Source organism: Heloderma suspectum, chromosome 2 (genome assembly GCF_057233095.1).
Source record: "Heloderma suspectum isolate Gila_16-S chromosome 2, 16-S_ref, whole genome shotgun sequence".
Taxonomy (NCBI): domain Eukaryota; kingdom Metazoa; phylum Chordata; class Lepidosauria; order Squamata; family Helodermatidae; genus Heloderma; species Heloderma suspectum.
This window is the reverse complement of record NC_139459.1, coordinates 341,089,229-341,219,722: the sequence shown is the minus strand read 5'-3', so window position 1 is coordinate 341,219,722 and position 130,494 is coordinate 341,089,229. Positions and strand designations below refer to the sequence as shown.

The window sequence follows — 130,494 nt, the reverse complement described above, 5'->3', positions numbered from 1 at the left end:
AGGCAACCTGAGCAGGTACCACCTGTAGTCTTGGGTGGAGATGTTTGCCAACCCTGTTAACTGTGATCAACAGGTGTTGATACTGGGGATTCAACCTGGAACTCTTTGAGATTCCCTGTATTTATGATTGCCACACTGGAGATTGCCAGAACAGGGTAGCGAAGGGATGGTGAACTCCAATTCCCATCATTTTCAGCTGCCATGGTCAGTTTTCAGACATGATGGGAGTTGCAGTCCAACATCTGGAGAACCACAGTTTCCCTATCTCTGGGGAGTGGAGAGCATATTAGACTCAAGTGGAGTTCTTCTCTAATGTTCTGTACTTGTGACTGGCGGTGGCTTTCAAAAGGCAGTACCCAATGGTATTCCTACACAGAGTAGTCCCATTGCAGTGAATGGGCCTAGTTTATGTAGGACTACCATTGAATACTGCCCAAAGATCAGTACAGTCTAAATGAAACAACATAATAGGAAAAAGGGGGGAGGGGGAGGGGGGCAATTCTTCTTTAATTCATTGCAAAGATTGATATTCCACTTCTTGAACAAAACAGTCTCCCAGGTGCCTTACAGTTCAAAAAAGAAGAACCTAAGCTGCCTTTGTTCCTTTGGCTGATAGTAGAGGCCACAGCGTTGTCCTTCTCCTGATTTCTGAAATTGCAGGGCTGCTGGCAACCGGAGCACAGGTAGAGGGGCCATAGCTGAGTGGAAGGTCCCAGGTTCGATCCCTGGCACTTCCAGGTACAAGCTGGAGAAAACTCCTGCCTGAAACCCTGGAGAGCTGCTGCCAGTCAGTGTTGGCAATGCAGGGCTAAGATGGACCCATGATCGGACCCTGTATAAGGCAGCTTCCTGTGTTCTTTCTGACAGGGAGGGAGAAACAAGCTTCCCTTTGTCAGAGGCAAATCTCTGTTTGGAATTAACCTAATTTAAGATACCTCCAGCTGCTTTCTCTCCAGCAGTTGGGTTCTTCTTGGGAAGGGGATGGTACAACCTCCCAGTGGCCCTTGTTTTTCTGGTCAGCAGCACAGGGCACACTGTCCTTTCCTCCCCGGCTCCTCCAGGCCCAGGACACAGGCACTGGTCTCTCGTAACTGCAGGTGAGCAGTTGTATTCACAAGCCGGCTTTAACGTTTCCCTCTCCCTCCTCCCCACCCCCTTGGTCCCAGCTCCTGAAACTCCAGAGACTGCGGTTGCCCCCTACAGGCAGTACCGTGGCACCACGTGGACCTATCCTGAGGTCATTGACCTCCTGGTCATCTGGCGAGAGCGGGAGATCCAGCAGGAGCTCCAGAGGAGCCACCGGAACATCGAAACATTTCAGGTTGTCGCCAGCAAGATGGCCCAGAGAGGCCACAAGCGTTCCGCGCTGGAGTGCCGGTCCAAGATCAAGACGTTGAAGAGGGACTACCGAATAGCGAAGGCCAACAACTCTCCCGGGAAGGGGCATTTAGCCTGGCTTTTCTATGATCGGCTGGATCACCTCCTGGCTAACGACGCAGAGATCCTGCCCCCGGAGCGGCTGCCCGGCTACAGTCACCGCGGGGTGTCCGTGGCAGACTCCATGTCGCAGTGTTCCACGGAGGAGGAGGCGGCGATGGCAGAGGGGAGGAGAGAAGGCAGCCCAGCCAGTCAGGAGCTGCTGGCTCTGCGAACACAATCGCCTGCCGACGTCTCCAGTCTGGGCGATTGCTTTCCCGTGTCGTGCATCAAGGAGGAAGCCCCTGACGAAACAGCGGGGGCCCCTCCGATGGGTGAGTGGTGTGTGTGGATGCTCCGAATGCGGCAACTGGCCCTTTTGGCATGGATGTGCCTGGCTTATTTACCAAATGTGTATTCTGTCTTTCGGCTAGTCAGGGTTTCATCTACAGGAACATAAACCAAATCCTGATAAAATAGCTTTATCTGCTGGAAAAAAGTCATCGTATTGTGGCGTTTTAAGAATTTCTATTGTGCTATGACTTTTTTTGTCAGTTGCAGCTTGCATCTGATTCAGTGGTCCAAAGCTGCCAAAAGTTTGATTTATAGTATCTTAGTCTCTAATGTTCCACAGGGGAGCCAGTGTGGTGTAGTGGTTAGAGCAGGAGTAGGTAGTCTCCAGACATTTTGGACTACAATTCCCATAATCCAACCATTCGTTATGCTGTCTGGGTATTATGAGAGTTGTAGCCGAAAACATTTGGAAAGCACCAGGTTGCCTACCTCTTGTGTTGGAGTGTTGGATTTGGACTGATCAGTGTTCAAAACACCTCTTGCCCGTGAAGCTCACTGGGTCACTGTGGGCCATCCATGACCTTTTAACCTTCCTCCCAGAGTAGTAGTGAGAATAAAATGGGGAAGGAACTATATATACCACTTTGAACTCCTCAGAGGAAAGGCAGAATATAAATTGGGTGGGCGACTTGTGTCCCTCCAGATGTTTTGGCCTACAACTCCCATCAGCCATAGCCAGCATAGCCAATAGTGAGGGATGATGGAGGTTGCAGGCTAAAACATCTGGAGGACAAATGATTTCTCCTCTTTGCTTTGCTGTGTTCATTATGAACACAGCAACTTCACCTATATGCTGATGGGTTCTGAGCTAGCGGTGACTGACCAAAAAAGAGATCTTCGGATTGTGGTGTGGTGGACAGCTCAATGAAAATGTGTGGCTGCTGTGAAAACGGCAAATTCCGTGTTATGTATAATTAGGAAACGAATTGAAAATGGAACTGCCTAGAGCATGCTGCCCTCATACAAATCTATGGTGCAAAGGGGGATTGGACAAATTCATGGAAGATAAGGCCATCAATGGCAACTAGTCCTGATGGCTCTATGCTACCTCCAGTATCAGAAACAGTATGCCCATGTACACCAGTTGCTGGGGAACACGAGCAGGAGGGTGCTGTTATACTCGTGTCCTGCTTGTTGGTTTTCCGTGGGCAGCTGGTTTTCCAGTGTGTGAACAGAATGCTGGACTAGTTGGACCCTGGGTCTGCTCCAGCAGGGCCCTTATGTTCTTATGGTCTTAACATGTCGATATGAGTGCCTGGTTTCATGTCAGCTTGTCCTTCCAGGGCAGTCCCCTTCTATGTATTTTAGCAGGGTTGTGTTGCCGTTTGGTCAGCGTCCTGATGTATTTTGACAGATTTGTCCTTGTCTAGGGATATTATGATATGGGTTTTTTGTATTTAGCTAGATAATGGATCAGCAGGTAATCTATCACTTGCCATATTCCAAAACAAAGTGTCTCCATGGAATTTGTAAGTTTACAAAATTCCTGGTATTAACACACAATTTTTAAACAGAGGACTCTGAGATCGGTCATTTTTTTCACTTTATACTGTAAAATTTTAAGCAGTTCCTACATAATTCCCATTTGATATAAGTGCATAGATGCAGACAAAATGCAAAGTGGTTGCTACAACCAAAACACGTTTTTAAAGCTTTTTAAGTTGAATTCTGGGAGCATTGCCTTTAAAGATTAAAGCGACTTACCCAATGACATTTCTGACTGTGTAGCAAAGAAGAGTAGAGAAGTCCATCTGAGACAGGTGGTTTGGTCTCTCATGACGACAGATGGCGAGTCCTGTTTGAAATCCCTGTATTTCCCCCCTTATATTTATATTTTCCTTATCAACTTGCTTACTTATATTTCCCACAAAACAGAATTTCTCTAACAATTAGTTATTATTTTTTCCAAAGTTCCCAGATACGATTTGGGTCGATACATTTACTTCATCACCAGTCGCTATTATTGAGAACATTTCCTTAAGTTCCCCAAACAGGATAATATCTGATTCTCTTTTGAGGGCTTACTATTTTACATTTGAAATGTGTCTTAGTTCTATTTACCTCTTACAGTATTTCATGTCATTTGCGCCATACTGCATGTCAGCAGTTATGTGGACAAGAGTCCTGTAAGCAGTTGTTTTTCCCCAACATTCTTATCTGGTGCACATTTTACTTTTTCCCGAGTTTAGCAGATGAGAAAATTTCTTCTGTCCCACAGCAGGCTCCTAGGTTAGTGAACAGTTCAGTCAGATATCACAACGGCCACGTTTGGACATCACTTTAAGCCACGGTGCTTAATAAACTATTCGCAGTAGTTTATTTTTTAAATAGTCCACAATGCCCCACCACACGACCAGGAGTAGCTTATTAAGGGGGCAGGGGGATGAAGCTTATTAAACTTCATCCCCCCTGCCCTGCTTCAGTCCTCCCACCTGAACAGTAGTGCTATTTCACCCATTGACGACATTGCAACAGCCTGTTTTAACCTTCCATAATATCCCACTGAGAGGAGAGAGGTGTGGGGTGTACAGGGGCTTAATTCAGTGCTTGCAGCATCACCCCAGAGGACGGAAAATCCCAGGTATAACCAAAAGGGGGTGGCACAAATAAACCCTTGGGGGGTTGCAGGATCGGGACAAAACCCTCAGTTGCTCAATTTCCCCCATAGCCATTGCTGACATAGACACCTTTATTGTCCACTGTATCGTATTATTGACAGCAATAAAGTGGAGTTGCACACTGCAAAAAGTGAAAAAAAAATGCTCTATAGTGCTTTATCTCTGAAGTGCAAATGTGCAGAGACCTGCCATGCTCAGTGCTGGCATAAAGCCTTTATTGTCTAAAAATCACTAAAGCGCTATAACCCTTAAGCAATACAGTGGAGTTGCGCATTTCAATTTTGGCGGCAAATTCAGCAGCACACTGGTGGGGGCACGTGTAGTCCCCGGTGGGTTCCCAGTGGGAGGAAATTGGCCATCAGACCACCCCTGCCCGACACATACAGAAGTAGCATATTGAGGGAAACAGCTACACTAGGACCTTCTCCCTAACATGCTGGTTTTATATAAACAGGGAATGTTTTGTGTGGGGGAGCACTCAACATTCTGTGCCTCCCACCCCATCTGCAGCCCAGCAACACCAACCTCATATGGGGCATTTGCACCCCTGTCTTTTCTTCATCTTTACAGGCCTTGGAGCTAAGTGGAATGCCAGCTTGTGGAAGCGGGGTGAGGACTGAATGAGCAGGGCTAAGCAGGGGCTCTTGAATGTACTAGTTTACCACATTTACATCCCGCCTTGCCTCACGTGAGCTCAGGGTGGCATACATGGTCCTTTTCTACCATGTTATCTGCATTGACAGCCTTGTGAGGTAGGTTAGTCCAACAGTTGATGACTGAGCCAAGGTCACCCAGTCAGCTACATGGCTGAATGGGGGATCTGAACCCAGGGCTTCCCAGTCGTAGTCTGACAGTCTAACCCCTACACCACACAGGCTCTCTTGAAGGACATCTGAGAGTCAATTTTGTCAGAGGCTTAGTGTGGGCCGGGCAGGTGACAGAAATGCATGTATGTTAGTTTAGTATGAAGGAAAACATATCATATTAACAAACCATATTCACAGGGGTAGAGATGTGAAGGCCTGGAAAAAAACTGGAAACTACTTTTTTCCCAATTTTTTTTTCCTGAGAACTGTTTTTTTCTGAAAAGTTAAAACAGTTTTGGATTATGAAATATTTTCTTTTATAATTTAAGACCAAAGTATTTATATATTGTTACCTAGCCTTTAATTCCCCCAAAATAATTTCTAAGAACTATGTACTAAGAACATTTTATAGAAAGACTAGAGATGTAAAATGTCTGGAAATAATGAAGCTATGGGGGAAATATTTTTTTAAATCCTAAGATTCCCTGCATAGTTAGTTTTTTCACTCCTTATTAAAATTATTGATCTAAAGTATATTTTACTGATATACATTTATGCTCGGTTTCCCAACATGTGAGTAGAAGTCACCATTGTGCATTCTTGACAGTAAATGTACATTCTTGACAGCTTGGGTTTTGTTCTATAGAGTCCTGTGTTTCTGATGCTGTAGCAGTAATTTAAAGTAGTTCTAATCTCTTCAGACAATAATTACAAATTTACTAACTGAGTTTACTTTTAAAAGCTTTACAATATAATGATTATTTTATGAGCAAACTAAATCATACATAAAATAACGTTAGGAACAGAAAGGCTGCTTTATGTTCCTAAAGCAGCCCTCCCCAACCTGGTGCCCTCTGGATGTTTTGGACTACAGTGCCCGGCATGCCGCCTGAGGCTGATGGGAGCTGAAGTCCAAAATATCTGGAGGGTACCAGGATGGGGAAGGCTGTCTTAAAGCAACAAAGTGACTTTAGCTCTGTAAAGAGCACTAAGCAAATAAGTATCGCTTATTTTTCAATGTTTCCAAAATTTCCAATTTTTCAGGGGGAAAAACGGGGAAAAAACAGTTTGTTTTTTTCCATGGACTCAAAACCTCTGGAAATTTTACATTGCTAGAGAAGGGGGAAGCTAAAGATTCTGGGGCAGTGGCGAGAGGGAATACAAATCCACCATGATCGCCAGGGCTTTACAATAGTTGTGAAGGTGAGAGGCTGCCAAATGGAAGCAATTTACAGCTAGTTCTACACAGTGGAGGCTGGTGACTCCAATGTCAGTGGGAAGGTGAATCCGCTCTGGGTTTCAGTGAGAACCAGTCAAAACTCCAAAGGAGCTCTCCAAGGTTGTATAGCTCCGTTAGAGTTCTGACTGAAACGTGGAGCAGATTCACCATCCCTCTGACATGGGAGCCACAGCCTCTGCTGGTTTTACATAAGAAATGCACATAGTATCTCTTATTTTTAATTTAAGAATAATAATTACTCACCATTCTACAGGCTGAAGCCTCTCAAATCCCAAGTAATCCAGTTTGGTTTGCAAAGGAATTTCCCTCCAGCAGTTACTCCCTGGCGTTGTTCTCTGTTAAAATGGTTCTGTCAAAGTGAATGCATGCTGAATCCCGCTTCCTGAGCTGTTTAAAGGTTTCTGCACTTTAGACAAAGCCGTTTCATATGCAGAGCCAGTGTGGTGTAGAGGATGGAGTGTTTGACTGGGACTCGGGAGATCTGGGTTCTAGTCCCCACTCTGCCATGGAAGCTCACTGGGTAACTTTGGGCCAGTCACTGACTCTCAGCCTAACCTACCCACAGGGCTGCTGTTGTGAGGATAAAACGGAGAAGAGTTGCCTTGGGTTCCTTGCAAGAGGGAAAAAGGCAGGATGTCATTGTAATAATAATAATAAATGGATTTGTATAACATAAGGGTGGGGAACTTGTGAATTTCCTGATGTAGGTAGATGTCAACTCCCATCATACCTGGCCATTGGCCCTGGTGGCTGGAACAAATGGGAGTACAGCAACATCAGGAAGGCTACAGGCTCCCCCACCCTGGCATAAGCAGTAGGAGAGATTTTTGCACTCCAGGACATATAAACTGCCCCCCATTTTAGGCCTCTGCATTGTATTCATGACTGTCTATCAGGAACACGAGGCCAGGGTTAAAGTGCCAGGGATTACGATGTGTTTTGAGTAATTCTCACTTCAGTTCTTATTCAGCAAATGTATGGATTGGGTACTCATCATTGACTTCGGCCTTCTCCAACCAGACGCCCTCCAGATGTGTTGGACTACAACTCTCATCATGATGGGAATTGTAGTTCAGCAGATCTGGGAAGATGCCAGGGGAACTTTGGGGAAGGCTGATGTGCTTGGTCTGTCCTATGCTTGGCTGGGGATGATGGGATTGGTAGTCAAACACATCTGGAGGGTGCCGGGCTTGCATATGTTTGTCGCCTACAGATGCGTTGTGCCGTAGTAAACAAGTCAGTCTCCATGGAGCTACAGCTCTGGTGGGGGGGCGGCATTTTGCTACTGTGGACAAATGCAAGCTGCGCTCCTTGCATTTATTGACTTGCACTTATTGACTGTGTGTCTCTCTTTTCTGGCGCAGCAGAAGTCAGCAGGCCAGCTGCCCCGCTGCCATCTGCTCCCTGCGATAAACCAGGCAGCTCTGCCTCAACAGCGGGTAAGAACATGACAATTCCGACGCTTGGTAGTTTGAAGGAGTAGAATCTTTTGCACAGGCTTGTAAATAGGTAGGTACTAGCTATGGCAAACCTAGACAGCATAGTAAGAAGCAGAGACATCACCTTGCCGACAAAGGTCCGTCTAATCAAAGCTATGGTTTTCCCAGTAGTAATGTATGGCTGTGAGAGCTGGACTATAAGGAAGGCTGAGCGCCGAAGAATTGATGCTTTCGAACTGTGGTGCTGGAGAAGACTCTTACGAGTCCCCTGGACTGCAAGGAGGTCAAATCAGTCAATCCTAAAGGAAATCAACCCTGAGTGCTCATTGGAAGGACAGATAATGAAGCTGAAGCTCCAATATTTTGGCCACCTAATGCGAAGAGAAAACTCCCTGGAAAAGACCCTGATGCTGGGAAAGACTGAAGGCAAAAGGAGAAGGGGACGGCAGAGGATGAGATGGCTAGATAGCATCACGGATGCAATGAATATGAACTTGAGCACGCTCCGGGAGAGAGCGCAGGACAGGAAGGCCTGGCGTGCTATGGTCCATGGGGTCACGAAGAGTCGGACACGACTGAACGACTGAACAACAACAACAACTTGCTGGGGACAAGTAACAATCCCTTCCAAGGGACCAGCCAGAAGCTGCATGTCTGTGGCTTCATAGCAGAAGCGAAGAAGGGAAAGCCCTCTGCCCTAAGCAGTTTACAGTGAGCTGGGATGGGAGAAGCATGACTAATAAGCTTCGAAATATTCCAAAATAGAATAAAGCAGCCGAAAAAGGAGAAGCCAGGGAGAAAACAGAACTCCCACAAAATTATCAATTTTGGGTGAATAAAAAAGTCTTCACCTGGCATCAAACTGAAAGCAAAGTGGTTGCCTTGGGAGTCTGTCTGGGGAAAGTATTCCAAAGACAGGCCCTACCAGCTGCCTCAGCTCAGGTGGCAAGACAGGCCCACAGAAGTGCCTCCAGCAGGGGGATCGTAATACCTGGGCAGCTTCATATGGGAGAAGGTGATTGCAGAGGTATTCCGGTCTCATACCGCTTAGGGCTTTAAAGCAGCCTTGTAACTAAGCCTACAAAATTTGCTAGCCTGAAAAATACTTTGCTAGCCTGCTGGGGGCTGGCAGAATAGGTTCGGGGTGTTCCAGCCCTCCTCCGGCAGCCTACTGCACTGCTGTGTCAGGCACAGAGGTGGAAGGGAGCGCACGCTGTCCCTCCTCCGCCAACCTGCTCGCTTGCACGGAATTCCTTGTCACCCGTGGCGACTAGGATAATGCTTAAACACAAGGCTGGTTTGAAAGTCGAAACCAGCACCTTGAATCAGCCTCAAAACCCACCTTCCATAGTTCAAGGCAGCTTAACAAAATCTCATTGATGGTATAATGAATAATTTAAAAAAAAAAACTAAACATAAAAATATATTATGCGGAAATAACAACAAAAAGCAGCAGTAGATAACCAGTTCTTATACCACTTTTCAATTATCTAGTTTTACCAAGTGGTTCGCAACATTCTAAAAACAGCAATGGTTATTCCTCCACCTCTGGAGTCCCCCTTTGTTGTCTTCCACTGAGCACATGGGGGAAATCATAGCAGGGAAGCAGTTCTAATTCATGGTTTGCCTGTTCAGAAACTCAAACCATGCTTTGGTGTGATGTCTGGACTGAGTTCAGCTTGATTACACTTACACTTCATTGAGAGCCAGTGTTGTGTAGTGGTTAGAGTGTTGGCCTGGGACTTGGGAGATCCGGGTTCTAGTCCCCACTCAGCCATGAAGCTCACTGGGTGACTTTGGGCCAGCCACAGACTCTCAGCCCAACCTACCTCACAGGGTTGTTGTTGTGAGGATAAAATGGAGAGGAGGAGGAGAATGTAAGCCGCCTTGGGTTCCTTGCTAGAGGAAAAAAGGCGGGATATAGAGGCAATTAATAATGAGAATTGGTACTGCAGAGCAACGAGTGCTGTTCTGGCTTGAACAACGATGCAGAATGATCCTAAGCCTGTTTACTCGGAAGCAAGCCCCGCGGAGTTCAGTAGCATTTACTCTCCAGTGAGCGTGTTTGGGTTGTAGCCTTAATCTCATTTTCACCTCTCTCTTTTTCAGGTGGAGCGGCAACCCCGTCCCCTAGCCCCTTGCCTGACCCCACAAGGTCGTACGCCGCCGAGCGCCTGGCCAACATCCGGAAGCGGAAAAGGAAAAACCGGCAAGACATGGCCCTGGAAATCACGCAGGCAGCCGACAAAAGGGTCCAAGCAGCCACCGACCGGATCCTGGCAGCTCTCGGAGAATACGCAAAGGCCGATTTGGAGGACCGCGAGCGGGACCGGGTGGACACTGAGCAGATAATTGCCCTCATGAACCGCCAGACAGAACTGCTGGAGTCGCTAGTGCGAAAGCAGACAGAGGCTCAGGCCCCGGTATCACCGGTGCTGACCCGGCATGCCCGGCTTCCACGGCTTGGGCAGCCCAGTCATTCGGCAGACCCATCCCCCTTGCGCTTGGGTGTCCCCAGGCGGTCCGTTGCCAGGGCAAAGTACCGGAGGTGACTCTGGAGTTGCGCTCCTTTAACCGGGTGGGGCTCGGGGAGAGATTGTCTGTAGCTGGTTTAGCGTGCAGGACTTCAGGGGTACATTTGTAACGGGTTGTGGCTTTATTTTTCAGGAATTTAAAAACCTTTTTACAAGGAATGTTTTTATTTGCCCGACTGTATAAAAAGGAGGAGAAGAAAAAAATTAAACTGGGAATGGTTTTTGCATTACGGATCTGGTCACTGATGATGAGATGTTGGATCCGGACCCTGCCTTCCGCGAGAGGAAGGGCTCTGCTCACAGAAGATCTCTCCTCCTAATTTGGGGGGATCCCCTCCACCCCACAGCTCACCCCATTCCACAGGATCTCCTGCCTCTCCGTGTAGCATTTTCAGGGGGCTGGAGAGGCTGCCATGGAAGGAGGGGTCAGGGGAGTCCACTTCTGCTAGCGCAGTTGATCCAGGTTAAATCTAGTTCCAACCCAGGGGAGAGAGGAGCACAGACATGTGTTTGTGACCATTTTGGAATAGAAAGTAAGTTACACTCAGTGGTCTGCTGCCAGGGCAGGACCTAAATAACCACAAGGAGAGCGGTGGGTGACGGGGCAGTGGCAAAAAGGCCTGGGTCAACGCTGCTCCTTGCAGCATCCTTTTTAAAAAAATCATTTTGTTGTGAAGGAATGGTTACAGATGCTCATTTTATTATTTTTTCTTTAAATTTATATTATCTCTTTCTACAACAAAATGGTGCTTATTCCTAAGATTAAGGTGTTTAGCATCTAGGGATGTAGGGATTCTGTACATCCATTCCATCTGTGTTTGGCGGATTGTCAGCTGCCTTCTGTTCCGCCGTCCACCCATCTATGGAATCAGATTTTTGTTTCTGAATTTGCGCAGTTGCACAAGCTCACATGTGTGAAAATGCACAACTTTCCCCCAAATGCGCATCTTCGCACTTTAGCATTTTGGCCCGCTTTCCAAAAAAATGCGCATTTTTCTACGACAGAATTTGCACAAAATTCGGGAAAGGTAGAAAACCACTCCGCAAGGCCATGGAATCCACCTGGTGGGGGCAGTCCACTGCAGAACCCATTGGTTGGATTCATGAAAATTTGGTTCCATTGCAGGTTTCTCCAACGTTTCTATTAGCGTCAGGGCAGCAAGAAGTGAACACCATTTCATTCCTGTAGTCATGATGGTGCCATGATTTAAGTGATTTTAAAATGCAAAACTGCAAATGCCCAGAGGTGTGTGTTGTTGTTCTTTGAAATCGGGGTTGGCAAGCTGTTTTTTTCTTTTTCTTGTGAAGCGTGGAATGGCAGTTTCTGGGGTGGGGTGGGGGGAAGAGAAATGTTAGTTGTGTGCTTTATAACTGACATAAGCAGCTACGCAAAAGGTCCCTTGTTGTTTACTTAACAAAGAACTTGAAAGCCTCCTAATGTCACAGGACACTGAAGTGGATCACTGAAGGCTGCCCAGAAAGATACTGTTGTCTTGCTGGTTGCATAAACTGTGGGAGCCACCAGGTTGGCAAGTTAAGGAAAAAAAATGGGGAAAATCAAGCAAACACTTGGTGAGCTGATGAATGATTAGTGATGTAATTGAGGGGATGTGGCCATCTGGGCCAGGGCTGGCCCAAAACGTTTTGCTGCCTGAGATGAAGAGCTAGATGGCACCCCCTCCTATTCCACGTACAAAAGCTGACTGGCCCGGCCGACGAATTTGTCTTTGGCACTGATGATGGGACAGCATCTTCCACTGCACCTGAAAGCCACAGGCTACATTACGGGGTACAGGGCAGGCTGCAAGGCACACAGTTCTCTCTTCCAACACCTTGCTGCCCCTGCCCAATATCTGCGACTGATATGAGGTGACTGATTCACTCTGCCTAATGGTAGGGCTGGCACTGACCCCTGGTGGGCCAGATTGGCACCTCCAGTGGGCCAAATTTGGCCTGCGGGCCAGAGGTTCTGTACCCCTGATCTAAAGGGAGGGCCTTATAAGACCATGAAGTCCAGGATCTAAAATTACCTAGCTGCACCACTGCTTACAATTTAAATCTCTGGCAACAATTCAGTACTGATTGCTGAGGTCCTTGGACTGGCCCGTAGCCACTCAGTGAGCACTGGGCCTGCGGATTGGCCTTGAAGCTGGGTATCTGTGTTTACAACTCAAAAGTTACAGCGCGGGGAGAGGTCGTAGCTCAATGGCACAGTGCATGACCTCCACCCAGAAGGTCCCAGGCTCAACCCTCGGCATCTCCAGTTCATGGTAGGGAGCAGGACCGGGGAAGGATCTCTATGCGAGGCATTTTCTCTTGAAGCTGTCAAGCCTGTGGCCATCTCCGCATCTTGAAGCAGTGAATTCCATAAGTGAATTATGTATTTGTGTGAAGAACCTCCTGTTGTCAGCCCTGAATTCACTGCCAGTCAGTCTCAGGTGGGAGAGCTCAGCTCAGAAGGATCTTTGCACTTTCCATCTTTATGGTATGACTGGTGTTATCCCCGGTGACAGTCCTTTGATCATCCAACTGCACTCAATTGGCAGCCCATTCTTTGTCTTCCCCCATCCCCCAAACCACCAATCCCCAGTGTGGGTAGACCTAAGATTTTGCCACAAACATTTATTCTGAGCCATTTGCAGTGGCATGATGAAAATCAAGTCTGTGTGGTGAGCCATCACATAAAAAATACATCAGTTTCTTTTCAGGTGAAGTGGCCTTCCTTATACTGCTGCTCGTGCAAGAACAATTGGATTTTATGGGGGTGGCTATAAGCCCCATTCTGGAGACTGCCTGTAATAAGTTCTAAATAGGCAGCTGCTTGAAATGCCCTCTAGCTATTGGTTGAGCTTCAGCAATGTCATAGAATGTTGGCAAGTATTCTGACTTCTGAAGGGGAAGAGACAGTTGCTTAATGTTAATAAACAGCTGTGAAGGATGTGAAGCATAGGTTGAGCTGGCAGAAGCCCCTCATGTATGCTGATGGGAAGATGGGTGGGTGGAGGTGTTAGGGCTGAGGGTATGGAAGAGGGCCAAGGACACAGGAGTAAAAAATGGAGAAGAGCTGAAAATGATCTGTGAAATGAGACTGGAGGAGGAAGGATTGAACAAGGATGCAGTGGGGAGGGGGAGAGGATGGGCAAGGCTCAACGCATTCCGGGCCAAGGCAAAGGGGGATCTGAGTGCGAGCTTGTGGACAGCGAGGTCTGTGTGCGAAGCCGCAGTGGTGCTGTGTCAAATTCCTCCTTTCCATAAGAATCTGTTTTCAAACAAGTGGTGCTTGAAAGAGGAGGAAGCAGAGGCTGGGGAGCTTGTTGGACTAGTCTGCCTGGCTGTGTCTGTTTCTGTGAAGAGGCTCTTGCAGTGTCCCACCTGCCTGCCTTTCTTTTGAGAGTGGCCTGAGGGAATAAGCTGTTTTTGTTTCTGAGAGGTGCAAAAACTGCTCCTATTTAATAGCCTCTGCTGCCCTCGATGGCTCCTGAAACACCAGCTCATTGCATATGCAGTGGGATTTTACTCTTTCTGTCACCTTTCCCCAACCTGGTGCCCTGCCAGATGTGTTGGACTACACCTCCTATCATCCCCAACCAGCATGGCCAATTTTATCTTTCCACTGATGGGGTACGGGTATTCATATACTTTAGCAACCCACGCTGCTGTTCTTCTAATCCAAACCTGCCCTTAACCTTTATATTCCAAATAGCTAGAATCCTAATACAGTAAATATGCAGAAAGACCATCTCCCACACATTCCTAGCACTGGATTTGTACATTTGCTCACTTCCCAGAATTTAAACTGCTAGACTTGCCAATACATGTGCCCCAAAGTTGGATACATGCCACGCACGCTGCCAACAAGCGTCAGTAATATCCCACCCTTTTTTGAAAACATTTCACAGGAGCCCAATGTATACACCACGAAGAAGTATCTGCGGAAGTAGCCTTAGATTTACATTGAGTGGAAGGTTTCGTACAGCCATCCTGGGGCCCTCCAGTTGTGTCAGACTAGAACTCCTTTCATCTCAAGCCAGCATGGCCAATGGCTGGTCTGGCCGGGGATAATGGGAGCTGCAGTTTGACACACCTGCAGGGTGCCAGGTTGGGGGAGGCTGGTTTAGTACTTAAGAGCAGAAGAATTGCACTGCTGGGTCAGACCCAGGGTCCATCTAGTCCAGCATTCTGTTCACACAGTGGCCAACCAGCTGCCCACGGGAAACCCACAAGCAGGACATGAGCGCCACAGCACCCTTCCACCCATGTTCCCCAGCAACTGGTGTACATAGGCAGCCTTGCTATCTCTTCCTTCCACTGTGTTGGGAAAACTCCTTCTGATCCTTATTCCACATTTTCTTAAATGTATTACTACAGTGGTTTTTATTTGTTTGCTTTCAAATACCAGTGAATGAATTCCATTAATTTGGGAAGGTCAGCTGTCTCCATCAGTTTTAATACAAATGGGATCTGTGATATGCAAATGTACCCAGACCAAGTCACTTTCAAAGTGTGGCTGAATTCACCCTACTGATCATGCATATTTTCTCCTTAGCTCTTTGCAAGCTATATAAACAAGTGAAAGAGGCAGGGGGGGAGGGATATTATAAAATTGAAGACCAAAGAACAGCAATTCAAATTAAATTACTTAAAGCATTTCTACCATGCTCTTCAGCTGAAAAGGCTCCCAGAGGAGCTTGTGTGTGATCAATAAAAAAAAACAAGAACAGTCTCTACCCACAGTCTTACAATTGAAATGACATGACACAACACAAAAGGAAAAGGGGATGGGAAGGGAAGAGGAAAAATGTAAGCGGAGGCACTGATTCTTAAAGTTAAATTGTGATTCTTCTAATGGTCAGCTGGAAAAAGGAAGAGCATGGAGCTGGTCTTTCAGTGGAAAGAATGGAATGGTTCCCCTTCTCTGCTTAAATGTCTTCACCTGCTGTTTTAAAAAATCAAAGAAGCTAAGGCAGACCTTTCCAACATACACCACTTAATCTGTTTTATTGGCTGAACACCCAAGGCAGGAATGTTGCTGAAGCTAAGCAGAGCCAACTCTGGTCAATGCCTGGGTGGGAGTCTTGTATGCATGGCCTGGGGCTGGCATTTTCAGGCACCTGGCAGGATTCATGCCAAATAAGGGGTCTGCTGCTGATGACCACCCAAGTCTTCTGGTCCCCTCCTCATCTTTGCTGCTCCTGCCTGGTAACGGCCCTCTCTGATCACAAGAGCAGTGATGAGCAACCAATAGGAGGAGCAGGTAGGCATCACTCGCCTTGCCCTCTCTTTCTGAACAAGTGGGGTGGACTGGGCCCAGGCAGAGAAGGGACAAACTAATGGGCAGTGCCTGGGGTGATGGGGGGGCCTGGATAAGAGGACCTTGCTCAAGGACACCTCCCCCCCCAAAAAAAAAACACCTGCAGCTGCCACTCTATGCCATTGTGAGTTCCAGGATGGAAGAAAGGTGGGGTTTTATTTTTTATAAATACACAGTTATTTCTCTCTCTCTCTCTCTCTCACATACTCTCTCACACTCTCTCTCTCACACACACACACACACACACACACACACACGGGCAGGGGGTATGCAGATGGGAAACACCAGTGTACGCAAACAGCAGTTGTGTTTGCTGCATAAAGTTTACAGTCACAAATTGCACCAGTCCACGACATAGACTTGGAGGTGTTTGTCACATAATTTAACTCCACACCTTCTAGGGTTGCCAACTTCTCAGCCAACTGCTGTAGGTATGCCTTCAACACTGCTTGACCTGCAGAGGACAGCTGGTAAAGCTTTGCATCGCAAAGAGAGGAACGTTACTCCCTGCTAACATCTGAGAAGCAGCTACTGTTGAAGGAAAACCTACAGCAGCTGGTTGAAAAGCTGGCAATCCTAGCAGGTGTGTTGTTAAAGGAACAAGAGCAGACCAGAATGACTTCTGGTCAGTTGACAACACTGTATTGCATGGCAACATGGGGGTGAGGTGGGAATTGCAGGGGTGGGCAACTGGTGGCCCTCCAGACGTTTTGGCCTACAGCGTCTATCATCTCTCAGCATTGGCTATACTGGTTAGGGCTGATGGGAGTTGTAGGCTTTCACATCTGGAGGGTCACAAGTTGCTCTCCTGTGGCATAGAGACTGGAGGAGGTGGAGCCCCAGTGGCGCAGCCATGTTTAGGTCAGGGCCAGCCTGAGACATGCCTGAGGTGAAGAATAAGTTGGCACAGAACCTGACTGGACTTACAGTTCAGTCTTACTTCATCACTGGCAATGAAGCAGCAGGCTAGTTTAGGGGGCCCAGGACAAGTTGTGTGGTATATCTCATTCATTTATTACATTTCTATACCACCCAATAGCTGAAGCTTTCTGGGCAGTTCACAACAATTAAAACCATCAAATACAAGACAAAGCACAATATAAAAGTTTAAAGCTACAGTATAAAAATAAAAACAGTAAGCAAATCGAAGCTAGCAGCAGTGCAAAGATTTAAAATACAGTACCAGATTTAAAACAAACTGAAAAACTAAAACGCCTGGGAAAATAAAAAAAAAGGTCTCCAGCTGGCACCGACAAGAGCACAATGAAGTTGCCAGGGAGGTCTCTCTGGGAAGCTCGTTCCACAACTGGGGAGCCACAGCAGAGAAAGCCCTCTTCTTCATAGACACCCACCTCATTTCCTTTGGTGGGGGCTCCTGGAGAAGGGCTGCTGAAGCTGATCGTAGGGTCTGGGCAGCTATGTATGGGAAGAGACGATTCTTCAAGTAACCTGGCTCCAAGCCATTTAGGCTCTGAATGTTACTACCAGCTCCACTCTCTAACAGCGAAAGAGCCAGGAAGCTGCCACCATCACCCCTCAGCATCTGCTGCCTGAGGCAGTTGCCTCCTAAAGGTAGGTCCAGCCCTGGTCACAATACATACATGAAGCAAGAATTGTAACACAGACTAACAGTGCGATCCTATTCATGTCAGAAGTAAGTCTGTTTGAATTCACTGGGACTTAATCCCCAGGGAAGCGTGTCTAAGGTTGCAACCTAAGCTAGCTGAACTCAATTCCCATTTAAATCAAGGGAGCAAGTTAGTCATGACTTGAGCCCCATTGATTTCAATGGGAACGATGCTCAGCTTACTCTGGCTCCAGGGCTGGCATCAAGGGTAGGCATGGCTGGACAGCTGCCGAGGGCCGGCTTCCCAGCAGGGGCCCACTGGAGTTGCGCCTCTTCCTTACCATTGCAACCTGTTTGTTCCCCTGCCTCTCATTCTGGCCCAGACAACCGTGGTGGTGAGCCGGAGGAGCAGCAGAAGCCACCGCTTACTCCCTCTCTGGCTCTCTGCCAAGCAAGCAAGCACGCAAGCGGCAGCGATGCCGAGAGAGGGCAAGAGCAGCTGGTGGCGGTGGTGGTGAGGAGGCAGCCTCACTACGGGAGGAGAACCGCTGCGGATGTCTTGCCCGAATCCCTACAAAACCTGGAGCCCGCGCTGTCTGAATCCAGCCCAATAACCACGCATGGATGATGGATAATGCGAGAGCAGAACTTGGGGCCGGGTGAAGTCGTAGTCATCCCCAGCGCTTGGCAGCCTTTAGGACCCGGAGGGAGCTGGCACGTAGGAGATCTCCGGGCTCGGCAGCCGCAGGAAGAGCGCCGGTCGCGTGGCTGCGGGGCCGCCTCGTCGCTGACTCGGGATCCGGGCGGCTGGTTGCAGGCACGTTTCGCGCCCTCCCGAGCAGACCCAGCCCCTGCGACAGGAAGCAGAAGTGCCCAGGAGATCCTCCGCGGACGGCACCCGGGGGGGCTACCGGCGTGGGGAGCCGCGCAGCTTTCGTCCCAAGGAAGGAGAACGGAGCACCCGCGATCCCCACCCCACCCCACCCCACCCCACCCATCACGAGGTATCGAGGGGATTCCTGTCGGGCCACGGCGATGGAGGCCCCCTCATGCAAGTGGAGGTTGAAGGAAGACGCACAGGCGCGGCAAGGAGGGGCTGCCTTACTTGTGGGTGGGGCCACGGCACGTGAAGGAGCTCCCCCCCCCCCCCGACCCTTCCTCGTTTTACCTCCGCACGTTCATTCCCGTGGAGTGACTCGCATGTCGGCACGTGAAGGTGCTTTGCATGGAGTCAACCCATCTAGCCCGCTGTTGTTCACTGCCGACTGACTCCAACTGGAAGGCCTAAAGCAGAGATGGGGAGTGGGCGGCACGCCAGAAATGGTTGGGACTACAACTCCCTTCATCCTTCAGCGTTGGCTATGCAGACTAGGGCTGATGGGAGGTTTTTACGTTCGTTTTTGACTGTGACGTTTTGGACTATGTTTTTAAATGCTTTAACTGGACATTTTGCATTTTACTCTTTTATGTTGTAAACCGTTTTGAGGTACGATTTTACACAATCAAGCAGTCAATAAATTGATTAAATAAATAATAATAAATAGTGGCACAGAGGAGGGAATTTCAGTGGGTGTAGCTTGCGTGACAAGCTATATCTGCTGAAATTCTCTCTGTACCAGGGGTGAGCTGAAAATAGATCTCCAGATGTTTTGGAGTTCTACTCCCAGCATTCCTGACTATTGACCATGCTGGCAGGGGCTTCTGGGAGTTGAACTTTAAAACATCTGAAGATCTACCTTCTGCCCACCTCTGCACAACTATTAAAGGTGTCCTTTTTAGCATCTGACCATTCTACACATGCAGCAAATGTGTGGAGACATTCAGAATATACCTTTGGCCAAAGGGAGAAACGGGCATTTTATGTTTGGTTCAGCACATTCAGAAGGTGGTGTTTGTTTGCACTTGGAGACTTTTAATTTTATTTTAGTGGAAAGCTATGATCCTTCAGAAACCAACGTCTGTACCAGAATTCATTTTGAACAGTTCACGTTTATAGCCTGCAAAGATAGGTTTAAAATTTTGACTGCCACACACTTTGAACCATAGTCTCATTGGAATCTGTCAATCCCTGATTACATTTGTTTTGACGTTTCTCCCATGATTAGGATTTCCCATCTTCAAACCTAAGATAAGATAAGATAAGATCCAGGATGGAGAGAGAAGAAGAAAGATGGAACCTGGATCCCCAGAACCCTGGGGAAGGAGAGAGCCCATATGATATCAGCTTGGGTAAGGAACTGAGTATAAAAATGTAATCAAGAATATTTTAACGGCGACCATTTAAATAATGGCTTTGATTTTTGTCTGCTGGGAGGTGGATACCCAACACTGGGTACCTACTCTCAGGTGTGCTGCCTCTTGAGGTATATTTAAATTGTTTATTCCTCTGGCTCCAATTAAGTCAAATTACAAAAGAAAGTTACATATTTCACAATATGAGAATATGTCATTGGAGTTATTATTTCTTCTATATTTAACTCTCACGATTTGAAAGCAATTTTAAGACTTCAAAAGACCTGTATTTTATTTATTTATTTATTTATTAAATTTATTAATCACCCATCTGACTGGTCACCCAGCCATTTTGGTGCAAGTTAATAGAATTTGAAGGATTTTCAGTTTGTTGGGTTTCGGAATGAGCATCAGCAGGATGACCTTTAAGATCCCTTCTGGCTCTATAATTCTGTTGCTGCTGTGGACTGAGTGCGCGCTAGTGCATAAGAGACCAACAAATGTGTCTGCTCCTGCTTTTTGCCCAGGCTTTCAATGGCATCCCAGTCTGGCTCTGGATTATGCAGACTGCTGCAGGGCATTCTGGGAAGTTTTCACCTTTAGCTTTGAGATTAAGGGTACAGTCCTATTGCTTTTGCCCTCGATGATTGTAAGCCTCCCTGAACTCTGAGGCTTCCGATCATCCAGTGTGGAGCAGGAAACACAGCGAAGTGATCTTTGCCTCCCTGCTCTCCTGCTCCTTATTTTCACTAGATGGGTGTTATTGCCTGTCTAGCTGGGGCATTTCAGAGGTGGAGGGATGGAGACTGGTGATGCCCAGAATAGCTCATATCCTGGCCTCTCCTGTCTCCTCCCCTTCCCACCCGCCAAAATGCCTCCCTTCCCTGTCCTCCAAGGTTGAGTTCCTGAGAGCAGCTGGTACAGTTCTTTCTGCGCTGGCTACAGAAGGGCGTGGGACTGGGGTCAGAGTGCAGATTCCCAGCTCCAAGGTCGAATCACTATCTCTGACCTCAGATCTGGGAATCCAAAATATCCTATGGCTGCTCAGATGCTATCTAAGGGACATAGGATTGCTCCCTCCAGACACAAACCTGTGCATGTTTAAACTGAGAAATGTCCTGCATTGCCCAGCCAGCCATGCTGGCTGGGGAATGCTGGTAGTTGTAGGACTTTTTCTGTCTAAACATGCATAGCATTGTGCCCTAAGCAGCATTTCTTGGTCTGTCTCATTGTCCTTTACTCACCACCACTGGCAAAACACGCAGAGGAGTGACATGTTAGAACTTTTCGTGTGGGGTGGCATTTCTGACTACAAGCAGGAGATCAAATGTCTGAATGTTCCCCATATTTTTAACAATTTTTAAGTTTCTTCTGAACTTAGAAAACTAGCCTTGCCTTTTCCATGACTGCTAGTTCTGAATGTTAAAAACAAAAACAAAACTCTTCTTGTACATGAATTAGTATTCAAACCTTTGGCTTCCTCCTCACTCAGTCTGAAGTGGTACAACCCAGTTGCTGCGTTTTGCATCTGAAAGAGTTCCCAAATCTACGATCACACTGTGCAAGCATGGAATCTGGTATCTTGAGCAAGTCTAGCATCTTTTAATTAAAAACAACACTGTGCTTCTAGCCCAAATGGCTTCCAGGTAAATTTGAGAATATGTGAACCACGCCTAGTGATGTCATAGAAGCCATAGGTGGACGGAGAATGATGTCCAGCTGGGAAGGGGTTTCAGTGTCCTGCACATAATTATAAAAGAGGTAGAATAAAGTGACCTTTTCGTTGATATCATGGAGCATAAGTTGCCCTGATAATTCATTAAAGGGCAGGATACAAATATCCAAATAAAAGTAGGCCTAACCTGAAATTCACAAATGCAAAGGGTGCTTATGAAAAAGGGGGGGACCATAGCTCAGAGGCAGAACATCTCAGGTTCAGTCTCTGGAATCTCCACTTAAAAGGATCAGGTCGCAGGCGATGGCAAAGATTTGAGACCCTGGAATGCTACAGAGTAAATACTGGGCTAGATGGGCAAATCATCTGACTTAAGCAGCTTCTTGTGTTCCTAAAAGTGTCTCTCCTTTTTTCTCTCTCCAGAGATGAGTCTCAATGATGACAAAATGGCTTCTACTGCCATTACTGTTGCCACGTCTGCAGTAGCTGCTGTTAAAACCATCATAGGGATCCAGTCTCGCATTTTCACGAGGCTAGCAACCCGCCGGAAGTTTCTGCGACGAGATCACGACAACCTAGATGAGCTTGAGCGGATGGTGGAAAATGCGGCTGCTGTGCGCCTCCGGGCAGTGGTGAAATCCAGCATAGACTCTTTGAGAACCATGATGTGCTCCTGCCTCTTCCAGTCCCCGGCAGTCCTTGCTGGGCTGATAGATGAGCTTTATATCATGGAACGTGCTTTCTGGGTACAGCCGGGTCGCTCAGAATGGTGGGAGAAGGTTGTCCTGCCCCATTGGGATGATCCACTCTGGCAAGAGAATTTCAGGATGAGCCGGCAGACTTTTATGGAGTTGTGCAACATGCTGAGGCCTGTCCTAGAGAGGCAGACTACAAACATGCGAGCCCCAATTACCGTTGAGAAGCAGCTGGCCATCGCCATCTGGAAGCTGGCCACCCCGGATAGCTACCGGTCAGTGGCAGAGTGTTTTGGTGTTGGACGTTCCACGGTTTCAAGGATAGTCATGGAAGTTTGCCAAGCACTATACGATGTGTATCACCACGTGGTCCACCTGACCGGTCCCCAGGAGGTGATGAAAGGATTTGCAGCCAAGGGCTTTCCTCACTGTATTGGGGCCATCGATGCTACACACATCCCTATCATTGCTCCTGCCCACAGAGCAGTTGAGTACATCAACAGCAAAGGTTATTACTCCATGGTCCTGCAGGCGCTGGTGGACCATGAGGGCAGGTTCACGGATGTGTATGCTGGGCGGTCTGGGAAAGTTCATGATGCCAGGATCTTCCGTAGCTCTCCCATCTTCCGTGCCATGAATCAAGGCACTTTTGGCCCCTGTGCTGTTTTGGACATGGAGGGTGAGCAAGTGAAACCGGTGATCCTCGGGGACCTTGCTTATCCTCTCCTGCCATGGCTCATGACTCCTTACAGTGGCCACTTGGACGCCCGCAAGCAGCTGTTCAATGACACCCTTGGCCGCTGCCGCACGGTGGTGGAGTATGCTTTCGAACGCCTCAGGGGCCGTTGGCGGTGCCTGCTCTCACGTTTAGATGTGAGGGAGCGCTATGCCCCTAGGGTCATCGTGGCTTGCTGCATATTGCACAACATATGCGAGACCAAAGGGGAGCCCCTCCAGGAAGGGTGGGAGGAGGTGGTGAGATCTGTCTCCAGGTCTTACCAGCAGCCAGAGCGCCAACCCGTGTACGTGTCAAACCCCCACGCCTGGGAGATCAGGGATCTTTTTAGCACATACATGGAAAGGAGAGAATGGGGAAAGTAGGGCTGAATCTCTTCTTTTCCCCAAAAAAAACTTTTGTGGCAGGTCTTGGGAAGAGGATACCATCTCTGTCTCCTCGACCACCCCCCCGAAAGACTTTTCTTTTCTTAGAATGCAGTTGACCTATTTTGATCGGTCACTTTCTGATTTGTCACTACCCTATTGAAGCTGGGGTGAGTTAAACTTGCAAGTGACCAGTGCATACTCTAGGGGTGGGCAACTTCTTGCCTTCCAGAGAGCTTTGGATATTGGGCGGTATAGAAATGAAATATAAATAAATAAATAAATAAATTTTGGTGTACAACTCCCATCAGTCTAGCCAACATAGCCAATGATGAGAGATCATGCGCATTTCAGGCCAAAACATCTGGAGGGCCACAAGTTGTCCATCCCTGGCACACGCCTACCTCCGGCTTTCACTGCTGCTTCCCTGAGTGTGTCACTGGCTCGAGAATGGTACCAGGTCTTGGGAATCTTGGTAGATCTTGGGAAGAGGATACCATCTCTGCTGTGTTCCTCTTTCTCAGCAAAATGCAGTGGCATGCTATGGCTGCTGTCTCTGTAGGCGGTGACTTTTGCCTGGCCTGGAGCAGCTCCAGGTGGAAGGGTCCCTTGGCAGAGTGTGTTCTGAAGAGCCCTTTCCTAGGTTGGTGGGCATAAATAGTAGCAGTGGCCAGCAACAGCAGCATTCATGGAATAGTAGGGTTGGAAGGGGCCTACAAGACCATCGAGTCCAGCCCCTTCCCCAGCATTCTGTTCAATGCTAAAAGCTATCTTTTATGTTTGTCACAATGGCCCTACCTTACATCAATGGGTTTCTGTTCTCAAGCACGTGATTTCTCCATTAATTGGGGACAATAGTATATTGGCCAGGAGTCCTTGCTTTAATTAAGCGGTGCTACAAAATCTGAAAACCCCCAAATGGGGATTAGTGTTGTTTTAATGTGATGGTATGTTGAGATGATGGGCTGTCTAATGCCACCCCACCCCCCTTTGATTTGATTTGCCATTGTGAGGAAGATCAGGCTGCTAGATAGACCCAGTTCACCTTTGTTCAAGGTGCAAATTCTGTAATAAACTGTTTCTTGAATGCGAGAGTTTGTTCTCTATCCTTAACTGTAAAATATACACCATCACTCCAAGCAACACAAACAAGAAAAAAAAAAGAGACGGAATAGACTGAAATTTGACCAAAGATTACTTGTGGCATTCTGAAAAAAATGACATTGAATTATGTTTTATGGAATTGCAGTAATCTAAAACGAAGGCGTCTCCCTTAAAATAATGGGATATCTAGTCAAAATGCCAGCTTTAAAACAGAGATGGGGAACATGTGGGTCTCCAGAAGCTGTTGGACTGCAACTCCCATCATCCTTCACCATTGACTATGCTGGCTAGGGCTGATGGGAGGTGCAGTCCAACATCATCTGGAAGGCCACTTGTTCCCCACCCCTGCTTTAAAGACACAAACTGGAGAGGGAGAGTGGAACAATGACATATTAGTGCTGCGTCAGGAAAGGTAGATATTTGTCTGTTGTACCACTGGCACCATTTTTGGCCCTGTGTGGCTACTGATTAAATTTTACAGTTATTATCCTTGTTATGACCGTGGTTGCACCTAGAGAGGATTGCTAGCTTTTTCTTCTCAATTGGGGAAGTACTAATAACAGCAGTACAATGGGAACAGGTTTTCTGCAGCAAGGTGATACAGGAAGGGGAAGCCACGCCTGTTGAATCTCTGCCAGACACACAGCTATTAATAGCATAGAGATGCTGTCTGTAAGAAAAAAATGGAATCCTTGAGCCATATTAAGATCTGGCAGGGGAAGGGCTGTTTCAGACTCACAAAATGCAGTTTCTTACCTGGTGCCATTCACATATAGCAGCCTTCTCCAACCTGCTGCCCTCCAGATGTTTTGGACTACAACTCTCATCATTCCTGACAATCAGCCATATTGATTTGGGCTGATGGGAATTACAGTCCAAAATACCTGGTGGGTGTCAGGTTGGGGAAGACAAACACTGGGCCTCCTTTTCTGCCCCCCTATTAGGGTCACCAGCTGGCCAAAAAATCACACACAGAACAAAGCCTGGCCTGCTCCCATCCCTATAAGAGCATTGTTATGCAGAAATCAGTTGCTGAAGCTTTTCACAGTATGGTATGAAGATAAGCATGATCACCTGCTCAGTGCTGTTAAAGGGAACGCTACTGAGGTGGGGTTATAAGCTTGGTAACCTCACCTTTTCATTTTGCCTCACTGCAAAAATCTGAATCCTGTTTCTGTGCCCCAGAGCACTTAAAAGTATAGCCACTAGATTCAAAGAAAATAGAATCATAGAATAGTAGGGTTGGAAGGGGCCTTCAAGACCATCGAGTCCAACCCCCTGCTCAATGCAGGAATCCAAGTCAGAGCATCCCCGACAGATGGCTGTCCAGCCTCGTCTTGGACGCCTCCAGTGTGGGAGAGCCCACCACCTCCACAGTCAGGATGTTTTTCCTGATGTTCAGCCAGAATCTGGCTTCCTGTAACTTGAGCCCATTATTCTGTGTCCTGCACTCTGGGATGATCGACAAGAGATCCTGGCCTTCCTCTCTGAGACAACCTTTCAAGGACTTGAAGAGTGCTATCATTTCTCCCCCCAGTCTTCTCAAGGCTAAACATGCCCAGTTCTTTCAGTCTCTCTTCACAGGGCTTTGTTTCGAGTCCCCTGATCATCTTTGTTGCCCTCCTCTGAACCCTCTCCAGTTTGTCTGCATCCTTCTTAAAGTGCGGTGCCCAGAACTGGACACAGTACACCAGATGAGGCCTAACCAGTGCTGAGTAGAGGGGAACTAGTACTTCCCGGGATTTGGAAGCTGTGCTTCCTTTAATGCAGCCCAAAATAGCATTTGCCTTTTTTGCAGCGATATCACATGGTTGGCTCATATTCAGCTTGTGACCTACAACAGTTCCAAGATTCTTCTCGCTTGTAGTGTTGTTGAGCCAAGTATCCCCCATCTTGTAACTGTGTATTTGGTTTCTTTTTCTTAGGTGCAGAACTTGGCATTTATCCCTATTAAATGTCATTCTGCTGTTTTCTGCCCAGTGCTCCAGTCTATCCAGATCACTTTGAATTTTGTTTCTGTCTTCCAAAGTATTAGCTATCCTGCCCAATTTTGTGTCCTCTGCAAATTTGATCAGCATTTCCTGCCGAAGTCATTAATAAAAATGTTGAAGAGCACTGGGCCCAGGACTGAGCCCTGTGGTACCCCGCTCGTTACTTCTCCCCAGTTTGAAAGTTTATCCCATAACAGTTTATCCCATTGATAAGCATTCTTCAATTCTGTAGCCAACTGTGGATCCACTGGATCGTTGTTTCATCTAGCCCACTTTGAGCTAGTTTGCTCATCAGGAGATCATGGGGCACTTTGTCGAAAGCTTTGCTGAAGTCGAGGTATATGATGTCTACAGCATTCCCACAGTCCACAAGGGAGGTTACTTGATCAAAAAATGAGATCAGATTTGTCTGGCAGGATTTGTTCTTGACAAATCCATGTTGGCTTCGAGTAATCACTGCATTGTTTTCAAGGTGCTTCCAGATGGATTGCTTTATCATCTGCTCCAGAATTTTCCCAGGGATTGATGTTAGACTGACTGGTCTGTAGTTCTCAGGTTCCTCCTTCTTACCCATTTTGAAGATAGGGACAACATTAGCCCTCCTCCAGTCATCTGGCACTTCCCCCGTCCTCCATGATTTCTCAAAGAGAATAGACAGTGGTTCTGAGAGTTCTTCTGCCAGTTCCTTTATTACTCTAGGATGCAGTTCAGCTGGCCCTGGAGACTTGAACTCATTCAAAGTCATTAGGTGTTCCTATCGATCTCAAGCTGCAATCCTGCCCCTTCAGCCTGTACTTCGCCTTTGCCAGGGGGGTCATAGACCCTCTTTTGGGAGAAGACTGAGCCAAAGTAGGAATTGAGCACCTCTGCCTTTTCTTTGTCATCTGTTATCATTTTTCCATCCTTATTTAATAGCTGAACCACCATTTCTTTCCTCTGCCTTTTACTATGCACATAGCTGAAGAAAGCCTTTTTGTTGTTTTTAGCATCCCTCGCTAACCTCAGCTCATTCTCAGCTTTAGCGTTAAATAATGTTAAGAAGAACCCTGCTGAATCAGACCAAAGTCCTATCTAGTCTGGCATCCTGGAAACACAGTGGCCAACCAGCTACCTGTGGGAAGCCCATAAGCAAAACATGATTTGCAACTGGAATACAGAGGCGTACTGTCTCAGATACTGGAGGTAGCATATAACCATCAGGACTAGTAGCCACTGATAGCCTTCTCTTCTATGAACTTGTCTAATTCCCTTTTAAAGCTGTCTCCTTTGGTGGCCATCATCATAACTGGTAGCAAATTACATTATTTGCTTGTGTTCTGTGTGAAGAAGTACTTCCTTTGAACTGCCCTGAATCTCACTATTTGGCTTCTTCACCAGATGACCCCACGTTCTTGTATTATGAGAGAGAGAAAACTCCTTCCTATTCACTTTCTCCACACCATACATAACTGTATACACCTCTGTCATGTCTTCCTTTACTTCCCTTTTTTTCCTAAACAAAATAGCCCCAAACATTGTAATCTTTCCTTACAAGGGAGATGCTCACCCCCGCCCAATCATCTTGGTTGCCTTTTTCTGCACTTTTTCCAGCCCTATAGTATTCTTTTAGAGGTGCGATGACCAGAACTATACACAGTATCCCAAGTGTGGTTGATTTCTGTAAAGACATTATGATATTACAGAGCCTTAGCAAGTGGTCATAGACAAAAGGCTATGTGGAATGTCTGTGTTTAGGCAGTAACTATGCCATCTGAGTACCAATTGCTAGGGGGCTATTGTCTTCATGCCTTGTTCGTGGGCTTCCTCAAGGCAACAGGCTGACCTAGGTGGGAAGCAGGATGCTGGACAAAATGGATCTCTTGCTCCGATCCAGCAGGGATGTTCTTGTGTTCTTATGGTACCCACAGGACAGTAGTCCCAATGGCCCTCTCAAGGGTCATGGTGGGACTTTCCTTTCAAGCAGGGGTGCAGAGATCCAGGTTCACAGTGGTTACTGGCACAGATAGACATTCCCCCTCCCCCACACACACAGAGTGTTGGACTACAGCTGCCATCATCCCTGATCACCAGCCATGTTGGTTGGGACTGATGGAAGTTGGACAACATATGGAGGGCCACAGGTTCCCTGCCCCTGGACTAGTCAATGTTCTTTATTTAAGGTTGCCACTTTTCTTTCTTACTGGCCAAGGTCCTGTGCCTTTAACAGCAGCCTGACACACCCAAACGTTGCTGGTAAAGCATTTCCCACCAAGCATTGCCTGCTACATTTCTACTGTTAAGGGCACAAGAGCAGGGCCACTTAAAAAGAAGGCAACCCTATTTGACCGGCAAGGAACCCAAGTGCGGGAGGCAAGATAGACAGAAATGTCATACTGGAAAATTAGTGATGATCAAGCGCAGCGGTGCCTCCACTGGGCTAGGGCCCTGTTCTGTGGACTACTTAGCAGCAGCATTGTTAACCGGCCCTGTCTGGCTACACTGATTCCCACATACTTATGCATGTGTTGCTATCAACATCTCTACGTGGGGATGATGCCCAGGACACAGCAAGGGCAAATACAATCCTACTCCTAGCTCTCTCTTCTTAAGACCTTTCCCACCACCCAATATGAATCTGCAAGGCCCAAATTGCAAGCAAGGTGATGCTGATGAAAATTAAACCAGAGGGAGAAGGAGGAGCGAGAGCCATTCAACGGGGCAAGGCCTTGGCTTCCTCCTTGGATGAGTCAATCAGATATGGAAGGAGGTGCCTGCACGGGATTGCTTGGCTTCTCATTGGCTGAGGGGAGCAATTGTCGCAGATTGTCTCCATTGAGCAAAGGGGAAGACCTATAAAAAGGGCAGCTGAGAAACCCCTTGTTCTTATGCAGGCATAATGGATGTGGGGAAGGCAGTGGAATGCATTCGGGATGAAGCAACGTGCCCCATCTGCTTGGAGTTGTTTAAAGAGCCAATGATTTTAGACTGTGGCCATAACTTCTGTAATGCCTGTATCACCCAGTGCTGGCAAGGCACTGAAAGCAACATATGCTGTCCAGAATGCAGGCAGAGTTTTGTTGATGCCAAAATCAGACCAAACAGGCAGTTGAGGAACATCTTGAGGCTCATCAAACAGTTCCGGTTACGGGATGTGGAGATGGTGAAGGTGACTGGCCTGTGTGAGTTGCACCAGAAGCCGGTGAGGCTCTTCTGCACAGAGGACCAAGAGTTGCTCTGCTTGGCGTGTGTCGAATCCAGTGCTCACATGGGTCACCCGGTTGCTCCCGTAGAAGATGCTGCCCAGGCGTCCAAGGTATGATGGGATTACTCTAGTATAAGCCTACCCCAACCCAATGCCATCTGGTTGCTTTGGACTACAACTTCCCTCATCCCAAGATATGGATGATGGGAGGTCGCCCAACACATCTGGAGGGCACCAGGTTGGGGAAGGCTGCTTTCATAAATCCTTGCTAAGGGATCATTTATATTAATGCTGTGCCGAAAATTTATCCCACATTTTTTCGACTGTTCTCATTCAATTTGATAGAAGAGAAATTGCTCTCGAAAAGAAATTCAGTAGTGAAGAAATTTCAGAGAAATTCTCATGAGTCGGGTTTGGGTTTCTTGGGCTTACCTTACTTAAGAGGTGGCCGGGGAGTGAGCACAAGTGTCCTGTTTTTCACTGTACAATCATCTCTCTGGCTGCCTGTGGCCTCCTCAGTTTCCTATGCTTCAGTTAAAGCCCAGTTTAAGGCACCATGAGGTAATTCCTTCCATTGGGCTTTTTCAGATCAGGATGTGCAGGCTGGTTGGGAGGCTAGCTGTGATTTGGTAAGCTCAAAAACGCCACAAAATCAATTATAAAACATCCTGAATGAGGCAAAACAACGGAAGCCTCTTTCATGGGGGCTTGCGGGGAGAAAACTTTCAGGAAATTGAAAGACAAATTTTGGCAGAGCACTAACTCCACCTCGTCCCTGGAGCTAGGCACAACACTACCCCCACCTTCATTGTGGTGGATGTAAACTGGGGCCCGACCTGCCAAGACAGCTGATGCTGTTGCAGCACGAAAACCGCCCAAACCCTTACCAAAGAAGACAGAAGCTGTGCTACAAGCCCTGCCAATGGGGAGCCCTACCTGGGAGAAACAGTTGAGAATTTCTCCTCCCTCTGGAGAACTTCAGTGAAATTGTTTCCCAGATCTCTCTGCCCACAAGTAAGGTGGAGAATTTCAAGAGACCATTTGCACACAGCTCTAACTTATGTACTGTGTGATGTTCTTTTGTTTGCTTGAATGCAATGATGCTGCAAAAGCTGCATTGTTACAAAAAATCTGCAGATGTAGGGTAGGGTCCTTGATGCTCCAGCCTGAATGGAGGCACGTGATGCCCTTCTTAGGAGGTGGGAGCAGGAGCAGGGTGTTCTGTATTGCCTGCACCCACTGGCAACTGCTCTTCAGGGCCCCTGAGGCAGACGTCAGAACATCACCAGCTCTACCTGGTCCTTTTAATGCAGGGGGGTGAACCTCAAGCTTGGGAGACCAAATCCAGTCCTCCTAGGATCCAGATCTGGACCTCTGGGGTACCCCAGATGGCCATGCCCCCTTCCCCTGGGTCCACCTCCTTTGCCCCAACCACCAATGATTTGGTGTATTCCTAGCTTTGGCACATTTTTCCCTGGTTCTAAAAAGTTGAAATGCCTCTCCGAAGGCTTAGCTGCTGGCAATAAGCTACAACGTGCTAGTGTGGTTTGTATTTTGGCCCCATTGGTTCTGCTTTTGGCTCCACCCCTTTGCTTTCAGCCCCACCCACCACTGGAATGTGGCCCCCTAAAGTCTGTCCAAAGCTGAGTTCGATCCTTGGGCTGAAAGAGGTTCCCACCCCTTTTTAATAGGAGATGTCAAGGACGGAATCTGGGAGGAGCTTCTGAGTGCAAAACATATGTCTGAACTATGGTACCTTCCCTAAATTGGAGCACCCTGGGCACCACTTTTAAAAATAAAACCCCAAGCATGTCAGGAGACCCAATCACAAAGTTCCTTATCTGTGTAGGTTAGGCCTCAGAGGCTAGAGTGAGGACTCCAATTAAGATCAGTCTCCAGTGATTCCTCCCCTGGGCTAGCCTCTTAGGGTTGCCAACATTTTGGTTGACCTCTGCTCCTGTGCCTTTAGCAGCATTCTGGGTAGGAATCGATAGGCCGTGATGCTTTGTCTGCTTCTTCCTGTGTATCAAACCCTGGTAAAGGTGCAAGAGCGGGCCAGGTTAGAGCAGTTGGCAACCCTACAACCTTTCTCCTTGCAACAGCAGCAGCTTACTGGAAGCAGGAACAGCTAAGATGTAACATAGAGCTGGTTCTGGTAGGTCTAAATGCAGCATTCTGGCCATCCCCTTGCATTCTTTTGAAAAAACTGAACTGAATCTCAGTATCTCTTATTTCAGGATGAAATCCACACCCTGCTGGAAGTTAAGAAGCAGCAGCAAGAAGCAGTTTTGAAGTGTTTCTCTGATCTGGGGGAGCTAAGGCGCAGCCTAGTGGTACGGCCTTCTAAGTGTGTGTGTGTGTGTGTGTGTGTATGTATATGTGTTTAGGGGGGCACCAGACTTTAAGAAGGATGCAGACAAGCTGGAGGGGGTTCAGAGGAGGGTAACAAGGATGATCAGGGGACTGGAAACAAAGCCCTGTGAGGAGAGACTGAAAGAACTGGGCATGTTTAGCCTTGAGAAGAGAAGACTGAGGGGAGACATGATAGCACTCTTCAAGTCCTTGAAAGGTTGCCACAGAGAGGAAGGCCAGCATCTCTTCTCGATCATCCCAGAGTGCAGGACACGGAATAATGGGCTCAAGTTACAGGAAGCCAGATTCCGGCTGAAAATCAGGAAAAAACGTCGTGACTGTTAGAACAATACGACAATGGAACCAATGACTGAGGGAGGTGGTGGGCTCTCCCACACTGGAGGCGTTCAAGACGAGGCTGGACAGCCCTCTGTCAGGGATGGTCTGACTTGGATTCCTACACTGAGCAGGCGGTTGGACTCGATGGTCTTGTAGGCCCCTTCCAACCCTACTATTCTATGATTATATGAGTGCATTTCAAAGTTGCCAGGGAGTTTGCATGGGAGTACTGTGGAAAGAATCCTTTAACTTCACCCCTAATGTGTTGTGTGTACGCTAGAGTGGCAATGCAGATATAAGAATGCCATTGGCATCTGCATAAGATGGCCAACAGATGCTTGCATTTGTGTTAAGTCTTTGTTTGCCAGTTCACCCTGTCTTGGCCCCTCAGTCTGTAAACAGATCATAGCCTGTCAGCAGTTTGCTCTGAGAATTGTTAGGGAGTATGGATTCCTCCCCCGGGGAATTGCTGATAAGCACTGTACTCTGTACCAGCACCTGGCAAACGTCCACCCTGTCTAGGGAGAAAACATTCAGCTCTGTTCCAGGTAACAGTGTGTGTGTATGCCTCCAAGGAATGTGTCTAGTAGAGCATGGCTAGAGTCCTTCCCTATATGTGATGTATTTCACTGTATAAAAGCCTGCCCTGCTGAACATTCAGGGCTTTCTGCCCGTTTGCTGACAGAGTGCCTGTGAGCCTCGTAATAAACACGTGTCTGATCCAGAAGCTTACCTGTGTCTAGTTGATTTATTGGACCATCAGCTAGCCAACGAACCGAACCTAGTGGCCTTTTGCCTTCTTACCACAATACTATACACACGCTTCTCCCATCACGGGCACACACTTCTGTGCCCAGGTATTTCTATAAAAGTTTTTTTATTAATACAATCCTAATTTGAACAAGTGTCAGTTATCTTGTGCCTGCCCCAAACAACACTGCTCAACCATTGCAATAGGGAAACTGAGGTGATTGGTAATCAAAGGGTTTTCACCATTGACTGCCTTCCTTCCTGTCTCTTTCTCTTGTGCCCCCACCCCCCAAATATGGTGACTTGATATGGCCCACCCAGGAATCTCCATAGCAGACTCAGCCATGTTGAACCCAGGTTTTTATTTTTACTACATTTATACCCTGCTTTTCCATCAAATAGGCCCAACGTAACACACAATGAACCCATCTATAAATCAAACAGCATATAAAGCAGCAGCCAGCTTCCCGCGTTCAGATCCAGCATGCTCGCTGTTGCATCATAGGCTGCATCAGTTTATCCTATTTAGGCCCAAGGCTTTGTGACCTGAAGTTAGGGTGTGTCTCAATGGAACATGGCCCAGGCCACTTGTGAGATCGTGACACACCATAACAGTGCATTGTGGTTGTGCCTCCGTTGCTATTCTTCCAACTTGCCCCATTTTGATTTCTAACAAGTATAGGACACACGTGCTTGCTGGAGGTGTCACAGCCTGTGAGCCAGAAACCCTTTCCCCTCTGATCTCAGATGTGTGGTCACTCTACAGTATGTGTTTTTTTTAGCCCTCCCCACTACATCTGGGGGCCAAAACAAACATTACTTTACATGTGTGCCTAGCAGCTACAGCTTTTTCACTTTTACTCTAGAGTAGGTGTGGGGGTTGGGGTAGGGGGCTTTTAACATCCCAAATTGCTAACGATTTTGAACTCTTGTTACCAAATTCATAATGATTCTGTTTAATACACAACAACTTTGTTGTAAAGGTAAAGGTGTCCCCAACCAGTCGTGTCTGACTCTAGGGTGCGGTGCTCATCCCCGTTTCTAAGCCGAAGAGCCAGCGCTGTCCGAAGACACTTCCGTGGTCATGTGGCCGGCATGACTGAACACCGAGGTGCACGGAACGCTGTTACCTTTCCCGCCGAGGCGGTACCTATTTATCTACTTGCAATTTCTTGCTTTCGAACTGCTAGGTTGGCAGAAGCTGGGAATGAAGACGGGAGCTCACTCCGCCACGCAGCACTCGGGTCTCGAACTGCTGACCTGCCGACCTTCCAGTCTGCAGTTCAGCGTCTTAACCACTAAGCCACCGCATAATAGGGTCCAATTCAATGCAAACGTTTGGTCTTCGACCAATCGTGTCTCCATTCTGGCCTGCTGCTATTTATTGTGATTTTAATCAGCTTCATGTGTTAGACTTCTTTACATGCGGTTTATTAGCCACTTTGAGAATCTTATGTAGAAATGACAGGTATATATAACTTGTGCTCTTTTTTCCGGGTTGGGCCTTTTCTCTCTCTCTCTCTCTCTCAGAAATGTATGGAAGATGGAGCCCAGAAGGTGGCACTTGAATACAAGCAGCTTGGTCAACAGATGAGGGAGCTGCAGGCGGACGCAACAGCACTTGCTACGTTGATAGAGACGGACTTTGATCGTGAACTGATCAAGCTCTGTGAGAGAGGCTCCTGTATCGAAGAGCAGATTGATGAGATAGCGAAACTGTGTAAACTGCCTGCTTGCGAATTTCTACGGGTGAGAGGGCTGGAAGTGCCTGAGAGGGCCAGGTCCTGTGAGTTTCCAAAGCATCTTGCTTCCTTCTGGAGATGCGAAGAGTGGGGCATGGAGACTGGGGTGTGTCCTAAAAATGTTACTCACGGTTGCTTGGCCTCCTTTGCCTGGAGTTAATTTTTCTTGGCAGTGAATCCGTGTTGATTCACTGTGAACTCCACTTCACATTTTGGTTACGCAGCGCAAGATTATCTGCAGGGTGGGTTATTTAATATGTTCTTCTCCCATATGATCCCCTTTCCAATATGATTAAGACATAGGGTCTGCTTGGTTGATGTTCCTCTGATTCTGGAGGTGAAGTTGGAGAAAAGTAGGTGCGGGTGTTTCTCTTGTAGCCCCAGTCTGGAATCAGCTGTTGCTTAACACCTATACGGGCCTGTCTCAGCCATAGTAAAAATTTTATGCAGGTGCATCAGTTGAAAAATTCAAAATATATATTTTTTGTGAGTTTGCTTATTGATTGCCATGTAATATAATTTAGTTTTTTTAAAAAAAACTTTTCACAAATGTTTCACTTTTCATAGAAATCATAATTGAAAGAGGTCTCGCTTGTGAGAGTCTCCTGTTTTGTCCCAGAACACCTGTTCAATTACAGTAGGGAAACTGAGGTGACTGGCTGGCAAGGGTTTCCTTGATTTACCATGATGTATGGTTGCTTGCCTTGCTGTTCCTTTCTGCTTGTTCTCCAGCCAGCCAGCCACACAGGCAAAGTGGATTATTTAAAATGTTAATTGAATTCCTTGGCTTATTACAAAATAGAGCAGCAGTTGTTGTTTTCAACATATCTACCTGCCGCTTCAATGACGTGCCAATTGTGTGGCACACAGATGGTCTGTAAGTGTGTTTATGGGGGCGTTTTCCTCTCATCAAATTAAATCTCTCTTGAGACTGACATCTTTCTCTTCTGTTTCTCTTTCCAGGACATCAAACAGACAGTGCGCAAGTATGTAATCTCCTTCTCTGTCTTGCTCCTCTCCTTCTCCTCTCTCTCCCCTCACCCACCATATCTCCCCCGACCCCCATATTGTATGTCAGTGCATACAATGAGATGAAATCACAATATGAAAATAGCAAGGCTTCTTCGTTGTTGTCCTGGGCCAATGGCAAAAAGACACTGGCTGCACGGTTGGAGTCGATCACAAACCTTGATTGTTTTGGTTTCAACTCGGCCCTGTTAACTGGGATCTAGTGCAGAGGTGAAGCCTGCAATATTTAAGCAGTACTTCTTAGTATGTCAAGTCCTTTGAATACTTGCATATACCAATTGTTAACGACAATCCTACCGTGAAGGCCGCTACTGTTATCTTCATATCACGTAACAGCTGCGCACTGAGCTAAACGAACCAATGGTCTGACTGGGTAGAAGGTATATGTCCCTATGCCCTTAACCGCTTCATTACATTGACAATCCTGTGAAACCATGGAAGGGACCTCGGAGGTCACCTACTCTATCTCCCTGCTCAGTGCAGGATCTGCGCTGAGAAAGATACCACCGAACACATATTAAAACATGTGTGATTAGTGTTCATGCTGCAAACAAATTTTACAGCTCCCAGCAGAATGCACTTTTATGGGAAAATACATGTTTCCCTGAAGCTACTCTAACTCAAGAAGTAGGATATACACCTGATGATGAAAATGCCTCCCCCCACCCCATCTCTTCCCTGCTGTTTCCCTCCCTTGACTTTTGCTGGCAGATACTGTAGCTTGCTTGCTTGTTTGTTGTCTCTAGATGTGAGGCAGAGACATTTCAAGCTCCTGAGTGTGTTTTGCGTGAGCTGAAAGAGAAGCTGTGGGATCTCTCCATAAGAAGCCTTTTTCTGCAAGATACCCTGAGAAAATGCACAGGTAAAACCTCTCCAATGGATAATACTAAGGAGAGACCACTGAGTCACACTGTAAAAACTAACATTTATTGTGGCATAAGCTTTCATGGAGCCCACTTAAACCTGGCCCACAAAAGCTTATGATGGGTGTGCCCCCTCCCTCTGAAGTATGGAGGGGGCAATGAGAGAGAGGGCCTTTTCAGTGGTGGCCCCCAGCTGTGGAACATGCTCCCTAGAGAGGCCTGCTTGGTGCATCTTTTCAGTGCCAGTCACTGCATCTTTTCAGTGCCAAAGACCTTTTTCTTCACTCAGCCCTTTTAACATCTTCGATGCGCTGTATCAGCTATTTTAAAGCTGATATTATTTTCTACTCCTGCAGTGTCAATTACTTTATTTTTATCCCTCTGGGATTATTTCAGCTCTTTATACATACTTGTAGTTTTTGTGTTGATCTTGTATTATATTTTATTTGATGTTTTATTGTATTGTGGTCATGTTTTAATGTTTGACTAAATTGTTGTATGTCACCTAGAGGGCTAGGTTGAATGGATGACTAATAAATAAATGTATGCCATAATAAGTTCTCAAAGTGGGCTGGTTACTTCTTAACAGATTTATTTATTACATTTGTATACCACCCAATAGCTGAAGCTCTCTGGGTAGTCTACAAAGATTAAAAACATTAAACATACAATATACAGAGATTAAAGAACAATTTACATAAAAATCATGAACAGACAATATACACAAAAGAAACATATCTAAAACAACTTCAAACAAACAATCTCAAAAGCAAACAACCATAACCATAAGTATTATCAATGCCCTTGCACACTTATGACTCAGAGCTTCCTTGGATGGAGCCTTGGCATTTACAAGTGCATTAAATCTAAGTGATAGACTACTGCTGTCACTTAAAATACTATGTGTTTTTTTTAATCTGTGGCTTTTATTTTTATATAATTTCGGTTTTATTAACTTAGCCATTGCCTTACCAGTGAATTGCTGTGGAATCTCTTTGAACTGTGCTATTAAAATATTTTAAATGAGCAAAATAAAAATGTTCAAATGTGTAGTGTAGAGATGACAGAGGTTAGGATTCCAACACCAGTGGTAAGTTAGGTAATTCTAGAGTCTGGACCTAATGCCTCTTCCTCCTCTTTAGACGGTCATGTGTTTTACTTCAAATTGTGGTAAGCCAGGCCTGCTTGATTTGGGAGCTCTCCTTCGCATTCCCAGGAGGGGGCCCTGGTTGTCTCCCTTGAAGTTCTGGGCACCACTGCTCTGCGCCCTTAACGGCTGTGCGGAAGACGGAAGAGCAGCTCTCCTGGGTGCCTGTTCTGAGCATAGTAAGACAGAAGAAGCATTGGAAAGATTCTTTGTGATGCATTTGGAGAAAGATATGTGGCCCCTAAGAAAGGAAAGTCCTTTCTGAAACATGTTGGGCATAATAAAAGTTTTTTTCAGGCACCTGAAAATATTTTCTCTTCTGTTTGGGGCCTCCAGACATTTTAGCCAACAACTCCCATCAGCCCCAGCCAGCACAGCCAATGGTGAGGGCTGACAGAAGTTGCAGGCCAGAACACCTGGAGGAGCATCCATTCCCCCCCCCCACACGCTGGCTTAGATATGGGTTTAGATATGGAAGAAAATGCAGACAGCTCGTTTGCTCGTTCAGCTTCTGCAGTTCCTGCTGCAGCTACCACCTGTGTGGCACCAAGGGGGTCCTACCAGCCTTTCTATGCAAAATTGAGGACGAGCATAAGAAGCTGCTTTATACCAGGTCAGTCTCTTCTCCATCCAGCTCACTCTTCTGATGGGCAGCGGCTCTCCAAGTTCTTTCCCATCACCTCTTACCAATCTGGATTTGCCAGGGATGGAACTTCTGCATGCATGGAGCTCTGCTCCCTCCCGGTTCCCATCCTTTCCTCTTGCAGTGCTGTCTAGGGCTCAGGCGACGGACAAGATGAAGAAACGCTTTCTAGGAGGTGGAGCTATGCAAGGCACAGCTGAAGGCCCCTTTTTGACTTCACTACTTCTCAAATGAGGGTTAGAAACTTCTTTGATGAACCAGCTCTGCTCAGGTCAGGCAGAGCTTTTGATGTTTGTGTTCTGATTCCATTCTGGGCTGTGGTCTGAGCTGCAAGCCCAGGACTGTTCTGAGCTACTTGTACAGGTGGAACACTGAGTTGTGTAGGTGTGTTCATATATTTAGTAATAGCTGGAAACCTGATCTGCTGTATTTGAGAGTCGATTTTGTCCTATCTTTAGTAACTTGAGTACCAGCAGTAGGAAAGTACAACTTAAAGAAGAAAATGATCCGTGTCTCTCTTCTCTTTCTTCCTCCAGAGACGTTGCCATTGAAACCAAAGGTGGAAAGAGGTATATATCTGGGACTGAAATATGAGGGAGCAAGAGTGTCAGAACCACTTAATTTTCTAATTTTTTTAATGGATCAGAACTTCAAGTTGTTCCCAGTTTCTCTAGAGTAGGAGAAAGAAGCTACAGCTGCAGTCCTATCTACACTTAATCTGGGAATAGTCCTTATTGAATACTGTGGGATTTGATTTTGAGTAAACATGTTTAGGATTGCTGTGTTAGATTTTATCCAAACACTTCAAAAACAAAACCCCGACTTTCCTTTAGTGTTGTGATGCTAGCCCCACTCCAGCAGCAGTAGACTTAAACCCTTTCTGCATATTATTAAGGCTGCCAATTTTTCAGACTGCATCCATACCTGTGTCCTTAACCGCAGTTTGCACCAAGGGAAACAGTGCGTGATAAAATGCTTATCTGTATGGTGTACCGAACCTCTCACACTAAACTAAGACACAGCTACAGGCTGCAAACCTTACATGTAATGGGCTGGATTGGGCACATGGAAACAGCCTGTTAACTAAGGGTGCTGGTGGGAGGTAAAAGGGCTATATGAGTGTTCTCATAGTGTTCATATAGTTTTACAGTAAAAGTGTGTGTGTGTGTGTGTACTTCAAAAATAAAAACAAACAATGGCACCACCTGTAGAGAGGTAAGTTGCTTGCATTAGTGATGACATGGGTGCTGTCCAATAGACACCCATGATATTTGTTAATCGAACAGCACTCTTAAACTAGACCAGCATCCTGTTTCTTCACAGTGGCCAACCAGATGCCTCTGGGAAGCCCACAAGTAAGGACATGAGAGCTGTAGCCCTCTCCTGCTGCTGTTACCTAGCCAATAGCATTCAGTGTCATACTCCCTCCAAATACAGAAATCCCATATAACCATTGATAGTCGTACAGTGCAATCCTATACATGTCTACTTGGAAGTAAGTCCCATTGAAAGTGTATAGGATTGCAAGCCTTATCCTGTATACATTGGTCTAATCCCCTTTTTAAGCTGTCTAAGTTAGTGGCCATCATCACATTTTGTGGCAGTGAATTCCATAGTTTAACTATGTGCCATATGAAGTACTTTGTCCTAAAACTCACACCATTCATCTGCGTTAGATGACTGCACCAATTTGGATGTGTGCATGAGTTTAACTCTTATGTGATTTTTTTTTGGTATTGCTTTATATGTATATTGTATACTTTAAACTGTGCACCACCAATGGCTGTTGGAGTATTTTTTTAAGAGCAGCTTATATATTTAAACAGATATTAGCCATGCAGCCTGACCTGATGCAGTTAGGCACACTTAAATCCATCGATTTCAGTGCGTAGCTCTGCATGGGGCCAGACTGTAAATTTAGACCCATGTGGACCTAATCTGAGTACAATCAGATAATCTAGCCTTTTCTAGACCGGTGCCCTCCAGATTTTTAGAGCTACAATTCCTAGCACTTCTGGACATACTGGTTGGGGCTGATGGTAGTTGAAGTCGAAAACATCTGGAGGGCACCAAGTTTGGGATGTCTGGGATAAGCTGAATTGTTGCACAGGAGTTCACACCAACCAACTTAGTTGGTGCAATTTGAGCAGTGGAGGCTGGTGGCTCCAATGTCAGTGGGGTGGTAAATCCACTCCGGGTTTCAGTCAGAGCTCTAAAGGAGTCAGTCCTCTAGAGTTCTGACTAAAACCTGGAGTGGATTCCCCACCCCAGTGACATTGGAGCCACTAGCCTCCACAAAGCCTGAGATGCTGTCAGGAGCCTGTCTGCTTAACCTGCAGCTCACCCATGAATGCTCCTGAGGCCAGCAATGTCTCGCCTCTCTGTGCTTGCTACTAACATGAGTTGTCTCTCTTCTTCCACAAGCAAATGTGACTCTGGATCCAGCTACCGCGTATGCACAGCTAATACTGTCTGAGGATCGCAAGAGCGTGAAGCATGGACCTTTAATCTCCCATCCGGCCTCAAGTCCTCAAGGCTTGGATTCTGTGCCTTTTGTGCTGGGTTCTCAGGGGTTTACCTCAGGGAGGCATTACTGGGAGGTAGAGATAGCAGCTGAGGGTGGAAACTGGGCTGTAGGTGTTGCTAAGGAATCTGTCAAAAGGAAAGGTGCAATCAGAATTAGTCCGGCTGAGGGGATCTGGGCTCTACAATCAGAAAGTTCTCATCTGCTGTTCTCCAAAGATACCAGCAGAATCCGGGTTTATGTGGACTACAAGGGCGGGCGGGTGGCGTTTTTTGACACCATCTCCAATGACTTGATCACCACTCTTGTGCCAGCTGCTTTTGCTGGGGAGAGTGTTTTTCCATTCTTCATGCTGTTGAAGGAGGGGGCTCAGGCAAAATTACATCCTTGAAGCACAGGGTCTGCTTTGGATTGGTGGCTTGCTAGAGGGACTAGTATCAGTAAGGGAGGTGGCAGGAATGTTTGGGGTGGTAAATTAGCAGCTGTTAAAAGGCACAGCAGAACCTAACCAGTGTAGACATCAGTTACCAATAAACATGAGGGAAAGGTTATTGATTGTATTGCGGGGAGGGAGGAAGAATGTTGTTTAAACTCAAGCAGCTTACCAGTTAAATGTTTGTCACAACAGCTTGTTAATCTCAAAGTTGTAATTTTTATTTATTTAACTTGAAAATAATAAAGCATTGAAATAGTTCCCAAAGTTCTCACCTTTTATGCCCTCAACCACAGGGGCGGGGGAACATCACTACACGTAAATGTGTAGGACAAATGGCCCTCTGGAACATAAGTGAATCATTGAAGGGAGAAGCAGTCTTGCCTCAATTTCACCCCAGGGCAACAGAAGGCTCACTTCCACAACTTGAGAAGCCATTGACCCAGTGGTGGGGAACATGAGAGGTGCAGGCTAGCATCATCCCTCACCAGTGGCTAGGCTGGCTAGGGCTGATGGGAGTTACAGTCCAATATCATCTGGGAAGCCACTTCGTTAACCTAAACATTTTGTTTCAGCCTCAAACTTGGATAATTGTTCGTGTAGTTTTTGGAGAAGAGAGATCACTAGAAGCATGTCTTCTCTTAGGCTTTTCAAATGTACAGCTGCAAAGCTAGTTATCACTTCAAGGTGCATCAGACAGACCAGTCATGGAGGATGAGGATGTTGACAGCTACTAGATCTGATAGCTATATGCTACCTCCAGTATCAAGAGACAGTGCCTATGTAAACCAGTTGCTGGGGAACTTGGGTGAGACAGGGCTATTTGCTCACATATCTTGCTTGCAGGTTTTCTATGGGCAGTTGGTTGGGCCACTGTAGGAACAACATTATCTAGGTATTGCCTTGTAAGGAAGGCTGAGTGCTGAAGTATCGATGCTTTCAAACTGTGGTGCTGGAGAAGACTCTTACGAGTGCCCTGGACTGCAAGGAGGTCAAATCAGTCCATCCTAAAGGAAATCAACCCTGAGTGGTCATTGGAAGGACAGAGACTGAAGCTGAAGCTCAATATTTTGGCCACCTAATGCGAAGAGAAAACTCCCTGGAAAAGACCCTGATGCTGGGAAAGACTGAAGGCCAAAGGTGAAGGGGATGTCAGAGGATGAGATGGCTAGATAGCATCACGGATGCAGTGAATATGGACTTGAGCACGCTCCGGGAGAGAACACAGTACAGGAGGGCCTGGCAAGCTGTGGTCCATGGGGTCACGAAGAGTTGGACATGACTCAACAAATGTGTACCACTAGCAAATGTTGCAGTGCACTTGTGTGCCAAAACTATGTGCCTTATCTTTTAGTTAATTTTGGTAGCCAGGTCAGTGCAACAGCTCTTCCAAAATGCCTGTGAGTGGCTCTGAAAAGAGCCTTTGGGTCTTAGTATTGCCCCCCTGGGGCCAAGCCGTTAAATCTTCTCACTGAACGGCAACAGGAGCAGCTATAGGCTTGACTGCAACTTTGGGCACCTTGGAAGACTTGCTCATGCTGGTGGTAGGCTTGCTGATGGCAGCGCTATGCAGAGCTTCCGTCTTCTTGGGAAGCAAGACAGCATGGATGTTGGGCAAAACGCCACCCTGAGCAATAGTAACTCCACCTAACAACTTGTTCAGCTCTTCATCGTTGCGTACCGCCAACTGCAAGTGGCGCGGGATGATTCGGCTCTTCTTATTGTCCCTCGCTGCGTTCCCGGCAAGCTCCAGTATCTCCGCGCTAAGATACTCGAGCACAGCAGCCAAATACACCGGGGCACCACCTCCAATCCGCTCAGCGTAATTCCCCTTCCGCAGGAGTCTATGAACTCGGCCCACAGGAAATTGTAGGCCTGCTCTGGAAGAGCGGGACTTCGCCTTCGCTCGTGCCTTCCCGCCTGTCTTGCCACGACCAGACATCTCTGCAATCTTCCGACTTCTTCCAAAGCGAACAAAAGTGAAAGACGCTTCGACTGGAGGTCTTTTATACATTTCTTGATGGCGTCTCTCCTACTGTGATTGGTTGACGATTATAAACCAATAGAAATTAGGATCGTATTTAAACCAATAAGAGAAGAGTATTATCAAAACAGTCAAAACACCCCGTGTTTTTTGGAATTAATTTAAAATGAATTCCTGTAGAGAAGAAAAAAGAACAAAAACTGGGCTCCTCTGTTCAATTACTCTGATTCCAGTACTGATCTTTCCCTACTGTTCTTCTAACGCAAATATTTATTTTCGCTTATGTTTTTAAACATACTCTACTGTACCGGTGAGAACTGGGAATATTTTGCAGGTTTTTCCTGCTCGTACAATTTCCAGTTAAAACATTTGATTAGAAATTTCCTGTGCATGAAAGCACGCAGGGTCCTGCCATAAATCTGCTGTGCAATTTCCTGGTGACAATTCCTTGTAATGCTCTCTAAACGTAGATTTCTGGTGCTGAAGAAACACAGGCTTTGGGGGAAACGCGGGGGGGGGGGGGGCTTGAGCCACTTGAGCGCCTGGCGGCTAAGTGGGGAACAGCAAGCGAACGCTTCTCGTTTTCCCGCCTTTTCTCCTCCCCCGATTATCGGCTTCAAAGAAAGTTACGTCGTACAAGGCATTCCCAAGTCGTCGTAGGTCAAAGATGTAATCAATTATAATGTGCAGAAATAAAAAGAGAGTTGTCACCCAGGAAAGCGCGTATAGGATAACAATTAGACGCGTCAGTTTGTCGTGTTTCTTTCCAGTTACTGAACTTGAATCCCTCCATTTTGCCACCCTTACATTTTTAGTTACAGATGTTAAGACTGCAGTCCTACATATACTGCCCTGGGAGTAAGTCCCATTGAACACAGTGGGACTCCATTTCCAATTAAACACTGGTAGGAGTGTGCAGAATATGGCACTTAATGGGTCTGATCTGATTCTATTTAAATAGTAGTTCTTTGCGGGTCTGAAACCTAGCACAACATTTCAAATTACTTTATTGTCAATGGTCTATCAGGAAGGCAAATTGAACATTGGTATTTGTGAATTTCTATAGTAGACAAAAATACAGAAGATGGTTACAATATATTTACATAATTTCGGTTACAATCCTGAACATTTACTAGGGAGTAAACACCATTGAATGAACTTGAGCACACTCCTGGAGAGAGCGGAGGACAGGAAGGCCTGTCTTGCTGTGGTCCATGGGGTCATGAAGAGTCAGACACGACTTAACGACTGAACAACAACAACAAACACCATTGAACACAGTGGGATTTACTTCTGATCCCATGCTTATCCCATACTCAAAAATGCTTATTATGCAGACACCACAGACCCGATATAGTTCAGCCGCATAGATCAATTTTAATATATCTGAACTCGGTTAAATCAGGTGCAGTTCACATTCCAATTCCAAAGAAGCAATGCTAAAGAGTGTTCAAACTAGCACACAATTGCGCTCATTTCACATGCCAGCAAGGTTATGCTCAAAGTCCTACAAGCTAGGCTTCAGCAGCATGTGAACCGAGAACTACTGGAAATACAAGCTGGGTTTCGAAGAGGCAGAGGAACTAGAGATCAAATCACCAACATTCGCTGCATCATGGAGAAAGCAAGAGAATTCCAGAAAAAGGCCTATTTCTGCTTCATTGACTATGCTAAAGCCTTTGATTGTGTGGATCATAACAAACTGTGGCAAATTCTGAAAGAGATGGGGGTACCAGACCACCTTACCTGTCTCCTGAGAAACCTGTACGAGGGACAAGAAGCAACAGTAAGAACCGGACATGGAACAACCGATTGGTTCAAAATTGGGAAAGGAGTACGACAAGGCTGTACATTGTCACCCTGCTTATTTAACTTATATGCAGAGTACATCATGAGAAACTCCGGGTTGGATGAATCACAGGTCGGAATTAAGATTGCCGGGAGAATTATCAACAACCTCCGATACGCAGACGATACCACCCTAATGGCAGAAAGCGAAGAGGATCTAAAGAGCCTCTTGTTGAGGGTGAAAGAGGAGAGTGCAAAAGCTGGTTTGAAACTCAACATTAAAAAAACGAAGATCATGGCATCTGTCCCCATCACTTCCTGGCATATAGAAGGGGAAGAAATGGAAGCAGTGACAGATTTTACTTTCTTGGGCTCCAAGATCACCGCAGACGGTGACTGTAGCCATGAAATTAAAAGACGCTTGCTCCTTGGGAGGAAAGCTGTGGCAAACCTAGACAGCATAGTAAGAAGCAGAGACATCACCTTGCCGACAAAGGTTCGTATCATCAAAGCTATGGTTTTCCCAGTAGCAACGTATGGCTGTGAGAGCTGGACTATAAGGAAGGCTGAGCGCTGAAGAATTGATGGCTTCAAACTGTGGTGCTGGAGAAGACTCTTACGAGTCCCCTGGACTGCAAGGAGGTCAAATCAGTCCATCCTAAAGGAAATCAACCCTGAGTGCTCATTGGAAGGACAGATACTGAAGCTAAAGCTCCAATATTTTGGCCACCTAATGCAAAGAGAAAACTCTCTGGAAAAGAGCCTGATGCTGGGAAAGACTGAAGGCAAAAGGAGAAGCGGACGGCAGAGGATGAGATGGCTAGATAGCATCACCAATGCAATGAATATGAACTTGAGCACACTCCGGGAGAGAGCGCAGGACAGGAAGGCCTGGCGTGCTATGGTCCATGGGGTCACGAAGAGTCAGACACGACTTAATGACTGAACAACAACAAGTACAATTCTACATGGAATTAAGTCCCACTGTTTTCAATGAGGCTTAGTCCCAGGAAAGTGTGCGCAGGATTGCAGCTATTAAATTCTGTTACCACTGACCGTAAATGAACTCCAGAGTGTGTATGTGTTTTCAGTTACTTACCTTTGTGCTACTCTCATTGGTCACTTCTTATAGACCAATCAGAATCTACCACCATAATCTAAGGTGGTTATACTCACTAGTTATAAATAACAGAGTCTCTCATTCACCTCATTTCTTTGCCTGATGTTTATCGGTAAACTAGGAATTCTATTCTGTGATAGTGTTTGGAAGCATGGAAATAGATTGCAGTTGCTCTATGTTAACTAAGAGAACACAATCTATAGGGTAATATTTTATTTAGACTGGGACCAGCCAAAACGTCACAAAATAGTGAGCAAGCTTTTCAGTTCACAGAGATCTTCATCGGACTGGTTAGGAAGCAAAGCTGGGTCTGTGAGAAGGCTGGCATGTTGTGGCTTCAGCATCAAGCTAGATTTCTCTTCTCCCTCCACTCCCCTGTTTTGTATACTATTCAACCTGATGAAGAATTCTATGAATTCAAAAGCTTGCTCAATATTTTGTGACATTTTGCTTGGCCTAATAAAAATATTGCCCTACTCTTAGTTAATAGTAAATGCCCCAACAAAGGGTTTCCCCAACTGCATTTAGAAGTACAGAGTGATATAAACATAACAATGCCATCTCTGGAGCTAGGACTATCCCCAGAGCCTAGACCCAACCCGAGCATCCATCCATTGTACCTCTCTTGACGGTTGACAGTGGCTGAAAGAGCTGAATACCAGTTCTGTTCAGTTGTCTTAGCATTGCAAGCTGCCTTTACTAATTGATTCCAGATTTGCATATGATTCCACGTTGATACATGGGTATTTCGACACACACACACACAATCAGGCAAGAGTCACGTTTTTTCAGACAACTGAAAGGGCGGGTGCTGGGGATTGATCAGACTAGTCACCCAGAACCTGGGTTCTAATAAGGCAACACAACATATATGGGCTAGCAAATCATTTCCTATATACTGGCCATCTTTTGGGATACGAGGGGATTAACTATCTGCGATTCAAAGTGTTGATATTGATTGGACTCTGAAAAACAGGCAATGACAAATACACCAATATAGTCCTTTTCTAGGAATAGATTTACTCGGCCACGCCCCCTTTATGATCGGTCCTGACAGAAGACTTCAAACCGCTATCACTTTTACTGGTGTAGGAGCTTCTGCTTTTTTTCTTAATGTTAAGTGGAGAAAGTTAAACTGGTTCCCTCCATCCTTATGAGGACTGACAACCACCGGGAGGAAAGGAAAACAATCAGAAGCTGTTGTTGTTCGTTTTATATTACTTCTTTTCGCATTTTAAGCTGCCCGTCTATACACACCTAGTAGTAAGGCCCGTTGAACACAATCTCTCAGCCTAATAAAGTTCGGGCAGAAAATCAGCAGGTGTAACTTTTCCTGCGATGACAATGCTTTGTTTGGAAAGCTGTACCTACCCTGAGGTATTGATGTGCTATTGAAAGGCAACAGAGCCCTGGCAGGAAAAGGGGGCAACTTTTCTTTAACACTTCACGCTCCGGTAGCTCCCAAGGAAGAGGTACACAGCGGTGTGAAATCGTTCGGTGATGGGATCTGTAATGCAATACATCTGGAGGTCACCCGGTTGGGAAGGGCTGATCTAGAGCTAACCTGAGTTAACTCAGGATAGTTCTGTTGTATAATGCAATAGCATGTATTATACCCAGACGGTACAAACCTTCTGTTATGAACAGGCTAGCCAGATGCAAAAGAGGACAGAGCTCTTGCATCGTTAATGGTTGAGTAGAAGGGGGAATTTCAGCAGGTGTAGTTTGCATGACAAACTACACCTGCTGAAATACCCTGTTCTATACAACTATTAAAGGTGGAGGATCTCTTTCCTCTTTTGTATGTGATCATCCTAGCTGCCAACACGATTCAGCGGAGTCCTTGACTCCCTCATGTATTTCTTGATGCGTGCCTCTCAATGCCTACAATCACTCAGCCGTCCTACCATTCAAAAAAAAGAAAAAAGGTGGAATACGAGGTCCGACCTGACTGAAAACTGCGAATTCTTCGGAAGGCATTCTGAAAGGACTAATATTCGTTCTGCCCTCAACTTCACCTTGTGGTATTTAAATTGCAGCCAATAGCCTTCAACTTCACCGCGTGGTATTTAAATTAAGATGATGTTAGACCATAAACCTATTTTTTTTGCCTAGAAAGCTGCAGTTCACAAGGTCCTCAAAATAAAGTGGAAGAGTCAACTTTCTGTCATTCTTGTTTGCTGCGATTTTGGAAGTACATTTGATTTGCTCTGATTTAAGGGATTGTATTTATTCTACAGATGTGTAAACTTGGCTGTAATCCTACCTATGTCTTGTCGAGGAGTAAGAACCACTGAACTCATTGGGACTTACTACACTCCTTTGGCTGGCTTGCTCGGTATCTGGAGTATATGTAATTAATTCATCGTGGGGCTGGCCTGGGCTCCCTGTCTGCAAGCTCAGCTGGAAAGCCCTGGGAGAAAATGTTGTTTTGGCCTTCATGATTGACTGGATCTTGCATATTTTGTAGTGGCTGGTGCTAGACCTAAAGCAGGGATGGGGAACCTGTGCTCCTCCCCAGTTGATTAAACAACCCCATCATCCCTGACCCTGGGGCTGATGGGAGCTGGAGTCAAACAGCTGCAGGCCACAGGTTTCCTCATCCCTGAGCTAAAGGCCCACACATGCTAAATATGTATTCAGGTTTACCTTTTGTGGTGTGGAGGCAATCTTGTGATTTAAACTGCTACCAAAGGTATTGAAGCCTGAACTTGAACAACTTGCCTTCATTGGATTCTCCAGAGAAGGATAGTTGAGAAGGGCTAAGGTAAGTGCATTGCATGTAGAAAGTCCAATGTCAATCCCTTGCTCTCCCCAAGACCCTGGGGAACGGCTATTACTCCAGTCCAAGAAGGCAATATTGCAATAGACGCACAAGAAGTCAGATCTGTTACTAGGCAACATCTGTTAAAGACATCCCAAAGCTACCTTTGGATGTTTGAGGAGCAAAATAATAGAGGACCCCAAACAAAGAGCCCTGCAAATCAAAGGTGCTGGTTCTGTGTTTTTAAACAGCAGCTTGATGCACCGACATTTAGCTGCTGAAGTTTCCTCTCTCCAATCATCATTATGCCAAGAAAAGCTTCACCTGCTAAGCTCCTGCATCAGGCTGCTTGTTTAAAGCCACAGGGCCAGTGTATGTAAAAAGTTTTTTTTTTTTTTTTAAAAAAAGATTGTATGCTAAAGGCATCTGCTTTCCAAATATCAGGTATTCCTGAAACGGCTGGCTGCATTTGACTCTCGTGCATCCACTAGAGATGCAGGGGAAGCTTAATGAGATGGCACAAGGTGAGAAGTAGGCTTATTTTATTTCCTACTTAAAGTATTTTTACCTGCACTTCAGCCATAAAAGGCTCCCAGAGCCACTTACAAAAATTAATAAAATAGCCGCTGCCCTTAGGCTTACAATCTCAAGGATACCACACAAAAGAAAAAGGGATTGAGAGGCAGGAGGAAAAAAGCCAAATTCAGGCACCAGTTCTTAGTTGCAAAGTTCTTGCGGGTGTTCTTTCTGGCAGGGAAGGGCACGTCAAGCTCCCTGCAGCTGTTTCTTCTCTGGTCCATATATATGGAGCTAGTTTGGTCTCCCTCTTGTTGTGCTGTTTATCGTGGGAGGCGAGGAGGGGCGAAGCCTCCCCGTGGCCCTTGGTTCTCTGGCTGATGGTTGGGCAAATCCTACACCACAACTGACAGAAAAGTAAATGCACAGAACGGGTGATGAGGTGAGAGAGAGACTCAGGGTGCAATCCTATGCATGTTTAGACAAAAATAAGTCCTACAGCTCCCAGCATGCCCCAGCCATGATTACACTCTTACTTGTGATTTATTGAGACTGTGGTCCTCCAGATGTTGAACTTCTATCAACTCCAGCTAAAGTGGCCAATAGTCAGGGACAGTGGAAGTTAGAATTCAACATTTGGAGGGCCACAAGTTCCCCATCCCTGCTAAATGCTTGCAATTCTATGCAGCATTTGCTGGGACTTTATTCTCTGAGGGTATATACCCTCCAACTACTAGGTAAAGCTACCCAATTTGGCTTCCATTGATTTTTTTTTTTTACCTAGTACATCATCTAAAATTAAATGGCCTTTCTTGAGCTATTAAATTCAGGATGTATTTATTTATTTATTGCATTCATATCCCGCCTTTTTTCCTCTTGCAAGAAACCCAAGGCGGCTTACATTCTCCTCCTCCTCCATTTTATCCTCACAACAACAACCCTGTGAGGTAGTTTGGGCTGAGAGCCTGTGACTGGCCCAAAGTCACCCAGGGAGCTTCCATGGCCGAATGGGGACTAGAACCCGGATCTCCCGGCTCCCAGTCCAACACTCTCACCACTATACCACATTAGCTTTAAAAGAAATTTATTTCTTTTAAAATGTATTGCTTTGTTTTATTTTATCTTTATTGTTCACCACTCCAAAATCTTTTGATGTGGAGCAGTATATAAATATTGTTTTTTAAAAAATATTTATTTATCTGCCGCTTTGTTATAGAGAAAATTTAGGCAGTTTATCTGTGTTCCACCTACCAAGGAACTTGTGTGTTTTTCTCATGGATAGAGACTTTTTTTCTTTTTTTTTTAGCAACAGATAGATTTTATCTTTTCAAAAATGGGGGATCAACCTTTGTTTGTTCCAAGCAACCCTTGTGAGGATTCCAGGTACAACCTGAAACCATTTCAGTGCCTGGTAGAGCCTAATCTGAATGTCTGCAGCCTCCTCTCACTTTCTATCTTAAGACTGTAACCAAATGCAGACTTCATGGTTTGGACATCAGCCACTTTTTTCCTCCCCCCCCCTTTTTTTTTTTTTTTGCTTTGGTTACCATTCTGAAGCGTTCTGAAGAATCTGAAAGCTTTCACAATACTTTGTGAGTTTTGAGTTTGCCTAATAAAGGTGTTACGGTGATAACGGGTTTTGGAAATCTTGTTTGAATCCAGTAAGACTTGCTTCAGAGAAAACATACATAGAATCATCAGGCTCTAAGTTCATGTGCCTGGAACTCTTAAGATTTTTGCATGCAGATGGAGCCACCCCTGCTGTTAGGTTAGCTAACACTTGGTAACATTCAGCTGAACACCTGAATTACCTCTGGTGAAAAGGATTGTTTTGAAGTGGTACTCCTAGGTGATAGTCACTTTTGTTATGCCCCATTCCTGGGGCTCAGGGACAGCTTAGAAACACAGTGTCACAACACCAGCAGAATAAAATGCCCAATCAGCATAATTCTCAGTCTGGAATTATTCTTTTATTAGAACCCTTCAGATAGCTGAGTTCTAATCCCTTGTAACTACTAAACTTGATGCTTGCTGAGGGCAATGTGGAGGAATAATACCCTGATCAAAAAGTAATATATACAGTCTTTTAAAGAAACATCACCCCACCTTTCTTCCAAGACTCTCAGAGAAAGTGGTCAGATGCAAAAGAGAACAGGACTCCTTCCCTCAAAATCTAGAGGACAGAGGGGGGGTCAGCCAGATGCAAAATTGGACATGGCTCCTCACCTTGAATAGCTGCATAGAAGAAAGAATTGCAGCAGGTGGCGCTTATATGTTAAGCTACATCTGAACTACTCTCTTTTACACAAGTATTCAAGGTGCAGGAGCCCCATCCTCTTTTGCATCTGGTCACCCTACCACTAGGCTGGGCTTTCCAGATGTTTCAAAGTGGCCGGGATCCCTTTCTTGGCCTGCCGAGGGTCTTCAAGGCATGGGGTGAAGGGAGAGGCTGACCCCCTGCCTCCCCAAATCTTGAGTGTGCGCCAGAGGACAAATAATTTTTGGCTATTAAAGTCATCCAGAATTTGTGGACTCCTGGCCTTGTGTGAATTGAGTGTGCATTCTACAAGACTTTCCTGCTGCTGGAATCCTGGATGGACAAGTCAATATGGAAAGCATGAAAACTGGTAGATTAGAAACTAATCCTTCCCTCCACTGCTGCAATTGGGCATTAAAAAGGGTAACTGCAGCATGCGGGCATTTGTGGCGAGGGGGGAGGCAATGCTGGTGAGGAAAGGGCTCGCTCTCTCCTCCCCTATGCTGTGACGCCCCCTCAAAAAATCACCGCTCCCGTCACACCAATGGAGGCTTTTTAAAAGTCTAATGGGGGGGGGGGGTTCAGGCAAGGGGAGTGTGTGTGTGTGTGTGTGTGTGTGTGTGTGTGTGCGCGCGCGCGCATGTGCATGAATGGGGTCTGGGCAACCATATCAAGGGCCACATGCCAGCAGTGGGGTGGCCCCCTGCCTACTTGGGATGTGTTCCCACCTACTGGTGGTCCTCAGGTCTAAAAAGGTTCCCCATCCCTGAATTCAAAGATCAGCTCTTTGGCTTGGCCCGGCTCTGTAAATGCCGGTGTCATGATGTCTTGTCTTGCAGAGTAGCATCGGAGATCACTGGTGTCTCTCCATGGCTAGAACGCTGAAGGCTTCTCAAACAGGGGTGTGAGCAAGCAAAACATGGAAGAAGATGGTCCCCCGAGGGATTCACAGACGTGCTACTGGCCATGACACAAGGCAGGCGATGTCGTCCCGCCACGGCCATCCTAGAGCGTCGGCATTGCAGCTCATCCGCCAGTATCAGAAGGAGGCCTCTGGGATGATGCTGGCCAAGCTGCCTCTCCTGTCTTTCACCCAGAGGCTGGCCTGCAGCTTGGAGCGGAACTTGTGCTTCCAGACTCCTGCAGCCCTGGCCCTGAGGGAAGCCAGCCAAGCTTACCTGCTGGAGTTATTTGAGGACTGGCATTTGTGCGCTCTCCATGCAAGGAGAGCTACTGTCTTAAAAAGTGATGTTCACCTTGCCAGGTGCCTCCGGGGGCAGCGCGGAGAGAGATGATGATCTGAAGGCAAGCCCATGTTCCTGTCTGGTAGCATCTCGCCTCGAAACCAACAGCCTGGGTGTAAAGTGTTAGAGGCCAGATTTTCTTTCCTTCAAAGCTTTGCATTTAATCGAGTGGTTATTCAGAGTTTGCTCAAAGGCAAACTGAACAATTTGCAATAATACTGAACAGACAGAATTGCATGTATTAAAATGCAGATTTGGGTGGGAGGATTTAATGGAAGGGAAAGAGGAAGAGCCACTAGGAACACGTTCATGGTTGAAGAAATGAGAGACTGTGCAGATGAACACATCTTGGCATTAAACACACAGGGCTGTGCCATGATAACAGCTGCTGGGGTTCCTTCTTTACTGTAATAGAAAACCACTTCAATCGTTGACTTCACTGACCCTTCTGTACTTTTCTACCCAAATAAGATCAAGAGATGCCCCAGTGATCCATCGTCTGTTGAAGGGAAATGAGGCAAGCTTTTGAGTTGCGCAGGCCTCTTAAGATGTGTCAAAGACCCCTGTGTAACTCAAAAATGTGCCCTTTCCTACCCCAACAGATGACTCAACGCCGCACCTTATTTTGTATTTCATTTGGTGCAGTGGCTTCAGAAAACCACTACAGCAAACAAATAAGGCTTGGAAGCCTCAAGCTACCACCAGGAGAAGTGAGATTACAAGTTGACAGGGCTTCACCTAGCACACCAAAGGCAGTCCACCAGCCATATATCTTAAGTCTACCAGGTGCTAGCTTAACCACCTGCCCATAGACTGAGACTCAGGCAGGCAGCAAAAGCAGTTTTACAGAGCCCCTAGTGGGCTGCATCCAGTCCGATGCATTACAAGTTATGCAGACCTTCATTACTGCCTTATACGATCAGCCAAGCTACCATAGCGAAAAAGCACAGGCCCATGGGGGGAAAGTCACAGGCAGCTTAGGTTGCACATTTCCGCCGTTTTTCTTTTTACCACTTTCTGAATGGTGTAAATATCTGTCGCCTTGTTACGGGATTCATAACAAGGACTGTGAATATTAAGTGCTTGCAATGTTTTTCCCATCCCTTACATTAGCTTGTTCCTTTTACTTTTGAAAATTTAATGTTAAAAGGTTCTCTCTTGCCAACCTGAATTATGTCCTATGAATAATTAAGATTAAAATCTACTGGACTAACTTCTGTCAGAGTGTGTGTGTGTGTGTGTAGCTTTTGAGTTACACAGAACTCCTCAATTGGGCAAAGTGGAAGACTGCTGGTTATGCCAGTGCGCAAGTTCTTGCACTGCAAATCTTGGGCCTTCCAAATATCAGCCAGCAGGTTACTGAGTGACAGTCCTCCAAAGGCACATCAGATTAAACTACCATCACCACCACCAGGTTTAAGATTTCAGGAGAAATGTGCTTAAGGTCCTCTGTTAGTTTGTGGCATGAGCTCTTTATAGACTGAGTACACTAGATCTCGCTGGGATCCAGCTTTCCAACAAGCCAAATGCTCCCACTAGCTTCTTACGGAGTAGTACATGGAGCCAGTAAAGGTGACCACCAAGTCTAGAGCTTTCTCATTGTGTTTCTATAATTATATGTTCCATGTGTTGCAACTTGGTACTATTTTAATAGCTCTCAGCAGGTTCTCTCTGGTAGGAATCAAATATTAGTATAAGTTAAATCAGGGAAAGCAAATCTGAATTATGGAAAGGACTTCTAGACAGTACAAGTCACAGGCATTTTCTATAAGAGGCTCCCAGTTGGATCAAGAGCAAGTGCTTTGCTCTAAGGCGAGTGATTTTTTTTAGAATTGTTCTGGGTAACACCAAAGGTCCATTGGCCAGTCAGATGCCCAGAAGCAGTTGTATGTTCCTGGAAGCTGATAATCAGAGTTATACCACCTCTGTATAGTGCAATTTCATTTTTTTTAGCTATCATGGCTAGTACAATTTTGACTAATGATAAATTTATTTTCAAAAAATTAATACCGTCTATGCTAGTGGCTATCATAAATTACTTGTGCCAATGAATTCCATCAAACTATGGATGCGGGGTGTGAAGTTTTGTTTTGATTGATTGGCTGTACCTTCACTACAGCCAATGTGGCATATGTTCTTGAGTTTGTTATCTGAGACATCCCACTCTTCTGTCTGTAAAATAAACTTATGGCTATTCATTCCTTAAGGGCAAAATCTTACACTTGTTTCGACAGAAAACAGTCCTACAGCTCCCAGCATTCCCCAGGCAGCACAGCTGGCTGGGGAATGCTGGAAGTTGTAGGGCTTTTTTTTCCTGCCTAAACATACATACGATTGCACCCTAAGCCATCCTTTCTCAACCCTCTGCCCCCATGTTTGAAATGTCCAAACTGCTGAAGCCTACCTCCCCCTTAAGCTGGCTTTTAAGGAGTGAAAAAGAGAGACCATTAACTGTACTGTGTCAAGAGCCATAAGGCAGGAGCCACTGCAGCCTGTTCGCTGGCAGGATGTACTACTAGCGCAATGGGAAGTAGCGGAAATGCTTCCGGAAATAGCTCCACTGACCTGCTCTGTCCTGGAAATGAGCGTTGCCGCTCTTTTCCATAGTTACTGTTGGTTCCGCTTGCACAAGAGAACCAGCAGAGGTATGGCAGTATAGGATTGTGCCCTTGGAGTTCTATAATAATTTGTTTTATCCCACCACCTATTGCACCCAGAATGATTCCCAATAAATACAACCATAAGAATACAAATTAGACAATTGCATGCAATATAAACCATGCTAAAATTTCATAGCAGCAAGATTAAAAGATATTAGAAGACCCTCACAACAAAAATGACTTCAATTTATGACTAAAGCAGGGGTGGAGACTTTATTTATTTATTAAATTTCTTAATCGCCCATCTGGCCAGTCACCTGGCCACTCTGGGCAATGTACAGCAATACAACTGTTTTAAAACAATAAAATTCTACATTGAAACATATTTCTAAAAATACCCCACCCCACCCCAAATGCCTGTCTGAACAATCACATTTTTAATGCATGCTGGAAGCTCATTAAAGAGGGGGCATGGCAGAGTTCCTTAGGGAGGGAGTTCCACAGAGTGGGGGCCATCACAGAGAAGGCCCTCTCCCTCATCCTCACCAGCCTAGCTGTCCTGGCTGATGGGACAGAGAGAAGACCATCCAAGGCTGATCTTGTTGAGTGGCCTGTCTGGTGTTGCTAGAGGCGTTCCTTAAGATAGGCTGGGCCGGAACCATATAGGGTTTTAAAGGTCAAAACCAACACCTTGAATTTGGCCTGGAAAACAACTGGTAACCAGTGCAACTCCTTCAGCACTGGAGTGATGTGATCACACCAGTGGCTGCCTTTAATCAGGCGAGCCGCTGTGTTCTGTACCAGCTGCAGCTTCTGAACCGTCTTCAAGGGTAACCCCACGTAGAGTGTATTACAGTAGTCTAGATGAGAGGAGACCAGGGCATGTACTACCGATGGGCGCAGATGGTCGGGAAGGTAGGGGCGCAGCCGCCATATCAGATGGAGTTGGTACAGCGCTGTCCGGCTCACAGCTGACACCTGAGCCCCCATGGACAGCTGGGAGTCTAAAATGACCCCCAGGCTGTAGACCTGGTCTTTCAAGGGTAACCGTACCCCATTCAACACTAGGTCAACATCCCCCAACCTCCTCTTGTCTCCCACCAAAAGTACCTCAGTCTTGTCAGGGTTCAGCTTATTCCTCCCCATCCAGCCACTCACCGTCTCCAGACATTTGGACAGGGATTCCACGGCCAACCTTGGTGAAGATTTGAACGAGAGGTAGAGCTGCGTGTCATCCACATATTGATGACACCGCACCCCAGACCTCCTGATGATAGCCCCCAGCGGCTTCACATAGATGTTAAATAGCATCAGGGAGAGGATGGAACCCTGTGGCACCCCACAAGTGAGCGGCCACAGGTCCGAAACCTCCTCTCCCAGTGCCACCCTCTGGTACCTGCCAGAGAGGAAGGACCAGAACCACCATTATACAGTGTCTCCAATGCCCAACCCTTTCAGGCGGTCCAGGAGGATACCATGGTCAACAGTATCAAAAGCCGCTGAGAGGTCAAGGAGAAGAAGGAAGGAGCATTCACCCCTATCCAGAGCCCTCCTCAAAACTTCAGACCCGCGGGTTAAATCCGGCCCTCCTAGGATCCCACTGGGCTGGCTGGCCTGGGTTCCCCAGAAGGCCACGGCCCCTTTCCCCCAGATACTCATCGTTTTGTGGTTTTTCAGTTTTTGCACTTTTTCCCCCATTCTAAAAGAAATGCCTCTCCTAAGAAAGAGCTTTCCACTACAATATGCTGGCGCCTTTTGCCTTTGACCCTCCCCACCACTGGAATGCAGCCCCCAAGAGCTTCTCCTGAACTGAACTCAGCCCTCGGGCTGAAAGCGGTTCCCCAGCCCTGGCCTAACGGATCTCCAAGGGCCAGATTACATTAGGGGGCATAGGTTCCTCCTTGCCAAAGCACTGGCTGGAAGAACTCCAACACCAGCTGTAAGCACACTTGGCTTGGGAATGTAACTGAGCTTATTTAGGGCAGAAGGACATATGAACCTGCCATGGGTTTGGGGTTTTTTTTGCTTGCAAACAAGAACTGCATAGTGTATAGTATAGGTAAGTCTAGGAGGGATAACTAAAAACAAGTAGACATGATAAAAGACTGGTTCTGTGGGCCTAGTTTGAGCCAGAGTAAATTTCAGGAAGTGCCTGTTTGGATAGCAGAGTTATTTGACTTTGCTAAAGAGAGAAGTTTATGGGGAAAAGCTTGTGGTTGATGCACTTTTTTAGGTGTGTTGCCAAGTGCAGGGTACAGAGACAGGATGCTTAAGGAGAAGCTGAGGACTTTTTGGGTTTCTCCGGAATTGACAGATGTCAACAATGACATTAGTAGATGGGAGGCACTTGGATTTAGAGTAAGGGGCTTAGAAGGAGCTAGACCACCTTATAATAACCGATCAGCACGCTTAAAACATAATAGTTACCAAGTATGGTGTTAGGCATATAGCTGGCATAGGACTAAAGAGTATAAAAGGAAGCTTTCCCTTGTGGGCTGTAGGGCCCCGGGCCTCTAAGCAAGCTAATGGTAGTTTTAGACTCGCTTAGAGATCCATAATGCTCTCTGCTTTGGTTCATTAATAGTTGTAATCCCTTGCAGTTGGGCCCCTCAGCTCATAAGATGAGGCAAACGCCAGCATAGTGCCCACTCAGCACATGCCAGAGCTAATGTGCTCTGATGCCATTTATCTTATCAGAGCCTAGGATGCACCAGAGCGCAGAGCTATGCTTACCTTAAGCTGCAGGTGTCTATGCTGAGAAAATTATGATAGTCTTGCTTTTGCCAAATATGTTATAAGCACTACTAGGCTATGCTGGGAAAGGAGCAGATAAGCTCTAACACACATGATTGATGCTAGCACCTGTCATATTATCTCACTGCTATGCCTGAGTAACATGTATGATATAAAAGTCATCTTGCAGCACAGCTCTTTGTTCAGAGCTTTTGTCTGATCCAACCATTGGGTATGCCTGTGCGCTGCAAGTACTCAATAAATGTCTCCTTGTAAGCAAACCTGGATCTGGTTTATCACTTTCTCAGCACCTCTAAATCTTGGAAGCCCACGGCTGGGGCATACATGGGCAAGGCCCTGTCTTCTATCCTGACTCTAAGAAAACTTTGTCTTCTTGGAGAAAGGACAGAGCCTCTGCCAGCAGATTTCATTAAGTCTACCTCTCTTCTTTCTATTTCTGTATTAAGTATAAAAGGTGTGTGTGAATAAATTCTTATAAAAAAAGGTACTTTATTTCATTCTAAACTGCTGTCAGTGTGGATATGTTGTTTATGAGTGTGTAAAATCAGCACTTTTCAAAGTCGAGGCACCTACTTCTCCTTGCCTGCACCAAATTTTAGTAGACTGGAAATGGGAACCTGCCATAAATTCTAAACAAGTAGTTTTAAGGTAAAACCCTCAGTAAATTCTAATTTACCAGCAGTTGGCATACTGCACAGTCGGAGAGGGGAGCATGGGCTTCCGACACGGAAGAAAGCATAAACCTTTTCCCCCCTGAAAAGCAGATTATTGAATGCACCCATGAAAGTATGGGTATGAAGGTCTCTAAATGTAACATCTCCCTGTTCATAGTGGAGGCTAACCTGTATCACTCTAGGGCCAAAGCTCGGCTCTAGAAAGAACTTTTGAGAGGGGTGAAACCAGTACTCGTAGTTGCTATATGCTATTGCCCAGATCCCCTCCTGGGGGAGCAGGTGGACTGGTCCTTTTCTCCTTACGGATTCGAGGGCAACCCCAATAGCCCAAGGTCCTTCATCTGTCACCTCCACCAGCCAGTTATGCCACCCCCAGGTGAACCCTTGCCAACTCAGCACACAGCGACTCTGATCGAACCTCTTCGCACAAGGGGGCAGACTGCTCTGGATGTCTTCTCCCCATCTCACACTTTTGCCGCTTCTGGAGACGACTAGGCGGGGATGGGCCGTCTTTGGATCAAACGTCACTGCAAGAAGAGAGACAGACAAGATCACTGAAGGGTAGCAGTGAAACCTACCATTTTATTTCTTTATTACACTTCCAAGAGCCAAAGCTCTCTGGGCAGTTCACAATGAAGTACACAAGCATTTACGGCAAGAAAACAAAGACAACAAAACAAACCTCAATATGTAAGAATGATGAGATCAATTTAGTTTGTAAACTCTTTGGGGCAGGGAGCTGGCTTTTTAAGCTTATGTTACTCAGAGCTACGTACCCCAATGGCAATCTATTCATGCCACTGTAGTGAGAGCTGGTAGAGTGAAGTGGTGAAGAGAGTGAGGTGAGAGCTGGCAAATCTCTCCTGTGAAGTTCACTGTAGCTTTTTCCTATCGAGGCCCGCATTTCTGCAGTTGAAACCTCGCGTTTGCATTCCAGCAGCAGGCAAGGGCTAGAGCCATAGATGGGCAGGCCCAGAGCCAATGTGGGTGGAGCCAGAACCAAAATGGGCAGGGTTTACAAAATGGGGGGAGTCTGCAAAGTGGGCCAAGGTCTGCCTGAAACAGCAGTTTCTCAAATTCCCAAATGTGCCCATGGGTCCAAACGGGCTGGGGTCCGCTGCTTTAGAGTGTCCAGTGAAATGGTTTGCAGACGAATTGCTCTTTACTGTGTGCGTTTTTTCCTAATCAGATATTTAAATCCAACTACTTTTAGCTTTCGGAAAAGCTTACCTTTGCCTTAGTCAAATTTCCATCAGCACTATGTGGATAATAATGCCGACCACTTAACAAACTGTAGCAACGAGAGGAAGAATGGGCTTGAAGCTTGACAAGCACTCTAGAGCAGGGGTAGGCAACGTGGTGCCCATGAGCACCAGTGCCCCCTGGACACTTTTCTTGGCGCCCGTTAAGGGGCTCTACCCCTCCCACTTAAAAACAACCACTGATGCATTTTCTTACTGACAGCTGGGACTGGTTCAAAGCAAACTGAGAGCTTCCAGCTTCTGCTATCTCCACTCCCATGAATGCCTCTGGGCTACACTAGCCAGGGTTTTAAATGGGAGAGTAAAGAACGCACTTAAGAGTCCCTGAAGATCTCCTCTTGGTTAGTTCTAAGGTACTATGGCCATGCTGGTTGGGGATGATGGGAGTTGTAGTGCAACACATCTGGGGGGCACCAGGTTAGGGGAAGGCTGGCCTAAGGCTGCTTCCTCAATCTGATTGTGTCCCCTCTGCATGGGGCAAAGGAGGCAGGCATGCCCTGTTTCACTGCCCAAATAAATCAGCGTCACTGTTTGACCCACAAATTATCATCAAAAAACTTACGTGATTCAAAGGCTGGATAAGGATACCAAGTTTCTGGTGGAAAAGAGAGAGGGACATAAATGAGCCTTTGTGGAGCACAAGATTTACCAAGCTAGGTAAGTCAGTCCACCCTCACCCCATCCCGCCAGCTAGATAGGCTACCTTAGATAATCAAAGAAGAGGTCACTAACTTCTTTGGGTCAGAGAGATGCAGCCCAGTCTTGGAGGGCAATTCCATGCAATCCCGTAGACAATACCAGGCAATACAACTGCCGCTTTTGGGGGGTTATGACTCTGCTCCCACGCCTTTAATAGCAGCTTGGTCTGATACCCAAGAAATGCATGCCAGGCCTTCAATATGGTAAATTAAGCCTATTTAGGAGTAACACAGTTGGATCCAGTGGCTGGGCTCACACAACACAGTAACCCACACTCAGTGATTGAGTGTGAGTTGTTGAACCTTGAGTCTTTGTTATACCACAGGTTATTGTGTTGTCTGAACCCAGGACATTTTCCGCAGGGTGGCTTGTTAACCATGCAGTGTGGCTTATTTTTCGAACAAGCCACCTTGAGAACCCATGGTTTGGGGTGAATTTGGATGATCGCAGCAAGGGAAAGCAACCACTGTAGCTGCTCGCCCCAGCCCTGCGCACATGGCCGCTATTTGCATTATTACCCACACTGCAGCGTGGGCTGGCACGTCACCCAGACCCAGCACACGCCTTACAGCCTCTACTGAACATTGTGGGTTGTGGGGTGGAAACGACCACCACCCCCCGCTGCGCCACGGGCCGGGTTTGAATGGCACGCCAGCCCATGCTGCAAGGTGAGGAATAATGCAAATGGCGGTGGCATGCGTGGGGGTAGCAGCCACAGTGGTTGCTTCCCTTGCTGTGATCGTCCAAACCCAGTCTTGTTGTTGGGCTGTTCAGGGTGGTTAACAAGCCACACTGCATGCTTAACAAGCCACCACGTGGCAAACACACCGTGTTCAGACAAGATGATAACCCACAGCTGAACAACAACCCACACTCAACCACTGAATGTGGGTCAGCATGTTGTGTGAACCCAGCCGCTCTGTGAGCCACCACTTGGAAGCAAGAAGGGTACATAGCACAAGAAGCAGAGGGCTGCACTGAGCCACCTGACCTGGGTCAGGAAACATCTGTCTGTCATTTGTTTATGCTCCAAAGAAGTTTATGCCCCTTTTAGACCCGTATGTTCCCTTCTCCTGTTTTTAATAGCAGCTACCTTTAATCAGCTGCAGCTGTTTCTTTTGCACTCTTTCTACTTCTGTTTCTTTGTATACCTCATAAGGAGGGGGCTTGATTTTTTTCAGAAACAAAGGAAATGGAGTTGAAAAGAATCCACACATTTATGTAATCGGCTAGTTGCCACCAGCAACAATTGTGCAATGACACTGGATGCAAGTTCCAGAAGATCATAACTAGGGAGAGGGAGAGAGACCACAGCTGAGTAGTACAGCACCTGCTTTGCATGCACAAGGTCCCAGATGCAATCCCTGGCAGCTCCTGTTGAGAGGATGAGGGCGCAGGTGAGAGAAAACAGCTCTTCCTGAGACCCTGGAAAGTTAGGAACAGTATGGGCCTATGCCAACATTTTTCAGCCGCGGGTCTCCAAATGATGTTGGGTTACAACTCCCATCGTCCCTAGCCAGCATGGCCAATTGTTAGGGATTGTGGGAGTTGTAGTCAGACAACATCTGGGATCCAAAGTTGGGAACCACTGGTCTAACAGGACCAGTGGTCTGAGTCAGTAGAAGGCCACTTCATATATACAACATCCTCTAAAGTAGGGGTGTTGAACCTCGTTCAGCCAGAGGGCCAAATTCCATTTCTGAGAAGCTCTCGGGGATGTACTACACTGGTGGGTGGGGCTGAAGGAAAAAGGGGTGGGGGCCAAAAATACCAACATACTTTAGCTTAAAGCACTTACTGATAGTAAGTGCCTGGGGAAGGAGGAGAAGCAGGAGCCTGGGGAAGGAGGACCAGCCAGCAGCTGCACCAGGTGGAGCCAGAGCCTGAGCCTGCTTCTGCCCCCGCCCACAGGTACTTAAGGCGGGGCTGCTAGAGGCAGCGCCTCGGCGTCGCGCCAAGTGCGACGCTAAGTGCGCACTTAGCGTCGCACTTGGAGTCGCGTAGGATCTGAAGACTTACCCACCTGCCTCTCCAGAGACACCAGCAGCCACAATACCAGCAGCAAATAGCAGCAGCAGAGGGCAGCAGCTTTAAAGACAAGGGGAAAGGGGCAAACGTGGACTTTATCTGCTCCTTCTTAGCTGCTGTTCTCTTTTATCTCTTGTATTCTTTTAAACTGTTGTGCATTTTATAACCTAACATTTTAATATGTGCCTGGGAGGACTATTGGGCAACTCAGGGGGTGTGGGAGGTGCCACCATAACTGTGGTCACGGGCAGGGGGAGGTATGGCGTTGGGGGATTAACAGACCAGCTGAGGAGAAGAGGGGCTAGACACCTTACAGCTGTCCCCTCTTCTGGTTCTTCCCCCAACCTGATGGTTCCTGGCAGCTTTACCAGTCTGCCCTCAGGTCTGGTGGTGCTGCTGCTGAATGCCAGGTCGGCCCAAAATAAAATCTCCCTCATCCATGATTTGATTGTGGATGGGGGGGCTGACCTGGCATGTATTACGGAGACCTGGGTGGGGGAACTGGGAGGGGTCACTCTCTCCCAGCTGTGCCCTCCTGGGTACTCGGTGCAGCACCAACACCGACTTGAGGGTCGGGGAGGGGGGGTTGCCGTGGTCTATAGGAATTCAATCTCCCTCTCCAGGCTTCCTGCTCATTCGAGTGCAGATCTTGAGTGTTGGGTACCCGGGACAGATTAGGGATTCTGTTGGTGTACCGCCCACCCTGCTGCCCATCAGACTCCCTGCCTGAGCTGACGGAGGTGGTCTCGGACTTGGTGTTGAGGACCCCCAGGATGATGGTCCTGGGGGATCTCAACTTCCATGCCGAGGCCGCTGTATCCGGGGCGGCTCAGGACTTCATGGCCGCCATGACAACCATGGGGCTGTCCCAACATGTCATCGGCCCAACGCATATAAAAGGACACACGCTTGATCTGGTTTTCTCGACTGGGCAGGAGGATGGTGATCTGAAAGTGGAGGAATTAACATCTGTCCCTTTGTCATGGTCAGATCACTTCCTGCTGAGGTTTAGACTCCTGGCAGCCTTCTCCCTCTGCAAGGGTGGGGGACCTATTAAAATGGTCTGCCCCCGGAGATTAATGGATTCCGATGGATTCCAGAGGGCTCTGGGGGATTTTCCTGCTGGTATGGCTGGTGCTCCTGTCGAAGCCCAGGTCGCTCTGTGGAATGCAGAGATGACTCGGGCGGTTGACACGATTGCGCCCAAGCGCCCTCTCCCTCTGAGCAGAGCCCGGCCAGCTCCTTGGTATACACCTGAGCTGAGGGCAATGAAGCAAGAGGGGAGACGGCTAGAACGCAGGTGGAGGAAAACTCGTGCTGAGTCTGACCGAACACAGGTAAGAGCCCACTATCGAGCCTACTCAGTGGCGGTGAGGGTGGCAAAGAGACAGTTCTTTTCCACCAGCATTGCATCTTCTCAGTGTCGTCCAGCGGAGCTTTTCCGAGTGGTTCGCAGCCTGTTACATTCTGGGCCAGGGAGAGAGACGGTGGAACCCTCGATAGCATGCTGTGACAAGTTTGCACGGCACTTTGAGGATAAAGTCGCTCAGATTCGTCATGAATTGGACACCACCATTAATGCAGTTCCATTGGTAGAGGCGTTCAGAGCACCGTCTGGTCCAGTTTTATTGGATGAGTTTCAGTTACTGAGGCCTGAGGATGCGGACAAGGTGCTTGGCCAAGTCTGATCGACCACTTGTGTGCTTGACCCTTGCCCTTCATGGCTTATTAAATCAAACAAGGAGGGGTTGTCCGGCTGGGTCCAGGAGGTTGTAAATTCCTCCTTGAGAGAGGGAGTGGTGCCTGCCGCTTTAAAAGAGGCAGTAATTAGACCACTCCTGAAAAAGCCTAACCTGGACCCAGGGGATGTTAACAATTATAGGCCAGTGGCCAACATCCCCTTCCTGGGCAAGGTGCTTGAGCGGGTGGTTGTAGGCCAGCTCCAGGCACTCTTGAATGAAACGGATTATCTAGATCCATTTCAATCGGGCTTCAGGCCTGGTTTTGGAACGGAAACTGCCTTGGTCGCCCTGTGGGATGACCTCTGCCGGGAGAGGGACAGGGGGAGTGCGACCCTGTTGATTCTCCTGGACCTCTCAGCGGCTTTCGATACCATCGACCATGGTATCCTTCTGGATAGGTTGTCTGGGTTAGGAGTTGGAGGCACTGCACTACAGTGGTTCCGCTCCTACTTGGATGGCCGATTCCAGAAGGTGGTGCTGGGGGATTACTGCTCTGTGCCATGGCAATTGTGCCATGGGGTACCACAGGGCTCTATTTTATCCCCCATGCTGTTTAACATCTACATGAAACTGCTGGGGGAGGTTATCCAGAGGTGTGGGCTGAGGTGCCATCAATATGCAGATGACACCCAGCTCTACCTCTCTTTCTCATCAAAACCAGGTGAGGCAGTGGCTGTTCTGAATCAGTGCCTGGGCATGGTAATGGACTGGATGAGGGCTAATAAACTGAAACTCAATCCAGACAAGATGGAGGTACTGTTAGTGGGTGGTTCGTCTGCCCGGCTAGGTGATATTCAACCTGTTCTGGAGGGGGTTGCACTCCCCCTAAAGGATCAGGTTCGTAGTTTGGGGGTGCTCTTGGATCCAGAACTGTCACTTGAGGCACAGGTGAACTCAGTGGCACAGAGCACTTTTTCTCAGCTTAGGCTGGTATACCAACTACGCCCTTATCTGGACAGAGATAGCCTAGCTACAGTTATCCATGCTCTGATAACTTCTCATCTGGATTACTGCAATGTGTTATACGTGGGGCTGCCTTTGAAAACGGTCCAGAAACTTCAGCTGGTCCAAAATAGGGCAGCAAGATTGTTAACAGGGACTGGCCTGTGAGCTCATATTACGCCAGTACTTTTCCAGCTGCACTGGCTGCCAGTCCATTTCTGGGCCCGATTCAAAGTGCTGGTGTTAACATTCAAAGCCCTTAACGGCTTGGGGCCAGGTTACCTGAAGGATCGCCTCCTCCCATATGTGCCTGCCCGGACCTTAAGATCATCATCAGCGGCCCTTCTCCGTGAGCCCCTGCCAAAGGAAGTGAGGCGGGTGGCTACTAGGAGGAGGGCTTTTTCTGCTGTGGCACCCCTGCTCTGGAATGAGCTCCCTAGTGAGGTTCGCCTGGCGCCTACATTGTATTCCTTTCGGCGCCAGGTGAAGACCTTTTTATTTTCCCAGGCATTTTAGCATTTTAGCTTTCTAAATTTTTATCTTTGCTATTTTAAATCTGTATTTTAAACTCTTGCACTGCTGCTAGGTTTTATTGTGTTTGTATTGTTATATTGTGGTTTTAATGTTCTATATATTTTAAATTGTTTTATTGTGTGTTGTTTGGTTTTAATTTTTGTGAACCGCCCAGACAGCTTCGGCTATTGGGCGGTATAGAAATGAAATGAATGAATGAATGAATGAATGAATGAATAAATAAATAAATAAATAGTAACTAAGCCTTAGGCGAGGCATTTCAACCTTTTAGAATGGGGAAAGTCCCATGCAAAAGCCAGGCAACCACCAAACGACTGGTAGTTGTGGGAAAAGGGGTGGGGCGAGGAGAAGGGAGTGTGGCCCTCTGGAGAACCCCACAGGGCTGGATTTGGCCCTAGGGCCTGAGGCTCCATACCTCTGCTCTAAGTTTTGGCTTCTTTTAAAAACAGAACAGAACAATAGATCTGTTGGCATGTGGTTACATTCCAGGGACAGCAGAGATAAACAAAGAGATATTTCCTCTCCCTTCTTCCTTACTTTTAGAACAGCCTTTCCCCACCTGGTGCCCTCCAGATGTCTTGGGATCCAGCTCCCATCATCCCAGCCAGCGTGGCCATAGGTTGGGAAAGGCTGTTTTCAAATGTAAATGCAATAACGTGTGTGTGTGTGTGTGTGTGTGTGTGTGTGTGTGTGTGTGTGATTTCTACATGAGTATTTTATCCTGCACCATTACCAAGGCTTCTGCCTCCGGATTCTTTGCAGGATTCAGCTCGGCTCCTTTACACGTGCTTTTTTCCGGGGGTGTTTCTTTCTCTGCCTTTCTTTATGTTTCATTATACAACTACTACATGGTGCTGTGGTACAGCAGAATTGTGCAATTACAGGGAGGGTTTCATAGCACCATTCAGGCTATACCAGGCTTTCCTCAGTTAGAAAAAACCTCCATGATATTGGGTTGCAAAGCAAGGGAGAGGTCCTGGAGGATGACAACATGTAAAGGACCCAGAAACTACTGTGAGTGAGCAATCATGAGCAGACAATAAAAGCCTTGTGTAGAAAGGCTCTGTGTGGGTATGTATGCACGTGCAGGGCATTATAAGTTTGTTTGCTTGTTTATTACATTTCTATACCATCCATGAGCAAAAGCTAATGGTCTTTCTGGGAGTTTATTCCCTTTTGACTCCTAGTTGTGCAGTGATCTAAATAGCTTTTGGCCATTCACCAGATATGGCCCGTGCTTGCCAAAAACATCTCTGTAACTCCCAGGTCTAGAAGCTTTTAAAAAAGAAAAAGGAGTTGATTTTCTCAATAGCCAAAAAACAGTTCCATGGGAAGCTGCCTCCCCAGCTTGATTTCCATGGGCCCTCAGCCATCAGCATACACCTCCCTTCCCCACCTACCCATCTGTTACCTCTGCCACGTGCTCGTCGTGGTTGTGGAGGGGGGGCGGGTGAGTAGGCAGCAGATCCTCTTCCTCGTTGTTGCCCAGGACGGGCAGGAGACCGAGCCAACTGGCGGGCACTTGGTGATGCAGCGGCACCTGTATTCCGGGGCCGACCTTGGCGATGTGGCGATTGGCCGTGGTTGCCTCCTACATTGAGACATGACACTGTCACACACACACCCTTGCTCTTTCTGGTTGCTTTTAGTGCTGTGCACACACCTGAGCAGGCACACAAAGGGCGAGGTGGCACCTTCTGGCACCCCTGGCTGGCAGTGGGCACCTGCTGGTCCAGGAGAGAGCCCAGACACCAACCACTGGCAGCCGGTCTACTTCTCTCATGCCAGATTCTAGACGGTTGTCAGGATTCCTTTAGCTCCCACTTTACCTCAGCACCGAAGACAAACACAGATAGGAGGGTTCAGTCTACAGCTTTTAATCCATTACTTCACAGGGTCATACAGATGCAAATTCTCAGTGACTCTCAGTCTACAAATGAATGCCTTCAGGGGATTCAAAAGGAAATTACGAGAGTTGCCCGGAGGAAGGCGGTCTCGCTAGCCTAACTAAAGGGGGGGGGGTCCCTCTCTCTTGTGAGGCTTCTGAGCACAGCTTCTCACGGTGCTCATTGGCAAGGCCAATCGGGTAGACCGTCTAAGTTCCGCCCCTGCCTTCTCTCTCTTTGCTCTGTGCCTGGCATCTATTAGATCAGACTCCCCAAACCCCGCTTCCTTCTGTTTGCTGTCTCGCACAGGGGTGGGTGAAGAGGAACCCTCATCCTCAGCCAGCTGGGCATTTGTAACCTGAGCAGACAGCCCAGTCATGTCTGGACTAGCCTGGGAAAACACCTCCCCCATGTCTGGTGGTTCTCCTTCAGAATCTGAACTGCTGTCCCACTCCCTGCACTCAAAAACAACCCTGACATCATCCCCGCTTCCATGAGGCCCCCCGCTCCTACTCTCCCCGTGGGGCCCCAGACTTGTGGGGGTATTGCCAGTGGAAACAGCGTAGCAGCATAGGGGCATGCAAATGTTCAGCTGGTTCCCAGGAACGTTCATCTGGCCCATACCCCCCTCCCAGTCCACCAAGTATTGAAGTCGCCCCCGGAAAAGGCACGAGTCCAGGATGTCAGCGACTTCAAACTCCTCCTCCCCCCCCTCCAACACCGGAGGCAGGGGGGAGCAGTCAGAGCGATGGGGGTCGCCAGAGACCAGTGGGGAAAGCAAGGAGCGATGGAAAACAGGATGCACCTTCAGGGAGTGGGGGAAAGCCAGTCAAAAAGCGACAGGGTTAATCTGTGCTGTGATCTGGAAAGGGCCCATGCATCGGGCTGCTAGCTTCTTAGTGGGGTGGGGAGTGGGAGGGGAGGGGAGGTATCGGGTGGACAACCACACCCAGTCCCCAACCTGCTGGGGTGAGGCGGGCTGGTGCCACCGGTCCACAGTTTTATACGCTGCTTTAGTTTGCTTGATGTTGTCCCGTAAGAGGTGGTGTGCAGAGTGCAATTCTCTAAAAATTCATGGGCAGCGGGCACCGAGGCAGGGCTGAGTGAGGAGGGGAAGGCCTTGGGATGGTACTCAAAATTGGCAAAGAAAGGAGTTTGGCACGTGGAGGCATGGCACGCATTGTTATAAGCAAATTCCGCCAGAGGCAGCAGGAAGACCCAGTTATCCTGGTGGTAGTTTCCATAACAGCGTAAGTACTGCTCCAGCTTGGCATTGGTGCGTTTGGTCTGCCCATCCGTCTGGGGGTGGTGAGTGGAGGAAAGCCGGAGTGTCACGAACATAGCTGGCGTGCTGGCAGGGGAGGTGGAGGGGCGAATGAAACCACACTGCAAATTAGTATCCAAAAACTCCCTGAGAGCTCAGAGTTCTGGCTCTAACATGCAGTGCAGTCGGCCAGCCGGCATGGTAGCTCCTGGGATCAGGTCAATGGCGCAATCATAGGGGCAGTGGGGGGCAGTTGGTCGGCTTCTTTCTTGTCAAAAACATCCCAGAAGGCCACATATTTTTCTGGTAGGATCATCAGAGCAGAAAATTTGCTTGGGGAAGAGGGGGAGGGAGAGGAAAGGGTTAATGCTTGAGCCAGGGCGGTCTTAGCTACTCGGAAACAATGCTGTCGACAGTAGGGGGATGAAAACCGCACTTGATGAAGCTTCCAAGAAATCTGAGGATTGTGCTTGGAGAGCCAGGATACGCCCAGCACAATGGGGTATTGGGGCACCTTAGCCAGGTGAAACTGGATTTGCTCGACATGCCCCTGGGAATGTAGGGTGACTGGAGTTGTAATCCGAGTGACTGCTCCAGAAGAGAGAGGACACCCATCGATGGTCTCCACTTTCAAGGGGGCGGGTGGAAGCAGAGCTGAAATGTTGTGTTGCCGAGCAAACGTTTCGTCCATAAAACTGGTAGTAGCCCCAAAGTCCACCAGTGCCATGACATCTTCCCCCCTCCACTGGGAAGAATGGAGGTGCACAGGAAGCAGCAGATGGGAAAGGGGAGAGATGTGTGGGAGGCATAGCCTGGGTGCAGATGGTACCTCCTCACTGGAGACCCCCCAACAGACTTGGGGGGTGTCCTAGTCAGGCTTGGGGGAGAGGAGGTGGAGAGGGAGGCGGGCTGTCAGTTGGACTAGCAGAATCTAGCAAAGTGACCCTTCTTTCCACACCTGAAGCACCGACGTTCAGTTCTTCCGGCAACACCGTGGCTCGGTTTGCTCCCAGTTGCACAGGGGTCTCCTCTGCCCCTGTGGCAGGGCTGCGGGGGGGAGGGGGCAGCGGCTGTGGGGGAATGGGAGGAGGGAAATCCCAGCTAGCAGAGCTCTTCTTGGCTTGGCGGTGCCCTTCCAGCCGACAGTCCATCTGCAGGCACAACTGGATGAGCTCAGCCAGCATCTTGGACGTGGCGCCCGCGCCAGCTCATCCAAGATCTCGTCATTCAAGCCGTCCAAAAATTGGGCCACCAGAGCCACATCATTCCACTGTAAATCCTGCATCAGCAAGAGAAAACCGGTTGCATAACCAGAAACAGAGTCCTTGCCTTGCTTGAGGCGGCGAATATCTCGAGTCGCCGTCTCCACACAAAGGGGGTCACCAACCCCCCCCCCCCATAGCATTCATGAAGCCCTGGTAGTCCACCAGCAGAGGGTCATTGGCGAGGAGAAGTGCCAAGGCCCATTTAGCCACCATGCCGGAAAGCAGGTTAATGATAAACCCCACACGAATTTGGTCCGTCTGGAAATCCTCCGGCCGGAGGCGCATGTACAGTTCCGATTGGGCGCGGAAAATCTGAAACAGTCCTTTGTCTCCAGCAAATTTCTCCGGCAGTGCTACTGGGCATTTTTGACGGGGAGGGATCAGGGGCGGAGGGGGTTGAGCGGCCACTTGTAAGGCTTGAACAGCACCCGTCAATTGATTGACCTGATCGCGAAGAGCCTGGTTCTCCTGCATCAATGTGTTCAAAGCCTTTTCCGTGGCGCCGTCCGAGAGCGCGGGCACTGGAAGAGACCAATGAAGAGAGGAATCCTCTCTCTTCTGGAGCAGTCACTCGGATTACAACTCCAGTCACCCTACATTCCTGGGGGCATGTCGAGCAAATCCAATTTCACCTGGCCAAGGTGCCCCAATACCCAATTGTGCCGGGCGTATCCTGGCTCTCCAAGCACAAACCTCAGATTTCTTGGAAGCTTCATCAAGTGCAGTTTTCATCCTACTGTCAACAGCATTGCTTCCCGGGAGCTATGACAGCCCAGTAATGCCTGGACTAGCATGGGATACCACCTCCCCCATGTCTGGTGGTTCTCCTTCGGAAACTGAACTGCTATCCCACTCCCTGCACTCAGAAACAACCCTGACAATGGTGACACTTATTTCCCATTCCAATAGGGCCACGAGATTAAAATCAAGACCCAACTGTTTTGTTGGGCAATTTGGGCAGTGGAGGCGCTAGAGAGAGGGGGAGGGGGGAATCTCAGACAAGGTCTTGGATAGCATCTATGTTAGATCATGCCACAGTAGATGTACACACAATTAACGAGAAGGAAAAGTTAGTTTTGTCATTTTGGGAAGCATAAGAACATAAGAAGAGCCCTGCTGGATCAGACCCAGGGTCCATCCAGTCCAGCATTCTGTTCACACTCTGGCCAACCAGCTGCCCACGGAAAACCCACAAGCAGGACAGGAGTGCAGCGGCACCCTCCTGGCCTTATTACCTTGATCATGCTGATTGTTAAGGAATATTTGTTTAATATTTTCTTATTCATTCCCTATGATGGGCCTTCTCTGTAGAGGCCCCAACCCTCTGGAATGACCTCCCTTCTGTGATACATGATCCAGAACAACTGCTTCTTCAATGGCTACTGGTCCTGAGGGCTCTGTGCTACCTCCAGTATCAGAGGCAGTATGTCTGTGTACACCAGTTGCTGGGAAACATGGACGGGAGGATGCTGTTGCATTCATGTCCTGCGTGTGGGTTTCCCTTGGGCAGCTGGTTGGCCACTGTGTGAACAAAATACTGGACTAAATGGACCCCAGTCTGATCTAGCAGGGCTCTTCTGTTCCTACTGGGCAGAAAGAGACAGCCAGAGTAGGGGTGTTTAACCTCGGGCCTGTGGGCCAAATCCTGCCTGTCTGGGGTCCCAATCCAGCCCTTTGGGGTCCTCCAAAGGGCCACACACCCTTTCTCTGACCCCACTTCCTTTCCCCAGATCACCTATCATTTGGTGGTTCCCCAGCTTTTGCACATTTATTATTTATTTATTTATTTATTCATTCATTCATTCATTCATTCATCACATTTATATCCCTCCTTTTCCTCCTTAAGGAACCCAAGGCGGAGTACATAATCCTCCTCCTCTCCATTTTATCCTCACAACAACAACCCTGTGAGGTGGGTTGGGCTGAGAGTCTGTGACTGGCCCAAAGTCACCCAGTGAGCTTCATGGCTGAGAGGAGAATAGAACCTGGATCTCCTGATTCCCAGTCCATCACTCTAGCCACTACACCACACTGGCTCTCCCCCTTTCTAAGAGATTGAAAGGCCTCTCTGCCAGTAACTGACAGTACTGGCAGCAGTTACTGGCAGTAGGAGCTTTAAGCTAAAATAGGCTGACATTTAGGGTGTTTTGGCCCTGCCCCTTTCACCTTTGGCCCCGCTCACCCCTGAGAGCTTCTCCAAATTTGAATTTGGCCCTCAGGTTCTGCACCCCTGGGGCAGAGTGTCCTCATCAAATCCAGCCTCCTCCATCCTCCCTTGTTCCCTGCAAAGCAGCGTGGGATAATCAGCCAAGCCTGCACAACATGTAACCCACCAAACTGAAGGTAGCCCTCCAGCCAGTAAACTAAGGGCCTAAAAGAGACAGGGAGGTTGTCAAGCGCCTGGCAGGCTGCAAGACATGGTAAGCAGGCTGTGTTTTGGCTTGGTGGATCACACGTCCTGCAGGCTTGGGATAGGCACTCTGAGCACGTAATTCAGGAAGACAGAAACCCACTGCAAGTTAGGAGGAATGATTCAGAGACTGGAATGCTGCACAGAGAGGAAACAAACACTTTTAGCAACAAGTTTATCACAAGAACATAACCTGATCTAATTATTCTGGGATTACAACACACAAATCAAGAACTTAGAGCCTTCCCCAACCTAGTGCCCTCCAGACAGGTTTAACAAAAACTCATCAGAAAATCAGAAGAACCCTACTGGATCAGACCAAGGGTCCATCTAGTCCATCATTCTGTTCACACAGTGGCCAACCAGCTGTTGACCAGGAAACCACAAGCAGAGCATGAGCACAACAGCACTCTCCTGCCCATGTTCCCCAGCAACTGGTGTTCAGAGGCTCACTGCCTCTGGTACTGGAGGCAGCACATAGCCATCAAGATTAGTAGTCACTACAGCTTTTTCCTCCAGGAATTTGTCAAACCCCCTTTCAAAGCCATCCAACTCCCATCATCTCCAACCAACATGGCCAATGATGTGAGCTGTAGTACAACATATCTGGAGCACACCAACTTGGGGAAAACAGACTTAGGGTGCAATCCTATGGCCCCTGGACATTGTCTGAGGGGCCACAGGATAGTGGGGATTCCCCCCGACAAGGTCGGAGAAAGTGCTCCGACCTGGGAAGGGGGGTCAGAGATCCTCCCCTGCCCCCTCACAGCTGGCACAGAAAAAACCACACCGGCTGGCCTCCAAGCTCAGAAAAGTGACCGAGGAGGAGGAGGTAGGGGGGCTTTCCGGTGGGCAGGGAGAGGAGACCAGGGAGGCCAGAATATGAGTTACCCTGAGCCTCTTCCAGCCTCCTTCCCTCCCCCTCACTCCTCCCGCCCTGCACTGGATGATCGGAAGCCTCTGAGTTCAGGGGTTTCCAATCACCAAGGGCACAATCGATAGGATTGCATCCTTAATCCTTAAACTGCAAATATTGATGCGTAGTTTATGAACGCAGATACTGATATGTAGCTTGTAGCTGCACCCTCTTAAGCATAACCTTGCAGGGAGACCTTTTCTCTTTCTTGGGGGGGGGGAGAAATCTGACAGATTTTTGTGATGATTATTATTCAAGTTAGAAATAATTTGTTACCTGAAAATGCATCCAACTTGGTCTGAAGCAAAGTCATATTTTCAGTGATTGACTCAACTCTTCTTTTCAGGTCTGCTTTGGATTTCCCAGATATTTCTGTCTCACACCTGGAAAGAGTATATATACATATATATGACTGACAATAAAGCAGTGCCCTAGAGAACTCCCCAGATATATGAACCCAATTCCTTTTCAGCCGATAACGTTTTTAAAAAAGAAACTGTTACATGTTTATCCCACCAAGGAGGTCATGGTGGTGTGCATGGTTCCCACACTTTCATTTTATCCTCACAATGCCCCTGCAAGGTAGGTTAGACTGAGAATGGTCAGCCAGCAGTGTAAGACCACGTGGTTTCCTACACTTCTAAAATCCTGCAACTTTACTGGAGCTTTCTGCTTCCGTTTTAAAAGTGGGATCACTACGGGCTCCTTTTATATGTGCTTCCCTTCCCCCGCCTTCCCCCCTTATCTGCATGTTCTATATGTTTCATTATACAGCCACTAGATGGCGATGTGGTCTAGCTCCTCTTATGTGTGACTTCCTCTTTTCCTGAGGAAACTCAACCGGAGGTAATTTGATACCTCATTATCTCCAATCTTTAAAAAAATGGGATAAAGGTAATTTAGCATGGGAGAGGCCCTGGAGGTTGACAACATCATTTAAAGGACCCGCAAACTTCTGTGAGTAACCAATCTCAATCGCAGGATAAAAGCCCCTGTGGAGAAGCCCATTCTGGCATGATGTGCAAACCTGGACCACTAGGGGGGTCTATTTGCCCAGTCTCCTGGTACAATGGCCATGTTGGGATTTCAGTATCAAATACCATCCTGCTCCCCAACATTTGCTCTAGTGACAAGTTAGAGTTAAGCATCGAGAGTCTGAAATCTGTCCCGGTGTTGCAAAGTAAGTGAAGTAAGTGCTTACCTGTTCAGCAAGTCATCGATGTCCTAGAGGAGAGGAAAGATAAAAAGACATGCAATACAGTGGTGTAGTTAGGCAATTTTAGACTCTGGGTTTAACAGTCTTACAGGGGAGCCCTCTTTAGATGATAATGTGCATTGCTTTGCTTACTTTAAATGTGAAGCACGCATAACTAACACTCAAAAATGTCCTCCCATTCCATCCTTTACACTTGATATGATAGAGAAAAATAAAAATGGGCAACCGAAAAAATAAATAACAACTCTGAGCGTATCCAGGGTTGGATGCAGATTTACTCTGGATCAACTGCACTGGCAGAAATGGACTTCCACACACCCTCCTACCCATGGCAGCCCCTCCAGCCCTCTGACAATGCTACATAGTGTCTGGAGTCCTGCTGAATGGGGTGAGCTGTGGGGAAGGGGGGGTCCCCAAAGATCAGGCACAGAGAACTTGGATGAGCGGAGCCCTTCCTCTTGCGGAAGGCAGATCCTCGATCCAACCTCCAGAGTTCCACAGTTTAAGCTCATGTAACTCATCATTGAACAATCATGGCTACAGAATGTCTCTTCAGTTCCTCCCAACACACGCACACACGTGATGCACCCTACAAGTACATCTAAAGTCTTGTTCCAAAATCCTTCTAAGCTTGTGCTCCTACCGTTTTGCATTGATAGGTATAATGAATATAATAATACAGGGAAATATGATGAAACGTCAAGTTAAACAAGCATTTGTGAACATGGGAAGCAGTGATTAGGACAGTAGATCATCTGATATTGAGAAGAGTACTGCTCATGTCAATGGACTGTCGTCCAGCTGACCTTCTATCCAATATGTGTATTAGGGAGATGATGAAAACAATTGAGAACATCTATTCCACAAAATGAGCTGTAGCCATATTTGGAGAAAGGTGTGACACAGGATTCCGTAAAAGATCTTGATGGTGCGAACATAACAAATAAACCCAGAAGCAATACTAGAAAAGGAGATGGATCTGATTCCATGACTCAGAAGCTCACCGTATTGCAAATCTAAGAACAGAAGAAGAGCCCTACTGGATCAGACCAAAGGTCCATCTACTCCAGCATCCTCATTCCATAACTGCCAATTAGATGCATCTAGGAAGTCCACAGTCTATCTAAAAACATGGAAGAAAGAGGGGCAGGAATGGCAAAAATCCCTTTTACTCATCCCTTTTGTATGCAGTGCACTGCAACCATGAGGGCTAGGAACTTGCTTGACAAAAAAAAGAATAAAACCCACTGAAAATAGGGATGCCAAATTTAAAGCCAGAACCATGATTTTTTTGCGTGAACCAATCAATATGTAGAACATATACAGCCCCAACAATGACATCCTGAAATTTACTACTGGCTAAAAAATTTGTAGGACCTATAACTTGCATTTGCTGAATCTAGCTCTCTCTCTTAATACATGAAGGATCCAGGGCACTTCTAGCAGAGTCTCACCTGCAAGAATTCAAAGGCAGACTCCTGGCACTTCTGTTCTATCTCTCTAACCAGCTTAGTGAGATGAGAACAGCGCTCTGAGAAGAGTCTGGCAATTTCATCTATCAGCTTCGTGTTCTCTTCGCATGCATCTTGCAGGGCCTGTCGGGTCTTGGCTTCTTTCTCCGGAAGCATGCATGCAGCACGCTGCTTGGTGCATCCAAGAGTTCTCTGAAATATCAAGAGGAAAAAAGAGAGGTCATGGACAGATTCAAGGGGTTTGGGGTACCATCACCGGGGAAAGAGGAATTACAGTGCACCATGATAAGGCAAGCAGAATGTGCCACAATTAGTTGGTCCATGGGGTCACGAAGAGTCGGACATGACTGAACGACTGAACAACAACAAAATTCATGCCACCATGACAAGCAAAATGCATCATCTAACCCAGAGGTCCTCAGCCTTTTCAGATCCACGGGCATATTTGGGAATTTGAGATCATGCTGCGGGCAACACCACAAAATGCCTCATCAGTGGATTGCCACTTTGGTGTATACCTGTCGTGTCTATGGATCTGAGGCTGCATCTTATTTAGAAAAAAACTTTAGTTTCATGTCATTTGGACACCACAATGTTTGTTTAATAGGAGTTTGTCTAATTCGGGTCACTGCTGGCAGTGCAATACAGTGAATGCTTCTCTTAAACATATGTTTTGGCATGTCCAGTAGTTGCTTCTTTGGGGGAGGAGGTTATTGCACAGATTAAATTTTGTACTCAGACAGAATTAAATATTCACTGATGTGCACACTCTTTTAAATTAATTACCTGCTTCAGCCTCAAGATTAGCTATGCTGGCTATGGCTGATGGGAGCTGCAGGCCAAAACATCTGGAGGGTCGCAAGTTGCAAATGGAGATCATTCACACGTACCTTCATTTGCTGAACTTCTTTCCTGTTACACCATTTTGCCTTCTGAATTTCATCTCTCTCTTCCTTCAGTGTTGTCAAGAAACTCTGCATTTGATCCTAAAAGGAACCTGACACTTAGAGCTTTTAAGATAGGGTTTAAAAAAACAACAACAACCCAACCACACCTGGAATTCTGTATCACCCACTGGAACACAATGCGATGTACAATTTTACAATTCTAAAAGCACTGGCTTGCCTAAGGCCAGGCTAGACAATTTGGAACACATCCCTCCCTGTAAAGGCAAGATCAAAACTCTATCCATTAAATTAGCTTTGGAGGTGAGGGGAGGGTTGAATACTGTTCTCACAGCGGAGAAATATAAATGGAGGACAGGGGAACAACAGTTTAAACTTTAAAGGGAGGAGGGGAATAGAAAGAACCAAGGCCTTGCATAACTGGAAGTGTACGTTTGGGATGTACACTATAATATATCCACACCTCAGAGGAAGGAGACTTACATAAATGGAAAGTGGTGGGGCGGGAATGGAAGGTTGGGGTACAAGTTACTAGGAATACTTTAAAATCTCTTTCCAGAGAGGCAGGCCTGCTAGTCTGTCGCAGCGAACACAACCAAGTGTCATGTGGTAACCTTACAAGACTAATTTAGTAGTCCACGAAAGCTTACCTCATAATCCATTTGTTAGACTTTAAAGTGCCCCAAGCCTCGTGGTTGTTTAACCTCTGAAGGCCCAGTTTTGCATAACGGTTTGCGATTGCGACGTATTCAAAACATGAGCGATTTGTTTTTTAAAAGGGGGCGCGTCTCTCCGATCACTCCCCGCGCCCCAGTTCTCTTAAAAACAAGGGGCGCGCCTGGTAAAATGCGTTTTGCTTACTTTGTAGTCTTGGACAGCCTCGTCTAAGGGGAGCGCAGCGTGCGCTTTATGGGCTCGGGATTCTCTGCAGACCAAGCAGATGAAGGCTTTATCCTCCTGGCAGAAGAGTTTGGCGTCTTCCTTGTGCTTCTCACATACTATTTTCTTCGGGGCTTTTTGGTGCCGATCGCCCCCTTTCTCCTCCGCCTCCTGTTCTCCTTCAGGCTCGCTCAGCCGTTGCAGGCGGAACTGCTGGATCACTTCCACCATGTTCCCCAAGTGCCGGTTCGGCCGGAGGTTGCCCCCAGGAAACAAGATTCTGCACTGGGGGCAACAAGAGGAGGCGTCGCGGTCCGAGCCGCCCCCCTGGCACTGGGCGATGCAGGCTCGGCAAAAGTTATGCCCGCAGTCGATTATCATCACCGGGTCCTGAAAATAATCCAAGCAGATGGAGCAGGTCGCTTCATCCTGGAGAATTACGGATGGATCCCCGCCGGAGGCCATAGTTCCTTCTCCTCCTCGTATGCAAACCGCGGGTGCGTGGTGGGGGCGGGGAGAAGGGGGGGCTGTCGCTCCTAGGCGATCATCAGAGCGCTAGAAAGTTTGGGTAGAAACTGGGCCGTTTCTTCTCCTTCCGAAACTGTGGACGTGGCGGAAATGACGAAGTAGCGCAGAAACGAAACCAAATGCAGAAGAGTATTGGGAAAAGAGTCCCCGCAAATCCACAGTTGGGCAAGATCTTTATTAGGCGGACCAACCAAAATGTCGCAAAAGATCTTGCAAGCCTTTCAGTTCTGCAGAACTCTCCACCAGGCCAGGCGATTAAAAAAGCAGGGGGGGATGGGGGGGGGAGAGAGGCGGGACGACAGAGGAGTCAACGCGCTCCTTCCTGCTGAGCGCGTTGACTCCTCTGTCGTCTTGCGATTGCTCCTTCACGGAAGTTTGAGCCAGATCAATGAAAGATAATGAAAGACACGGAGAAGGAGAGGGAAGGGGGTGGTGGAAAAGGAAGCAAGTGAAAAAGGGAGTCGTTGTGATCCTGCATTTAAAACAGAAGCAGAAAGCCCCGTTTTAAATGCAGGAATTTAGGCTGGTGTACAGATGCCCAAGGCGCAACCGGCAGGCCCCGCCTAATCCTTGGGCAGAATGAGACAAGTTTGCGCAGAAAGCAGAGCTTTTCCAGAGCTTCCTTTTCCAGAGCGGCGCCTGGTCTTCCTGGAAAGGATGAATCAACAAAAGCCGGGAAGCTGCTTGTTTTAAGCTGCTTCTTTAAGGCACAAGGGGCAGCAGTCGGCTGAGACAGCGGCAGTGGTTTTTGGCTCCATTTCCAAAGACCTCGTAGTGTGTTCCGAAGAGAGGGGGGAGTCAGGTAAGTCTGTTGAGCCCATCAGACTGGTAAGGCTGCCTGTGGCCTCGCCCTCATTCATTGCAGGGAGGTGGGATCCATCCCCCAGCTCGTTACTGATTCCGCACAGTGATTCAGGAATTCCATCCCTTCCCTGGGTGTGAGGAAAAGGTAAGAAATAACTAAATGGCATCAGCATGCTGATAAAACTGCTCTCCAAACCCTCTGAAAATCTTTCCCAGCGTTTTCATGTAGGTGTTGAAAAGCACCGAGGCTAGAGAGCTATGGGACACCCTACAGGATAGCAGGAATCTCCCAGCACCACCTTCTCAAACCTACTGGGCAAGTAGGAGCAGAACCACTGAAAAGCTGGCTACCTACTCCCAAATCTGCCAGGCCCTGAAACTACTTCAGTCTGCTCAACAGAGAGTTCCCTGTACAGTGAGGCAGGCGGCCGCATAGAAGAATCGCTGATCTGTCCCTGGAGCCCAGATATATGTACTCATTATGATGGGTGTCAAGTCATCCCATTCTCCAGTGATTCTGTGCAGAGGGTCCACTTGGACATCTATACAATGAAGAGTCAGACACGACTGAACAACAACAACAACAACAAATAGATGTCATCCAGCTAGAAATCTTTTCCCCCTGTCAGATCAGCCTCTTCCCCTGTAATAAAGTCCTGGAGAGCAGCTGCTCTGACCCTGCACTGATTTTCTTTTTCTCAAGCCAACCAAGTGGGGACCAAACTCATGAGAACCGCTGAAGTAATCAGTCAAATGGAGTACTTTTAAGCAGAGGCTGGAGGGTTCTCTGTTGGGAATGCTGTAACTCTGGATTGCCTGCATCAAGCAGGGGGTTGCATACTAAATGGCCTAGAAAACCTCTTCCAACTGCATCATTTCTCAAAAATCATGAAAGCCCACCTGCAAGTTCTTGGAAGAAATCATTGATGAAAGTTGACTGTTTCCATTGAAGAAGGCCATTGAAGAAGAGAGAAGTAGCAAAAGACTAATTCATTTGAAACTTGTAAATGTGGAGCACAGAACTGTGGGTAATCATACCTAGGGTTTGCTGAAAGAAGCCAGCTTCATAACACATGGTTTGAAGTTGGGTTGTTTCAAACAAACCACAGTTAAGATCAGTCACAGTGTGTTGGGGTTGGGCAACGTGAGAAGCCACGGTGAATCAGAAGTGGAAGTAAAAGCTTCCAACACCTCTTTGCGGCTGCACAGAAGGAAGGCAAAACTAGGCTCATTCCTACCATGACAAAATCCATGGCAGGGGTCTCTAATAGAAAAAAAAAAAACTAAGCTCCATCAATGCAGCTACAGTGTTCAAGGTTATTCTGTGTACACCAAAACAACAGAACTAGTTTCCAAGTGATTTATGTTATTCCGTACACACCACAAAAAGCAGAAGTGGTTTACAAGTGATTTTTGTTTGTGGGACAGATGCACTCACAGTGTAACAGAGGACACAATCCTATCTGGATTGACAGTCACCTCTGACCCCGGGGGTGACCACCTATCCAGTGCAGGGTGGGAGGAGTGGTGAGGAGCGGATCTCCTCCTTGCTCCCTCCACCCTGCTTTCGCAGCTAGGCAGCCAATTTCAGCTGTCTAGCTACAGGACCTCAAAGCGCAGGGAGAGGCAGCCGGACGACACGTAGGATGTATCGTACTGGCATTTCCAACCGCCCCGCCCCCAGGAATGCTGTTTTCACTGCTCCACGCTGCTGTTACGAGTGCGGAGCACGGGGCCAAACTACACTGCCTACAAGGCGGCGGGGGTGGGGGTCAGTCCTCTGGGAACCAGCCTCGGAGCACAGGCTCCAAGGTCGGTTCCTGGGAACCGACCTATCCTACGGCTGTCTAGCCACTGACTAGCAGGCTGTCTAGCCACTGACTAGCAGCCATAGGATTGTGCCCTCATTCATTTTAAAATGGACTTGTCAGGGTGGACACTGAGCCCATAGAATCCCAGAGTAGTTCTGATTCTGAGGAAGAGCAGTCGCTCCTGGGAGAGGAGCACACTCCTCTTTCCCAGGGCCCGCAGCTGACTGAGATTCCTCCCACCAGCATTCCTAGATTAGAAAGCAGTCCAGGGAGTGATCGAGTGCGGGAAGCAAACTTGGTGGACGCGCGTTGCCGACGCAGAGAGCGGCGCCAAATGGAGGGCGCAGAAAGGAGGCGTAGTGCCCGGTTGGCGTGCAAGCAACGGCTGCGCCCAGAGGATCCAAGGGAGAAGGGAAGGGACTCTCCCTAGTCCTTAAGTTCAGGGGTCTGCCAGTAATTCCCTTTCAAACGGGGACCAACTGTTCCGACTTAGGGCATAGGTACTCTGCTGCTCAGATCTAGTTGCTACCTGTAGAGTTGTTAAGTTGTAAAAGAAGAATAAAGCTTTGAAAAGAATCCCTTTGTCTGTGTCTGGACTTGGCTACTGGATTAGACTGAGAGAGCCCTCCAAAGAGCCCTTGACAGGACTTTCATACTGCTGAGCACAACTCAGGTTGAAGTGGCGTAAGCTGCAGTTCTAGAGAAATATTCCGTCAGGGCTGTAATATTTATCTATCTAAAATTATTTCTGAGCTGCCTTTAAGGGTGAAATCCTCTCAAGGTGGCATACAAGATTAAAAAAAACCCACAAACTGGATAGAATAAAAATCCATTAAAAACAGAGGTTGTCAATTAAGATAAATAAAAACAAAATTTGCCAATAAAAACCAACAACCCAGGTTACAGGAAGGCCAGCAAAATTTGGATTAGTTTGTAGTTTCCCTAGTTTAACACAAATATGAATGAGGGTTAAATGACAACACTGACTGAAAGAAGACGAGGGTTTAAAAGAACTTTATTGATGGATTAATGAAATTATTGAAAAATAAAAAGACATCAAATCATAAGTATAAGAGCAATATGATAAAAGAAAAAAATATATGAGAAGTTACAATGCTGGCAAGCAGTACACAATGATTATATGAGAAGACACAATGAATATATGAGAAGACACAATGATTATATGAGAAGACTGGGGGAAGTATCCACCGTTGCCCCACACCCATTGCTAGAGTAATGGGAAGCTGGTGATTCCTAACACAACCCCAGAAACGAGCTGGAACACTCATTTCTGGAATGGGGCAAGTCAGCGGAATTCGCAGAAGGGGGCTCTGCTGACATTGCCCGTTCTAGAAATGCATGTTTTGGCTCATTTCTTGGGTTGCTTTCGGAACCACTAGCTTCCTGTTGTGCCGCCAGTTATCCCACGGGCACAACGGAATGAGCAGAAAGTATTGAATACTGCCCAATGGCTCAAACGAGAAGTGCCATAAAATATATCTTTGCATTTAAGGTGCAATGTTTTTTTAAAAGGCAAATAGCATTGGGGGGAGGGGGTGATAACTGTCAAGCTCACAGCAAGCATAGAGGGGGGATTTAACTCTTTCCTCTCCCTTCCGAGATCTTGAGAAAAATCCCTCTTCTGAAGTGGGTATTTGCACTGGGAGGAAATCCCCCCACTGGCACCAACAGAAGGGGTGCAGAATAAGGGTTATTACAATATAAATATAATATTGTATATTATATTTATATAATATATTACAATATAAATATTACAACGCCACGGTGCTATACTCTGCTACGATGCAACGAGCTGTGCATACAGCCCAGCCCACCTTGGTCCTGAATTGAAGGGGGAAGCAGGACCATCAGCATGGGATGGATGCTCCAGCTTGTGCAGGCTGCCCACAACAGATGTGCTCAGAATGGATACCTGCTGCCGTTCCAGAACTGCCATCCGAACACATCTGAGCACCCCGTCACAGCAAAGCACAAGCCAAGGACCATGTGTTTTAAGAACACAGCCAGAGCCAACCTGATGAATCAAAAATCCGGAAAAAGGGGAAAATTCTCTCTCCTTCAAAATTGATTGACTGGAAAATAAAGAGGCGGGTCTTATCTTCAGCATCATAAAAAGCCACAGTCCCCGATTCATAGTTCAAAGATACCTGGATCTGTGTTGGGATATAGTCTGGGTACAGAAGGGTCGGAGGGGATGTCAGAGCTTTGTACTGATCCTTGTAAAAACCCAGAGCCCAGATCCCCTCATCCGGTTCAAAATTAATTTCCACCTCCCTCTCCACAGATTCTTTGGCCACTCCCACAGCCCAATAGTCAACGTCCTCTACATCCACCGTCCAATAATGTTTCCCCGAGGTGAATCCCTCCATTCCAAGCACACAGCGAGCATATTCAAATCTCTTGGGGCTGTAGGGCAATTCCTGACGGACATCTCCCCAGCTTACACTTTTCCAATCTTCAGACACAACATACCGGGGATGAGCTGTTTCTGGATCCAGAATCACATTTTCTTGAAGACAGTAAATGAGATGGTGAAACAGGATCCAAAACAATTCAAGACAAAACTGAATCAGTTGCTTTGGTGAGGTAGGGTACCAGGCTTGCAAACTGCATGCACTTCTTTAGAAAGAGAGACATGTAGAACCAAAGTAGGCTGATACACAGAACCAAACTGGTATATGGAGAATGTGGGTTGAGTGGAACTGCAGGTTGAGTTGCAAGAAGGAGACGTGGTAAAGCAACTGCAATATCCTTTCAATCCATGCCCTGAGTGGCACAGATCTACACAACCCTCATTCTCAACATACCGATTTTGGTTAGTTAACTGCACCAGTAAAGGCCGTCTTGCGTGGCCTCTGTTGTGTTCCAAGATGTGGGTTGAGTGCAAATCACACAATGAAACCATCCATTCATCATTCTCCACCCACAGAGCATCAATCCACATAATCATTTTGTTGTTTAGTACAGACTGCATTATGCAGAGGGTGAAAGAGTCACCCAAATCATTCACTATGAGGGTCACACCACCTTGAACCCTTTTAAAGGCATGTTTATATAGCAATGTTAGTTTTTGTATGTATATTTTTTATTTGTATTTATTACATTTATATCCAGCCTTTTTTCCTCTTGCAAGGAAGCCTAGGTGGCTTATATAATCCCCCTCCTCTCCATTTTACCCTCTCAACAACAACCCTGCGAGGTAGGTTAGGCTGAGAGTCAGCGACTGGCCCAAAGTCACCCAGTGAGCTTCATGGCTGAGTGGGGACTTAAACCCGGGTCTCCTGAGTCCCAGTCCAACACTCTATACCACACTGGTTCTTATACACTTAGCTTATCTATAATTCTTGCATGAACCTGTATGGATGCCTGCATACCCAGAAGACCTGTTGACTCGTATTAATTGAACACCATCCAGTGTGAACTAGATACCCAGAACATTGCTGATGCAAAGTCCAAAGAAATTCTGTGGAATAAATCTGGTAAACATCCTCAAGACTGCAAGCCAAGGACATTCACACTAAGCCATGCAAAACAGGAAAACCAAGTACAGGAAGATTTGCAAACAATGAAGTAGTCATACCCTTTCCCAGGTGCTGCAACCCCAATCCAAATTACCTTCTTCCCTCTTTCTGAGTGCTTTTAACCCAAGGAAAAGATGTTGAGATCAAGGATCTCCTACATCACATGTAGGTCTGCCCTTAGTTAGTCACGCTTTATCTTGTTGCATTAATTTTTATTGATGTGTAATGTATCATAGTGAAGGCAAAAGGAGAAGGGGACGGCAGAGGATGAGATGGCTGGATAGCATCACCGATGCAATGAATATGAACTTGAGCACACTCCGGGAGAGAGCGCAGGACAGGAAGGCCTGGTGTGCTATGGTCCATGGGGTCACGAGGAGTCGGACACGACTTAACGACTGAACAACAACAACGTATCATAGATTTTTGTTTTAATGTGCAGTGCTTCAGTGCTGTTTGACAGCAAAGGATGTTTGCATAATCATAAGTCACAAACTAAATAGCTACTTCACCATGCTGCAGTCACTGCAACATGAATTAAAATCAACCAACACCTTGGCATGAGATATACGAGTTCCCCTGTGAATTGACCCTCACAGCCTTCACATTATACCGACAGGAATTATTCAAGGAACCAATCCTGTGAAACTCCCTCCAAATATTTTTTTAAAATCCATTTAAAGGACAAAACAGACAAAAAGTAAGAGGAGATGCATGACTCCTCTAAATATTCTATATATTTTAAATTGTTTTATTGTGTGTTGTTTGGTTTTAATTTTTGTGAACCGCCCAGAGAGCTTCGGCTATTGGGCGGTATAGAAATGAAACAAACAAACAAACAAATAAATAAATGAGTTAGTGGATTTTAAGTTAAAACCTACAGGTGCCCCTACACTGGAATGGGTCAGTGGTACCGGGGGAGGGATGGTTTAACCCTTTCACTGGTACCATTTCCCCCACTCTAAATCCTAGCAGAAGCTATTTGCCCCCTGGGGCTTTGGGGTGTGTGTGTGAATTAGATCAGGGAAGCAAGGCAAGAGCTAACTTCCCTCCCCAACTCTGCTGCCCTGGTCCAATTTGCTCCCTCTGCCCCGGTTATTAACTAAAAACAGAAACATCTGATCAAATTGCAGATCTCCCACATCTCATCCGTTTTGGCTTTCTGCACTTAGCAGGAATGAAAGCTTACCTTTTATCCATTTTGGTTTCAACATGTTCTCTAGGAGAAGAAAAGAGGAAAATAAAAGGTAAAACTTCAACCTGTAAACAAATAGTTCTGTACCACTAGTCTATTGTTTCTGTTTGCATAAAAGGAGAGATCTCATACTAAGTACCAAGTTCTCTATTCAATACTGAATAGGCAATTCAGCTGACAGGTACACAGCCCTGGTGAGTTTCTAAGAAGAAACTCCCACATTCTAAAAGCAGCACGTATTTATACTGTTTGTGCAGAAATTACCTCATAACTAATATTATCTACTGTCCCATAAATTAGGGCTCACAGTCATAACTACCCCATTGTTGTTAAACACTCTTAAAAATTTAGAACATACATAAAAGGATTACACATACACCTTTCCGGCTAAATAAGAACAATTTTGAATTATACCTTTGAGAAGATAAGTCTTTATCCAAAATTTGCCAATTAAACCGGAGTACATAATTTTTTCTAGACATCTTTATATCAAGGTTTTTGATGGGTATACTTTACACAATACTTTTTGCTCAATTGATAAGCAAAAACTTTTAGTACACTTTTGACCTGGAATTGTACAGTCTTGTACCTGTTCATTACTCAAATAAACATTTGGCCCAAGCGATAGGGCTTTAAATCTGCATTTTCTCTTTGGATGCCATCCCGAGGGGGTGGGGGATCTTCATGACAGTAGAATGAGAAGTGTATTGGACAATTAGCTGGATTTTCATGGAATCGGCTTTGGTCCGTCAGGGACACATGAAGCAAGAAAAGCTGAGTGTACAGTACCTTTAAAATCCGCTTGAAAGGAACATACTTCCGGGTGGGGTGGGGGAAGTTGAACTGAACGTCATCAGACTGGCAGGGGCTGCTCAACCAATGAAAGAGGTTTGTTTCCTCCCACTGTTCAGGCTCCCCCCTGCTACTACCATGTTATTATGAACAGAGGGCAACTAATTCACAATTACATTATTGCCCCCCCTTTCCCCAATGTGCACTTGAGAAGCCAAAATCCCCCTCTTTCTACCCCCCGCCCCCATTTCTCCTTCTCCCTGCTCATCCACTGATGAAGGATGGTATTGTGACTTTACATAACAACAGAAACTCTTTGAACATCAAAGAAGCACAGAAGCAAAAGACAGCTTTAGGGCGATTTTCTAAACCTTTAACCCTTTAAACGCTTACTTCTTACTTCCGAGTAAGCATGCACAGAAGCGGGGTTTGCTTTGCCCCATACAATCTCCCTTCATTTATAATGTATGAAACCTCTGCTGTGTGGGAAGTGGGAAGGGCTTCAAGGCCTGTTTGCAGCTTGGGAAGGAGACAGTATTTGTAAATGCGCTATTTCGAGGGATAGCAATGTCGTCTTAACTTGTGCATGCACTGCTTGGTGATATTTTTCTGAATGGGAGGGGAAACACCCCTTAACCAGGCTCAGCAAGGTCACGGACAGGTGAAAGACACCCCCCTGGGTCTGGGCTACCATGCCAAAGTAAATGCGGAGGATAGAGCACACAGCACCAGAAGTGAGGAGAAAGTGAATTAAAGAAATCAATCAGAATATAAGCAGTCTCAGAAACAGTTTTTTCCACTGAAAGCTCTGGGATGGCTGTGGGATGGCCACAACGTCATGTGCTGTGGACAACTGTGGAGTGCTACAAATTTGCAGCAGAACCTCCGTGAGAACAGTCTCCAGGCCATCTTGACCATTATTTTTATGCCAGTTACCCAGAATTCACTGTGAACCTGCTTGTATCTTCTCTATTGGTACCAGTTACTTTATTATTTATTTAATTTTCTGGATTCCTAATTATCTTCTATGCAACATGCTTAATTGCTTGGGACTTGCAGCTGGAAGACAAGACAGCTTTTCTTTTTTTGTTGGTAGTTGGGGGGAATAGTCACTTTCCTCAGTATTCATTTCAGGCACACCGAGGACTGTGCCACCAACCTTTTGTGGCAGGTCTGCCACACAACATCTGGATGGGCACACATTCTGCACCCCTGCTCTACTAGATGTCATGCAGGTTTCAGGGTACACGAAGGGCTGTTGGGACAAGTGAAAGTGTAATGACTGATCTCCCTCATCCAGTAGGTGCTCAGATTTGCATCCAGCCGTAGGTGAAACACACAGGTTCCTTGGTACCTCTGTGTGGGGCTTTCTTACCTTGCCCATAGCAGAGAAGTAAAGGCATGCAGGTAAAAGTAAAGATAAATATAGCTGTTTCTGTAATTAAAACTGATTAACTTTGCATGTCAATGGAGGCCATAGTGAGTGGTGTTCCCTAGTGGATGAAGGGAAGGAAACCCTCAAAGGGTAAAGTTCCATCTTCATGTGGTAGATACTTATCTTCCACCAGTTGCAGAATCCCTGTCCTAAACAGCTAAATAAGGTATTTTCCTTACTTTGTTTTATAAGATCCCCAAATTCCTTTGTCACCTCCTTTGACCATCCAAGGGGTACTGTGCACTGAAACTAGCCTATTGGATGGCCAAAGGAGGTGACAAAAGAATTTGGGGATTTTATAAAACAAAGTAAGAAAAATATCAAATTTACCTAATACCTTCTGGAGAAGGAAATGGCAACCCACTCCAGTATTCTTGCCAAGAAAACCCCATGGAACGTATCACAAGGCTAAAAGATACGACGCCGGAAGATGAGCCCCTCAGGTCGGAAGGTGTCCAATATACTACTGGGGAAGAGCAGAGGGTATTTCCAAGTAGCGCCAGAAAGAGTGAAGCGGCTGGGCCAAAGCCAAAAGGACACTCAGCTGTGGATGTGTCTGGTGGTGAAAAGAAAATCCGATGCTGTAAAGAACAATATTGTTTAGGAACCTGGAATGTAAGGTCAATGAATCAAGGTAAGCTAGAGGTGGTCAAATATGAGATGGCAAGATTGAACATCGACATCTTGGGAATCAGCAAACTAAAATGGACAGGCATGGGCGAATTTAATTCAGGTGACCATCATATCTACTACTGTGGGCAAGAATCCCTTAGAAGAAATGGAGTAGCACTCATAGTCAACAAAAGGGTAGGAAAAGCAGTACTGGGGTACAATCTCAAAAACGATAGAATGATCTCAGTACGAATCCAAGGCAAACCATTGAGCATCACAGTAATTCAAGTCTATGCCCCAACCACTGATGCCAAAGAAGCGGAGGTTGATCGGTTCTATGAAGACCTACAACACCTTCTAGAACGAACCCCCCAAAAAGATGTCCTCTTCATCATAGGGGTTTGGAATGCTAAAGTAGGAAGTCAAGAAATCACCGGGATAACAGGCAAGCATGGCCTTGGTGTACAAAATGAAGCAGGACAAAAGCTAACAGAGTTTTGCCAAGAGAACACGCTGATCATAGCAAACACTCTTTTCCAACAGCACAAGAGGCGACTCTACACATGGACATCACCAGATGGTCAATATCGAAATCAGATTGATTATGTCCTTTGCAGCCAAAGATGGAGAAGCTCTATACACTCAGTAGAAGCAAGCCCTGGAGCTGACTGTGGCTCGGGAGCTGCTTCTTGCAAAATTTCGGCTGAAATTGAAGAACGTAGGGAAAACCACTAAACCATTCAGGTATGACCTAAATCATATCCCTTCTGAATATACAGTGGAGGTGAGGAATAGATTTCAGGGATTAGACCTGATAGACAGAGTGCCTGAGGAACTATGGACGGAGGTCCGTAACATTGTTCAGGAGGCAGCAACGAAATCCATCCCAAAGAAAAAGAAATGCAAGAAAGCCAAGTGGCTGTCTGAGGAGGCTTTACAAGTAGCTGAGGAAAGAAGGGAAGCGAAAAGCAAGGGAGAAAGGGGAAGTTATATCCAACTGAATGCAGAGTTCCAGAGAATAGCAAGGAGAGACAAGAAGGCCTTCTTAAATGAACAATGCAAAGAAATCGAGGAAAACAACAGAATGGGAAAGACTAGAGATCTCATCAAGAAAATTGGAGATCTCAAGGGAACGTTTTGTGCAAAGACGGGCATGATAAAGGACAAAGAAGGAAGGGACCTAACAGAAGCAGATGAGATTAAGAAGAGGTGGCAAGAATACACAGAAGAACTATACAGGAAAGATCTTCATGTCCCTGATAGCCATGATAGTGCGGTCACTGAACTTGAGCCGGACATCCTCGAGAGTGAAGTCAAGTGGGCCTTAGGAAGCATTAGTAACAACAAAGCTAGCGGAGATGACAGTATTCCAGCTGAGCTATTTAAAATCCTAAAAGATGATGCTGTTAAAGTGCTGCACTCAATATGCCAACAAATTTGGAACACTCAACAATGGCCGCAAGACTGGAAAAGGTCAGTTTACATTCCAGTTCCAAAGAAGGGCAACGCCAAAGAGTGTTCAAACCACCGCACAATTGCGCTCATTTCACATGCCAGCAAGGTGATGCTCAAAATCCTACAAGCTAGGCTTCAGCAGTATGTGAACCGAGAACTACCGGGAGTACAAGCTGGGTTTCGAAGAGGCAGAGGAACTAGAGATCAAATCGCCAACTTTCGCTGGATCATAGAGAAAGCAAGAGAATTCCAGAAAAACGTCTATTTCTGCTTCACTGACTACACTAAAGCCTTTGATTGTGTGGATCACAACAAACTGTGGCAAATTCTTAAAGTGATGGGAGTAGCAGACCACCTTACCTGTCTCCTGAGAAACCTGTACGAGGGTCAAGAAGCAACAGTAAGAACCAGACATGGAACAACTGATTGGTTCAAAATTGGGAAAGGAGTACGACAAGGCTGCATATTGTCACCCTGCTTATTTAACTTATATGCAGAGTACATCATGAGAAACACTGGGTTGTCACAGGTCGGAATTAAGATTGTCGGGAGAATTATCAACAACCTCCGATATGCAGACTATACCACCCTAACGGCAGAAAGTGAAGAGGATCTAAAGAGCCTCTTGTTGAGGGTGAAACAGGAGAGTGCAAAAGCTGGTCTGAAACTCAACATTAAAAAAACGAAGATCATGGCATCTGGCCCCATCACTTCCTGGCATATAGAAGGGGAAGAAATGGAAGCTGTGACAGATTTTACTTTCTTGGGCTCCAAGATCACCGCAGACGGTGAATGTAGCCATGAAATTAAAAGATGCTTGCTCCTTGGGAGGAAAGCTATGGCAAACGTAGACAGCATAGTAAGAAGCAGAGACATCACCTTGCCGACAAAGGTCCATCTAATCAAAGCTATGGTTTTCCCAGTAGCAACGTATGGCTGTGAGAGCTGGACTATAAGGAAGGCTGAGCGCCGAAGAATCGATGCTTTCGAACTGTGGTGCTGGAGAAGACTCTTACGAGTCCCCTGGACTGCAAGGAGGTCAAATCAGTCCATCCTAAAGGAAATCAACCCTGAGTGCTCATTGGAAGGACAGATACTGAAGCTGAAGCTGAAATATTTTGGCCACCTAATGCGAAGAGAAAACTCTCTGGAAAAGACCCTGATGCTGGGAAAGACTGAAGGCAAAAGGAGAAGGGGACGGCAGAGGATGAGATGGCTAGATAGCATCACCAATGCAATGAATATGAACTTGAGCACACTCGGGGAGAGAGCGCAGGACAGGAAGGCCTGGCGTGCTATGGTCCATGGGGTCACGAAGAGTCAGACACGACTTAATGACTGAACAACAACAAGTACAATTCTACATGGAATTAAGTCCCACTGTTTTCAATGAGGCTTAGTCCCAGGAAAGTGTGAACAGGATTGCAGCTATTAAATTCTGTTACCACTGACCGTAAATGAACTCCGGAGTGTGTATGTGTTTTCAGTTACTTACCTTTGTGCTACTCTCATTGGTCACTTCTTATAGACCAATCAGAATCTACCACCATAATCTGGTGGTATCCGACATAAGAGTCGGACACGACTGAACGACTGAACAACAACAACCTAATACCTTCATCATGTGAGTATGAGGATTCTCTTCCAAGAAGTGATGGCATAGGATAGTGAGCTTAAGAACATAAGAGCCATGCTGGATCAGACCCAGAGTCCAGCATTCTGTTCATACAGTGGCCAACCAGCTGTTGACTGGCAACCCACAAGCAGGGCATGAGCACAACAGCACCCTCCCACCCATGTTCCCCAGCAACTGGTCTACACAGGCATACTGCCTCTGTTTCTGGAGGTAGCATATAGCCATCAGGACTAGTGGCCATTGATAGCCTTATCCTCCATGAATTTGTCCAATCTGCTTTTAAAGCTATTCAGATTGGTAGCCATCACTATTGTTATTATTATTTATTTCATTTCTATACTGCCTAGTAGCCTGGGCACACTGAGCAGTTTACAAGAATTACATCTTGTGGAAGTGAATTCCATAGTATAACTATGCACTGCATGAAGTACATCCTTTTATCTGTCCTGAATCTCCCACCAATCAGGGATGGAGCCCAGATGACCCCAGGTTCTAGTATTATGAGTGAGGGAGAAAAGTGTCCCCCTATCCACTTTCTCCACACCATGCATACTTTTGTACACCTCTATCATGCCTCTCCTTACTCAAAGTTTGTTTTATTTTGTAAAATACCTTTCTGCTGTCCTCTTTGTTATTGTATCTTCTTAATTTAAAAAATTAAATTCAGAGGGTGGTGGCAGTCCAAAGTGAAAGCTGGTAAGATCACAACACACAGCCCTACCTAGCCAGGCTGGTGTGCGCTCAGGAACCATCACAGTAATCTAATGAATTTCACAACTAAGTGGGGATTTGAAACCAGATCTCCTTGGTCTTAGCAGTAGTGTAGTGGCTAATTCAGAAGTGCAGGGTCCCTTTGTGACAGTCACAGCCACGCCCCTTCTAAGATTGTACAACCTTGTAAGATATACAGCCTTCAACTGGGATCCAAAAACTGTGCAGCTGAGAGTAAGGTAGTGGCATTTCAATTGGATGTCTGAGAAAAAATGCAGGGGTGTTAAAATCTTTTTTACCCACTCACTCACTCAAACCCAAACACTTTAGGTTTTCAAAATATGATACTCTATGGAAGTTTCACCCTCTCCACTCAGCCCTCATGGACAGATCCCTTCTCATTTAAGCAGTCCCCTTGCACATTCCCTTAGCGCCCCAACATTACCCACTAGCCTTCCCTAAGCTCCTTCATTATATCTCCCCCCTCCCAAACAGAAATGTCCACACACCCAGCTGGATTAAACTACACACACACACACACACACACACCTTTCTCCCCTCCCCTCCCCACAACTTTTTTTTTTCTGTTCCCCTCCCTTCCACCGGGGTTTGTTTGCCCAGGTACATGCCAACGTTGTGCCAAAAAGTGTAGCTGACAGAGCAGGTTGCATTTGGCAATTCTGCTTACTGTAGAAATTAGTGTTCAAGAATTAACAATGCAATCCAATGGGTGTTTATTTCGAATTAAATTTACAGAGATCTTGGGAAGGCAGCTAAGGCTGCAGTCCTAGGCACACTTACCTGGGAGAAAGCCCAACTGGCAAATGAACATAGTGGGACTGACTTCTGAGTAAACATGCATAGGATTGTGTGATAAATCCTAAAAACTGGCACAAACCACCACTTACAATGAATATTAATAAGTCAATAGCTGAACAAGACATCCTCTTTCTTTTCATTTGCACCACCCATCTGCCTCCCTCTTTTTCATGTTCATCAAGATGTGAAAGAAACTTTTCCATAAAATTTCTCCAGCCCCTCCCCCCCACACACACACTGTAAAGCACAAAAAGGCACCAATCCTAAACACACTTACTGAGGGAGCCAGTGTATTGCTGTGGCCCTGTTCTCCGTTCCTGCCCTGGAATTGTAGGAGTGGGATAGGATGGTGCTCCAGCTGGCTCTGGCTGCTGGTACTGGGGTATAGTTTGGAGAACTGCCAAGAACAAGTTTAAGCATCAGAAGTTTTAAGGGTGATGCAGTAATAAGCCCCCTTGCCATAAACAAACCTCAGTTAAATCAACTTTACATGTGTTTTTAAATAAAAGGTAAAAAAAATGGGTGCATAGTTTCAAGAAGAGGACAAAGGTCTAGGCCATTCACATCTCCACACCCTTATAAAGGCACATCATATCTAAATGGTGTGATGAAAAAAGAGAACATAATAATGATAATAATAACAATAACTTACATAATCAAAAATTAAGTTTCAAACAGCTATATAACTTTAGATTACGAATTACATTTAAATTTAGATTGTAAGCTTATAAGGGCAGAGACCTGACTTTTTTGCTTATGATTCTCTGTAAAGTACCACATATATTATAAAAACCAAAGTCTGCGCATCTTCTGGAAACAGCTGAAGACATGTTTTATTCAAACTATCTTTTGGTGACCAGCAACAGGGAAATATAAAGTAGATTGATTAGCATATTGTTACCAGCCCTGAGCCTTTGGGATGAAGTAGACTATACATCCAATCAATTAAGGGTGGGGAATGCTGGGAGTTGTAGGACCTTTTTCTGTCTAAACATGCATAGGATTGTGCCCTAATTAAATAAATAATACATTAGATATGGACAACAATGATGATGTATTTTTTTCTACCTCAGAAAAAGGTAGAAAAAGACTTTCTACCTTATTCAGACCCTCTCTGCTAGTAATGAGAAAACCTTCATGCTGCTATACTTCCATTAAAGGCACAAGGCTACTATCCCATGAAAAGGGTAGCCTGTCCAGAAATTAGATTTCCCCAGAAATAAGATTTAAGTTTTTCTTTTACCTCTGAATTCCCTCAAAGTACTTCTCAGAGATGCACTTTCTTGACATAATTTCTTGAGCCTTTCCGTCATGTCTGTAGAATCAGGTACAGCTGGAAGCTGAAATTTCCCCTTCTCACATCTAGTAGGAGAAACCAAGAGACAGAAAGAAAGATCACCCCAAAACAATATTTTCATCCAATTCCTTCATCAGTCACATAGGGTTAGATCCAGACCTGACCATACTTAGAATAGACCTTTTGAAATCAATGGGACAAGTCCCACTGATTTCAATGGATCATTGGAAGGATGACCAAATCTGGATCCAACCTATAGTGATGATCTTCCTATCCATAAAAAGCAGTGCTTAATTTGCGAGAGAGGTGCAAGAGCTCAAGGATGCTTCCAGACTAGGTGTTGCACATGGAATTGCCATGTTTTGTTCATTCGCTTTTTGCAGGACATCTCCATGACATCAGGTGCATCCAGACAGATGGTTAACACCACAGAATTGTGCAGCAATTCTGTCTTTTTTCCTTAACAGTTTTTCTGCAGTAAGAAAAAGGATGGAAGCAGTATTGGGAAAACATGGGGGGGTTACGAGTGGGGGGGTGACATCATCAGGACCCCCTGTAAAATTCCACGAATGAGGTAGGGTGATGGCACAAGAAAAGCTGCATCTGGGAGCATCAGTCATTATCGTATCGTCGTTGTCCATGTTTCCCTTTTGCTTCTTTTGTCTAAGCCAAACAGTTTAGACAAAAGAAGCAAAAGAACTTCTGTTGTTCTTGAAAGAACAGAACAGTAGCACAATTTGCACCAGTACATGTCTCTACTTTTCTGCCTTTTTAAAGAAGTGTGGTTTTGACATGTGCAGAGATATATCACATGACTGAGCCACGCATCGATCCTTTGGCACACCTTTACTATTACCTTTCCAGCCACGGCCATTTTATCAGGATATTTATTTTTAACTGATATTTTAATACATGTTAAAACAGTTTTTAGCCTATGGTTTAAAATCAGAAGTTATTAAGGTAATTGTTCAAAAATGTGTAATAAAAAAGTGGTTTAGTGCAAATTTAAACACTGATTTAAAACAACAACTGAAAACAAAAGACCCCGCTAAAATGGCATGCTTACAGTCAGGGCCAGAAATATTGGAACAAGGATAACTGTTTTGGCAGTTGGCCTCTGCACACCACCACACTGAAGTTGAAAGGAAACACACCCAGATGGGAGCGAAGTCGGGACTTTCAGCTGTAATTCAAGGGGCTTGACAAAAGTGGGGCACTAACCATTCAGGAAAGACAGCCAGTGGCATACACACACACCCATCATTGGTGGCTCATAAATAATGGAATGAATGGCTGACAAGCAGCTGCATGGCCAGGTGTGGCCTGTTTCCTGGGTACCCCATGACCAATCAAGCAGATGAAAGGCCTGGAGGTGATTCTGAGTGTTATATTTGCATTTGGTAGCTGTTCCCTGGAACTCCCAACATGAGGTCCAGAGAGCTGACCATGCGAGTGAAGGAGGCCATCCTTAGGCTGAGGAAACAAAATAAGCCCATCAGAGAGACAGCAAAAGCAGTGGGAGTGGCCAATACAACATCCTGAAAAAGAAGGAATTAACTGGCAAGCTCAGCAACAGCAAGAGGCCTGGAAGACAACTAAAGTAGATGACTGCAGAATTCTGCTCATGAAGAGGAACCCTTTCACAACATCTAGCCAGGTCAAGAACACTCTTGCGGAGGTAGGCATGTCATTGTCAGCATCTACAGTCAAGAGACAGCTTTATGAATGTAAATACAGAGGCTTCACAACAAGGTGCAAACCACTGGTAACGCTCAAGAACCGAAAGGCCGGATTAGCCTTTGCCAGCAAACACCTAAAAAAGCCTGCCCAATTCTGGAATAAGATTCTTTGGACTAATGAAACCAAGATTAACTTGTACCAGAATGATGGGAAGAGAAAAGTATGGAGAAGGAAAGGAACAGCTCATGATCCAAAGCATACCAGCTGTCAAACATGGTGGAGGCAGTGTTATGGCATGGGCATGTATGGCTGCCAATGGAACCGGGTCACTGGTGTATATTGATGACCTGACTGCTGATAAAAGCAGCAGGATGAATTCTGAAGTGTATAGGGCTATACTTTCTGCTCAGATTCAGCAGAATGCTGCCAAACTGATAGGACGCCTCTTCATATTGCAGATGGATAATGACCCAAAACATACAGCAAAAGCTACCCAAGGGTTTCTCAAGGCAACAAAGTGGACTGTTCTTCAATAGCCAAGTCAGTCACCTGATCTCAACCCAATAGAGCATGCTTCTCACTTACTGAAGACAAGACTGAAAGCAGAAAGACCCACAAACAAGCAGCAGCTGAAGGCAGCTGGAGTAAAGGCCTGGCAAAGCATCTCGAGGGAGGAAACTCAGCATTTGGTCATGTCCATGGGTTCCAGACTTCAGGTAGTCATTGACTGCACAGGATTTTCATCCAGGTATTAAAGGTGATCCTTAAGTTTGAAATGATGTTGGTTTGTTCCATTACTTATGAGCCACCAACAATGGGTGTGTGTGTATGCCACTAGCTGTCCTTCCTGAAAGGTTAGTGCCCCACTTTTGTCAAGCCCCTTGAATTACAGCTGAAAGTCCTGACTTCACTCCCATCTGTGTGTATTTCCTTTCAATTTCAATGTGGTGGTGTACAGAGGCCAACTGCCAAAACAGTTATCCTTGTCCCAATATTTCTGGCCCTAACTGTAGGTGAATTGACCTTCCCTAGCCCACACTGCTATGTCACACCTGCTAGTGTGGATGGACCATAGCAGGATACACACAAGCAATATGTCCCTTGAAGTGTTTAAAGTTCCTTGCAATTCCATACATCAGTTGCAGTGGAAGAGCACTTACTAGCACTGGGAGTTACCAGTCTGGAAGCACCTCAAGATTTTCTTTATTGATTGATTTACTTTTTAAACCAACATATTACCTTATAAAACAATAGCTAAGGGGGCCATCACAAAAAGGGATCACAGACACACACCCTGCATACACCACCAGTAAATTGAGCACTGCTATAGATCAACCACAATGGTCACATACCTCTCCAATATGCTTCCAATGTCCTAAAAAGGAAAAAGCAAAGATAATTTAGACATCCACATGAGCCTCCCCATGCCTTAAGATCATCTTCAGGGGCCCTACTTACTGGCCTGCTACTAAGATCATTAGGTTTGTCGGGCACTAGAGAGAAGGCCTTCTCAGTGGTGGCCCCTATGCTGTGGAATTTTCTCCAAAGAGGGATACAGCTGGCTCCATCTATGAATGCTTTTAAAAGGGCTTTAAAAATATATATATTCTCTCTGGCTTTTAACTGAAAAGATTTTATGGAAATGGACAATGGCTATCACCAATCTGCTGACTGGGTGTGGAAGAGGTGAGAATGGATGGGTTGAAGGGGGCTCATTAAAATTCAAAGCATCGTGGTTCATGAAGAGGTCATGCAAACATTGTGCATGAGGTTAACCCTTGCTCTGAAGTCAGTAACTATAGCTATTAAAGCATTGCTCTGACTGGCTATTGCATTCGAGGCAACAATGTTCAAGAAAGAAAAGCCACAGGTCAGCTTCATTCAAGGTCTTTTAAAGACATATGGGCTCTCAGCAGTGGCTTTGTTATTAAATGTATGTTTTACCAGTCCAATTCGCCTCCCGTGGATTCACTATAATTTAATAGTGTTCACTTTGAAATAATTTGTCTGACAGTTCACCAACACGATAAGAAATGTTGACAATTTTACAGGGACCAGAGTACTGATATGGTAAATGATGATCGTGTGATCATATGGCACTTTTGAACTACCTGGAGTCCTGATGTGCATCATATTTCAGTGGAAAGTGGTTGGTTCCATGTTGTTTTTCCCTGTTATTATACATGTTCCGTAAGTTTTTCCTTTAAACGAACCCCTTGTCTTCAAAGCCAAGTTTGTCAGTGAGATCATTAATCAATCTACTGGCTACATATTGTTCAATGTTTAGTAGGGCTGCGCGTCGACCTCCCAATCTGCCTGAGAGGCTGCTTCGGGACTTCCCAGGCAGGCCTGATTCACTTCAGGCTGATTGGGGGGGGCAGCTTTGGCCTCCGGAGCGAGGGACATCCGAATCCCACTTTGCCCCCCAAAGCCACGCCACCCAGCTCCTTACCTGGGCTGTTGGACACGCACTGCCAGTTGTCTTGTTGTTCCGGTGGGGTGGGGTGGGGATGCTGCCACTACCGCCAGCTCCTGGACCCTCTGGATGCATGCCAGCAGCCGTCTTGTTGTTCCGGGGGTGGGGGGAGCCATTTTTAAAATGGCAACTTCCTGTATTTCTGGAAATAGATCCTGCAAGATCTATTTATGGAAATACAGGGAGTCTCCATTTTAAAAATGGCTCCCCACTCCCCAGAACATTAAGATGGCCGTTGGTGCATGTCTAGAGGACCAAAGTAAGCAGCTCAGGGCTGGGCGGCAGCGGCACAGCTGGGCTGGGCTTCCGGATTGCGCTAAAGTGCTTCAGAGTGACCCAACCTGCTTTGTGCCCCCTCCGCCTCACCTCAGAGGCAGCATGAAGCATTCCGAATCGCCCCACTTTGACTTGGAGCTTGGGCTTCTGGCCAAAGTGGTGCACAGCCCTAATGTTTACTATCTAAACTCATTCATTTCAGCCTGTTTATGTATCTGCGTCTTCATTGTACAGTCATGTACGGAAGGTGGAAATAAAGTGTAAAACCCTATAATTAATTGCTAATTATGATATGACTGACAGTCATAGTGATAAGTCTATTCGTTTTGTGAGGGAATTTTCCCATTCACACACACAAGTGCCGACATGACAAGTAGACTTGAATCCTGCTGGGTCAGACTTTCTGTGCTGAGTCAGGCTTTTCAGTATTTTCCCATACTGTTGCTTCTGACTTATGAGGGAATGTTATTGTGAAGGTGCCAAAGGGCACTGGCTGTAAAAGCTTCTACACATGCTCGCATTTAGCAGAGTTTAAGCAATCAGGTTGTTATAAATCAAACCTTTCCTCCTTGTTAAGTCATATTTACATACGAGTATAAAAGATGTTTATGCTTGTTGTTTGAAGTCCAATCTAGTGCCATTCTGACTGTACCACAGCTTGGTGTTCTGTGGGGGTTATGCAACAATAAACAGACATCTGCTCGAATCCTGTTTGCTTCTAAGGGAGAAAGCATTTTCTGCAACAGTTTCCTTGATCTCAAAAGCATGGGATTCAATGCTATGTTCATTCCTCTGTGTGCCGTGTTTCATGAGATATGGAATTTTGAAAATATGCTATACGATTCCTTTGAAACTCTGACTCACTGAGGTCACTGCACGCTGCAATTTCCACTTACCTAGAAATAAGCCCCACTGAAGTCAATGGGATTTACTTCTCAGTATAGGATTGCGCTATTTCCTGCTGAAGATAAGCAGTATGCCTATGTACACCGGTTGCTGGGGAACATGGGCAGGAGGGTGCTGTTGCACTCATGTCCTGCGTGTGGATTTCCTGTGGGCAGCTGGTTGGCCCCTGTGTGAACAGAATGCTGGACTAGAGGGAGCTTGGTCTGATCCAGCATGGCCCTTCTTATGTTCTTAAGATCAACCACCAATGGGCATCTGCATGTTACTATTATTTATCATACTTACAATGAATGGCTTTGGGACGATGCACTGAGTAGTTGGCATCCCAATTTATGCCATTCTCAGATGCATTTTAGATTAGGAAAGTAGTCTTACCTCCAGGAATTCATTCACAGATTGCTCATTCTTCTTTGCTATCTCATCAATCAGATCATTAATGGAGGATATTTCATGATCAAATGGACTTGCATAATCATCTCTCGTCTTCTCAATCGCCCTTTCCAGCTCTCCCAACTTGGCCAGCTGGCATTGCTCTTTTTCAACCAAAAACTGCCGCTGTTGTTGGAATTCAGAAACAATCTCCTGTCTCTCAGCTTGTGTCTCTTTCTGTCATAGACAGATACAAATGGAGGGGAGGGAGGTTAAGACTTTAGCAAAGCCAACATACTGCTCAATCTAGAGCCTAATTCTATCAAATACTTGGAATTGAATTGATGCAGGGCTCAATCCTAGGCATGTTTAGACAGAAAAAGTCAGATTCCTGGGTAGGCAGCAAGCAGAAGTAAAGAGAAACATGACAGTCTTTATATTAGCAAAGACAGAGATTACCACTTAAAATTCGTGCTCTGGCATTATTTATGCTCTCTGCCTATCTAGGAACCTGGGAGTTTCGCCCAGAGCAAGAGGAAGATTTGAGTTACAGCTGGCCTTTTATGTTTTCAGGAAAGGGGTGTCAGCCGTTGCTTCTTGTCCCAGAATGCTAGGTCTACTCTGATACCTGCAACACCTAGCAGTGACTTGTTCAATCCATCTGCAATCTCCATTTTGAGACTGGCTCTAAACTGCAGACCTCAGGGTCACAAGTGGCCTAATTTTTGAACTTTTCTGTTCTTCTGCCATCTCCTGCTTTTTCCCAACTTAATGAAGAGTTCTGGAAAACATGAAAGCTTGTACAATTTTTTGAGGCATTTTGGTTGGTCCTAATAAAGGTTTTACCCAACTGTGGATTTTAGATTTTTATTTATTTTAATAGATGTCAGATTGTGGTGTGGCTCAAGTTTGCTTCTTCGTTGTTAATTCTTTGATGAACTGCAAAATCTGAGGGAACAGAAGGAGAATTTCAGCAAAAATATGGCTGATGATTCTGTAGAAGAAAAGTCCAACTAAACAAAAAGAATTCATTATATCCCCAGACAATTTCAAAGCTATGTTACTAAACTAAACACAGCAGAAAGTATGTGTCCAAGAATTGATCATAAATTTACATTTAAGGTTGCTGATTGCATTAGTAAAGAACTTAAAGAGAAGATTTACAGACAACTGCAATGTTTGAATGGAGTTAGTGCTTTCAGTCCCAAGCCATCACTTTCTTGATGCAGAAAAACTCAGAACCCAGCAGTGACATGGATGCATTTGAAGCAGAAGTCAAATCTGTTTCCCAAAAGCTCTGATAAGGAAATGTGTAGTATAGCAAGCCACAATTAAAAGGAGAGAATAAAGTAGTTACAAAGGCTTTTGGTCCAGTAGTAAATCAATATAGGGCCAGTTTTAATTGGAGTGTAACATCCTCTTGATTCAAAAAGTAAGCAGTAAACAACAACCAATCAGAGCACAGGGGAGTTTGGAGTATTACCAGGAGCAAAGGGGTTTGCCTTTAAAAAAAGGATGGTTAGTTGCTGGGTTTGCTCTTTTTTTCCTTACTGCTTTGTCCTGAAGTTCTTAGCTGTGTGTCTGCTGCCTTCTTCCAAAATGAAGAAAGAGGCCATTTCACTCTCTGAATATTCCTAGTTAGATCTTTTTCTCTTCCCACTGCAACTTCGTTTCCTGATGCTTTATGCTTACCTCCTTAGAGGAGAAACTAGTTACCTTTTGAGTTTCCCTCTTCATCTTTACTGCTAAAACTTATGGTAGGCCTTCTTGCTGAGGTAGCCCTATACATGATTCTCCTGATCTGTGTTTTTCAGAGATCAAAGTTCTAAATAGGCTTCTATACCACTATGTTATTTCTTTGTTTTCTCTCAATCTTTGCGTATTGTACTACGGATTTTTGCACACTTTTAAAACTCTGGCCTAGATATCTGTTTAAAACACTTTCTGGAACTTTTTACCTGAAAACCATCTAAGAATCCTGAACAACTCTCGAGTAGCAGATATACATCTTTCTTATTGCTAGGAATTTAGAACGTCCAAGTTAGCTGGGCTGGAGAGGGTATCAGGCCAAATTAAGGTCCAATATTTGTTCTGCTTTTTCTTATATTCCATTCTATTATGCCTTGATTAGTCGATGCAATTAATTTATTTTCTTAATTATTTTATCATTGCTTTTATGGTAGTCAGACTGTAATTTTATTTATTATTTATTTATTATTGCATTTATATCCCGCCTTTTTTCCTCTTGCAAGGAACCCAAGGTGGCTTACGTTATCCTCCTCCTCTCCGTTGTATCCTCACAACAACAACCCTGTGAGGTAGGTTGGGCTGTCTGTGACTGGCCCAAAGTCACCCAGTGAGCTTCCATGTCCAAGTGGGGACTAGAACCCAGATCTCCCGGCTCCCAGTCCGTCACTCTCACCACTACACTACACTGGCTCTCTAATGATTTCATGTATTGTGCTTTAATCATTTTTAAGTGATGTATTTATTTTATAGTATGCCTTCACTGTTTTCCATGAATGTCTGTGCCTATTCACCATCTTGTCTGTTATTTCAGTACGTTCTAAATTGATTTTATTTGTGGTGTTGTTCTGGCTTAATGATCACTCTCCACACGCTCACTAGAGCACATTAAAATAGGGGGAATAAAGAACCCATTTTTCAGTTTAGAGCTTCATATGTCTCGGTAGCAACTGGCAGCCAGTGCAGTTCTTAAGACCTAGGGCTTCATCACATGGAGGTTTTATCCTGCGATTGAGATTGCTCCTTCATGGAAGTTTGCAGGCTCTTTACATGACGCCGTGACCCTGCCTGACCCTCCTGCACTAAATGCCCATTGTTCCATTTTTAAATAGATCACAGATAATGAGCTATCAAATTACCCCATTGTGTTCTGCTTCAGTTTCCTCCTTGAAAATAGGAAAAGCAGCAAGAAGAGGAGCTAGATCAATGAAAGATAATGGAAGACTCAGATACGGGGAGACTATAATGTAGACACCAGGCAAGCCTCTCTGTGGAGAGCATTCCACAAATGGGGTGCCACCACTGAAAAGGCCCTCTTCTCTTATAACCACCCGTATCGCCTCATTTGGCGGAGGCACCTGGAGGAAGGCCTCTGAAGATGATCTTAATGTCTGGATAGTTAAGTAGTGCCCCTCATTTTTCTGTGCCCCCCATTTTTCCCCCGGTGCTGCCATTAGTTTAGCGTGCTCCAGCTCTTGAGGCTACCACGCATGTGGTGGCTTTTTGAGAAGTGCTTTTTGAGAAGTGACCAAACATCTTGGCTCAGGCCTAACCAAATGTTGCAAGCAACCCAAATATCTTCTTCCACATTTTCCCTCCCCTGACAGTGTCAAAACAGTGAGTCTGCCCTTTTCCCTTCCAGTTCCTATAATAACATAGGTCAGCAATACGGGGCAGGAAGTACATGTATCTGAGTTACCCCTTCCTCCAGTTCCTTGTCTAATCACATGCTCCACCGACATACATATATCGTTGTTCTCCGGCAAATTGTCAGCTCATCACAGCCATGCCCTGAGGAGAGCGGGTGCATGTCCATTCTTACCAATAGCTCCTGGCTTGGCTTTTCTCCATTCAATTTCACCGACAAAATCTGGTTTCTTTCTTTCTTCAGATTCTCTACATGTTTTAAAAGTATCACCTAAGGATAGATAATGTTTTTTAGATTTAAAGCTTTTGTTCTTCTAGGATATTTTATTCCTAACAAGCAGTAGTCTTTAAATGGTGTCAGTTTATAGTGGAACTTCTTCGTCTGGAAAAAATGATGCATTAAAACACTCTCACTGTAGCGAATTGTGTGGGACCAATGAAAGAGACAGTTCAACTCTCCAGCCTACCCTTGCTTCTCCAGTCATGTGAAATTTTAGAAGCAAAATCCCAAGCTTATTTCAAAATGAAAATGAGAGCTGAAACTAATTTGGAGCGATTTGAATATAAAGACCACCCCCGCCGCCACCCCACAAGTATGGATGAAAAAACTGCTAATTCAATTTCCAAAATGTTAAATGTGGGTCAAGAAATGTAAATTTGGCCCATTTACTGACTTGAAGAATAATGTTTACTTTCGTGGAAGAGTAGATTAATCTCATTTAAAGCAACAAAATCACAACATTACTTTTTGTTGCTGTTTAGAATGTTGGCTTCAAATTTGGAGAACATGTCACATTTCAGAGAAATGTTCTTTCTGGTTCAATGGACATACCTTTCCTAGCAAAAATGATGCCAATCCTACAATTATTTTCTACAGAATGTGGTTTAAGAAAGGTGTTGGCAATTTCCAGATGTTTTGGCCTACAATTCCCATCAGCCCTAGTCAGCATAACCAATGATGAGCAACAATGAAGGTTGTAGGCCAAAATATCTGGAAGTCCACAAGTTGCGCACCCCTAGTTTAAGGCGTGGGGAGTACTGGCAGCTTGAGGCCTATTCCTAGTTATATTAATTGGAATTATGATCCCCAAACAATCGGTATCAACAAAGACTGCTGTGACATTTTTAAAAAAATATTGTGGCACGAATTCCACAACCAACTTATTTCATCAGATGTCTCCACGTGTCAGTCTCCATCAAATCACCACGTGTTTGATGGAGACTGCAGCATCAGTCTCTATGGTTCACTGGAGATCATAACATTGCCAATTTCAAAACATGGTTAGATCATGCATAGGTTCAGACACTCCATGCCTCTGTCACATAACTCTTGTATACACACCCATCCTTAACTTCCTTTTTTTCTGAAGCTAATCATGGTGCAATGGTACATTTGCACCAGCGTTAATTTTAACCATAGTTTGCTTCAAACCAGATTTTACAACCATGCCTAGGAGAAGATTTGCAAATGTGGCTTGAAGGTAACCCTGATTGGCATTAACACTGATTCAGATAACACACACTATTCCCTTTCCTGAAAAGGGAAAGGAAGGGAAATATGCATGCGGGGGGTGGGGGTGGAGAAAGGGGTAGGTACCCCATGAGATTATCCCTATCTTCTAACATGGATAGATTAGGAATGTTACGACTGCATCCGGCCTATAAATGCAAGAGCGCTCTTTGAGCATCTCTACACCAGCCTAAAATACTGCATTTAAAACAGGGCTCTCTGCTTCCATTTTAAATGCAGGATCACGACAGACTCCCCTTACATGCAGTTACTTCCCCCACCCCCTTTTCCCCTTAGCCATTACCTTGTAATCTTTAGCAGCTTCTTCTGTGCAAACAACAGTGTGGTTTCTGTGAGCCTTGGATCTCTCACAAGATGTGCAAAGGAGGGTCTCATCTTTTTTGCAGAAAAGATTCAGAGCTTTCTTGTGCTCCTTGCACATTTTCTCCCTTTCTGGGCTCTTCTCCAGATGCAAACTGAGTTGCTTAGCTGCTTCTACTATGTTCCCCAGTTGCCTGTTGGGTTGAAGATTTTTCCAGAAAAAAACATTTCTACACTCCGGGCAACAGACATTAACATTAGATCCTTGCTGATGCTTGGTGATGCAGGCTCGGCAGAAATTGTGCCCACAATCAATGATCATCACTGGATCCTGGAAGTAATCCAAGCAGATTGAGCAAGTCACATCATCCTGGAGGCTTTTTGCTGGACTTGCAGTGGCCATGGTGCTTCCTTGTGAGCTGAAGGGAAGATGAGTTTCTCTTTCGTGTTCCTAGAAATGGGTGTTTCCTTTTTTTCTCTCCCCCACCCTCCATTCGAACTGTGCACTGTTTGAGATCTAGCTAGGGTAAATAAAGAGAAAGTCTGAAAAGGTTATCTACATTATGAAAAAAAAAGAGTCTTGTGACACCTTAAAGACTAACGAATTTACTATGGCATAAACTTTCATGTTCTACACAGTCCACATTACTCCTTCCTCCAGCTACCAACTGCCACTGCTGAGGCCATCAAAGGGAGAGGAAGCAGCAGGTCAACCCCCTAACTTGCTTCATTAATACCTTCTGAACTTTGTAACTAAGGGGCCATCTACATGGTACCACTTTCACCCTTCACTCTGTCGTAACTGTGCAGCATTGCAGCTGTGAATTAGCTTCTGCTGCGGTACACGCACAATTTACTGCAGACTTCCCCAGCAGGAAAATTCGCTGTGCCCTCTTTTTTTTACCATTATATTTTGATGCGCAGCTGCGCAGGCACGTGAGCATGGGGCTGCGACACTTCAGATTTTAGTGGCTGTTTTGTATTTTAGGGGTTCTGTTGTATCTATCCGTTCCTTGTTGGGTAAAATGTGGGTGATCTGCTCCTTCGTTACCATGCCAGCTGTTTGGCAGTTCTCCAGCCTGAGACTCTCGCAATGGTTTGCACATGCCAAGGCATGAGAGATACAGTATGTGCTACCCATCATTCCAAAATGGTTGCTGGAGTGAAGTTGGTCTTGGACCTTCTGCTCCCCCAAGACCCCTGGCCCTTGGGCACTGACTCCAAAGCAACCATTGTGAAGACATGAAGCTGCAAAGGTGTGTGAACATGTGGTTGAATAAATGAGCACACCTCTCCATGCCTCTGTAACTGCGCAGCAGCAAAGGAATGCAGGGAGGGGGAGTGAAGGGGCATCACAGAGTGACACAAGCATTAGGCACACCTAGAACATGCCCACCACAAAATGCAAAGTCAGTTTGGGGAAGGGACAGACAGCTCAAAACCGCAGGAAACCCACAGCAAACCAAAAAACATTGCAGCAAAACACCTCTTTGGAAATCCGCATTTTCCAGGAGAAATCGACGGATGGCTGTGAAGTGGTGACTATGTCATATGTCCTGAAGGACCTTAAATCACAGCCACCTTGGCGTAAATGGCCCATGTAGATGGGGCCTAAAACTCGAGCACCTGAGTTTGCTTTTTTCCTCCTCCCTCCCAATCGCTTTTTGTACATGACTTTAAGGGTGAAATACTATACATGTAAGACTTTTTTTTACAGAAAAAAATCCTACAATTCCCAGCATTCCCCAGCCAGTATGGACTTTTTCTGGCAATTTAAACATTTGGTTTTATATTTTAATTATTTGCAAATTGCTTTGAAATGGTAACAGACATTTTAATAAACAGTAAAATAAAGTTGTGGCAGAAGCTGGGTCAATTTAAAATGTATAAACTGCCCTAATTTTGAAGGCTTAAGAGAGGGGAACAGCACAAGAACTACAGTCAGGGCCAGAAATATTGGAACAAGGATAACCGGTTTGGGAGTTGGCCTCTGTACACCACCACATTGAAGTTGAAAGGAAACACACCCAGATGGGAGCGAAGTCAGGACTTTCAGCTGTAATTCAAGGGGCTTGACAAAAGTGGGGCACTAACCATTCAGGAAAGACAGCCAGTGGCATACACACACACCCATCATTGGTGGCTCATAAGTAATGGAATGAATGGCTGACAAGCAGCTGCATAGCCAGGTGTGGCCTGTTTCCTGGGTACCCCATGACCAATTAAGCAGATGAAAGGCCTGGAGGTGCTTCTGAGTGTTATATTTGCATTTGGTAGCTGTTCACTGGAACCCCCAACATGAGGTCCAAAGAGGTGACCATGGGAGTGAAGGAGGCCATCCTTACGCTGAGGAAACAAAATAAACCCATCAGATAGATAGCAAAAGCAGTGGGAGTGGCCAATACAACTGTTTGGAACTTCCTGAAAAAGAAGGAATTAACTGGCAAGCTCACCAACAGCAAAAGACCTGGCAGACCTTTTGTAAATGTAAATACAGAGGCTTCACAACAAGGGGCAAACCACTGCTAATGCTTAAGAACCGAAAGGCCAGATTAACCTTTGCCAGCAAACACCTAAAAAAGCCTGCCCAGTTCTGGAATAAGATTCTTTGGACTGATGAAACCAAGATTAACTTGTACCAGAATGATGGGAAGAGAAAAGTATGGAGAAGGAAAGGAACAGCTCATGATCCAAAGCATACCACATCATCTGTCAAACATGGTGGAGGCAGTGTTATGGCATGGGCATGTATGGCTACCAATGGAACCGGATCACTGGTGTATATTGATGACCTGACTGCTGATCAAAGCAGCAGGATGAATTCTGAAGTGTATAGGGCTATACTTTCTGCTCAGATTCAGCCGAATGCTGCCAAAGTGATAGGACGCCTCTTCATATTGCAGATGGATAACGACCCAAAACATACAGCAAAAGCTACCCAAGAGTTTCTCAAGGCAAAGAAGTGGGATGTTCTTCAATGGCCAAGTCAGTCACCTGATCTCAACCCAATAGAGCATGCTTTTCACTTACTGAGGACAAGACTGAAGGCAGAAAGACCCACAAACAAGCAGCAGCTGAAGGCAGCTGCAGTAAAGGCCTGGCAAAGCATCTCGAGGGAGGAAACTCAGCATTTGGTCATGTCCATGGGTTCCAGACTTCAGGTAGTCATTGACTGCACAGGATTTTCATCCAGGTATTAAAGGCGATCCTTAAGTTTGAAATGATGTTGGTTTGTTCCATTACTTATGAGCCACCAACGATGGGTGTGTGTGTATGCCACTGGCTGTCCTTCCTGAATGGTTAGTGCCCCACTTTTGTCAAACCCCTTGAATTACAGCTGAAAGTCCTGAGTTTGCTCCCATTTGGGTGTGTTTCCTTTCAACTTCAATGTGGTGGTGTACAGAGGCCAGCTGCCAAAACAGTTATCCTTGTTCCAATATTTCTGGCCCTGACTGTACATTCTAATAAAATTCCCAGCAACGGATAAATACGAATACCCATTAAAATTATGAACATTTAATGGCTGCAATAAACGAATTTGGCCTTTCTGCACTAAGGATTAAGTAGACAAACTTGCTGTTTGGAACCAATTTCCTAGGGGGGTGGTGGGCTCTCCCACACTGAAGGCATTCAGGATGAAGCTGGACAGCCATCTGTCGGGGATGCTCTGACTTGGATTCCTGCATTGAGCAGGGGGTTGGACTCAGTGGTCTTATAGGCCCCTTCCAACCCTACTATTCTATGACTTTATGATTCTATGTTCTCCATTCTTTTGCTAACAATTGGTGTTAGTGCAATATAACATGAATGACAATTAGCTCATTATCTCTTCATTTTTCTCGTCTCTTACGTAAACCCAGAAGCATTGTTAGTGGAGATAGTTGGATCCCACAACCAAGGGGTAAGGAACTTGGTGCCCTCCAGATGTTTTGGACCACAATTCCCAGCAGCCACAGCCAGCATGACCAATGGGAATTATGGGAGGTTTAGTCCAAAACCATCTGGAGGACACCAGGTAGTCTCTCTCTGCCATAACCTATAACATCTTTGATGCTCTGAAGAATATCCATTCAGGATGATTCAACAAAATTGCATTTCTATGACATAAGGGCAAATGTGCCTCTTCCTCTCCTCCAGCACACATCTGACTCTTTGGAATACTTTTTCTTTTTTTCAGTTTTAATAAAGGTATGATACCATTTGTATAGTATCTTATGATTCTTTTTTCTTGAGGTCACATGTAATACAAATCATACTGATATATGCATATACTAAAGAGTGAGAAGAAGAGGGATGAAAGGAGGTTATTGAAGAAAGAAGGCAAAGGAGCAAAGAGCGGCTGAGGAGAAGCCAAGCGTGAAGAGGAAGTGAAAGAAGAGAGAGAGAGGCAGAGAGAGCAACCCTCAACCAGTGAGAAACAACAAAACTCAGCGGCAGCAACGGCTCAAGAAATTCTGAAAAGTGGCCATTACTGGTCTAACAGTTACACTGTGGATTGAAACTGATGGTGGTTTAAGGTTGGCATTTGGATGTGGTTTTTATAGTTATGTTTGCTGTTTAAGGAATGGTGTTACCCACTGAAAATCCAAATGCTAATTAAATATGTGAGATATATATATTTGACTTCAAGGTGATTACCGATCCATCCCTCCTCATCCTGATGATAGGAATGAGTCATTACACATGAGCAGTGCTGACGTGCGCACAAACCGAGACAGGCCTTTCTCCTTCCATGGGGACAGTCTGTAGCTCAACGTGTACCTCCCCCACAGGCTGCTGCCATTCTGTATGAAATGCATTGGGTCAGCCTCCCCCAACCTGGTGCTCTCCAGATGTCTCAGACTACCATGCTTATCATTCCCAGCCAGCATGGCCATTGGTAGTCTAAGACATTTAGAGAGCACCAGGTTAGGAAGGCTGTATTGGATGGTACCAACATAGCTAGCTAGCTTGTAAACAAGGTGCCTAGCCCCCCAGTTTTGCTAGTTGTTTCCAGGGTTGCCACAAGAAAACACTAGGAGCTTTTCTACATGAGGCTGTTAACTGCTGTATCTACTTCCAGTTTCATCGCAGAATTGAGATCTGAGTTCTACACAAAGAGCTTTTTCTTTTCCTGCTTTTCTGCTACATAACCTCTAGGTGGAGCTGTGCTATAGTGGAATAGTGCAAATAAACAAGTCGTTCTTTCACTTTCAGAAATAATACCCTATTTTCCCTGCTCTAAAAGTACCCAGGAAAATGCTCTTAAAAACCAGAAGTGAAACTGGAGGATCACGACATCGTCTAAAGAACCCGTAAAGAACTGTAAGGAATCACGAGTAGGGGACCAGCAAATGACAAGATTATGCTTTTTCATGATTATACTAAAGAAATTGCTGACAGAAGAAGGCAATTTACCAAGGCAAGAAGTTTAGCAAAGCAAATTAACCTGCAATACCATATTAAATATCTGGCTACATTTTGTATTCTTTCTGAAGGCCAGATGAAAAGAGTTTTGGATCCTAATACTGCAGAAGCATTTTTAACTGGTATTAAAACTAAATTAAGGGAACCAACTCTCTCAGACTCTGGAGTTGGAACTTAACCATTTTTGCTGTTCTTTTAAAGTGTTGTTTGGGTTTTAGCTGATAAGATTTCTGGGCAATATGCCAAAATAAATGTTTGCATTTTTTTATTTCTCCTCTTTTTTATGTTGTATTGTAATAAAGTGCATATTTGTGTGTCTAGGTGTGTATACACATAAATATATCTTTAGATATGATACTACTTAAAATATACAAATGATTTGTTCCTGTTTTTATCCTTTTCTTAAACTTCTCCCCCCCACTTTATTAGTATTATATTTATTTATTTATTTATTTATTTCATTTCTGTACCGCCCAATAGCCAAAGCTCTCTGGGCGGTTCACAAAAATTAAAACCAAACAACACACAATAAAACAATTTAAAATATATAGAACATTAAAACCACAATATAACAATACAACCACAATAAAACCTAGCAGCAGTGCAGGAGTTTAAAATACAGATTTAAAATAGCAAAGATAAAAATTTAGAAAGCTAAAATGCTAAAATGCCTGGGAAAATAAAAAGGTCTTCACCTGGCGCCGAAAGGAATACAATGTAGGCGCCAGGCGAACCTCACTAGGGAGCTCATTCCAGAGCCAGGGTGCCACAACAGAAAAAGCCCTCCTCCTAGTAGCCACCCGCCTCACTTCCTTTGGCAGGGGCTCACAGAGAAGGGCCGCTGAGGATGATCTTAAGGTCCGGGCAGGCACATATGGGAGGAGGCGATCCTTCAGGTAACCTGGCCCCAAGCCGTTAAGGGCTTTGAATGTTAACACCAGCACTTTGAATCGGGCCCGGAAATGGACTGGCAGCCAGTGCAGCTGGAAAAGTACTGGCGTAATATGAGCTCGCAGGCCAGTCCCTGTTAACAATCTTGCTGCCCTATTTTGGACCAGCTGAAGTTTCCGGACCGTTTTCAAAGGCAGCCCCACGTATAACGCATTGCAGTAATCCAGACGAGAAGTTATCAGAGCATGGATAACTGTAGCTAGGCTATCTCTGTCCAGATAAGGGCGTAGTTGGTATACCAGCCTAAGCTGAGAAAAAGTGCTCTGTGCCACTGAGTTCACCTGTGCCTCAAGTGACAGTTCTGGATCCAAGAGCAGCCCCAAACTACAAACCTGATCCTTTAGGGGGAGTGCAACCCCCTCCAGAACAGGTTGAATATCACCTAGCCGGGCAGACGAACCACCCACTAACAGTACCTCCGTCTTGTCTGGATTGAGTTTCAGTTTACTAGCCCTCATCCAGTCCATTACCGTTCCCAGGCCCTGATTCAGAACAGCCACTGCCTCACCTGGTTTTGATGAGAAAGAGAGGTAGAGCTGGGTGTCATCCGCATATTGATGGCACCTCAGCCCACACCTCCGGATAACCTCCCCCAGCGGTTTCATGTAGATGTTAAACAGCATGGGGGATAAAATAGAGCCCTGTGGAACCCCATGGCACAATTGCCATGGCACAGAGCAATAATCCCCCAGCACCACCTTCTGGAATCGGCCATCCAAGTAGGAGCGGAACCACTGTAGTGCAGTGCCTCCAACTCCTAACCCAGACAACCTATCCAGAAGGATACCATGGTCGATGGTATCGAAAGCCGCTGAGAGGTCCAGGAGAATCAACAGGGTCGCACTCCCCCTGTCCCTCTCCCGGCAGAGGTCATCCCACAGGGCGACCAAGGCAGTTTCCGTTCCAAAACCAGGCCTGAAGCCCGATTGAAATGGATCTAGATAATCCGTTTCATTCAAGAGTGCCTGGAGCTGTCCTACAACCACCCGCTCAAGCACCTTGCCCAGGAAGGGGATGTTGGCCACTGGTCTATAATTGTTAACATCCTCTGGGTCCAGGTTAGGCTTTTTCAGGAGTGGTCTAATTACTTCCTCTTTTAAAGCAGCAGGCACCACTCCCTCTCTCAAGGAGGAATTTACAACCTCCTGGACCCAGCCGGACAACCCCTCCTTGTTTGATTTAATAAGCCATGAAGGGCAAGGGTCAAGCACACAAGTGGTCGATCGGACTTGGCCATGCACCTTGTCCACATCTTCAGGCCTCAGTAACTGAAACTCATCCAATAAAACTGGACCAGACGGTGCTCTGAACACCGCTACCAATGGAACTGCATTAATGGTGGTGCCCAATTCATGACGAATCTGAGTGACTTTATCCTCAAAGTGCTATGCAAACTTGTCACAGCGTGCTACCGAGGGTTCCACCATCTCTCTTCCTGGCCCAGAATGTAACAGGCCGCAAACCACTCGGAAAAGCTCCGCTGGACGACACGAGAAGATGCAATGCTGGTGGAAAAGAACGGTCTCTTTGCCACCCTCACCGCTACAGAGTAGGCTCGATAGTGGTCTCTTATCTGTGTTCAGTCAGACTCAGCACGAGTTTTCCTCCACCTGCGTTCTAGCCGTCTCCCCTCTTGCTTCATTGCCCTCAGCTCAGGTGTATACCAAGGAGCTGGCCGGGCTCTGCTCAGAGGGAGAGGGCGCTTGGGCGCGATCGTGTCAACCACCCGGGTAATCTCTGCATTCCACAGGGCGACCTGGGCTTCGACAGGAGCACCAGCCATACAAGCAGGAAAATCCCCCAGAGCCCTCTGGAATCCATCGGAATCCATTAATCTCCGGGGGCAGACCATTTTAATAGGTCCCCCACCCTTGCAGAGGGGAAAGGCCGCCAGAAGTCTAAACCTCAGCAGGAAGTGATCTGACCATGACAAAGGGACAGATGTTAAGTCCTCCACTATGACCTAAATCATATCCCTTATGAATATACAGTGGAGGTGAGGAATAGATTTAAGGGATTAGACCTGATAGACAGAGTGCTTGAGGAACTATGGATGGAGGTCTGTAACATTGTTCAGGAGGCAGCAACTAAATCCATCCCAAAGAAAAAGAAATGCAAGAAAGCAAAGTGGCTGTCTGAGGAGGCTTTACAAGTAGCTGAGGAAAGAAGGGAAGCGAAAAGCAAGGGAGAAAGGGGAAGATATATCCAACTGAATGCAGAGTTCCAGAGAATAGCAAGGAGAGACAAGAAGGCCTTCTTAAATGAACAAAATTGAGGAAAACAACAGAATGGGAAAGACTAGAGATCTCTTAAAGGAAATCGGAGATATCAAGGGAACGTTTTGTGCAAAGACGGGCATGATAAAGGACAAAGAAGTAAGGGACCTAACAGAAGCAGATGAGATTAAGAAGAGGTGGAAAGAATACACAGAAGAACTATACAGGAAAGATCTGAATGTCCCTGATAGCCATGATAGTGTGGTCACTGAACTTGAGTCGGACATCCTTGAGAGTGAAGTCAAGTGGGCCTTAGGAAGCATTACTAACAACAAAGCTAGCGGTGATGACAGTCTTCCAGCTGAGCTATTTAAAATCCTAAAAGATGATGCTGTTAAAGTGCTGCACTCAATATGCCAACAAATTTGGAACACTCAGCAGTGGCCGCAAGACTGGAAAAGGTCAGTTTACATTCCAATTCCAAAGAAGGGCAACACCAAAGAGTGTTCAAACTACCATACAATTGCGCTCATTTCACATGCCAGCAAGGTGATGCTCAAAATCCTACAAGCTAGGCTTCAGCAGTATGCGAACCGAGAACTACCAGAAGTACAAGCGGGGTTTCGAAGAGGCAGAGGAACTAGAGATCAAATCGCCAACATTCGCTGGATCATGGAGAGAACAAGAGAATTCCAGAAAAATGTCTATTTCTGCTTCATTGACTATGCTAAAGCCTTTGATTGTGTGGATCACAACAAACTGTGGCAAATTCTGAAAGAGATGGGAGTACCAGACCACCTTACCTGTCTCCTGAGAAACCTGTACGAGGGTCAAGAAGCAACAGTAAGAACCAGACATGGAACAACCGATTGGTTCCAAATTGGGAAAGGAGTACGACAAGGCTGCATATCGTCGCCCTGCTTATTTAACTTATAAGCAGAGTACATCATGATAAACGCCGGGTTGGATGAATCACAGATCAGAATTAAGATTGCTGGGAGAATTATCAACAACCTCAGATACGCAGATGATACCACCCTAATGGCAGAAAGTGAAGAGGATCTAAAGATCCTCTTGTTGAGGGTGAAAGAGGAGAGTGCAAAAGCTGGTTTGAAACTCAGCATTAAGAAAACGAAGATCATGGCATCTGGCCCCATCACTTCCTGGCATATAGAAGGGGAAGAAATGGAAGCAGTGACAGATTTTATTTTCTTAGGCTCCAAGATCACCGCAGACGGTGACTGTAGCCATGAAATTAAAAGACGCTTGCTCCTTGGGAGAAAAGCTATGGCAAACGTAGACAGCATAGTAAGAAGCAGAGACATCACCTTGCCGACAAAGGTCCATCTAATCAAAGCTATGGTTTTCCCAGTAGTAACGTATGGTTGTGAGAGCTGGACTATAAGGAAGGCTGAGCGCCGAAGAATTGATGCTTTCGAACTGTGGTGCTGGAGAAGACTCTTACGAGTCCCCTGGACTGCAAGGAGGTCAAAGCAGTCGGTCCTAAAGGAAATCAACCCTGAGTGCTCATTGGAAGGACAGATCCTGAAGCTGAAGCTCAAATATTTTGGCCACCTAATGCGAAGAGAAAACTCTCTGGAAAAGAGCCTGATGCTGGGAAAGACTGAAGGCAAAAGGAGAAGGGGACGGCAGAGGATGAGATGGCTAGATAGCATCACTGATGCAATGAATATGGACTTGAGCACGCTCCGGGAGAGAGCGGAGGATAGGAAGGCTTGGCGTGCTATGGTCCATGGGGTCATGAAGAGTCGGACACGACTGAACGACTGAACAACAACAACTTTTATTTAAATCTGTGTCATCTTTAATTCTTCTCGGACATCTCAGTTTAGCTTGGATATGTTGACTGCACTCCATTATGATTACTGCCTGCAGCTTAAAATACTATTTGTATCTGGGCCAAATATCCGTATGTTATACACACGTGCCTTATACCTGTTGTGAATGGTGCAAACATACCTTTGAACTGCCACTTCAACAAAAAAAACCTAGGCGTTGAGCCCTGATCCTTGTCTGATCACTGCTTCTGCGTATTTTCTGACAGAGGCAGTAGTTTAAAATACATGCACCACCAGCTTGTGTGCTAGGCACAAGTGAAATTTGAGTTTTTCCAGGAAAACTCCCAAAGCAAAGAACTGTAACTTCTCCCTGTTTCCATGCACACATGTGAAACCTGGACCACTCCCAGCCCCCTCAAGGGCATCCCTCTTGCTAAATTCCAGGCACTTTGGCCCACTGGCTTGTGCACAAGGCACAGATGAAATTCGATTTTTTCCAGGAAAACCCCCAAAGCAAAGAGCTGTAACCTCTCCCCACCTCTGCCCCTCCCAACACCCCAAAGATGCCTCATATTGCACTGAATTGCTTTGCCACACAGTGGACTGTTATTGGAATAAGAAGGTAATTAATATTAGGGATGTGAGAACTCCCCACTGCTCACCTCTCCTCCCCTTTGTCGAAGCATGCAAGCGATCGGCGACCACTGTCAATCGTCCCTCAAGCCATTTCTGGCTTCGTCGGGGGTTTCTTTTGATTCAGGAACCCATATGCACAAAAGAAGGCACGTTCGCACACGAAGCCTAGAATTTGCGCACTTTTAGATCCCCAAAATGCGCACTTTCAGCTACATCTGCACAAAATTTCAATTCAGTATTGCTCAATCATCCATTCGCCATTGCAATGATTTTGAGGAGGAGGGAACATGAGGAGTGTTGAGTTGTTCCTGCGATGTGCTAATTTAGCCTGCCCTTCTGACACAGACACCCCCCCATCCTCCCAGCACCATTCAACAACAATGATCTTTCCGTGTAGTGAATGAATCTGACCATTTTTCATTCTGTAAGCCATTAGCACGTGGCTGCTCACTGATTCTGCCTGCTGCCTGAACTCTGCTCTCTTTTGTTTTGCTAATGCATTGATATTTGTCAATCAGCCTCCAAGGAGGGTCCTTGAGAAGCCAGAATTAGGGGGAAGAACAATAACAGTACGCAGGGGGGGGGGGGGAGAAAGCCAGCCACTGTTCTTCTCCTTGCCCATCTTCCAGGGTCATTGGGAAGCCAGAATGAGGGGGAAGGGCAACAACAATGCCAGAGGGGGTGGGGGGAGGGGGAGGAACCCAGGCAAATTAAAGTGTGTGTAGGCTTCAGGCTACATTTGCTGATTCCCCCAGAAGGCAACTTATTTGAGTCTTTGTAAACCTCAGAAAACGTGCCACTGTGATGTGGCAACCCCTCTCCAACAGTCTTTGAGGAGGGGGAGGGGGCTTCACTGGGACAGGCACTGGGCTGGGCTATATGGGGCAAACCCCTGGTAAATCAGAGATATTTTTTGAGGGAGCTCAGAGAGGAAAAAGCAGCAGTACCTACATCCATCATCAGAATGAGTTTCCTGGAAAGAAGGCTGCTAGCTAGGACAAGGCTTTCTGAAATTAAAAGCTGATCTCTGGAAGAAATGATGTAGATGCAGAGAGAGAGATGACCGTGTTGGACTAGGAGTCAGGAGACCCGGGTTCTAGAACTTCTAGTCCCCACCTTGGGCCAGTCACAGGCTCTCAGCCCAACCGACCTCACAGGGTTGTTGTTGTGAGGATAAAATGGAGAGGGGGAGGAGGATTATGTGGTGTAGTGGCAAGGGTGTTGGACTGGGAGCTGGGAGATCCGGGTTCTAGTCCCCACTCGGCCATGGAAGCTCACTGGGTGACTTTGGGCCAGTCACACACTCTCAGCCCAACCAATCCTTGTTCCAATATTTCTGGCACTGACTGTACATCTGCGCAACAGTTGTATACAGTGTCGGTATGGATCCTGCCCTGCTGCTGACAGAGACACCCCCCCCCCCAAGCAAAAAGAATAAGCTGATGGTGTCTGTTGTTATGCAGAAATTGAGGGCAATGGCCCATTTCAATCTGAATGAGACGACTGCCATTCAGGTAGCAAGGGGCTAGTAGCTTGCTCTCATCTGATTTATGAATGGACTATCTTTTTCTTTCGGTTTTTTCTGCTTGTGAAGATATTCTCTGAAATGTTGGAGTTAAATTCTAAGTTTTAGGAGAGATTTGCAACATAATAGCACATCTTCTTGCCTGGCAGCTCTCTCTTGCAAGTGTTACAGAACAGTACTTTCAAATTGTTATGCAGAAATTGAGGACGATGGGCCATTCAATGATTCAATCTGACTGAGATGACTATCATTCTATTCCCCTCCTCAACGTCCCCCCACTCCCCACAACACCTGGATCTCTCTGTGGCTGTGGCATTTCTCAATTCATTGAATGGGCAAAATCAAAAGGCCCTGGCAGCTGCGGAATCCCCCCCCCCACAAAAATGTGCATATATGCAGATGCGCACATGGGGGGGGGATGCAAAAAAATGAAGGGCAAATGCGCAAAAACAAAGGGATAGCCGCTGGAGCCGTTTGCAGAGCAGACGATCTCCGAGAGCTGGGGAAAACTGGTGAACAGGATCGCCATAGCACCCAAGACTTCGAGGAGATCTTTCGACTGGAACAGAGCAGAGTTGGGCGAGGGAGGGTTCACAAACTTCACTTCAGGGAGCTGAACCGAGAGATGATCAGCAAACATGAAGCACGAACCGGACGTTCGCAACATCCCTAATTAATATAATAAAATTGCAATAAGAAGGTAATTAATATAAGTACTGTGTGTCTCGTGCTTTTTCAACACTGCCTTGAAATTTGGATGTATACTGTTGGTGGAACTACAACCTAGCATGCATACATACATGGACACAGACACATATTTTTTTTTAAAAGCCCTTCTTTAATTTCTGTTTTGGGAGGATCAACACAGATAAGACACAGATGGTTCCCTTCAGCACAGGGTGGGGGTGGGGGAACAAACACTACATACATAGGCTGCTATAATATGTCTTTCTTTAAGGATTTAGAAAGAAAGAAAGAAAATGCTTGAATATGACTTAAAGGCGGGGGGAAACATGCCCAAAAGTCAATGTTTGTTTTTAAAATTCTAAATAAGAGTGGGTTTGTAAAAATCTAACAGAGACACAACTGATGACAAAAATGACAAGACAATAGAACAGAGAAAGCAGAAGTAAGGCTCGATGTTACACAACAAACACAGCCTTTTCTGGAGTCCAAATTTGAGATAAACAAACAAACACAGGAATGGTGGGGGAGGAGTGAGAATGGCAGCAACTTGAAAGGAAAATCTATTAGTTTGAAAAAATATGGAGAGATGAATCTAATCAAATACAAATAACAAACAAGTTGGAGATACAAAGATATAGGAGAAAGCGGCTGGAAGAGATGCTGCAAAAGACACCGACCCAATGGGGACAGACAATCAAGGAGCGAGGGAAGGGAAAGCTCCCAGTACAACCAAGCTGTTTCCTTTTAATTTAAATTCTGAGGAAAGCTTAACAGTGATCAAAATTGAATCAATTGCATGAACAACTCCTAGCAATGCACGCACACACACACACACGCACAAACAATCATCTACCCTCACCAGCCCTCTCTCCCAATCTGGTAACTTGCTGTAATGACCGGTTTGGGTTCCCAATCCCCAGCAAGCCAATAAAAAAAACTTGCAGGCTAGTAAGATTTGTGGGCTTATTTACAAGGGTGTACAGTATGGCCCGATCTACACTTACTGCCTTTTTTTGCTTCCAATGAGGTTTCACCACCCGCCTTTCACACTACGCAGTACCCGCCTCGAATTGGACCCGGAGTTTCCGGGGTCCATGCTCCCGCTTTCAACACCCTGTTATCCTGGTATTTCCCCCTAATATGCTCCGATTTTCTGCCTTCGCTACCGTATATGGTCGTTGTCCCCTCCCACACATGCCCATATACAGCGGTGTTCCTATTTCCATGCTGACCAATCAGAGTGTACCACTCACCCAGGCCGTCTTCCAGCTATCGATCGCGTCGATACAAAGAGAACATCTTTGAATCTTCAAAGAATTGTATTTGGGGGCTTGGAGATATTGCTGCAGCCTCCCCGTCTGCCTGGATCTTATGGTAAGCGCTTACGGTCCGCGTCGCATTCTGCCCTGTATATTCCCGCCACTCCCCCAGGTCTTCTCCCAGTATCGATCGCGTCTCTTCCTGAGCTGTTGGCGTCCGTGAGCAAACGGGTAGCCCCCCGCGCCCCTGCCCTTAGCTTTTTTTTTTAAACAAGGGGAACATCTTCAAATCTTCAAAGAATCGAAGTTTGGGGCTTGGAGGTATGGCTGCAGCCTCCCTGTCTTGCGGGATCGTACGGTAAGCGCCTAAACACTGCTCCCCACCTTTTGTCTCCGCATTGCATTCCGCCCTGTGTATTCCCCCCCACGCTCTGTTCTTCCCCCTGTGGCACCATTGCTCAGCACTCACCGTGCCCTCCCCCCCTTCGTCTGGACACCACTCTCTTCCTCGCCCATCTCCCCCCCCCCCCCGCCGGACGTGTATCTCAGCGCCTTCAGCTGCTCCCTCCACCTTCCCCAGAGTTTTCTGGGTGTTATTTCCCTCCACATGAGGGGTGTGTCCCCCCCTCTCCCCGCGACTGTTGAGGCACACCCGTTGTTTTGAAAACAACGTGGGCTGAGCCGGCTGGACTGGCATTACGGGGATTGTGTGCTGAATGGCTGATCGGCCTGCGGGGGACACGTAACGTGTCTGGGCACACAGCGCCGCCCTGGCACGTGAGTCAGGGCGGTTTCCCCCACTTCTCCTCCCCCAGAAAAGCCTGCAAAGCCCGCCTGCTTCTCTGTCTTTTTTCCCCTGCCTTGGCGCCATGCTCTGTCTCACTTTTGCAGTCTGCCATGAGAGCATCCAGCCGGTAATGTGTGTGTGGGGGGGTGCGCCCTGCACGGAAGGTGCTTCAAATCTGGCCCATGACATGCTGCTGCCCTGTGATGCCCCCCATGGACTGTGATGACTATGTGAGCCAGCCCCTGCCCTGATATTTACTTCCATGTGTTCCTTTCTTAGGTTCTTATGATGCGGATCGCCAGGTGACCCTTGACGGCAGGGAGATCCCACTGCCGCTGCTGGAAATCCCGACCCGTGTCGTTCTTGGAAATATCTGCTGCATCGGGCCCTCTTTCTTTCCACCATGCATGTCAACAGAGGATGGCGTCGACTAGCAAGGGAAGAGGGGTGTCGTGGAGGCGCGCAGAGATAGTGGACTTGCTGGACAATTGGGGGGAGCAGAAGATCCAGGAGCAGCTTTGTAGCAGCCACAGGAACCTGGACTTCTTCGAGGAGATCTCCAGGCAGATGACTGAGCGGGGCCACCACCATAGCGCTATTGAGTGCAGAGGAAAGACAAAGTCCATGCACCAAGTGCGTGGTGGGAAGTCTGCAGATTGCTCGTGGCGCCATGCGCGTGGATACCCCGGAGACAGACCCTCAGGAAGGACCACTGTTGGAGACATCTGAGGGATTGCAGGAAGAGGGTGATTGCCTTCCCTTGGAGGCCCGTGACGTGGGTAGGTGCTGGGGCCCAGTTTGGTGTCTGGGGTGGTGTGCGTGGTGCATTGGCTGTCCTCCAGAGGCATGGCCACATACTCCGCTTCGCATGGTCCCGGGGTAGCCCCACACATGTAGCCCTGCCACCTACAACCATAGACTGCACCATCGGCCACCCAGGACCGGACCCACCCACATACCTGACATTACTGCCTGGTTGCGGGTTGGGGAGATGTCAGGGGCCATGTGTAGAGTGGTCCAGGAACAAGAAGGAGGGGGTCTCTGGTTCTTCAAGCAAGTACATGCCCAAGGACACCACGGACAACACGAGGCACACTTTTCACAGGGCTGGTCAGCCTGGAGCAGGAAGGAGAACGGGCCTCCCAGGAAGAGGATGCTTGCCACCCCGGGGGGGGGGCGCTGACTTGGGGGGCGGTGAGTTGGGAAGCCTTTCCATGCACCAGCCAGTCACTGTGGGGGAGGGAGAGGTGGGCACGCTCTGCTGCTCTAGCACCTCGAGCGGTTCCCACAGAGTTAGCAGGGGGCCTGCCTGCTGTGACAAACGGTGCTACGTTGAAGCACCTCGCTGCATGATGTGCCTAGCCAGCTTGGGGACCTTGATGGGCTGCTCCCGAACTTGCTGTAATGACCGGTTTGGGTTGCTCTGGTATCCCTATCTGGGCACCTCACAGCCCCACCTCAAAGCTCCCCCCACACACACACCAGGGGCACAAATTTCTGGCCGGATCTTGGATGAGAGGTGGCCAGGGTGGGTTTCAAGAAAGTGGGTTTTGCTTTTGCTTGGCTGACATCCAGCATGCTTTTCCAGGTGCGGGGCAGAGCGCACATGCTCATCAGGGAAGCAAGGGGATTAGCGTACCGTGTGTACCCCGTGAAGGAGATCTGAGAGCATGTGCTGCCTGGGCCCCCTCAGACTGCCCCTTCACAGCAATTCCCCCCGACCAACAAGCCAGTTCACCCATAGGGCTGAGCCCTGGCAAAGGTCTACCGCTGGTGGTCACAAATCAGCGTCAGCAAGCCCTCCCCATCCCGACCTACCCAACACGCCCTCATGGACAATGCCGAGGGCTGACTTTTGGTGTTCCTTCACCACCATGTAGGGAGGGAAGCTAGCTGTAACCATAGTAGTTGGAAGGATCTATACCTGCCTGGGGTCCTAAGCGTAGGGATTCTTCCTCCCTGGTCTCCGCCCAGAAGTTATACCACAGCACCGCCCGCGACACCTCTCACATACCCGGGCTTTACCTGGGGTGGGGATGGCCGTTAGTGGGGGAAAACTGTGGGTTCAGGCGAGAAGGCTTTCACATGCAGCTCCTGTGCACAGTTATCGCTCTATGCCGGCCCCCAGAGGCTGTACTGCACTGCATGCTTAAACCCTTTCAATTCTCTCTAACAGAGCATCTAGTAACCAACAGGCAGGCCACATTATCCCGTGCTACACTCCTGTCACAGATCAGAAATAGAAATAGCCGTAGAGCAGCCAACAAGATTGCTGAACGCATCATGCAGCACGCTACCGAGGAGAATGATCGTGTCCTCGTAGTCATGGAAGGAGATGCGGAGGTGTTTAGGGAATATGTGAGAAGATCTGCTCTGGACGAGGAGGTGGCGAGCAGGGATAGGAGGGCACTCATTGCCTCCATAGATGCCCATGCGGACATTCTCCGGGCTATGCTAGAAAAGATGCCTGATCACTGCTCAGGGCGGGAAACTGCCACCGTGGGAGGAGGGGGTGCAGCGTAGACATACCCCAGAACATCCGGGACCAGCCCCACAATTGCACACTCGGGGACACCCCGACTCCCAAGAGCGTGAGAGGACCCCAATGAGCCCAGGGTTGGCCACCACGGGAACCTCCTTCCAGGGTCATGCGGAAGTTCCTTCCCCTGGAACATCCACACCAAGGCGTGTTGTGGGTTCTCGGATAAGGCCTGCACGGCTGCACAAGTGCCCCAGACAATTCTCCCCATGAGAGACTCCCCGGGAAAGTCCCCAGCTTCCCCCTTCTGTTCAGGGCACCCCCCAATTTTTGCACATGATAGCCACAGCTGGTGAGCCGTGGTACTGTCTCCCAACATTGTTTGCCCCAGGCTATGTTTCACCCCCATGTTGCGATTATGTTTTCTTTGCAGTTCAGGGGGATGCTGGGACAGAACCTGTATGGAACTGGCTAGAATTGCTTCTTGGATGGCGGGACAGGCTGTGCACCAGAGAGAGGCCCCAGCGAGACTCAAACGTCCAAAGAGAAGTCCTCCACACTGCTGTGCAGGACCCTGCTCAAGTATCTCCCCTGTGTGTTCCCCATCATCCCAATAGTAAAGTTCTCTAGAAATAAAACACGTCTCTCCCACAAGTTGTGTGATGTGATGAAAGCAGTGTGGCACCACAAAGGCGGGTTTATGTAAAAAATTTATTTAAGTGCTTGTGTTTTTTATAAGTGCTATTTACAGATGAAAAGTGCCCCCCCCCCCGGTGCAAACAACCCCAGCTTAACGCTTGACACCCCCCCTCCCCTGAGCCTCCTCCTGACAGCTCTTCTTTCCTTCCCGCGCTTCCCTCTCCAGGCAGGACAGCTGCTTCTCCATTTTCCCCACTGAAAAAAAGGGAGAGATCCCGATCAGGGCCTCCACGAAGAACAGTCAGTGTACTGCCCAAACGCAGAAGCCGCCAGCCTTAGATACTCACTGGTCTTCTTCACGGAGGCCTCCAGGCGGATGACGGTTCCGAGGACAGTAGTGGTTGTCCCTGCCTGCCCCGAAGACGCTGCGCTGGCCCCGTGACAGCAGCCTCCGCAGGACCTTGGGTGGGCTGCCCTACCGTCCCCGGCGCAGCTGCACCTGTGGTGGCGGAAGGGGAAGTGCCATTAGTGGGACTCTAGTGACGGGATGCCTGCGGAGGGCGTGATACAATGCCGGTGGGTTGCTCTTGGTGGAATTTGGTGTGTAAGCGGAGCGGGGAGACAGCGTAGGGCTGCGCACAGGATGGCGGGCTCGCCCTGCAGCGGGCCAGGCACCTGTTCGCCTTTTCCGCTCATTCCCTTGGTGTGCGGCAATGGGCTGCTCCTGGACAGCTGGCTGTTCCCCCAGCCGAATTTCACTGTCCATGGGGCATCAGGGGCCGGGCCCCGCTCCAGGAGCGGTCTCCCCAGGACAAGGCCATGCTGGAAGGGCTTCCACTGCGCTCTTTACATGCTCACCTGCGGTCCTCCTCCTGGCTGCGACCTGCCCCATGGTGGCTGCTGCAGGGGCGGGTTGGCTCCCGGCCCCAGGTCCACCTCTGCCACCCGAGGAGGAGGGCATTCCCCCCCCTGGAGCCGCCAAAGGCATCACTCGCCACCCAGCCAGCGCTCTCTGCAGTGCTGGAAGAAAGAGGTTTGCGGCAAGGACCACAGTGGGCCCAAGGGTTGGGGGGGTGCCCCCTCTGACCTCACGTACAGGTAGGGTTGGCGGAGAATTTCTCTCCGAAACTTCGGGGGGCCGAGCGCCGTGTTCGGCCCCCCGAACAAGTTTCGGGGAGAAATTCTCCGCACCCCCCCGCCCCCCGCACCCCCCCCCCGGGACGAGACTTACCTTTGGCAAATGTCCCTCCCGGCGGCGGGTCCGGCCGGCAGTTCGGCGGGTCTTCGTCCGGGGCGGGAGCGGCAGCCGGTCTTTCAACAGGCTGCCGCCGCCACAGCCATTCCAATCAAAGAAGAAAAAAAAAACGCCCCCGTGATAGGCTACGTGACGATTAACGTAGCCTATCACGGCTAGATTTGCAAAGTCATCCGTGATAGGCTACGTAAATCGTCACGTAGCCTATCACGGGTGACTTAAAAAAAAAAAGTGCGTACGCAAATGGCGGCCCCCATAGGGAGCTGCCATTCGCGTTCCTTATTTGGTCACTGTAGTCTACGTAAAGATTTACGTAGACTACGGCGAAAATAAGGGCAACGCAAATAGCATTCCCTTATTTTCGCCGTAGTCTACGTAAATCTTTACGTAGACTACAGCGACCAAATAAGGAACGGGAATGGCGGCTCCCTATGGGGGCCGCCATTTGCGTACGCGCTTTTTTTTTTTAAGTCACCCGTGATAGGCTACGTGACGATTAACGTAGCCTATCACGGCTGACTTTGCAGATCTAGCCATGATAGGCTACATTAATCGTCACGTAGCCTATCAAGGGGGCGTTTTTTTTTTTAAAAAAAAAACTTTTTAGTTCGCGGCCGGGCGAGGCGAGGCGCCTCCCCCCCGGCCTGAATTTCAGCCCGGCGAGGCGGGAAGCCTCCCCCCCTGGCCTGAACTTCGCAGGGGGAGCAGCGAAGCGCCTCCCCCCACTGCGAAAAGCTTCGAGGACAGGTGACTTTCGTCCATCCCTACGCGCAGGCCTGGTGGCATTTCCACCCGTCCCACAACAATCCGCCCACAAGTCGCCCCACAGGCGCACGCACGGGAAAATGTGTGCACTTGTTAGGGCAGTGGCGCTCCACCACGCTTGAGGGAGCATGCAGTTTCCTTAGCTTGTGCTGGCAAAGCTTCCCGGAAATATGGCACTGAGGTGAGGAGTGCTGTGCACCTGTCCAGAGGGGCCCTTGAGAGGGGCAATCCTGGGTATTGTTCCTGCATGCCCAGCCCACGCCCCATCACTCACCCACCGCTTGCCTGGGTGGCCCCGGGCAAAGCCGCCCCCCCAGGAAGGACAGCGCAGTGGGGGGTTCCATTCGGGCTGCTGCATATTGGGGTACACCGCATGGACAGTGCAGACCAGGGGGTGCCACTGTGGCAAATGTGGCCGAGGGGGGCATACAAGCACCAGGCCTGGCCAGAGTTGCCAGAGGGGCTTAATCCCGGGCATCATTGCCCTGCCTGGGCCCCTCACCAGCCCTTCCCCTGGGAGGACCACTACCTGCCTCTTCCCGGACACCACCCCACAACACATTCCACAGGCGCAGCACCAAAGACACAGTTGCGGCAACACCCCATGGCTGATCTGCACTGCGCCTATCAGTGGGGCTCAGCTGCCTAGCGTGCACCCAGAGTGCGTGCAGCTCCCTATAGTAGGGAGGCTGTGCTGCAGGAGGAGGCGTCCCTGAGTGCTGCTCCAGGGCCTCAAAGAAACGGGCCTTCAATGCCTTGAACTTTGTGTGGGCCTGCAGGGCAGAGCGAGGGAACCCCGCCTGCGAGAGCCCCCTCGCTACTGCCCTGTAGACCGCCTCATTCCCTCGCGTGGAGCTCCTCATGACCATCTCTGCGTGCTGGCCCTGGAGCAGCATCTGGAGCATCAGCTCCACCTCCCTCTCCTGCCAATATGCGAGCCGCCTTGGCACCATTTTGCTGGCAGGAGAGTGACAGTGGGGCAATTTTGACAAGACCATAGAGCATTCCTCCTCCCCTATTTCCACATAGCACCACCTGTTGATGAAGCTCCGAAGCTCCGATTCTTCAAAGAAGCTGTTAGGGAAGTGGTGGGGCAGCTGCCGTCTCTCACACGCGCCAAGAGAGAGGGGCAGGAGCCACTTACGGTTGTTTGAACACTTTTAATCAGAGAAAAAAAATGAACAAAATGGGGAAGCAATCAGGAGCGAAATAAAAACAAGGCAGACATAGAAACCACAACCCCACCCACCTCCCCAACACAACCAGCCCCAACAGGCTTCCCAGGACATGTCCCCTCACTGCAATTCTCCCTGTTCTACCACATGAAGTCGCAAAGCACCCTCCAGACCTCATTCCCCTGCTCATTATGCAGCTGGTCATCATTCATGTAGGGAAGCCCCAGGGTGTCCAACACAATGCGGTTACTGTCCCCAGATGCCTCTGTCAAAGTAGCCCCGTTAGTCTCACAAATGTTGTGGAGAATGACACAGGCAGAAATCACCGATGGGACGTTTTCCTCCGCCACCTCCAGTCGTCCCGTGAGACATCTCCACCTGCTCTTCAGCCTGCCAAAAGCGCACTCCACCACATTTCTAACTCTCCTAAGGCGCTAGTTGAAGTGAGCCTCCTCTGGTGAGAGGTGACCCCCAAAAGGCTTCATCAGCCAATGTTGCATGGGTTAAGCTCCGTCGGCCAGTATCAGCGGTGGGATAAGCACACTGCCCACTCTCCACATTGGGTTCCCGGGCACAAACACACCAGCATCCATCGCTTCACACAGTGCGGAGTTCCGAAAGACATAGGCATCATGGTTTCGGCCACTCCACCCGATCTTGACATTGATGAATCGTCCTCGTGCCTGGCATGGTGCCTGACAGAAGCATTGAGTAGCAGTGCTTCCGATTGATAAACTCGCTGCCCTGTCTAATCGGGGATACGATCGACACATGCGTCCCGTCGCAAGCCGCAAACGCCCCAGGAAAGCCAAGGGCGAAGAAGCCGAGCATCGCCTGGAGAGAGAGGAAAGACCATATTTGGTGGGAGGTAGCCAAAACATGACTGGCCGTTGCCAAGCAACAGATGCATCCCGCTCGTGCCCCCATCTCCCCACACACTTGCTCGGACAAGCCCCGTCAAGCACAAAGCGCCCGCCATGAGGGTTGTGTGACGCGCTCCCAACACACACGTCCAGGAGGACGGCGATCACCATGAATGGGGGAGTACCTCTCAAAAAACACACAGACAAGATCCCCCCGATGTGAACCTCGCCTATATTGTACTGAAGAGAGCGCAGCTTCGATTCTTCGAAGATGCGAACCCAACCTCTAACCCACTACATTAGACGGGGCTTCGATTCTTCGAAGATTCGAAGAATCGAAGACGCTCCCTCGCCCCCCAAAAGCCGAGCACCTCCCCCACCCCTGAGCTGCACTCACCACATCCACGTCTCCCAGAGTCACTGTTCTCTGCAGTAGAGCATGCTCCAGAGCAAGGCACACCTCCACAAAGATTCCCACAATAGTGGATTTCCCCACCCCGAACTGCTCCGCCGCACTCCTGTACAAGGCATGATTAGCGAGCTTCCAAATGGCGATGGGCCACCCTCTTCTCCACAGGGATCACTCTGCGCATTTGTGTCGAGCATCTGGCCAAGTGTGGGGCCACCTCGCCCACCACCTGAAAGAAGGTGTGACGAGGCATCCTGAAGTGCTCAATCCAGCGGTCATCATTCCACACCTGCAGAACAAGCCTCTCCCACCAGTCCTGGCTGCTCGGGCGCACCCAATACCTCTGGAAAACCCTCGGCATGGGGAGAAGAGCCACGTTGTGCGCCACAGTCAACATGTTTCAAAGCATCCTTGAACACAAGTTCTGACGGCAATGGCAGTACCAGCGCAGTACCTGGACACCTCCGCTGCTGGGACGACAGCCTCTCCAGAGCGATCAGTGCTTGGAGAGTACATATCAGGGCATTTGCAGAGAGAAACAGCAACCTGTAGAACATTGTCAGTTCTGGACCCACGGCTCCTGCCAGGATTCGGATCCAAAACAAGATACAATGTGTCCAGAAAGAGTTACCAGGGGATCAATGGGGCGAGGTGATGCAGGCGCGCTGAGGTTTCCAGCAAACGGCTAAGGAAGGACACAGGGGAGGGGTGGGGGTTTATCGGCAGAGGTGGGAGGAGTTGCCACTCCTCCAATCAGGGCTGCCCTGCTTTGGAGCTGGGGAACTGCAAGGCGCCAGAGTGTGAACCAAGCTCCCGCGTTTGAGGAGGGAGTGGAGTGGGGAAAATGCGTGAGTGAGGACAATAACGTAATAATGCGAGTGCATATAACCCGATATGGCCCCGACTTCAGTGCGGTGGCAGGCGCAATGTAGATCGGCCCTAAGTAAATCTATTCCCAAGCAGCCACATGCCCTCTATGCCAGTGTCTAGGTGGATCTCCTCTACACTACTAGCAGAGTTCACATGGAGTCTCTTCTTCAGACGGAGCTTTTATCCTGCTATTGAGATTGGTTATTCACAGAGGTTCGCAGGCTTTTTAGATGACCATTAACCTCCAGGGCATCTCCCATACTAGTTGACCTTTATTCCATTTTTTAAAAGATCAGAGATAATGAGATATCAAATTACCACGCTTGAGTTCCCTCATGAAAAAGGAAAAGTCATAATAAGAGGAGCTAAACCACAGCACCATCTAGTGGCTGTATAATGAAACACATGGAAGACTCAGATAAGGGGGGAAAGGGGGGAAGGGGAGGGGGAAGGGCATCAGGAGATTTGATGTGTTTCCTCTCACAGTGACAGTCTGCAGTGCAAGATGTACTTCTGCACAGGCTGCTGTCATTCTGTATTGAATTCACTGGATTGTACCCACACAGCTAGCTAGCCTGTAAGTTGAAGTCTAATCACAGAGTCTAGCCCCTAGTTTTGGCAACTGCTCCCAGGGTTGCCACAAGAAAACACTAGGTCAGGGGTGCACAACCCAGGCATTAAATATGGCTCCATATGGGTGCTCTAGTCACCACAGCTGCCAAATCTCCCCACACACACACACACTTCACCAATTGGCTGCTGTTGTACCGTGCCTTCTCTCCTGCCCCCTTCCCCAGCAATACTTGCTAGTATGTGTGCATGCGTGACCACCAAACCAGGATCAAATGCAGTCCTTGGGACCGAAAAAGTTGTGCACCCCTGCATTAGGTGGACAGTTCAGATTACAAGGAAAAGTTCAAATGAGTCCCCCAAACAGGACTCATGGTACTGCAGGCTTAGTTCAGTGCCTACACAATTCCGTCTAATGAATTGACTAC

At 47.0% G+C, this 130,494-nt stretch overlaps 5 protein-coding genes and 1 long non-coding RNA gene across 21 annotated transcripts; 3 read left to right on the top strand and 3 right to left on the bottom strand.

Moving 5' to 3' along the window:
* The first annotated feature begins 17,656 nt into the window (after nt 1-17,656).
* Nucleotides 17,657-24,074, top strand: LOC146355228 (uncharacterized). Of its 4 annotated transcripts, none has more exons than XM_084840781.1 (3): nt 17,657-18,289; nt 19,391-19,514; nt 21,616-24,074. In XM_084840781.1, the coding sequence occupies exons 2-3, from the start codon at nt 19,436-19,438 to the stop codon at nt 22,986-22,988; spliced, it is 1,452 nt and encodes a 483-aa protein (XP_084696907.1). In that variant the 5' UTR covers nt 17,657-18,289; nt 19,391-19,435; the 3' UTR covers nt 22,989-24,074. The 4 variants fall into 4 exon arrangements, with proteins under 4 accessions (XP_084696907.1, XP_084696908.1, XP_084696909.1 ...); XM_084840782.1 differs by having other exon boundaries at nt 17,730-18,771; XM_084840783.1 differs by having other exon boundaries at nt 17,752-18,392.
* A 3,989-nt stretch (nt 24,075-28,063) lies between these two features.
* LOC146355227 (E3 ubiquitin-protein ligase TRIM11-like) lies at nt 28,064-41,341 on the top strand. Its single transcript, XM_084829860.1, has 7 exons — nt 28,064-29,375; nt 31,502-31,597; nt 32,641-32,812; nt 34,165-34,553; nt 35,411-35,433; nt 36,223-36,338; nt 40,554-41,341. The coding sequence occupies exons 1-7, from the start codon at nt 28,959-28,961 to the stop codon at nt 41,042-41,044; spliced, it is 1,704 nt and encodes a 567-aa protein (XP_084685986.1). The 5' UTR covers nt 28,064-28,958; the 3' UTR covers nt 41,045-41,341.
* On the bottom strand, nt 36,324-47,416 carry LOC146355226 (histone H2A-like). The gene is made up of 2 exons (XM_084830380.1): nt 47,350-47,416; nt 36,324-43,121 (listed from the first exon to the last, which is right to left on the bottom strand). The coding sequence occupies exon 2, from the start codon at nt 43,098-43,100 to the stop codon at nt 42,555-42,557; it is 546 nt and encodes a 181-aa protein (XP_084686506.1). The 5' UTR covers nt 43,101-43,121; nt 47,350-47,416; the 3' UTR covers nt 36,324-42,554.
* Nucleotides 43,101-79,025, bottom strand: LOC146355225 (zinc finger protein RFP-like). 12 transcript variants are annotated; one of them, XM_084830308.1, is made up of 11 exons: nt 78,190-79,023; nt 77,314-77,409; nt 76,406-76,615; nt 74,937-74,959; nt 74,012-74,118; nt 67,406-67,585; nt 62,768-62,836; nt 60,612-60,644; nt 59,206-59,314; nt 56,470-56,554; nt 47,338-47,485 (listed from the first exon to the last, which is right to left on the bottom strand). In XM_084830308.1, the coding sequence occupies exons 1-11, from the start codon at nt 78,670-78,672 to the stop codon at nt 47,423-47,425; spliced, it is 1,458 nt and encodes a 485-aa protein (XP_084686434.1). In that variant the 5' UTR covers nt 78,673-79,023; the 3' UTR covers nt 47,338-47,422. The 12 variants fall into 12 exon arrangements, 11 of the variants coding, with proteins under 11 accessions (XP_084686433.1, XP_084686434.1, XP_084686432.1 ...); XM_084830306.1 differs by lacking the exon at nt 47,338-47,485 and adding an exon at nt 47,492-49,664 and having other exon boundaries at nt 78,190-79,025; XM_084830307.1 differs by lacking the exon at nt 56,470-56,554 and having other exon boundaries at nt 43,101-47,485; nt 78,190-79,024.
* Nucleotides 79,017-82,970, top strand: LOC146355224 (uncharacterized). The gene is made up of 2 exons (XR_014787135.1): nt 79,017-79,537; nt 79,756-82,970. It is a non-coding gene; the product is annotated as an uncharacterized LOC146355224 (long non-coding RNA).
* On the bottom strand, nt 80,168-106,196 carry LOC146355223 (E3 ubiquitin-protein ligase TRIM39-like). 2 transcript variants are annotated; one of them, XM_084830335.1, is made up of 8 exons: nt 105,759-106,196; nt 104,120-104,215; nt 100,558-100,788; nt 97,877-97,899; nt 94,791-94,909; nt 93,825-93,944; nt 86,082-86,111; nt 80,168-83,880 (listed from the first exon to the last, which is right to left on the bottom strand). In XM_084830335.1, the coding sequence occupies exons 1-8, from the start codon at nt 106,176-106,178 to the stop codon at nt 83,363-83,365; spliced, it is 1,557 nt and encodes a 518-aa protein (XP_084686461.1). In that variant the 5' UTR covers nt 106,179-106,196; the 3' UTR covers nt 80,168-83,362. The 2 variants fall into 2 exon arrangements, with proteins under 2 accessions (XP_084686461.1, XP_084686462.1); XM_084830336.1 differs by lacking the exon at nt 100,558-100,788.
* Between the last annotated feature and the right edge of the window lie 24,298 nt (nt 106,197-130,494).

Bases quoted from the DNA above. Each gene is read 5' to 3' on its own strand.
- LOC146355228 (XM_084840781.1), top strand. From the start codon at position 19,436: ATGGAGAGAGAAGAAGAAAGATGGAACCTGGATCCCCAGAACCCTGGG. The intron at 19,515-21,615 runs GTAAGGAACTGA...TTCTCTCTCCAG, and splicing joins CCCATATGATATCAGCTTGG to AGATGAGTCTCAATGATGAC.
- LOC146355223 (XM_084830335.1), bottom strand. From the start codon at position 106,178: ATGGCCACTGCAAGTCCAGCAAAAAGCCTCCAGGATGATGTGACTTGC. The intron at 94,910-97,876 runs GTATGTGACCAT...TTCTCCTACTAG, and splicing joins ATTGGAAGCATATTGGAGAG to ATGTGAGAAGGGGAAATTTC. The intron at 93,945-94,790 runs GTAAAAGAAAAA...TGTTCTTGGCAG, and splicing joins TACTTTGAGGGAATTCAGAG to TTCTCCAAACTATACCCCAG.
- LOC146355225 (XM_084830304.1), bottom strand. From the start codon at position 78,672: ATGGCCTCCGGCGGGGATCCATCCGTAATTCTCCAGGATGAAGCGACC. The intron at 74,960-76,405 runs GTGAGACTCTGC...CCTCTCCTCTAG, and splicing joins CTGCCTTTGAATTCTTGCAG to GACATCGATGACTTGCTGAA. The intron at 59,315-60,611 runs GTAAGTTTTTTG...CTCTTCTTGCAG, and splicing joins TTATCCAGCCTTTGAATCAC to TGACGTTTGATCCAAAGACG.
- LOC146355226 (XM_084830380.1), bottom strand. From the start codon at position 43,100: ATGTATAAAAGACCTCCAGTCGAAGCGTCTTTCACTTTTGTTCGCTTT.
- LOC146355227 (XM_084829860.1), top strand. From the start codon at position 28,959: ATGGATGTGGGGAAGGCAGTGGAATGCATTCGGGATGAAGCAACGTGC. The intron at 29,376-31,501 runs GTATGATGGGAT...CTCTTATTTCAG, and splicing joins ATGCTGCCCAGGCGTCCAAG to GATGAAATCCACACCCTGCT. The intron at 36,339-40,553 runs GTAAAACCTCTC...TTCTTCCACAAG, and splicing joins TACCCTGAGAAAATGCACAG to CAAATGTGACTCTGGATCCA.